Raw genomic sequence first — 131,688 nt, forward strand, 5'->3', positions numbered from 1 at the left:
ATTAAGCTCATAGATACGATATGATCTTGATTTATATTCTTAACACTCCCTTGAGCATGGATGGCAAATGACCCAACCCAACCCATTCACCCTTACATGTTAGATTTCTTATGAATGTCATTGGATCTAAATGCTTAAATCTGTAGATGATATATGATCTTAATTTAAAATTTTTTACAAGTTCTAATGTTCCTACCCAGTCATTTAACATCTTTTAAATGTCAGAACCTAATACTGATCCTTGTAGGAGTCTTACCTCAGCATTAAAATCATAATGTTTGCATCTTTCTTTGCAAGGAGGTGAAAGATATGGTTTCCAAGCAAAGATTGATGGAGGTATATTTGGGCTAATAAAAGCCTGTAAGTAGATGGCAGTCTGTGCTGTGTTGGGCTTTCAATTCCATCTTATATATATTAAGCAATTATGGTATCATAGAGATGATGCAAACATTCATCATTCCATATGAAAAACAAGAAAAATCAACTACAAAGTTTACAGGATGTTTGCAGTCCTTTTTCATTTTTCCTTCAGTATTCTTGTAAGAAGTCCTTGTGTTTGTGTATCAGATTTACAAATAATATACTTCCAGAGAAAAAAAACAGTCTTTTGTCTTCTCATTCATTTTAAATCAATACAACAAAAATGAACAGTTTAATTCTTAGGATTCAGATACAAGGAGATATCATGATAAGCTTCTGAGTCATATTTCAGCAAGATAATGAAGAAAAAATTGCTACAGATAAAAGAAAAGGAGTTAAGAAAAGAGTAAATTAAACTTATCAAAAAGAAGATGCAAATAGTGCCATTAAACTCATTGGTTTTTTTGCCAGCACAAGATTTCACAGCTTCATGCAAGTGTCCACATGGAATGTGCAAGGCTGGTGTTGCCAACCTCAAGTTTTAGGTCAACTGGACATGAATACCACATAGTAGAGAGCATTACTTGAAATTAGATAATAACAATAATCTCTGCTTTTAGATGAATCACAGACTGCAAATAGTGCTGTACCAGTTGACAGTACAAATTTCTTTCAAAGAAGTCAACTGTACAACCTTTGAAGGTGGTGGGTTAAGTTCTAAGAAAAGGAGGGGTACTTCTTTAGATTCAGTAAACAATAACTTCTTCAGTCTACCAAAGGCATTGGATTTATATGTTCTCCTGTGGCTCCTATTTAGACAAGTAGAAAGGAGATTCGGAATATGATAGCAGGTGGATAACAAAATCTAATATATGAAAGAATAGATCTCCCAAACAACCATGAATTATCACATTAAACATATTAAAAGAAAAAAAGTAAGAAAGGGTATAGTCACAAACCTCAACAGAACTACATGATTAATTATGATAAACAACAAGAAAGAAATCTAAATTAGCTGATTTGGTAACATAAAAGTCAAACTGTTCTCCAATCTTTTATTGGATGACTATCATACAGACAAATATATCCAACACGACATGACACCACTATGTGATTTGTAAATACAAAAACCTCGCATTTCAATGTGCAATATACTGCCTACACTTCGTTTATCCATCCACAGACATGTTTTGACATCATCTCTTGACAAAGATGGCCAATCAAACAAGCCATTCAACTAAACCAGAACGTAGCTTGCCTTCAAATATCCTTTACCTCTCTGCCCTTAATTCCTCAGTAGAAATACACCACAAAAAATAGAGAGAGAAGAGGTTCTACGATTATGCCGATCAGATGTTCTTATCCTGTTACTATCTTTCCAAGAGGGAGAAATAACCCAAAACCACCAAATCCAACAGTTCCATTGAGCAAAGTCTGCATGGTTAACAACAAGGTATGATCTTTTATATAGCTCTGGAGTTAAACTTATGGTTGTGGCATTGTTTTCTGAAATTTTAATTTATGTTATCATTTGGATCTCTCCCTGTCATACTCAGAAGCCTAAAGTCATTTGATAGATACCAGTTGGTGACTCCAAGCTGTTACTGTTATCAGGTTTATGAGGAACAAGTCATGGGTATAATATGTTACAGAGATGAAAGAGGGGAAATAGTATAAGAGGGATATGATGCAGGACCAAGATATAGTCACCATTCATCATCAAGAAACGGAGAAAGAATTTGTGAGAGGTACAAAGAAAGACCAAGATATAGTTATCCTTCACCAGAATCGATCACAAAGATTAGTTGTGAGGAATATGACCAAGATCAAGTGAAGGGTATCAGCTGTTATAGAGACAGAACAGGAGAAATAATTTGTGAGGGGTGTGATGAAGGACCAAGATACAACCACTGCTCATCATCAGTATTAACCAATAGTCAGAAGCCACTTTCTTAAATGTTATCACAACTTCTCCACAGTTGCGAGAAGTATTATATGATGACAGTTTCCAGTGACAGGTAGTACTAAAATGTAAAACTAAGAAACTACGATCAGTACTTCTTTGGTACTATCTTGATTCTGTGTAGATGTTCTGATATGCAAGACTCTATGGTGGATCATGTATGGAAGTTTCAATGTTTCACAACTAATAAATGATAAAGTTGAAGGGTGCCAGATTAAAAAAGTGTTTTTGAAAGTGTATATCTACTAAATCCACAGGAAAAACTAAAAAGAAACGAGAAAGCTTAGCATCCAGATTTTCTGTTATGTTCAATTACTCTACTGAAACTGGGGATATTACTAACAGGATCAACCTTGTACCTGATGGAGATGTGATGACAAAAAATGCTTAGCGCCTTGCCCCAGCTTTGAATAGTAACGAGGACAGCCTATCATGGAGGTGGGAACTCTGATGGCATTCTTCTCATCCAAATCATCTTATAACATTCTCTTCCATGATGCATTTTCTGATCCCTGCTGAAGACAATTTTCTTTCTGAGACAACAGACTTAGGGTTAGTAGTGATCTATTATAAAAATAATGTACAAAAGATTCATACATCACTTTAAACAAAATTCCTCAGTCAGAAGACAAATTAAACAACAAGAAACAAAAGATCCCTGTAGATTAGAATGATACAAGTGCTTCAGATATCCCAAAATAATGCCAAGACTCTCCAGTAGGATCAGCCTTTAAAGATCCTCAGAGCCATCTCCATGCAAGGAATTGAGAACTGTTTGGAATCAAGAAATCCAGCACTAAGCTCTTGTCCAAATGTTCCAAGTATATATGCAAGAAAGAGGACATCCCAAATATTTCTGAACTTCTTTTCTCTGCTCTTTGAACAGGATTGCTCGGCTGCTGCTGTACTTGATCATGGACAAGCAACTGAACCAGAAGTTACATCAGACAACAAAGAATGCCTACCACGAAGTAGTTTCACCAACAAAAACACAACCAAAAGCCCAGGAAAAAACAATTAAAACTTTCAAAAGAATTTTCCAGAGGATACATCATGATTGCAATGTCATGTACAAGCTCCACAAAGTATGACCAGTGAAAGTATTTTGCTTGCTGGGACTGGACATGATACACTCATACACCTCAGAGTAAGATTGCTTCCTATGAGTCGTAGGACTTGTTTTCCATCTGCATTGAGGATTGGAAACTTTGGACTCCATCACACCTCATCGATGCTGAAGGGAAACTAAAATTCAGTTGGGCCTGAGGGCTTCTCCAGAAATAACTGCAATTAGTTTGAGAGAGAATTAATCAAAAATTCAACCTTAGGCAAGATAACTATTGGCCCTTACCTACTGATAATACTCCTATGTGAAGATCTGAGATAGAAGAAACGGTCAAATGCAACTATCACACAACAAAGCACCAAAATCCTTTCCCTTCTCTTGACATAATCGTCTAGTAATTTTTTATAAAAAATATAATTCTAAGTGACTCCTCAAATGTACAAATGCATGCACTAAAATAATGCATTTACCAAAATGGAGGAAATATATCTATTTCAATATTCATTGGTTTACATGACTCGAAGAACGAATCAATTTCATATTTAAATGCATCCAAGAACAAGCCCAAGGAAAGCCCTGCCTTCCAGTAATTAAAGACAGTAACTAGATTCCTTATTTTGTTGGCATAAGGAAGAGAAGCCCTGTACATGAGGGCACCAATCCCCTCAACTACAACAACGGCCAAGCCTGCAGAAAGAATGTCCCAGTCGCCAGTTTGTCCAATGACAGTGGCAAATGCTGTAGCACAATAGAATCCCACCAAGAAGAAGAAAACTTTAACCGACAGGCCCTTCTTCAACTGCTTGATCCGAGTATTCAACTTTGTTTGGAAAGATTGAATGGTTCTGACCAAACGGGTTGTTGGATTTGTGCCGCTTTCAGATGCGTTTGATCTGTTGCCATCTGCCATACTGCTTGCAGCCCAGTTCATCCTCCTTCATTTAAAAATAATTATATAGTATTAGGAGTGTTATCATAAAGGGGAAAGTACATCTGTGAGAATAATATCTAGCTAGACTTTAGTCAGAAAGAACAGTAACTTCCTCAAGATACTTGCTCATGGCACTAAAATCCCCTAACTAGGAACTTACAAATTAATAAGAAACTTGCTCTATTGCTCAGTTCTTCATTCAGTTAAATGCTACTTCATTTTCCTCAATACTCCAATAACAGAAAAACAAAAAAGGTGAATGAAACACCTGAAATATCTAATATTCCAAGTTCCAACAACCCTTGGGTCTCCTTCTCAGAATGCAGATGATTGCATATTTATATTCTGCAGATGACTGCATATTTATAAAGAGATATGGTATATGAACCACATCTAAAAACATTAAGATCATCTTACATGTAAATGCTACAATTTTTTCACAAAGATATCTTCTAGATTATTTTATGTCAGAAATGCAGAAAAGCTTGATTGTGTCCACTAAGCACAGTAACAAGCTGGTACCAGAGCAAGGCAGTGCAAGGATGGCTAACATATTCTAGTATTCATAACTTGAAACCTTAGGCACCCCAGATGCATCTAAAAGAGTATTAGAAATTAAACCATTTAAAACTTATTACAAATATTCCCATCTTCTCCAAACTACAAAAAGTTCAGACAAAAAGCAAATCATGAAACTGCAAATGGGACCATCCTCAACATATCAGATAATCTTGAATATTCATGTCTAACAGGCATATTTTGGTAACACCTGTAGGTTATCCATGTATTCATTTGCAACATCAAAATTCAAACACCATATATCCTTGATGATTGGTGTTGACAATACAGAGTTATAGACATCCTTGCTTTTCTGTCATTTGTATGCAACACATTATTAATTTAACTTTTTTAATACCAGAATACTGAATAAGAAGCAAGATTTTTTTATTTCTTGTACCAAACAAAAACAATAATAAAGCCATATGTTCCTAACTATTTGGGGTCGACTATATGGATCTTTTATCGCTATTGAGATTTATAAAAAATCATATCTTTAGTGAAGTTCAGAATACTTAAATCTTTATTTATAGTTTCTATTAAAATCTTTTTAGATCTTTCTCTACCTCTTCTCGCACCACTATCATTAATTATTTTACTTCTTCTGGCTACCATATCCGGAGGTCTTCTCAGTACATGCCCATACCATCTTAAATAATTCTCTCATTTAATCCTCCGTCAAAATGATTCATAGTTGTTCACAAATAAAAGTATTTCCTTTATTATCTTTCTTAGTAACTCGATACATTCATCTCAATATTTTTATCTCGGCAATACAAATTTTTTGTATATGTTTTTTCTTAGCTACCCAACACTCAGATTCATAATGCATTGTTGGTCTCATAACTGCCTTATAAAATTTTTCTTTTAATCTCAAAAGTATCCGATGATCACACAAGACTCCTCACGCCTCTCGTCATTTTAACCATCTTATGTTTACTCTATGATAATATCTTCCTCGATCTCTCAATTGTGTTGAATAATTGATCCAAAATATATAAAACTTTTATTTAAGGAGACTTCTTATCCATCCAGTTTAACTATATTCTCTTGTCTATTTCTAAAATCACTAATATTGTATTTTATATATTTAGTTTTAGTCCTACTTAATCCAAAACCTTTAGTTTCTAAGGCTTGCCTCCATTGTTCAAATTTATAATTAATTTCACTTAGGCTCTCATTAATTAAGATAATATCATTAGTAAATAACATACACCATAGAGGTCAATCATGTAAGTGACTAGTAGGTTCTTCCATTATCAATGGGAAAATGGACTTAATGCAGATCCTTGGTGTAATCCTATGCTAATAAGAAACTCACTAGACACACTCCCTATAGTTCTAGCACTAGTAGCTACATTATCATACATATCTTTAATAACATCAATATAATTAGTGGATACATACACCTTTCTTTTATAAAACCCTGGCTCATGATTTTAATTCCTTTATAATTTGAACAATTTTGTATGTCACCCTTGTTTTTGTAAATTGACACTAAAAAACTCTTTCTTCATTCATCAAGCATCCTTCTGAATCTTATTATCTTGTTAAATAAACTAGTTAACCAAACAACTCTCTTGTCCCCTAAACTTTTTCACACCTCAATAGGGATACCATTAGCCCCACATTCTTAGTTATTTTTATCTTCTTTAATGCGTCTTTTACTTCATTAGCTCTAATTTTATGAATAAATATATGATTATTAAATCTACCACTATTATTTATCATTAAATCTAAATCCTGTATGGAATATTCATTAAATAATTTATAAAAATATTTTTTCATCTTTCCTTAATCTCGTTATCATTAACAAGTATTATTTGATCTTTGTCTTTAATACATCCAATATTATCTAAATCATTATATTTTCTTTCCATGGCCTTAGCAATTTGATATATATCTTTTTCACCATCTTTAGTACCTAATTTCTTTCCCTGGCTTTTATAATAATTTATTATAAAAACAACTACATCAAGGATGCAACAATATAAGCATCTAAGAAATAATTATAAGTTTTACTGTTGTCCTATAACCATAACTAATACGGATGCAAAATGGGCAAGGGTAGAGACTTTCAAAGTTTAGAAATGGGTTAATATGATCAAGTTGATAGGTTGCCTATGGAATGATGGAATTTGAGGTAGTAATATTCGTTAAAAGTTGAAATGAAATCTTGACGTCTATATGCTTCTAAGATTAAGTAAAATTTAATATGAAAACCTTAAAAGATAGTGTAGAACCATGGGTCCATGCAGGTTTTCTAAATTAAGGCAAATCAAATCATGATAAAAGACATAGAAGAAATAGGACACATCTTATGAGAATATACTAAAAAAATTATTACTTATGAAGTAAGCATTAGGTGCATAAGCAACATAATGCTTCTAATTAGTTAAACTAGCACATAACCCTTACTAAGTAACCAGAACCAAGATAAAACGAATGACATATAAGATCTAAAATAAAACCTCAAGTAAAAACTAGCATATATAGTCAATAATAGAATTCATAAAGCCTTTTCCATACACACTAAACATTTCATGTCACAATGTGACTAACCTGGGGTTATTAGCTGATGGTGCAGCTAGCTTGAGGAAACAAATGCAAGGATAAATCCTTTCTTCACGACCAAAAACACATCTTTGCATAAAAGACGCATGAAAAAATCTTGATCTAGAGTATTTTGATGGTGGAATACACATAGTTTCAGTATAAAATGTTAAGGCTGAAGTATGCATTGCCATCATCGTTTATGCACCTGCACAGAATTTCCATTACTTGATAAGAATTAAATTATTATGAGACCAATGGTTGATACTAAGAATTTTTTTTTGAAAAATCCTTAATTCGACACATAAATATAAAGTCACAAATTTGGATATCCTGAAAATGAAAGCAAGTAGATAAAAACCAAGAAATTTTCAGTTTTTTTATTCACATTGGCCTGTGGAGAGTAATTAAATACAGATAGAAAGGTTCATTGATTTCTCTTTCTTTTTAAAAAATGATGCACCGATACAATTTTGCAGCGACTCCTCACAACAGAATTTTTCTTCAGGAAATTTTTAGGATTATACTGTCCAAAATTTTGAGTTGAACTATCTATCACCATGGAACCAATTGGCGTACACGTACTTATGTATCACAATGTACATTCAAATATTTGTTGTATTATTAGATGATATAGAAAACTTAACATGAATATCAGCTCAATCAAAGGTCCAATTACAAATTTTGGTTGTTGATATCTCAGCTCAATAATCAACATTAATGCCTCAAAAATAAATAGTTACAATTGTTGACATTCTTAGCAGGAAGACAAACTGATTTTCAGATGTAATCATCTTGTGTTTTAATTTTTTTCTTTTGGCTAGTTGTATATTATGAATCCATGTTCATTCTCCAATCACTAGTAGTTAAAGAACTTTGAATATGTAGTATTCTTATATACTGATACCAAAAGGTTTATCCTCCAATCATCAAGCATTTTCTCAGGAGTAATCTAGTTAATCAAGCCAACCCATGATCATAAACTCCATCTGAGCTCTATCCAAAAATAAGTAATGACAATATAAGAAAGAGCACTTTTAGAAAAATGGTTAGCCCATCATGTAGTAGCCCACATATAATAAGTTGGTACTCCTAATTAGAGGAGAATTAGCATACTGTATCCTAATATCAGGAGTAAAATTCTTTAATCCCTAGTGGGAGTAGTATAGATAAGGCGGTGTTGTCCGTTATTTGAGGTAAAAGGTAAATTGACTAAGTTGATTTTAGAGTTGCTGTCAAAAGTTCATAATTTGGATCAGTCTATGTTTTCTAATACAACAATGTGATAAAGTAGGTATTTCGTTTGTCTCTTACGAATTTGGATCACATATGCAAGCAAGAAAAGCCAAATCACCATGAATCCTAATGTGATATGGAATTCATAAAGGTCAGGACTGAAATTTTATTTCTCCAGTTATGCTGTCAATACAGCCAAAACCACACCTGTAACCCAATTTAGTTTGTGAGGTTTTTTAAATCCACCTGAAAAGGTACAAACGAAATACATACAAGATCATCACCATCATACTAAGCTTGATAGTTTAAGGATTACTAGAATTTCATTCATACTGGAGTGCGGTTGTGGGGGAGAAAAACAAGAGAGGAAACCATGACAAGGTCAAAGTTCCAGAATCCTTAAGACTCATAATCTGTCACCAAATAGATACCCCAAATGTTCTTAGGGAGCATGTGTTGGACTCGGATAGAATTTTTTTGGTATAGCCAGATGGAAACTTAACCATAAAAGAATTTACACTTGTGTTTTCATTTATAATGCAGAAAACGGAAGAAACACATGCGCCAAAATGGAGTATCCCCATACACCTAATACCCACAAGAAAACCTAACAATCAAACAACTCAACATATAAGCTAGCATGATCATTCTCATGATGTTGAAACCTAAAACTATAATTTGCACATACAATTGGCAAGCAAAATATAACTCGATCAAACATCGTCGACTCACATAAATCCAACACCTAACTCTTTGTCAATAAGAACGAGTTCAGCAAACCCCAAGACTTCAAGATTCCAAGGCGTAACCCCACAGAACACAGCCAGAACTTACTGGCGGAAGAGGAACTGGAAGTACCACCGGTGGGGCTCGAGGGGGCGGAGACCACGCGGAAGAGGCCGATCGAAGAATCGAGGGGCGACAGCGTTGCCACCTCCGCTGACAGCGTCCCGGGAACTGGGAAGGAGGCGGACGACGAGCTAGTGGAAACGGAAGAGGGTGAGAGGAAACAAGAGGAGAGCTGTCACGTGGGCTTGTCGTTCGCGAGCCGCTCGTTCTCGGCCTGCTTTTCGGTTCGAATCCGGCTCGTTCGTTCATAGATTAAACCAAGCCCAAAATTAGGCCCAATTTGATTAGGCCCGGTTCGTCTTCCTTAAGAGCCTTGTGCGTGATGACAAGGCAAAATTGTTTCATATTATATTTATATTATATTTATATTTCCCATGCAAAATACACGTTTAGAGCTCTCAGTCAATTCCCACCATGCCAAGCTTTCATCTAAGCAAATCCATGTCCACGCTTCCATGCATTTCCTCGCGCGAGCTCTTCATGTTTAGAAGCCAACTCAACTGTAAGCCAATGTTGCATGTATGGGGCATCAGCTTCCTGCGTGTTGCTCTCACATGCATAAGGCAAAGGCCTAGGCTTCAGTTCATCATATGTACACAGGTATCATGGCGGCACGGAAGAACGCCGCTCGTCGGTCGGAGAAGGGAGGAAGAGGGTCGCTCGTCAAGGAGCTGCAGGCGAGGATCTACATCGCGCGCCGCTGTGTCACCATGCTCCTCTGCTGGTATATCCACGAAGATGACTGAACAAAGCTGAGCGTAGTTGCAGTATGGGCTTCACGGCGTTCGTCTCTTTCTTTGTTAGTCTTTCTTGTCGATTCGTTCTTGCCGATCTCCTTTTGTCCAGTTCCACAAGGGACGAGCTGGGCATTTGTGTGCCTCATAGTTTTTGCTGCTGGTTTCAGGCTAAGAACAGCCATGTACTTTGCAGTTCCTTCTTTACCTACTCCTTATTTGTCTGATCTCTCTCTCTCTTTCTCTCTCTCTCTGAGTGACAGTTCTTTGATAACATTAAATATTTAGTTTATATTGTTGAATGACAGATGATTTGTCACTCCAAGAAAAGAATGAACTGAATGATAATTAAAACCAAGACAATATACAATAGTATTGATGTACAGAATGAACTTTGAGTTCATGCACTGTGACAACGTGACGAGCAACAAGATTGGAAGTAGCAAAAAACCCATCAAATCACAATGGTAAAGTTCCAAAAATCAAGATGGAGAATAACTATCAAACCTCATTAGTTTGCTAATTACAGTACACCTTGCAGCTGCTGCTACTGCTGCTGATGATTCATGCTGAAGAACAGTATAAGCTGGAGTGTCTACTACAGTAAGAAAAAGAAAACCCAGCCTCCCCATGAACCACCTGCCTCCCTCCCTCCCTCCCTCCTCCCTCCTCCCTCCTCCATCTCTCTACGTAGTCCAAATCTTTGTTCCGTGAGAACAAAGAGGACCAGTTATATACAGAAGACATGAGGCTTCTTCACTCGGAGGATCCCTGCTTCTTCTCCTTTCTGGTCGAACTTGTGTAGTTTACCATCAGCAGCTCTGCCTCAGAGAACAAGCCACTGCCTGTGCCCAGTGCCTCAATCTTGTTTTCACGTGCTGCGGACTGTCTCCTGCCACAGAAAAGATCACATCCCAACCAACAAGAAGATCCATCAGTGGTAAGTTATGTGCTGACACACCGGAGGACGAGTTGGTAATGCTCCAACTAAGCATACAATGATAAGGAGGATAGGGAATACAGCACCTGGATTGCAGATCTTCCAAGAATCCGACTGCTCGTTCGGGCTCCGCGGGCTTGAGAGGCCACACAGAGTGGATGAGGAGGAGGTGGCCGTCGGGGTGGAGGCCGGGCTCGGTGATAACTGGATCTTGGGGTCGGAGAGTTGGCGGTTGACTGCGAAATAGAGGTTGAGGGCGGGGAGAGTGTCGCAGAGGTCTTGACCACCTTCCTCTTCGTTGAAGCCGAATCCGAGATCTATAGATCCCCTCAACTCGTCGAGATCCTCGTCGGTCAAGCCCCTTGTCTTTCCATTCAATCTCCTTTCACTGCTCTCGGCCGCCGCCGCCGCCTCGTCTCCTCCTCCTCCTTCTCCGACGACTCCTCTCTCGATTACGCACCTCTTTTGGTGTATCTGACTCCTCCTCTTCTCCCACTTGGCTTCAATTCTCGTCTCCCGCATCGACAGCTGCTTAGACAGCAGCCTCCTCTTGTTGATACTGAGGCCAGTTCTGACCCCTCCTGCGACGTTCCAGTTCGGCGGGGACTCTTCGATCCTGGCCACCGCCCCTTCCTCCGTCTCACCCTCCGACGACGACGACGACGACGATGACACTTGCAGCAGCTGATGCACCACAGTGTTATTCTTCATCTGGTCCGCTGCTCTGCGCACCTGCTTTGATCCTCAACCTGTCTCGAGGCGTACCGTAACCCACATCTGAGGCCGCCGGTGGACGACGGCCGCAGAAGAGTACACAAGGAGCGGGGGACTCCCTTTTTTCATGAACAGCGGGTGCTACTCGATGGATTTAAGGCTCTGTTAGAGTGCCATCTCCGATCACTGGTCGCCCGAGGTGCAATGTCCACCGCTCCTATTATTTCACGGTATCTATTTTTGGCTGCGACCTCTCTTCCTTCCACACGCGGAAGGAATGGAAAGGAGACGATTTTGGAGTCTATATTAAGAAGGTGCCAAGCACAATATCAACATGACATAACAAATGACAATTCCTAAGCCGCCCAATTCTTCCGTTACAGAGATGAGATGACAATGGTTCTATCTTGTGTAACATAAGACTATAAGAAGTAGGGTTCTTGTTATTGATCGAAGACAGTGATGGAGACAGTGGTTTTAGGTTCTCAGATAAGAAACCACCGTCTGTAGCACTTGCACATTATTTTAGGCAATGTGATACATAAAATATAAGAAGGAAAATAAAAAATCATAGCATGAGAAGAAATCTTCATTAAGATTTGATTCTTCCTCTTATGCATCTCTAGATTTTGATAGAGATTACCTACGTGACAAGATACAGCTGATAAGATCTCCTTACCCCTTTCAACTGTTTGATCTCTTCTTTCATGCTTGCTTTGCCTACGCTATTGTGTTGCCGCCACGAGGAAATCCACATGGGCAGAACTGGATTTTGTCTGGCCCTCTGAATCTATAGTTCTCACTTTCCAGTTTAGCAGATGAGGTGTAAAGCTTCAGATCCACTTCCGACACTTCTAGCATTGTGGTTTGATTCACTCCATTTGGACAAGAACAGAAATGCAAGTGTGCACCATTGATGCCCAGTAAAGAGGATCTTTCTTTCATCATGCTTAATGCAGTCTGCTTGTAGTAGAGAGATTCTAAGTGTTCTTAAAAGCTAAGAAAAGTGGCATGTCTTGCCTTTATCTCTATTCCTAAAAGATGGAAGACAGCAAGGAAAGTAAAGGAGAGAAAGCATCCCTCACTGATCCCTTTTCACATCCCACCATCATCATCTACCTCACCTTTAAATGTGCCCTTGTGGCCTCCTTCACTCTCCCCCCCCCTTTCCCTCTCCTCTGTGCATCGACATAACGTAGTAAGAGAGATGAGCATCTCAATGGAGTGCTATTGTTTGAGTCTCCTCGTGCCTCGCCTCATCTCAGAGTGTGCCGTTCTGTTGTCCCTCGTAGTCCGGTGGCTGTTCCTGCCTTGCTGCTGCTGGTGGCCAGCTTCCTCACCTTCTGCCAATGAAGTTGCAGGAGCAGAGGCCAGTGATCGTCACTGCGTGGCAGCACAGGCCGTGAGAGACAGCCTTCACGTCTCATCCTACGGCGCGCTCACCGGGGGGGCGGCGGCGGAGGGGGTCACGACGTGCGCGGTGTGCCTGAGCGAGATGCGGACACGGGACCGCGTTTGGGAGCTCAGGAACTGCGCGCATGTCTTCCACAAGGCGTGCCTCGACCGATGGCTCGACCACGATAAGCACCTGACGTGCCCGCTGTGCCGTGCGCCGCTGCTGAGTGAGCCGGCGTGTCTGCCGTTGGCCAGCGCCTCGGCGACCTCGGAACCTAGCTGGGCCGTGGAGCGTCTCGTCTACCTGTTCGGCGATGACTTTCTCTTTGCTCCTGCTTGCTAGAACGCCGCTCATGGCTGCTAATCAAGCTGGAGGCGATTCTTTCACCATCCATGGGGTGGTTGTCTCATAGATGTGACGTTCTAATCCTTCATTTCTGAGTTCCATAGTAGCAGATGTTAGGAACAAAATGGGGTGGGACGGCATTTTGTCGAATGTATTGCTACTTGAAAATGAATACATATTATATATATATATATATATATATATATATATAGATCTTTTGTTCCATTGGACGGTATTGTGTCATAAAAGTTGACATTACATTATAGAACAGTCTTAGAGCTTTGTATGAAATTGTGAGATTGCCAATTGCCATGAATTCCATTTCCATGCCTTAAATGCGCAATGAATGTATTGAGACTTCAGTTGTTTATAGGGATAAGTCAAAATTTCATATTGATAAACAGATATCATCCTTCTACTCATAGGAGAAAAATTGTTTGCACTGGCTATCCATAATTTCTCATTATCATGATGGGTCTGACCATTATATATGAGAAAAACCAAGCATAAATCAATCCATATATTTATAAGACAGTTTTCACATCCATATGAGTACGATAGTGATTGCTCCGAAAAATCAAATCAAATCCCCTTTAAGGAAAGCCTCCATCACCCTCAAAAGAAAAAGAATGCAAATTGACAAGGACAATAGTCTGGAAATCATCTGTTGTTAATAGTTGTAATACCTAACCAGAAAGACTATAAGCAATATGGTTGCACTCTGAAATGTATATAACTAACTTACCTACCAAGTAATCTAGCAACCAGATGTACATGCAAGATCTGAGATGGTAAACTATGGACACATTTAAAAGCATGAAATGACAAAGGGTTGAGGGAAACTGTTGCTGACTACCAGCTCTATGAGCACTACAAGTCTTAAAGGAGTTGATTGAAGCCATCAGTTGTTATCTACAATCCATTCTTCCGAGGGTTTCAGGTCTTCTTGTACAAACTCGACCTCTTGCTTCAAGCTGGACGGTGAATGCCACAGATGACGATTGTAATGGACGAACTCCAGATCACGAAACTGCTGTTGTTCCATGAGATTCCTTGCCTCGGCATGTAGCTGCTCAGATATAGCCTTCCTTAGCATGTACCTCGACGGACCATAACAATTCTGGCTTAGGATTTTAACTGCAAGTCTTTGTAGTTCAGGGCATTGACATCCATGCAGTGACCACCACATGTCTGCAATTTTGAGAGAGAAAGAAAGAATAATATAAGAGGAATGCAATGTCAGGCCTAAGTAACAAAGATTGTCTATCTTCTTTAACAGTTCTTGCGGTAGTCAACAATTGATCACTACATCAGGAAAACATGAAGCTGTCAATTTACTTGGTAAACTTGATAATAAAGTTTGAGGGTGATTGCTGAATGAAAAGAACTCAGTCCTAGTCATTAAATTAATTGCAAGAGTGAAGGCAACAATTTTAGTCAACTAATGCTTCTTTAGTCATCAGACAATTGTCATTGAATCCAGTACATGTCAAACATATCATGTGATTACTGAAAAGAAGACAAGTGGATCATTCATGGCCAGCATGTCAAACATATCATGTGATTGCGTCGAGTACTCTTGCGATGAGCTAATAATTTTCCAATTGTGGATTTGAGTTTCAATAAGTTCTGCTCGGACCATACCGCACTTGTGTCATATACGAAAGGTGTCCTACCCATGCACAGTACCAACAAAAGGCATGCCAGAAGAAGTTACATCCTTAGCTTCAAATCAACAATTGCCAGTTCTTTATTTACATCATAATTAACTTCCTGAACAGTGGTATAACTTCTGTCATCCATACATGCAGTTCTACACTAGAATGCAGTTCAAGCATACATTGTCTTCCAAAGGTGTTCAATCTGGAAGTCCAATATTTCTGATGCCAAATTAAGTTTATTTTATTACTTTGAGAACTAGGTGCTCTAATATATTGTACTCTCTAACTCCGATAAATTCAAAAAAATATTTCCAATGATCTTTACCAAAATATTCACAAACAACATAGGGCCTTGTTACAATCCATTCTTAATGCATATTAACATTCATCTCCTTGTGTACGTATATAAGAAAACTCCCTCCAGTTGAGGATCAATTTTTGAACATACAAGTCACTTGCATTCCCACAATTATGTCGTGATATATGACATGTTATCTGTGAAGTCTATTTGTTTCTATATTTGCTGAACACCTTTAGTAACAGTGTTGAGCGGTGAAGCTATATATGCACATGGGAGATCCTAATTGATCAATTTTCTCATTACAATTCTTTCTTGTTTATTTCCTATCATGCCCAATGGACATTCCTAAGCTAGATTCACTCAAATATGCAGTATGTTCATTGTTGTCATGTAAGTTTACCTTGACTCTTCTACTCCTTCAGATGTCTGATGTGTCTTCTTTTCAAGAATACATCCCTTCATGATGTTGCTTATCTCCTAGATCACTAAATAAATGCAGAAACCTTCATGGTTTGATTATTATGACCATATTTTGTCTTACATATTCCCTTACCAAATCCACTAAATGTCCTCTAGAGAATAAATCTAGGTACTTTGAATAAATGACCTTTTAAACCACCAGCCCTTCATATCACTATATAGGCACTATCAGAAATTAATCTTGATGAGCTTCTCTAAAGGATAAATGGCCTTCCATCATCACAAGTTAAGCTCGATCAAAAAATTGTTTTTCTGATTCCAGTATGCTACAGCATTTTGAGTAAAAAAAATCTCTATCTAAATAACACAAAGGTTGATCCATAGGTTGTCTCTTGAAGAGATTCTGTAGTTTATTTTAAAAGCTTCTAGCACTATGAGCTGCTTTGTATTTTCTTTTTGTCTTGTTACAGTCATTTTACCGGAAAACACAATTTGATTGGAAGACCTTGTTTCTGTACGAAACAATATAGGATATTGTGAAAAAGTTCATTAAGTACCATACATTCCTCTGTTCATGTTAATGATTTTCCATATAGCACACTTAAGAAAGGAAATGACAGCTGAAGGCATGTACTAATTATGATAAGTTCTGGTTTTCTATGATTTATGTAGCATACTTAGAAAGGAAGTGGCAGTTGCAGGAATGGACTATGACAAGTTATCATGATATCTGAGAAAAAAATATTAAATGATGATATATTTCTCTACCTGGTGAAACTTTTGTTCTTTGACCAACTGCTGCCGCCCCAGAAAATTCACCATTAGCTTCTCTATACTCATCAAGTTGGAGAACTACCAGCTCTTGGTCCCGTTGGTCCTTAGTCATTTTCACAATGCAGTACAGTACTCCATTAGTGACTTCAGCATCAACATAGAAATCACTCGAGTAAAAGAGACTTGGATTCAAAAAATATGCTGCAGAATGAAGGGGGCTGTGGAGATAGTTATCCCATATATCATCTATTAAAGACCAAATATGACTATATCTCGCTTCTTCACCTCCCAAATTCTTTTTAATTTGTTCTTTTGCACAATCAATCGAATCATACAAAAATCCCATTGGAGATCTATCCCTCCCGCTGATCTGGTGCAAGATACCAATAAGTGGATTTGTGACCTTCAAGACATCAACTGCAGCAACCCAAAATGAAGAATTTTGTACCAACTTAGATATGTTTTTACCCTTTGTATTAGAAGCCAAATCGGAGGTATCCCATATTGGAGAGTTGAAGATGCTGAGTAAATTCTCTCTCTCAGCTACCATGTTCTGCAATGTAACAAAAGGTGCCACTGATTCTAAGTTGGAGGTTCGAACAAGATCATTTCCTCGCATGTGTTCTTTCATTAGTTTCAGTGTCAAGGTATTACTATAAATAAATCTTGTAATGGCCTTAGCATCACTTAGTAACTTATTAACATAATCAAGCGCTTGAATTTTCTCTAAAATGATATTTATACAATAGTCTGCACAGAGTGTCCAAAAAATGGATCGGTACTTTTCCATAATTCTCTTTCCAGTAGCCTCCATACAATCTGATGTCTCATGAGCAACCACTTGAACAACATACTCAACTCCCACCTCTTCAATGGCATCACAGATCAACAAGAACAATGTGTCAGGGTCTTCAACAGCATTGGATGCATCTACAGATCTCAGAAAAATTGTGCCTAGGGGGCAATTCACTAGAAAAATTATTAGGCTTCTGCCCTTATGATCAATCCAACCATCTAGCAAGATGCTACACCCAGTTTGTCCCCAAGACTGCTTCACATCCTCCACATGCTTAAGAACTTCAGTTGTCTCCTCATGAAGGATCATTCCCTTCAATTCATCATAGGTTGGAACCTTGTACCCAGTCCCACAGCCAATGACAGCATCGACCATCCCCTGAAAAGAAGGTAACTTGATATTGGCAGTATCAATGCCAGCCTCAAAAAAGAACCTACCGATACACCTCGCTGCATGCCATGCTGGTTCGTCCTTCGCTTCTTCCTTGATTACTTCGTAAATGTTTTCTCCAATGAATGATCTGGGGGTGCTATGATTTACAGTTTCAGCTGACTGAGGATCCAAAGTATTCATTCCCTTCTCAAGGGATTGTTTAGGACAAAAGTTATTTATGCTCGAGCTCTCACCCACACTGATCTCTGTTCCTCCATTGCCCTCAATTGAACCAGTCATAGGGGTTAATTTAGGCTGGCAACATCGCTGTTCACCGGATGCAGGAGAAAATTTCCTCTTCAATGGAAGCTCAGGATGTTCTATTCTCCCAACCTCCTTGAGTAGTCGTTCTTTCTTCTTCTCAAGCAAGGCATTCCTCATCCCAACCTTTACAACAGCTGGAACTTTAATGCATGCAGTCACGTCACTCCCAACAGCAGCCAGGTGGTGCTTGAGACGGCTAAAGCCTCCAACCTCCTTCGCACAGTACTTGCATTGGACTCTCTTCTTCTCCTCGTCAATGGGAGTTCCATGTTCCTCAATTGTGTCTCCAGAGGTGCTTGTACTCATTACTCCTAGCAAGAGTCCTCTGTACTTCCTGCTTTACAACAATATCAATTTGACACAGCGAAATAACAAAAAATTATACTCCTGTGATTTTAATTTGAAAAATCAGAGAAATCATGCAATATCCAAGCGGGTTGCACCATGATGCATGTGTCAAATAAACCTACAAATTTTGGGATAATAATTCTTCACAAATTAAAATCCAAAAGCAATATACTTCAGCAGTACATAATTGAAACATCTTTATTGCAAAATTCAAAAGAAGGAAAGATCAATCAGTTCTAGTGATTTAAAACACAATACTGCATGATTAATGTGGTTACAACATCTGCAAAAGCCTGATTGAGGTTATGGCAGCATGTGCCACCAATTTGATGCCAGGAAGGTGGCCTTTCCAACAACAACCCCCTTATTAACTCGATCATCAGTTTAGACTCCATGCATGTCAATCAGTGGGCAATCCAACCTTGATTGAGAAAGGAAAAAGCCATAGAGATCCTTAACAAGAAGTTTTCACCTAGTGCAACTCGTTAAACTCTGAACATTATGACACAACAAATCTCAATACTTGAAAAATGTAGTTTTTAATCTTAGAATTAAATACAAATTATAATTCATGCAACAAAGGTTCATCAAAGCCTTGTGTTCATGAAACTGGACTAAAATATATGAAAAACAACAGAAAGATTACATAATACAAAAGTCAAGAAGAGGGAAGGCAGCCACCAATCTCATGATAACTAAATCATGTTACCAGTGAAAGGATGGGCGAAAAAGGATGCATCGAATCTCTCGACTTCAGATCTCTGCAAAATTAGATTAGTATTGCAAACAACAGCAGCAGAAAACTTTCGCTCCACCCTTAATCCATGAGTTGACAGAAAAAAAGAAAGAGCTGGGAGAGAGAAGGATGTGATTTGATGTGTTACATGCACCTCAGGCGTATCACCCATGGATGAGTTGACACTCACGAATCTTTGACAGTACAGATCCTCCCAGTCATCTTTTGATCTTGGCCCTCCAAGAACTTTCTGAAACGTGCTTTGTGGATGCCAAGTTTGGCACTTGATTATTACCATATTCTGTTTCTACCTATTTCTATTCAATGAATATGAGAAGATGACACTTGATTATTACCATATTCTGTTTCTACATTTTTCTATTCAATGAATATGAGAAGATGATGTATGGCACAAAACTACATTCAGCTTCAATAGTCTAGAGCCTGTAGGATTTGGATAAGAGTCACTACATAAATTCCTAAGGAATTTAGAAGTTCACCAAGACTTGGACCAACAAGGAGCAGCTATAGAAAAGAAACTTCTTATTTTTTTTATTTTTATAATTTTTCTACATAAGCTATTCTTTAATTTAGTTGATATATCAGGGAGTCCCTAGAGTTCGGTCTTGGATTCAATTGATTTGCAAGAGCCATAAAATGTTACTGGCATTTGGATTGTGCTCTAGAAAGTAATAGTGATCTTGTTTAGTGTAATTTTCGTTGGATGCATAAATTGTCCTTGCTATGCAATAGAATTAATTGCATTATATCTTAGTTTACGTTAGTTTGTCCCTTAGTTGGTAGTTTGGAGGTTTTTCTCTCCCTCGAAGTAAAGAAGCCTCCTTTTTTGAGAGGATTCATATACCAACAATCTTAATCTTACAATAAATCAACTTTTATTAAGGAAAAAGAAACCTATTACATTAACGCAATATTTCACTGCCAGGTTGCTGTCACACAGCAAAACCCGACACTCAAAGAAAGCTCAAGAGGTCTCAAATCTTGGAATCAAATAGCACTACCAATTCATGCAGTAGAAAAGCTACATAAGAAAACCCTGTATTCTTGATTTCAAACCAAGATAAACATAGGCAATCGAAGAACGACACAAGGCAAAGTTGAAGGAAGAGGAGGAAGCTGACACCGACCTGAACAAATCGAAGTCATGTCACCCATGAGAGGAGAGGCAAGGGGAGGAGGAGAGGAAGAAGATTCCGGGCGCAGCGTTGCCGGCCGGCTATCGGGTTGTCGGGTTTGGGTCGCGGTTGAGCCGCGCAAAATTTAGACCAGAGTAGGGAATACGAGTGGCCGAGGAAGACGCGCTTTCCACGAACGGAACGGGATTTTTCTGCCCCCAAAGGACACTCGAGATTGGATTGGTTGGAGTTGAGATGGAGAAAGTCACGAAAGAGAGACGGAGAGGAGAAAAAGGATTTGCCGAAGAGGACGCGTGTGAGCCGTCGAGCGGTCTGCTTTGTGATTCCTGGCCCTCTGATGGACGAGACGCGCTGCGCTGCCTGTCGATCACAGCCGTCCGTCAGGGACCCCGGAAATCGTGCGTAGCCGATATTGAGACGGTGTCGCCCGTCGATCCAGGCCGTCCGTTCTGGACTTGCGGAGTTGGCAGCTTTCGAGAGACTTGCGGTAAGATGCGTGCAACTTCGATCCAGCCCGTCCGTGCGGAACTCCAGGAATCGTGCTCAGCCGATATCAAGTCGTGAGCGTTCTGAGAGGCATGCATTAAACTGCGATCGAGTCGTGTTTTATGGTTGACCGTCGATCGAGGCCGTTCGTTCGGCACTTCGGAACCGTGACTTGCGACAAGATGCGTGCATATGCGATGGTCGAGACGCTGGGGCCGGGTCGCCTGTCGATCCGGGCCGCGTCGTCGGAGCCCAGCCAGCCATTTCCTTGACCTGCTCGGCCCCATTTCCTCCGCATTCCTCTAAAGAGCTTTGCGGTGGATGGAAGGGGAGGAAAGCCTGCTGCGGATACTGTTTGTGCATGCAGATGGAGAGTGCAGAGAGGATGGTGGAGGCATTCGAGAGCTACAGGTGACAGTCGTATCAACACTTGGCTTCTGGTTCTCGTTGGTATTGGTTCACATCTCATTTAGGATTGCCTTGCACTTCCTGCAAATGGATAGATTGGTTGATGATGGCAGCAATCCCTGAAGGACTCGAAAAGATCTAATGGCCGTCAGAAAAGTTCATTAGGAATTATGCAGTTTCAGCAATCACAAGTTAATATTCTGCTGCTTCTTATTGCTAGAAGAAGAGGCAGGGGAGATTCCAGCAGAGTCTGTGGTGTCACCTGGGAAGATCATGAGAAGGGCAGAAGCACAACGAACGCAAGAACTACCTAAAGTAATAGATTCTCTCATTAGAAAATGTTACATATGAACACCATGAACTGTCATACTCTGAGGTTTGTGAGACACGGTTCTGGACTTGGTAGGTGAATAAAACTAGCATCACCAAACTATTACTGTGCCGAAGAACTATGTGATATGTGGTTATTGCTGCTTTATCGTCTGTGCCTACACGCATTAAAGACCAGTGCATTTCATCTACAAATAGCTTGCAAAGGAATCTACTCGCAGCAGATACCCTCAGAAACCCACAATTTTGTCATCTGGTGGAGGTACGAGGATTTATCACCATGTCTGAAATGAATCTAAACCATCCTCCGAATTCCATTAAGGTTGAGCTGGGCACTTGCATCCTGGGAAGCTGAGCTCCCATGGTGTGTCTCTCTCCCTTGGACCACAAAATAATGGTGATGCAGGGCCAGAGAAGACGTTGGTACCACAGTGCACCTTTCCATGATCAAATCCTATACTTATCATCACACATAATAGCTAAATATACTGTGTTCCTCTCAGTCTGCAGAGTTGACATGGATAATGCAAAGATAACTTCACCATGGCTGATTTGTGTCAACTAGATCCATGTTTTCTTCCAAATGGAAAGATAGAGAGGTCAAGCAAATCCAAATTATTAACACAATATCCTGAGTATAATACATCCTAAATTACATGTTTAAAAGTTCTTAAGCATAAATTCCAGGCTAATTAGGAATAGATTTGAACTCACAAGAAACACATCAGATGCAGCCTAAATTCTCCCCAATTCAAGTGTAGAAGCTCTTCATGCATTATCATAAGACTTTTAACATTTTCTTCTCTCTCTTTCTCTCTCTCTCTCTCTCTCTCCTCAACACTTCAACATCAAAAAAACTTCAAATCAGAGGACAGAGGCCAATCAAAGTTGAAACAATATGGCAGTCTATGTTTGCTTGAGAGTTGGTCATTCAAGAGCCCAAAATTTAACAGACCTTAATTGGACATCATGATAAGACCAGAAGGTTGACTATTTACTATTCATGCAACACAGTGTGACAAAATCCACTCCATATTCCTGACATTTTTGTTGGACTATCACATCAAATGAATTTAAGCAAAGAGGACATTGTCCACTAGTTCATCAACACCAACCAACTTATTGTGGATGTCTCATCAGTGTTGTCCTTAATTTCCCATCCCATCCATCTACTGTAACACAATCAATCTGAAAGCAGTAATGATCTGCCACTAAATGATACACCACAAACTCTTTACAGGAGCTGCTGCTGTTCTTGTTAAGCCAAATCACAAGGGGTTTCAGACACCATACAATTCATTGGGTCAAAGCATATGTTCCATCATCATACAACATAAAAATATTCGGAAATAATAGTGTTTTGATTCAGTTCCTATTCAACATGTTTTGAATGAGGAGTGTCAATTTTACATGATAATATTATTTTTTTCACAATGCACCTTTTTTTTGCCTTTTTTTTTTTGTTTTGATATGGAAAAATGATATTGATTTATTTTATATAAAGAATATTTAATTATAATTAATTTTAAAAAATAAAATTAAAATGCTTTAAAGTAAGTCTCACTGAAGACGCGACGACTTTGGACACGAACGCCACCTACTTACACGCGCCTGTTCAAAGGGAGGTGGGATTCCCCTCCGCGCTCGATCGGTCCCCGCTTCGGCACACAGGAGGGGAGTGCGGGGGTGGGGTGGGATTCCGATTGAGTCGATGCTGGAAGGCCCAAGCGGCGACCACGGTGGTGGGTTCAAGGTGGAAGAGAAGCGAGGGCTTGGGAGCTGCAGGCTCGCGCACATGGTGGGTCGAGGAAGGCTTCTCTTTCCGCCCTCGTACTCGCGCACGCACAAAACATGTATCGCCAAAAACCTTTAAACTCGGTTGGAAACCGCGGCTGCACCAACTCCTGTTTCCGGGTTCACAAATGGCAGGAGAAAAGAAAAGAGGGCATTAAATTGGTGTCGGCCTGTTTGAAGGTTCTGCCTTTTTCTCACTGGTTTGTCGGTTTATCCATCGCTTTTCTGCCTTCTTTGCGAGGGATTCTGCTTCCGTGGTGGAAATCGGTGGCCTCCCTGCCTCATTTGCGTAAAAGATGGATCTTGCGTCTGCCCGTTTTCCTCTCCGATGTGGGAGAAGGAATACGCTTTTTACCGAGTGAAAGTAGATGGTGGGGCTAATGGTTGTCTGGCGGGATTAGGTTCAAGGCTTTGCTCCAAGCAAATGGAAAAGTATGGTGAGTCCTTTATGATCCGAGATCTCATCGTTTACGCTCAATCGTCTTCGTTCTTTATGTGCAACCTTGCTAGATTCAAGACGCAACTTTGAAGAGTGAAAATGATTTAGTGAAGAGGATCTCGCTTAAAGATTGCTCCTTTCTTGAAGCCATTTGGAGTAAAAGTTCTTCTTTGAGGATCTGTAGGATAGCCATCTGGTCCCCCCCCGCCCCGGGGACCTGCTGTGTCAGAAAGTCATGTGTTCGATTGATTCAACTGGGGACTGCAGTAAAAGGGGAAGGGAGAAAAGCCGTTCCTGACGCATTCCTATGTAGATTTACCGATTAGTGTCCTGACGTATCTCGTTTGGTCTCTTGCCTTATTTTTGTTGAAGAAAGCAATCTCCTTCAGTTCTTTATTTATTGGGGAGGTTTGTTTTCAGATAGACTGGTGCTGGAAGTCTGGAAGTAACAATAAAAGAGAAAGATTTGTGACTTACATGTTTGGTTGGTGGAAAAAGAAAAAGTCTTGATATGAAAGAGATTATTGTCGACCATTTCGTATAGGAGTCGGGTCACTTTCTCCCAAGGTGCCATCTTTATAAATTGTTCTCCTTATTTGAAGGCCCGGCATGTGGTAAAACAGTAGAAGGCCTTTTGTGGAATAAGATAATTGTGTAAACTCATGAAAGGAGGATTGGCTGGAAGGGGCAGAAAAAAGCTGCGGACCAGGAGAGAGAGCCTTAATTATGTGTACAGGAGCGAATCAGAGCAGAAATATGGCCTTTATAGCTTGGATTTGAGTTATGATATAGAGAGCAAAATTGAATTTGTACTGCTATGTCAGTCAGCGAGCTGGTGGGACAAGCTTCTGTGGCCGGCATTGCAAAGTGATCAGTCATGGGAAAGTCTTATTATATCTTGTCAGACTCATCTCCCCTTCAGCTGGTAGAGGGTGGATTTGAAAGAGATGTCCACATGCTTTAGTGAAAGGAGGTCAATTTAACTAGAATTAGGGGGTTAGGGCTCACTGCAGGGTAATGATGATGCAAGCAAGAAAGCAGATTTAGCTCTGCTGTACGTGTCTGTGGAGGGAAGGGCATCCTTTGTATGATCCCAGGAGGTAAACATGTACTTCCACATCTAGTTGCTTTTTATTCAGGTGTCCATCGGATTCGTTGTTATTTCTGATCTGTTCCAACAGTTTTTGTAGCCCTTGTTGGGGTTTTCTTTCCCAAGCTGTGGTTTTCAAGCATGGTACAAGTCGGGCCAGTTGCTGAAATTTTCCAGGTGGGAAACCCTTTCTTCAACTGGGTTTCTTGTACTCCCTTGAATTTTCTTGAATATTTAATTACTTGATTTGTTGCCTGATGCAGTAGGTTGGTGTTCCACATTTTATGGGACATAATAGTACTTGAGATTTTTCTTTTGTTGAGTGCTGCTACCTTTTGCCATGGATTGGACTTCAAAGATGCCCTTCCATTTTGATTGGGAAACTTTGGCACCATTTAATGGAGAAGAAACTGAAATATCTGAACCCGCACAGGAACTTAAATCAAAGATCGGAAGTGGCGTAGCCATGGGCAATGGATCTGTATATTCGTCCAGTGGGGTTCTGTGCTCTAGCTCTGAAATGGGCAACTGTTTATCTAAAAGCTCCATTTCAGCATCTGTTGATTCTTCATCCAAGGCAATGAAGAGGCTACCAGAGGTCGACTTTGAATCAGTTGGAGGATTTCTTCTTGTTCACCAGAACAAGAATAAAGATTTAGCTAGGGTGCATGATTTCAGAACTTCACATGCTGTAGAGTCTGCAGAAGGCATCAAGGAGTCTGTGATGGGTCTGAAGCTTGGCAAAAGAACATATTTTGAAGATCCTTGTGCTGGGAGTAACATCAAGAGCCCATCTTCTTCGGCTTCTTTCACCCCATCAACCACTTCAGTTAAGAAATCAAGAGTCTATCAGCAGAGCCTGCTGAGTTCTTACTGCCAGGTTGAAGGTTGTAATATTGACCTCAGCACAGCTAAAGATTATCATCGAAAGCATAGAGTTTGTGAGAGCCATTCCAAGTCCCCCAAGGTTGTTGTAGCTGGTCAGGACCGGAGGTTTTGCCAACAATGTAGCAGGTGGTGCTTTTTTAATTTTTTCTATAATTAGTTCCATTTTAATAATTATTATGGGCATAGATGTCTACGTGAATGAGTGTTAAAGGACTTGTAGTCCTCTTTGGTTTTAGGCATTGCAATTTGTGCTTGTTTTGTTAGTCATTCTATTTGTAGCAGATATATAAATTCACCTCCTTGGTTGTCATCTAGGTTCCATGCTTTGTCTGAGTTTGATCAGAAAAAGCGAAGCTGTCGTAGACGTTTATCGGATCATAATGCACGTCGACGGAAGCCACAGCTAGAGACTATCTCATTCAATTCTTCAAAGCTCTCTACATCATACTATGGTATTTCTTGATTTTTGGTAGTTTATAGCTTAATTTACTTATACCTTCTTTAGCCTCTGTTAGTTGTGTATTGTTTGTCAGAATTTTCTACCTTTAGCATTTGCACTAAGTACTTGGAGCTGTTGACAAAAGTTTGGTTGTTTTTCTTGGACAATATCGGTGTTCTGTTGAACAAGCCTTTTCATTTCAAGCAACTTAGGAAAGAAAGTTTCTTTGAAAACTTTTTTACACTGACATCAAGCTCTCCATAAATAGAATAACTATAAATTCCATTATCAGCAATCCTCCATGCTACAACATACAGAGTAAATTAGCTAATTTCACTATCAGCAGGCCTAGAGTAATTAGATTTATGCTTTTTCCTAAGATTTAGAAAGAGATTCATGGAATCATCTGTGGCCTTCTTTTGCCAAATATCCTCATGCTTCCATCTCAGAGAATCAATCAGCAGGTTAGGTATGTCACTTTTTTGGAATCCATCATGGCTAAATTCTGCAATAGGAAACATGACATCATCCATGTGAGGTTTTATTGAACTTGAGAAAGCAGAAAATTATCACTCAGATGCTTTCATTTGTTACTGTTCATCCTTTTTTTTCCTCTGTCCTTTATCATATTCTCCCAATATATATTATGGATATCCATCTTTGTTTTTGTGCACTTCAAGTCGTGTTCAATCTGTTCCTTCTTTTGATTAGTTTATGTAGTGAAAATAGCTATTTACCTTGTTGCAACATGCACAGAAACTCATACTTTTAATTGGGTTCCGGAGAGATTCAGGCTGAAAAATAGGAACTTGAGATGGGTTTGAGTTCCTAGGTAGTTACTTGGATTTGAGTGAAATGTGGAGGTACCTTACCTGTTGCCATGCCTAGTTACTAGTAATCGATTAAACAGGGAGTTCTTGTTCTAGGTTATAGGTGTATTTGAGATAGTGTTTTAAACTTTTAATAATGCATTGGGAATTTTTCATTGGTGTATTTGGGATAGTGTTTTAAACTTTTAATAATGCATTGGAAGTTTGGTCATCAATAACTGGGTGGAATTTTGTGTAGCTTCTCACTGGGACCATGACATTGCAGTAGATCATACTCTCTTTCTGATTTCCATGGTCTGCAATCATGTATTCAAATATTTAAGCTGACTCCATTGACCATTGATCATGTGCATTTTTATCCTTTCATGTTCATTTACTTAGCTTACTCTCTTGTGTTGTTGAAATTGGTGTAATGGCTGGCCTATGCAGATAAACAACAGGCAGGTCTTGTTTTTGGTCGACCTCCTTTTAGTCAGATGACAACCATGGCAAGTTCAATATGGGATAACCCAAGTAGCTTAAAGCTTACTCAAACCGAAGGATGTTGGATAAAGTCAAGTAAAACAGGAGGCATAAATGGGCAGCTGCATTTTCCTAGCTATGGCCACTTAAATACTGTTTCCACAGTAGGCCACAATATGGACAGTCTCTTGCCATTCAAGAGCGTTACTGCCGATGTCCTCAATCAAGGTAATGCTTTTAAGCATCTTTTTCATTTCCTTCAGAAAGGTGATCGACTTTGATTAATTTGCCAACCTGCAAGTACTACACTTTTTTCAAATGTATGGCTAGTCAGTCGTATGATTTAGTTTTGCTCAGAGGGCCCATCAGTGAAATTTTATGGTGACCATGAGAGAAAATTGTAGTGCTTGAATCTGCCTTATTTTTAGTGATAGTTTATACTCAAATAGTTTGTCATTGAACTTGTTCATGAAATCTCTAATGACATTGTTAAAAGTAACTCTTGTTATCTTATCGAAAAGAGGTATTCTAGTTCATGGATAATAAAAATAATAAACTAGCAAGGCCTGCCATCAGGCCCTGCTACTTGTGTTAGAGAAATCTACCTTATATATTCCAAATGATTGGTCAATCATTAAGATATAGCTTTAAAGTTCATTACCATGATGGCCTCTTCTTCTTCTTTGGTATAAGTCTAATCTGACGCAAATCTCTGCTATACCTTGCTGATCTAGATGTCACTGCTGCTTTTAACTTGGATGGAGCACCGGATCTCCGTTGTGCTTGCTCTCTTCTGTCAACTGAATCTCGCGTTCCACCTAATGCAAGACCTGCTCCCAGTGTACAGTTTGTATACACGTACAACAGCGATGCAGCTCATCCTGCGATGCACACATTTAACACGACGCAGGATCAGCAACTTCTCGAACAAGTGCTTCCATTCAGCTCTAGTGGTCAGTTCCAAGAGTCTTTCTTGTTCAAATCATCCTTAGGGATGGGTTTCCTTGACCCCTCCAGTCAGCTAGGTTAACAAACACCTCCGGCTGACCTCCTAATGCAAGGTGTTTGATCTGCATTCTTCCCTAGCTTCGTTTTCTGCTGAAATGTATTGTGAAGGTGCTGCCATACTGAACAGACTCCTTGTTTTGCTTGCAGGATTGATGATTCCAGGAACTGGCTATCTATGTCGGGTGATGGCTTTATCATGGTGGCACTGCTGCAGAGTAAACAGACCTCAAGTGCTTCCATTATTTTCCTTTTTCTTTTCCCCTTGTGCCAAACACATGTTCCTGTGAGGTAACTTTGAGTTCTGCAGCTTTGGTGCCTGTCTTTGGAATATACTCTGTGTTTATGGAAGTGGTTCAACATCATCCAAGCCATGAATCTAAGTTGAAAGACTTGAGATTAGACATGAATCTAAGTTGAAGGCATAGATGTTGGTAATCGGAGATCGATATGCACACAGCTTAGATACGAGAAAGTGCTAATTGGGCATGCCATCTAAGAACAATGTTCACTTCCCTCATCTCACAATTGCTTTTGTAACCAACGATAATCGTTGAAAAGAATTTTTTTGTCGAATGCACATCGATATAGATTTTGTAAAAGAACATATTAAAACAAGAATTTTTTTTTTTTTGACTCCAAAAGAAATTCACCATTGACCAAGTCATGATCGCAAAACTACAAACGCTTGGGACATTTTTATCTTTTCTAGATGTGATAACACTAGAAAATAGATTATATTGTATTGATTTTGTCATATTGAGTCAACTTCTAAGATTGATCATATAAGTTTAGTGCTAGACAAATGATCTTTCATGAAAATATCGAAGGAAAACCTAACCTTCACCGTAATAATCAACCTTGCTAATAAAGAGTTCATTGTACTTGCTAAAACATTCACTAAGTAGATATAAATCCCTATAGGGGTGACGACATAGACATTATCCCCCTTCTCCCACAACTAATATTGTCAGAGAGAATACAAAATGTGATTACTTATCAACCATAAGAGGGTCAATATATTGGATGGTGATTCTTTTCGAAGATTAGCGGGTTGACATACATGATAGCTAAACGGTTCCTTTATCTAGTATTAGGAGGAACATATCCCCATTTTGATAGGTGAGGGACATCACTTTATCTATTGTTGGGAATATGATATAGATTTTTTTTATCTTCTATTAAGAAATAAACTCATTCCAATGAAATAGTATCGCTTTATCTACGGTTGAAAGAGTATATCATTGGGTGTATGATAATAATGATATGTATAGATAACTAGATTTTGTATATATTATATTAGATTAGTACATGTGATAATTATGAGACTTATTATATGACCATTCTCTATCACTGTTAAAAGATATTCAATTCAAATGTCGAATCTTAGCTAAAGGCTTATGTATGACTGACTGTATTTATGGATAATATTGCATGAAAGCATATTGTATGCATTCTTCTTACCTATGCATGATCCATGATTACTTCAATGATTTTGTAATCTTATCTTACTCACATATCATATGCAATGTTAAATTCATTAGTTGATCAACATGTTATTAGTACCTTTTTCTTTGATCTCTATTCTCTTCTAGACATTTGTACTCATCCAAAACTATTTTCGTAAACTATAGTGTTGATTGTTTCAAGATGGTATGATGATTTCTTCGAGTTAGCGAAACACTTGGAGTTGCTATCGGGCAGCATCCGAGATGAGGTAATAATTAGGTAGCTAATAAATATGATAATTATTTATGAGATTATATTAAAAAATATTTATATATAGCTCTATATAATAAATTTTGAAGCAAGATTCACACGGTGCGATTTTCTAGCATACGAGTTAATTCGTACCAAGGCATGATATTTTTCACCCATAATGAATGAAGGCATATTTTTGTCGAATAAACCTTCATATGGTTTTATTTAGGAAGGAGAGAAGAGATACAAAATACGAACATTCTACGGATATGAGACATGAGATATCAACGTTTTTCACCCTTGAACCGAAGCACAAAAAAGAGATACAATTTTTTTTCCCCTTAAATGAAATTATCCTCGGTCTAGTTAACTTCTCTCTTTCTTATTCAATAATACTAAGAACATAAGATAGGTCAAATTAATTCTTTGGCACTGAGTTAACGATCAGATTGACCACATTAGATTAGCATTAAAATGAACCTATGAGAAAATATCATAGAAAATCCAAACCCATATATCCCTTAAAGAATATGTCCCTTTTCAAATATATTTATACAAATTTATGTACTCTTAGTGTGATTACCAATTCTTTTAGCATGAGATTGTACTTGACTAGGTCTAGTTGGGTGAATAGTGTCATAACTAAGGTTGCACCCTTCCTATGCACCAAAGCTCAACATTGATTTGGTAACATTTGAGGCTAATTCCCATCTAATTCACACTCGTGCTTAAGCCTAAGCACGACCCAAATTTTAGACTTAGCTCAAGCCTAATGACTTATAAAAAACTATAAAAAAGGATAGCTTTATTTTGGTTTCAAATTTGGTATTTCTTAAGAGAGATAGACCTTTAAAGCGTGATGTGACGTGACGTGATCATTGTAGCTAAGTTCACCCCTCACTATGTGCTAAAATTACTATCAAAGTATATAAGATGGCTATTTATGTTTAAAGCGTGACGTGATCATTGTATCCAAGTTCATCCCTCACTTCCAATGCATCTTTGCTTGATGAGCATACGATATATCACTTATTCAAAGCACCCAACATGTTCGGTATGATCAAAACATCCCATTATAAGTGAAGTGTTCATCTCAGACAAAATGTATCTAAAACATGTCTCATTATATGTGATGCATTCACTCGTGACAAAGTAGCCTTTGCTCGTGATACATTCCTTCAAGACAAAAAAAACACAAAAGTATCCGATACGATACGATCAAAGCGTCCCAATACATGCAATACATCCATCGAAGATAAAACAAAAAACATCCAAAACTCCGAGATAAAGATAAACCTCGCGTATAAAAAGGAGTCATAGGCTCTCGAATGAGCTCAATTTGGGGTTCTACCAATCGGAATCCTTCCGCCTTTGGTTCCAACCGTGCTTGCCACTTGCTCGATCATGCAAGCGAGTGGACTAGCTTTTGCTTTGCGTCTATAGATATGCTAAAACCTGTTCTGTTGAATCTGATTTCTCTTCTTGTTTTATCGATTTCAATTAGAATATATCGGGTAACAAATGCTTGCATTTATAGATCAAGCCACTCACCTTCGTGAGCTTTAGATGAGTCTACTGTGATCTTTTCCAAGCATTCGATCAACCTGAAACTATCTGGAAATTACTTCCAGTTATTTATGGCTTCCCTTAGGATAATAAATCAGTGAGTTCTCATGAACTATGATATCATTTTTTGTTATTGTCGTCGCTGCTTCTTTTTCCTGAGCTTATACATATAATTCTTACATGCAATAACATGCTGTTGCTGTATCTATATGAGCTATTTAGATTCGTTCCTGCTAATTCTCTTTGCCATCTATCCACAATCATCTCTATGATTCTTTCTATTCCTAAGCTCGGCAAAGTTTCTTTGACTTCTCTTGCAGCCATATTTGCCAAATTAGCCTTTCCCTGTTGCATGATATATTGCTGTGGAAGTTGGCATGCTTCTATTTCATTCTTCACTGTGCATCTTTTTTCTCAATTTTTCAGATGTTTTTCTTCTTTCTTTGTTGTTATTATTTTAGTTGTGTAATAATTTGGACGAATTCCCGGAAAAGGTTTATTTTGGGTTTTTCCTTCCCCTTTTTTATATTTTTCAATCGATGCTACTTTTTTAATCATATTTTTCAGAATAACCCTAACAAGACATCACAATTTCTATCCTTTTTTTTTTTTTTTTTCGGTGGATCGGTCCATAGTATGAATCTATCAATCAAACGATGAGTCGGTCCGATTCTTTAGTTACAAATTTTTTGAATAGACTTATAGTGTTTTTCAAGATACTATAAGCCTATTCAAAAATATAATATAAAAGTCTCACTATTTGATTGTTCTTTATGCTTTTAACCAATAAAGATACTAATTTAAGATTATATTTTTATACATGAGTAAGTTTCTATTGAGTTTTATTTGTTTCGGTTATAATGTTTTTGAATAGATTTATAATGTCTCATATAAATCTTATATAGATGAAATTAAATTACTACTCAGAAACATATAAGAAATTATGATAAATAGGGATGCTTTTCTATGGGAATTGGTCATAATATTTTGGTAAGATCATTGGCTAAGTTTTCTCCATCACTTAGTGTACTTATCTTCTATTCTCTTCTTTGCATTGCAGACATGGCTGGTCTTGCACCACAAGGGTCAGTGTTTGCTAAGATGAACGAGCTGTACTTCATCTTCACCTTTTCTTTAGATCATTCGACATCATTTTTGTCATCCCTCTCCTCATTGCTGTTTCCCTCTGCAGTCTAAACGCAGATGGGCATGAATTTTTCACCTCATGTGATGAGTTTATGAGAACTCCGAGAGAATCTGCTTAGAGGCATTTACGCCAATGGTGTATACGTCTATGATCACATTTTCCTGTGACCCATTTCATGCTACATTGAGATCGGGCATCCATCAGCTGATGATGACACTGCCACCTTCTGTTCTGGAGTTCTGCAGCAGCTTGACTATGGCTTGGTGGAATGCCAGGCCTTGCTGCTTGCTCCCACCAGAGAAATGGCACAGCAAATCGAGAAGGTGATGAGGGCGCTGATGGGGATATAAACAGGAATAACCTTTGTATAGGAATAAATACTAGAAGACCAAAATACGCAGCGGAATAAAATGGAACCACAATCAAACAGAACACCAAGATATACGTGGAAAACCCCTTCAATGTGAAGGGTAAAAACCACGGGGCAAACTAGAGATAATCCACTATGAGAATAATGAATATACAAATCTCAATCTCTTGCCCAAAACCCAAGCAACAACCACAAGAGAATAACTGGGATACAAGGATCACGTTACTGCCCACAATATCTAAAACCTCCCAAGTAATCACAGCAAGAGCCTACTGTAGATTTGATCTAACCTGAGATGAGAACACTGCTAGATGATTGTGAACAGTCTCTCTGCGTTGTCCTTGTCTTCTTCCCTTTCTTTCTCTTCCTCTTCTGCCTTGTTCTCCTTCTTCTCTTTGGAATCTCGTCGCTACAAAGATCTGCCTCGTTGCTGCCTTTTTATAGCTTTAATCTGCCTCTAAAACGCAGCCACCACACCCCCCTAATCTTAATTAGGGTTAGGTTAAGAGGGGGTGTGAGCTGTGGGCTGATAAAGCCCACATGGGCTGAATATGGGCCATCAGCCCAACAACCTCCCCCTTTAGCCCATAAGGGAGGCTGTCCCATGACTCCTCAATGTGAAGCCATACCGACCAACTGTCGGCATATCTCCTGTCTTTCTTTTGTTAAGGTCTTCGTCAACATGTCTGCTCTGTTGTCATCTGTATGAATTTTCTGAAGCTGCAACTGCTTCTCTTCAAATACATTTCGAATCCAGTGGTATCTGACATCTATATGCTTTGACTTGGAATGAAACATTGGGTTCTTACACAAATGGATGGCACTCTGGCTGTCACAATGCATCACATAATTTTTCTGTTTCAGCCCCAATTCTTGTAAGAATTCTTCCATCCATAACATTTCTTTGCATACCTCTATAGCAGCAATATATTCTGCTTCTGTGGTGGAGAGAGCAATACACCTTTGTAACCTGGATTGCCATGACACAGCTCCCCCTGCAAAAGTAAGTACATAACCTGAAGTAGACTTCCTCGTATCTATATCTCTTGCCATATCTGCATCTGTGTAACCTGTTAACGCAGGTGGTCCACCTCCAAAGCTTAAACAAACCTTAGAGCTCCCTCTGAGATATCTAAAAATCCACTTCACTGCTGCCCAGTGCTCTTTGCCTGGATTTGCAAGAAATCTGCTAGTAACACCCACTGCATATGCGATGTCCGGCCTCATACATACCATTGCATACATTAAACTTCCAACTGCTGAAGCATAAGGAACCTTTTGCATTTTCTCCTTCTCCTCATCACTTGACGGACTCTGTTCTGAGCACAACTTGAAGTGACCTGCAAGAGGAGAACCAACTGGCTTAGCATTGCTCATACTAAATCTTTCCAATACCTTCTCGATGTATTTCTCCTGTGACAACCAAATCTTCTTGTTTTTCCTGTCACGAGAAATCTGCATGCCTAGTATTTGCTTTGCTGGCCCCATGTCCTTCATTGCAAAAGACTCACTCAGTTCCTTCTTCAACCTGTCAATTTTAGACATATCTTTTCCAAGAATAAGTATGTCATCAACATAAAGTAAGAGAATAATAAAATTCTCACCAAACCATTTGATGTACACACAATGATCTGAAGCCGTTCTTTTGTATCCATTTTCTGTCATAAATGAATCAAACTTTCTGTACCACTGTCTTGGAGCTTGCTTTAGCCCATACAAGCTCTTCTTCAACTTGCAGACAAAATTATCTTTACCTTTGACTTTGAAGCCTTCTGGTTGCTCCATATAAATTTCCTCCTCCAAATCACCATGAAGGAAAGCTGTCTTCACATCTAACTGCTCAACCTCCAAGTCCTGGCTAGCAGCAATACCAAGAGCAACACGAATAGAAGACATTTTAACAACAGGAGAAAATATCTCTTCAAAGTCAATACCTTTCTTTTGACCAAAGCCTTTCACAACCAATCTAGCTTTGTACTTTGGTTGAGAACAATATTCTTGAGTCTTCAACCTAAAAACCCACTTGTTCTTCAAGGCCTTCATTCCATTTGGTAGCAGCACCAAATCATAAGTGTGGTTCTTTTGAAGAGCATCCATCTCTTCCTGCATAGCAACTAACCACTTCTCTTTCTGCTCACTCTCAACTGCTTCCTGGTAACTCTCTGGTTCACCTGCATCAGTAAGCATCACATACTCATCTGTAGAGTATCTTCTGGAAGGTTGACGTTGTCTAGAAGATCTTCTCAATTGAGGTTCTGCGGGAACTTGCTCTCCTACTTCTTCTTGCTCAACATGTCCTGCAGGTAAATCAATATCAGACTCTACACTATTTTCCTGCACATCTCCCTCATCACCCTGATATACTGGAGGAATAACTGGGTCACAATCTGCTAATCCTTCTACAGAAGTCTTGGCTGGTGCCTTCTTCTTCAAATCCTCAAAGGTTTGATCCTCAAAGAAGACCACATCTCTACTCCTGAACACCTTCTGCTTTTCTGGATCCCAAAGCCTGTAACCAAACTGATCATGTGAGTAACCAAGAAAAATACATTCTTTAGACTTACCATCTAGCTTGGACCTCTCATTATCTGGAACATGTGCAAATGCACGACAACCAAACACTCTCAAATGCCTGTAGGAAACATCTTTCCCTGACCATACATGCTCTGCAACATCACCATCTAGGGCTGTACATGGTGATAAGTTGATCACATCAACTGCAGTCCTCAAAGCCTCATCCCAAAACCTTTTGGGTAGCTTGGCCTGTGAAAGCATACATATGATCTTTTCCATGATGGTGCGGTTCATCCTCTCTGCAATTGCATTATGCTGAGGTGTACCAGGAACTGTCATCTCATGTTGGATCCCATGCGACCTGCAATAGTCATTAAACAATCCCATATACTCACCACCATTATCTGATCTTATGCATTTCAATTTCCTTTCTGTCTCCCTTTCAACCCTGGCATGAAACTCTTTGAAGACATTAATAACCTGATCTTTGGTCTTCAAAGCATAAGCCCAAACTTTCCTGGAAAAATCATCTATAAAAGTGACAAAATAAAGTGCACCACTTATACCAAGAACATCAACAGATCCACCAGGAGTTTTTGTCCTCAAAGGACCACATACATCTGTATAAACACGGTCTAAGGCATGCATTTTTCTAGACAAAGCAGCACTAGCAAATGAAACTCTATGTTGTTTACCAGCCAAACAATCAATACAAGGGTTCAGATGTATACCTCTGAGATCTGATAATACCTCTCTCTTGGAAAGAGCTTGCAGCCCCTTCTCGCTCATGTGTCCCAATCGCCTATGCCACAACTCCATACTGAAGTCTTTCTCTGTAGCATTTAACTGCTCACCATAAGCTTTAGCCTGCAACCTGTACAAAGTATGACATTTCTTTCCATTAGCTATAACAAGAGAACCCTTACTGAGCTTCCATTGCCCTCTGTGAAATCTGCTTTCATACTCTTCATCATCTAGTCTTCCAACTGAAATTAAATTTAGCCTCAAGTCAACCACATGCCTCACATCCTTAAGTACCAACTTACAGCCAAGGTTGGTCTTTAAATGGATATCACCCATGCCAATGATGTCTGCTGTGCCATAGTTGCCCATCTTGACAACACCAAAGTTTCCAGACCTGTATGTAGCAAAAAACTCCCTCCGTGGTGTAGCATGATAAGAAGCACCTGTGTCAATCACCCACTCAAGATCCTGACACACACAAGAAAAAATATCATCAGAAGGAGACAAAATCAAATAATCACCACCCTACACTGTAGCTGTAGTATTATCCTTTGACTCTGTAAACTCCACTTCTTTTCCCTTTTTCTTGTTCTTCTTAGGTTGCTTACATTGGTTCTTGTAATGTCCTTTCTCACCACAGTTATAGCAAACAATATCTTTTCTTGATCTTGACTTGCTCCTACCCATACGTGAACTGCTTCTAGACTTTGACCTTCCTCTGTTCTCTGAGATAAGTGCCTGTGAATCATTCTGAGATGTTGCCGAACTCTTTCTTCTCAACTCCTCATTCAACAAACTGCTTGTTACTTGACTCATAGTGACAATACCATCTGGCGCAGAATTACTAAGGGAAACCACCAGTGTCTCCCAACTTTCTGGTAATGAACTGAGAAGTAACAATGCCTGCAACTCATCATCAAGAGACATTCTCATAGAGGATAACTGGTTAGTAATACTCTGCATTTCATTCAAATGCTCAGCAATAGAAGCACCCTCTCTATATTTTAGGTTCACAAGTTTTCTGATCAAAAAAGCTTTGTTGCCGGCTGTTTTTCTTTCATAGAGACTTTCCAATTTTTTCCAAAGAGAATATGCAGAAATTTCAGTAGAAACATGGTGAAATACACTATCATCAAGCCACTGTCTAATAAATCTAATTGTTTTTCGATCTAACCTCTTCCACTCATCATCTATCATAGTTGTAGGTTTTGCACTATCCCCTTGCAAAGGTCCATACAAATCTTTGCAATACAAGAGATCTTCCATTCTTGGTTTCCATATCATCCAATTATTTCCATTCAAACTAATCATGCGAGAAATATTACTGGCCTCCATGTTCAAATACAAAAATTAAATCACCAAAACCCCGCTCTGATACCAGTTGATGGGGATATAAACAGGAATAACCTTTGTATAGGAACAAATACTAGAAGACCAAAATACGCAGCGGAATAAAATGGAAACACAATCAAACAGAACACCAAGATATACGTGGAAAACCCCTTCAATGTGAAGGGTAAAAACCATGGGGCAAACTAGAGATAATCCACTATGAGAATAATGAATATACAAATCTCAATCTCTTGCCCAAAACCCAAGCAACAACCACAAGAGAATAACTGGGATACAAGGATCACGTTACTGCCCACAATATCTAAAACCTCCCAAGTAATCACAGCAAGAGCCTACTGTAGATTTGATCTAACCTGAGATGAGAACACTGCTAGATGATTGTGAACAGTCTCTCTGCGTTGTCCTTGTCTTCTTCCCTTTCTTTCTCTTCCTCTTCTGCCTTGTTCTCCTTCTTCTCTTTGGAATCTCGTCGCTACAAAGATCTGTCTCGTTGCTGCCTTTTTATAGCTTTAATCTGCCTCTAAAACGCAGCCACCACACCCCCTAATCTTAATTAGGGTTATGTTAAGAGGGAGTGTGAGCTGTGGGCTGAATATGGGCCATCAGCCCAACAGGTGCTCGGTGACTGCCTGGGCGTCAAAGTTCGTGCCTGTGTCGGAGGAATCAGTGTCCGGATCGATCAACGGGTCCTCTTCGGGGCGTTCATGCCGTGGTTGGCACTCCCGGTCGTGTCCTCGACGTGTTAAGGAGGCGATACCTTCGCTCTGACCACATCAAAATGTTTGTCCTGGACGAGGCAGATGAGATGCTTTCGCGTGGCTTCAAGGACCAGGTTCGATCTTCTTCCTGCTCGCCGGTTTCGGTTTCCCGTTCATGCGAACTTGACAAGGGGTAGCGTGTCGTTGCAGATCTACGACATCTTTCAGCTACTCCTTTCAAGAGTTCAGGTGGGACTCTTCTCTGCGACGATGCCACCGGAGGCCCTTGAGATCACCAAGAAGTTCGTGAACAAGCCTGTTGGGATCCTCGTGAAGCGAGATGAGTTGACTTTGGAGGGTATCACGCAGCACTACGTCAACGTTGACAAGGAAGAGTGGAAGTTTGACACGCTGTGCGATCTCAATGAACTGGTGGCGATCAGTCAGTCTGTCATCATCGTCAAGACCCGTCGCAAGGTCAACTGGCTCACTGAGAAGTTGAGGAGCAAAGACCAGACGGTGTCAGCGACTCATGGAGACATGGATCAGAACACGAGGGACATCACATCATCATGCGCGAGTTCCGATCGGATTCCTCTCGTGTGCTCATCACCACAGACCTTCTTGCTCGTGGTATCGACGTGCAGCAGGTCTCGCTGGTCGTGAACTATGTATGATCTGCCAACGCAATCGGAGAGCTACCTCCACAGGATCGGACGAGGTGGGAGGTTTGGGAGAACACAGAGTGACTCTAAAACAGAGAAATCATCAAACACATTATTTGTTTTCTCTTTCTCTGTTAACAATGGTGTCGCCAATAGAAGGTTGGGCTCGAACATGTCAGAAACAACATATTGTTGTTTTCTCTAAGGTGAATGTGCCACACCACACATCCCTCAAGAAAAATGGAACTTTGGTTATTCACATGGACTCATACCCTTTTGCCTGGGGAGCAGTTACTCATATGGCTTGTTGCTTGACCAAAGGCCAGTGGTGGATGAGTCTTACGAGAGGCTAAAGGTCATTGCTTCTTTATAGAGAGAAGAAGGCTTAGAGAGTGGGGTGTCTTTCATGTGACCTCTCTGTCATGGTGTGTTTCTCTTCTCTCTCAAAGAACATCTTTTGATATTCCGTTAAAATTCATTCTTCCTTTTTATTGTGGAAATTTCTATTTGGTATGCTACATTTCTTTGTTGTCAGTGATAGGATACTGCCTCCTGCCACTTCATGCTCCTTGAATACTATAAAGAAGCGAATTGTCCTCTACCAAACACAGCATGAAGAACAAGGGATATCTTCCCTCCTAGCTCATGCCAAGAGTTTGTCTCTCCAGGTGTGAGGTCAGTCATCTCACTCTCTTCAACTTCTCTGATTCATTCATCAAATTACCTGGCATTCCTTTGTTTTTGGTGCAATATACTGAGTCATGTCATACCTTTCTTCTCCACATGGTTCATGCAGGTAAGTTCAGTGGCATTGTAGTTTGAGGGAACTTCTCTGCTCCACCTTCTTTACACCATGCACACTTCATTTCAGTTCTGAAGGTAGCTTAACTATGGGCGGAGTAGGCAATGACAGGAAAGCCAAGGCAGCAAAGAATCAAAAGAGCTACTTCGACGTGTTGGGTCTCTGCTGCTCGTCCGAAGTCCCCCTGATCGAAAAAATTCTGAAGCCTTTGGATGGTGTTCAGAAGGTTTCAGTGATCGTTCCCTCAAAGACAGTCATAGTAATCCATGACAGCCTCCTCATTTCTCAACATGAGATAGGTAAGTTCATCTAAACAAGAACACTCTATTCTAAGACATTTACTCCTTTAATCGTTCATGCTGTAATAGATCACTCACTCCAGTGCGAGAAACTTCAGTACCCCTCTGTTTCTCCTCCTGCTACTTGCTCTGAAATAATCTAGCCTGGGGGGTTGCCATACAAATTTTGGCTCAGTGATGATGCTAGAACAGCTGTATCGAAATTGACAGTTCGATTTCATCATGAAGGGACCATCCTTAGTGTAGTTGAGGTGCATAAGACCTATACCTGCCTAGTTAAATTTTGAGAGCTGCCTGCTAGGACCACCAGACTGATATCTATGAACCTTCAATTGGCTAGAATTTGTAGATGTGAGCAACAACAATGATCACTTGATGTTCTGCAAAAAAATTGCATCTCCAAGAACATTGAAATCTTCTTTAATGTGTCTTATTTTGCTTTGGTTCCATCAGCTAAGGCACTGAACCAGGCAAGATTGGAAGCTTCGGTTCGCGCATATGGCACTGCAAAGACTACCAAGAAATGGCCAAGCCTATATATATTGGCTTGTGGAGTACTACTTCTGGTCTCACTGTTTAAGAAGTTCTTCCATCCACTGCAATGGTTTGCGATAGCTGCAGTGTTGGTCGGCATACCACCAATCATGCTGAGAAGCATTGCAGCCATTAGGAAGCTTACACTGGACATCAACATCCTTCTACTTATCGCAGGTAGATCAATTTCTCATTTTCTGGAAGAGCTGTACACATGAAAAAAGTTTTGAATGACAGTGAAAGTTGCATGAAGCTCACAGCCTTAGCAGCAAAGGATTTACATCGAGAATGAAGATTACAGATCAAGGTTCCTTCCCTAAGATTCACCACCATTATCATTTTTGTCGAAGTTGGAAGTACCACCTTGTTTCAAATTTATGATTTTACAACAAGTTGTTTCCATCATCAGTAGAAAAGTTGAACCCACCCCAAAAGAAGCAGGAATCAAACTATCTGAACATACAATAGCACATGAAATGTTAGAACTTAGAACTAACCAAAACAGAAATAAGTGTTTTTTTCCTCCATCCAATCTGGAATTTGAATTTTGTCTGCATCATTTTGAAGAAATAATCTATTGGTGACCACAATGGGCTGTTGCTGCCTTGTTGGTGTCTTTTGGCAGTTGGTGGGGCAGTTGCATTCAGGGACTATTCAGAAGCTGCCTTTATTGTGCTCCTGTTCACAGTTGCTGAATGGTTGGAATCAAAGGCCAGCAGTAAGGTACTTACTCCAACAACATTATCAGCTTTCCTTTGCTCTCTCATGCACTGTTGTACTTCAGAAAAGAGACCTTCTTCCAACCTCTTGGCTCTGAGTTCAGAGGTGGACCACCCTTGAAAGCATAGATTGGTTTGCTCATAGTAATAGTATTCTGTTAAATAAATGACAAATCATAGGATAATTTTTATTTGAGCTGGCAATTCTCCAATTGATTCTGTGAAAATGAATCAACTCAGTTGTTCACAAACTTATCTATTTATCCTCTATTACTTCTAGAACAAACTATGAATTACAAGCTGGCAATGCTTTCTACTGCTCATCTTTGAGCCAATCTTTTTCATTATTTATCAAGACATCTTCTTGCAGCTTATTCAAATATATCAAAAGCTATTATTTTATCACTTTTATTTATCCAAATTTTCTTTGAGATTTTACCTGGCTTACGAATATGTTCAATTCTAGAACTTTTACTACTTGTTCATTTGTGCTTGGGAATCATCCTAATATCCCAATAACAAAGGCTACATACTGCTTTTCTGCTAATTCTAAGTTGTAATATCCATAGAGTAGCAATCTTTACTAGCTGAAATGAGCTAACAATCCTAACCTGCAGGCCACAGCAGGGATGTCCTCACTGATGAGCATGGCTCCTCAGCAGGCTGTTCTAGCTGAAACAGGTCAGGTTGTGGATGTCGAGGATGTCGAAATTAATACCTTAATTGCAGTCAAAGCAGGAGAAGTAATCCCAATAGACGGCATCGTAATCGATGGGTGGAGTGAAGTTGATGAGAGAAGCCTTACAGGAGAGTCCTTCCCTGTAGCCAAGCAACCTAATTCCCTGGTTTGGGCTGGCACACTCAGCATAGATGGTATCATCCTCCCAATATAGTCTTTTAAACTGAACTGCTCCATTTGAGGAATTCAGCAAACATTCTGCGAGAGGCATTGCAGGTTATGTTAGTGTGAGAACAACTTCTCTTTCAGAGAACTCTGCAGTAGCTAAAATGACAAGTTTGGTGGAAGAAGCACAAAGTAGCAGGTCAAGGACACAGAGATTGATAGACTCCTGCACGAAGTACTACACACCAGGTTTATACTTTCAATTAACTAAACATGAAATGAACCTAAAAGGAGATGTACCTCTTGCACAAATATATTGAATATTAGATGATTAAATGTCGGCAAAGATGTGATAACCAAAAAATTACTACATCTTATGGAAGTATGATATCTGCTGCTAAACCAATCAGCTTGAATCATCAAAGACTTCTTCCTCATCTTTGCCTGTCTTCAATGCAGCTGTGGTGATTGTAGCAGCTGGAGTGGCATTAATTCCTTTTCTAATGAGAGCTAGCAACCCCAGAAGCTGGTTCCAATTGGCACTGGTCCTTTGTGTGAGTGCATGTCCATGCGCACTGGTGCTGTCCACTCCGGTTGCAACCTTTTGTGCACTCCTGAAAGCAGCCAGGACAGGGCTCCTCATCAAAGGAGGGGATGTTCTTGAAGCCCTGGCCAAGATTAGAGTTGTGGCGTTCGACAAGACAGGGACGATAACAAAAGGAGAGTTCACTGTTGTGGAGTTTGAATCGATGAGCAGCAAAGTCAATCTTCATACACTTCTTTATTGGTAAGACTAGGCTAAAGTAGGATTTGCTAGCAATTACTATTTGCATTTGTTCATTTAAATTAGATGGCAGACAAGGAAAGATGATTGTCCTTAACACATTACTTCAGAGAGAATGTTCCTGATAAAAAGAAAAATAATTTGGAAAGAAATGTGCAAGAACAGCTCAGCTAGTCAAAGATCAGCAAGTGAAAGCAGTGAGATTGGAGGATCATCTGACAAGTTTGTCATGCATTTCATGTCTATCAATTTAATCTCTAATTACAACAAGAGATTTTTGTGCTTTATTTTTCTGGGACATAGTATGTGCAACATATTGAGAAGTAGACTCAAAGTTTGGCATCTCTGCAGGGTGTCAAGTATCGAGAGTAAATCGAGCCATCCAATGGCATATGCACTTGTTGACCATGCTCGTTCATATTCTATTGAACCAAAACCAGAGAGTGTAAAGGAATTCCGAATCTATCCTGGAGAAGGAATTTATGGAGAAATAGAAGGAAGAAACATTTATATTGGGAACAAAAGAATAGCAGCAAGGGCTTCATCTGAGACAGGTAAATCATATGTTCTCAACCATGTAATTCCTTGAGTAAATGATTACACACTGATTCTGAATCTGCTGCAGTACTTCATATTTTTTCAATGATATCTCTGGAGCTTTTCTAGTAGTGCAATTAACTAGCATGAGATTTCTAAAATGAACATTTTAGAGACAAACAAAGTTGGATGTATAGACAGAACTGATCGGCTCATAGCTCAGGATGAACAGGGTAGACTATAATGCCAATGAGAAAAAGAATGCAGGCAAAAATGCAATTTGATATATAATTTTAGCTATGAACAAGTATTCTGGTCTAGTTTGTCTTTTATTCAGAACTATCAAAATATTGTTGCTGAATTCGTGCTTCCTAAGGCAATAGATTCTATTTTATGAGAGAAAGCAGGAACATACAGTTTCCTAAGCTATATTCACTTTCAATATATGAACAATGTTTAAAATTTGTATGACATCTTGTCCTGAAAACTGCAGTTCCAAACATGGCGGACATGAAGGGGGGAGTCACCTATGGTTATGTGTTCTTGGACATGATACAAGTTGGAACATTTGCCCTATCTGATACATGCCGAACAGGAGCTGCAGAAGCTATCAAGGAGTTGAAATTATTGGGCATCAAAACAGCAATGCTCACTGGAGATAGCACAGAAGCAGCAATGCATGCACACGGACAGGTAATTTGGTTTACTTGTTCCCAGAACACTGTAAGACCTTAAGAACACTTTTGCAGGATGATGACAACTTGGTATCATCTTTATCAAAATTTATGCAGCAAAATCCTAAGTAGTCTGAGGACAACACAAACACTTTCTGATACTTCTTTTCCTTTGTTAAACAGATAGAGCATGGAATGGAAATAATTCATGCAGAGCTTCTACCAGAAGACAAGGTTCACTTGATTGACAGTCTCAAGAAAAGGGAAGGGCCTACAGCAATGGTGGGAGATGGGGTGAATGATGCACCTGCATTGGCCATGGCAAGCATTGGGATCTCCATGGGGGTATCAGGCTCTGCGGTTGCAGTGGAGACCAGCCACATAGCCCTCATGTCGAACGACCTCCGCAAGATTCCCAAAGCCATAAGGCTGGCGAGGAAGACGCGATTTAAGATCGTCGCAAACATCGTCTTCTCGCTGGCAACAAAGATTGCCATCTTGGCCATGGCCGTCGCGGGGCATCCACTTCTTTGGGCAGCAGTCCTAGCTGACGTCGGCACATGTCTGCTGGTCATCTTCAACAGCATGACCCTGCTGCAAACAAGCAAACCCTCGCAGGCAAAATGCTGCAGCTCTTTCCACAACAGGCTCAAGGACCGGCGGCTGCAGAGTCCGAGCTTCCAGGATGAGCATTGCTGCCATGATCATAAGAAGGCCATAGCCGTGACTGATGCAAACCATACCAGTGATGGTTGCTGCATGGCCAATGGGGATGAGTTTGGGAGAGAAAGAGGCTGTTCATCTGCAGAAGGGACAACAGGGAGGAGAGAGATTGGTGGGTGCTGCAGGAGTCACATAGATGGTTACTGTGCAGGTGAGAGTGCAATGGTACAAATACCTGAGATCATGACAGAGTGGAAGAGGGAGAAGACAGCAGCCACCTGATCACGAGGCTCAGATAGATTCAAAGGAAGATTCTATTGGAATCTTGTTGGACTCATCCAATTTTTATGGATTCTGTGAGATTTATCATAGAGGCCATCGACGTTATTCCTTATTACATTCGAATCATAATTTCTTTCTAACAGCTTCCATTGTTCATAACCAAATTTACCATAAAACTTATAAATTTTCTACTAAGTACATCAGCTACAATATTTGTTTTACCCGGATGATAACGGATGGTACAATCATAATCCTTTAGAAGTTTTATTCGTCTTCGTTGCCTCATATTTAATTCTTTTTGTGTAAAAATATACTTTAAACTCTTATGATCAGTAAATATATCAAATGTCTGCCCATACAAGTAATGTTTTCAAATCTTTAGAGCAAAAATGATTGCTGCCAATTTCAAATCATGAGAAATTGATCTTTGTGGTTCATCACAAATAGGAACTGATTTGACTGACGTGAAATATCCTTAATTTACAGATAAATAAAATAAAATTTATTATTATTATTTTTCACTCTGAATAATTTCTGAGAAACGAATTAGTGGAAAGCAATTTATCGGATCCGAACATTACCGATGATGTCCAAATAGCCCAGTGACGTGACGCAGTGAACTGTTTGTTGATAATGTGCATAAATATAATATCGGATCCGGGTCTGAATCCGATTACTTATTGGAATCGGATTGAAAAAGGATCCGACCCCAGCGTAGAAACCGACTGTCATCTCGACATCTGTCACCGAATATATCATTTAATTACAAATCGACCACTCGATCCCATCGCTTCATCATGCCGTCCACGCTGCCTAATCATTCTTGCATTTTTGTTGGTCTCTCTCTCTCTCTCTCTCTCTCTCTCTCGATCTTTTTCTTGGGTTTTCGTTACCGAAATCGATCGGTTCGCCGTCTCCTCTCATGGCGGAGGCCGTCGAGGCGCCCGCCGATCCTCAGTCGGAGCCGCGTGAGAGCCCTCGCGATGGATCCCCCTCTCAGCTGCCGCCGCCGCCGCCGCCTCCTAGGAGGGACGGGGACTCGAGGGATAGGAAGGGCGACTGGCTCCCGAGCCGGCGCGAGGACCACCACGATTCCAGAAGCAGCTCGCCGCCTCTCCCCCCGCCTCCGGCGTCGGGGCGGCCAAGGGGCGAGAAGGATCGGGAGTACCGTAGGCGGAGCAGCCCGAGCCCGCCGCCTTACCGTGACCGCCGACGCTCGCCTCCCCGCCGGTCCCCTCCGCCTGGATCCTTTAAGCGAGCCAGGAGGGATGATGGTGGATACGACCGGCGCCGGGGTAGCCCGAGAGGGGGTTATGTTCCAGATGACAGAAGGTGAACAAGAAATTTTTGCTTCCTTTTGTATTAAATGTTAGCCTCCTGCAAATAATTCATTCTTGGTGGAATTACGTGCTTAAGCCTCTAAAAAATGCAAATAATTTGCTTATAATTGCAGATACGGTTATGATTATGGTGGCGGTTATGATCGAGTTGGCTCGGGAAGTAGAGGTGGGTATGGTGATGAAAGGCCTTATGGTCGCCATATGTATCGTTCATCAGGTAACTGTTTATTGGTACTTGCTTATGGACTTGAATTGCTGTAGAAATTATTACGATGCAAAGGTACACTGAAAAGTACTATGCTTTTGAACTCTCTTCTGGTTAGTGGGTGAGTAATCTATGATCATGTTGGTCTCCAAACCAAGGAATCAAATGTCGGCTATATCTGTTATTATAGATGGGTATTTACTGGTCCAATCAAGGACCTGTGTCGGACCATATGAGACGGTGCCTATTGGTCTTTTTTGTTATTTTGAATGATACGGGGGGTTGGGTTGGCATACTGCTCAATATGTTGGTACTATACTGGTCCAACAAATTATCCAAACATATTCGACATTAATAACAATAATTTCTCTATTGCATTTCATAGGTGTAGTTCCTATCCAAAGACAAGCTTGTAAGGAATTTATGTTGAGAAAGTCCTTGTGGGTGTTTGTGTGCTAAAGAGTGGCATTTCCTAGGTTTTAAAAAAAAATGATGCACAGTCCATGTAGTTCTCTCATACTAAGCCTCATTTGACAATGTTTTGGCGTAATTCAAAAACTCATACTATTTAAGTTTTAAAAGTTGTGTTGGTGGATATTAAGTAAAATTGGCAAAATGTTTTTTATTGCATTTCTTCTGAAAATCGTCAGATTAATGTTTGTGACTTGCTTAATTTATAGGCTCTAGGACCATTGTGTCTATGTGTAATTGCATTTGCAGCTCCTGTTCCTGCTTCAACAACATAGCAGTGGCTAGAGCAGCTATTTGTCATGCTCAGCACTGGCACAGCTGCCATCACTTTTATTGATTTTTCCACAGGTCATGTCAGAATTCTTTCCTAATACAAAATTAACAAACCGTAATGTTCCAAATATCTGGGATCATAAGGATCTTTTCCTATCATTAAGCTCTATGTACGACAAAAAAATATTCTTGTGCAAGGAAAAAATCTTCTCTTATAATGCATGAAATTTAACTTATGTTCACTTAGAATTTCTTGAGGAGCAATGCACAGTTGGCAATCAAATAACAATTATCAAATGAGAGGTTAGTTAATCTGAAGTAGTGATGTCGGTATAGATGAATGAGCATTGGATCTTAATTCTTTTCTTTTTACCATAGCTTATAAGCATAAACACGGTTAGAATAAAGGAACTGTTACGTACTGATGGTATACATTAAAAGACCTTTCTAATAAACAGAAGTTTGAAGTCCAAGATGAATTAGTTTGACAAACAATTTGACCCTGAAAATTATCATACTGTTTGATTGAAAAAATGAATCAAAGAGAAAATAATTACCTCCTGGTTGATCCCAAAACAATATCACTATTGAACTTAACCTAGAGATCCAGATAAATCCAAATTACATTCCAGTTTAAATCAATAAAAATTAAGAAAACTTGACTTGAATTACAACTCATTTGAACTCAAATCTTTTTCTAAAAGACTTGGTTTCTTTAAATCTATCTAACTTGTAGTGAACTCAGTTTAAATTAACCAAGTTCCTTTGCAAGTGCACCAACTATTCAATTCATTTCAGCTATAGGTTATATTCAGCTTGATGCTAGTGTTGATCAAGAGCAACTTGCAAAGGGTAGATGTATCCCAGAATTTAGGCTTAGAATCAATTTGAAGACAAGCTTGGTTAATTTTAAGCTTTTCATGGCTATGGTTATTGGTTCAAAGTTGGATTGTATCCTGGTTCTTGAACATTGTATGCATACAAATTGGTATATTATGTGCAACTAGATCCAAGCTTTGATTCACCCATTGTAGGGTTTTCATTTTGTTTGGTGTCCTTCAGTCTAAATTTGGTTACATGAGAGACTTTTATTCTATTTGGGAATTGATTTTAACCAAGCTTGATAGAATTGTAGGCCCCATCAAGCTAAGTGGTTTATGCATCTGCTTTAGATTTCTGTCTTGTAAAATATTTTCCATGTATTAGAATCATTTAATGTCAATTTTAAGCATGCACCTTTTGTTGGAGGTGTCTAAGCAAAGTAACTTAGTAGTTACTAGTTTAAAATTTGTTCAAATGAATTAAAATGATTTACTAGTTACTATTTAAGATAATATTGTCTTTTGTAAATTTTAAGTTTTCAAATTCTTATGCTTTCCATGTGCATAATCTCCAGATTTGCCTGATTCAGGACATGGTGGTTATGGTGATGGCCCTGAGTTTATTCAAAGGTTTGTCTTTTGTTGTTTGTTTTAACTTAAATGTGGTTTGTTATGGCCCTTAGTGTTGAGTTACTTGAGGTGTATTGTCCTTGTTGTCATATTTCATTATAAGTATCTTTTCTTTTTATGTCTTAGTTTATTCTTATTGATTTTCTTTTGGCATAGGCACATTCATTTTAACTTGTAATATCTTGATCATGAGATTATGATACCTAAAATGTTAGCAAATCTAGGTAATCAATATTTTCTGCAGACGCCCTTTTTTTCAGTCTTAAATTTTCTGATGACACTATTTTGGTATGTTACAAGGGATTATCTTAATATATGTATTTTTTTGAGTAAATTTTAGTTTCTTAAGGTGGTACTTTGTTTTTATTAATGTATGATAATATCTTTCATAATCGGTAATCCTACATTAGTCATTAAGATTGCCCAGAAAGAAAAAAAAAACAAAATAAAAGACATTGTAAGTTCTTCAATATTACTGCTAACTTTTTTTGGATTGAAATCATTCACATTTGTTAGTCTATTAGACTTGATTTGTAGAGTCCTCAAGATAACTGTTCATAGCATTGGCCAATTCTAATGGACTAATGGATCGTCAAATCCAGTTCGTATAAAATGAGGAACAAAGGACTTTGATGTTCGAAAAATCAATAGGATAAAACATAAAGAAATTGAAGGATAGAAAAGTGGGAAAAAGTTAAAAAAATCAAAATAGTGATTGCAAAGAGAGGAGACCCATCGCATAAGCCACTAGCCATCATATTCATCATATACTTTCATAAATGGTCTGTATTTTGATGCAATAGACAAGGAAGAAGATTGATAAAATGAGAAATAGTTGCAATTATTTTCTTGAGAAGTTAATAGTCATTATCATTTCTTATTTTGTCTATTTTTTCCCTTAATCTCTTGGGTTGTTTACAAAGTAATGAGCCTCCTTTGCTTCTCAATCCCAGTTTTTTTTTTTTTTTTTGTAATTTCTCTGGTTTCCTATCCCTTCTATTTTTTTTCCTTTTCATCATATTGGTTCTTTGGGAATAAACGTCATTCATCCCTTCTATTTATTTTTAAGAGTGAGAAATTAGTTTGGAATTGATAAAAACTTGACTTCAATCAAGATTAGTAAGTTTAGTTAAGCTTGACTGATTTTGCTATATGAACTCATCATTAGAATCTTTTGCATTATCTCCCTTATCTAGATCTTCAAGTTAATTTTCTATGAACTAGTATTACCAACAGGAATAAGTTTGTAAGAAATTTTCTGTTTTTTTAATTTGGGTGTTCAGAAAAAAAAGATTGATTAGACAACAATGTGGAGATCGTCTCATTGTATCTAGTTGAGCAGCCAAAGCTCTACTTATTAGCTACATGTTAAATCCCAACAAGAATATAGTGGTTATGCTTTGCCGTACGGTTACTGGATTTAGAGAAATATAGGAACAGTTTTTATACTTGTGCTACTTGTATGCTTTTAAGAATCATGATGAAGGAAAAGAAAAGGTGTTACACAAATTGTTGGTTAAATTCACTGACTATCAACAAGATGGGTCTAATTTAGTCCATACCGGGAAACAAGTATCCAAACTTATATGGGTTGGTGTTCCAACAAAAACAGAAAATGGTTTCTGTGCATATTGAAACAAGTATCCAAACTTATAAGGTTTGGTGTTCCAACAAAAAAGAAAAGAAAAAAGGATTTCTGTTCATATTTTGTAGTTGGAATGACAAAATTGATTGAGGCTTTTGTCGATCTCAGAAGTCAAATTTGACTTGTAATGATATATCTCACGATTGCATTTATCACCAAATCTTCGTTTTTTTTTTCTTAATTTCTTCCTCCTTTTCCTTTTCTTGTTTTTCCTAGAAGTATGACAGCCTGCTGGTGGTTCTTTCAATGTTTTTCTCTGTGTTAGATCCTTCTTGTTTTATCTTCTTTCCAGAGATTTGAATGTGTTATTTTGATGCCAAGTTCCCACCCATCTATTGCTTCATCTCTCTCTATGGATCCTCTCTCTCTCTCTCTCTGTTTAACTATACGTTATATATCTCCATGTGCAGAGTCTGTGCCTCTTTTCACCAGGTTAATGAACTTCAAATACAATCAGTAGTTTGTACTGAAGCATTTTTCCATTTAATGGATTTTTGCACCTTTCAAGTCCTTAGTTAACAAGGACCAATCTCATATTATTATAATATCCTGTTATTCTTCCAGGGGAGGTTTGATGTCATACAAGCAGTTCATTCAAGAACTTGAAGATGATATTTCACCTGCTGAAGCTGAGTGCAGGTACATATCAAAAGGAAAATAGTTACCACCTTAAAGAGTGAGTTTTTCAGTGAGCACTGTTGATGATGTCACCAATCTTGCGTCTTTTGGCTAATTCAGTTGTCAGATTGTATTTCCAATTTTTCATTAGTTTAGCTTGTAAGAGCACTCAATCATAATTCTGGTTGTTTAGGTACAAAGAATACAGATCTGAGTACATTTCCACTCAGAAGCAAGCTTATTTTGAAGCTCATAAGGAAGAACAATGGTATATAATGCCTAAACCTTTCTAAATATTACTTCATTTTCAGATGCTGTGTATGTGATCTATTTGAAGCCTTTCTTGTACATTGTTTAATGATTTTTGACATCCTTATTGGTTAGGCTAAAAGACAAATATCATCCAACTAACTTGGTGGCAGTCATTGAAAGGTTAGTGTTGGTATATGCAACTACTTGGTACTTTAAGCAGATGACAGTTGCTAATTGTATGTCCTTCCAATTTTTTCCTTCTTTCTACTTATTTGCCTGAAGGGTTTGTCCTTCCAATTTTCTTGTGCTTCAACCAGATGAATTTTTATGCTTGTCTTTTTGTCATATTGTTATGCTAGTTCGAATTCAATGTTTCTGTGCTTCTTAAATATTCTTGTTACGACACTTTCATTGTTATCAATGGCTGTTAAATAAGATTACAGGAGGAAGGAACAGGCTAGGTCTATCGCGAAGGAATTTTTACTTGATTTGCAGAGTGGAATACTTGACCTGTAAGATTTTTTTTTGCAGTCCTCATTTATGCTCTTTAAAGGTTTGTCGTGCCATGACTTATCCTCTGCTTATGTTATCAGTGGACCTGGATCAACAGCTTCATCAGCTAACAAATCTGGAAATGGTAGTGAACCAAACTCTGAAGATGAGGCTGGCCCTAGTGGCAAAAGGAGAAGACACGATAGGGGGCCGGCAAAAGAAAATGAGCTACTTTCTGCCACCCCCAAGGCTCACCCAGTTAGTTCTGAGCCACGGAGAATACAAAGTGACGTAGAACAAGCTCAGGCCTTGGTCCGTAAACTTGACATAGAAAAGGGTATCCAGGATAATGTTCTTTCTAGTAGTGGCCATGATAAGTTGGATGCAGAAAAATCACATGGGGGATCCATGGGGCCAATTGTAATTATACGTGGCTTGGCCACTGTCAAGGGCCTTGAGGGTGTTGAGTTGTTAGATACTTTGATTACTTATCTATGGCGTGTCCATGGCTTGGATTACTATGGCATGTCTGAAGCATCTGAAGCAAAGGGTCTTCGACATGTTAGAGCTGACAATAAGACTCATGATGGAACTAATGCTAGTGCATCTGATTGGGAAAAGAAACTTGATTCATTCTGGCTGGCAAGATTGCAAGGTCAGGATCCGTTGGAAACATTAACAGCCAAAGATAAGATTGATGCAGCAGCTACTGAGGCCCTAGATCCTTTTGTGAGGAAAATACGAGATGAAAAATATGGTTGGAAGTATGGATGTGGAGCCAAGGGCTGTACTAAGCTTTTCCATGCTCCTGAATTTGTTCATAAGCATCTCAGACTAAAACACCCAGACCTTGCGATTGAGCTGACCTCAAAAGTTCGAGAGGATCTGTATTTTCAAAATTATATGAAGTAAGCATCTAGCTGATGCTCTGCCTGGAAATTAAGAGCAATAATTAATGGATAATTAATCACTTTGCTTCTGTATTTAATGCAGTGATCCCAGTGCACCTGGTGGAACACCTGTCATGCAGCAATCTGCATCAGTAAGTTTTCTTTCTTTGTTGCTAAGCAAGCATACTTTATTTTGTTCACAAGAGTGTTAATCTATTATTCTTTACTTGCATGTGTTTTATCTTTGCAGTCTTGTAAATTCAATGCACGTCTACTGCTATCAAGGTTTTTTGAGGTTTGTAAAATCAGGATTGACCATTAAAAAAATTGGGAAGCTGAACACGTGCCATTCAAAGAGATTAAAACATCATTAAAAATGAAAAATCACAAAAAGAGAAAATTGGGAGGTATAGAAATTAGAAATATAATGCATAAATTTAAAAATAAATAATTACTACTTTTTTACATAATATATTGTGAATGTTAACATTTAGCTTAACCAAGGATCGTAATTTCATATCGTACTAGAGTTTCAAGCGTAGCTCGGTACGGTATGGTATAGAGTACCGAGCGGTACACCAGGGGCGTTGCCTCCTTTTTCTGCCCGCGTGGGGAGAAGAAACCGAGGTTTCCTTCTCCCCGCGCAAAAAAGGGCGACGAGGCGACGTCTCGTAGTCGCCTCGTTGCCTTATTCCTTTTGCCCACGTGGGAAGAAGAAGCATCGCCTCAACGAGGCGAGGCTTCTTCTCTCCGTGATGTCGCCGAGGCTTCTTCTCCCCGAGCGGATAAGAAGTCGCCGACGATGCTGAGGCGTCGTCGCCTCAAACGAGAAGGAGGCGACATCTCATTTGCGGCGTCCAACGAGGTAGGGTGGCGGCTGATCGGGATCGTCGAGGGAGAGCGGCGTCGGATCTCCAGGCTCTCCCTTCTGTTCTCCCTTTTCTTTCTTCTCCCTCGGCTAATACCACTCGATAGTAGGTGGCAATGGTCGAAATCGACCATCACCGATCGATTTAGGGTGGTAACGGGGCGGAAGCAGTCCCAATCGATGGTACCGCCCGGTAGCGAGCGGTCCATGTACCGGTCTGCTAGCGGATCGGTATGTATTGCTTGGTACGGGTAGTATTATTCGAAATTAAAGTCCTTGAGCTTAACTATTTAAGTTTTCTGATTACATTTTGGATTATATTGTTATTAATAACTTTGATTTGATATATGTTGTATATCACTATGTATGAATTCATTATCTTTAGAAATTTTTTATTAACACTCTACCACTTAATCAAATTTTTAGTTGCTATTGGAAATTTGAAGCATGTGCAGTCATTAACTAGGATAATTGGGATTAAGAAAATATATGGTTTGCATCTTTAGAGATGCTGAGAGGAGGGTTGAACATTTAGGTTCAATTGCTGGACAAGAAATTTCCGAAAGTATAAATGATAGATATTTATTATTTAGCATCTAGAGACACTGATGACAATATTGTCTATGCAGCAAAAACACTTGGAAAAAGAAAAAAAGTAATCTTATTAGCCATTTTTAACCCTTCAATGATTTTTAAATTAAAATATTTTGCAGTTTGAAAGCAACACATAGATAGCCAAGTGCTGCTAAATTGTGTTGTTATGATGTGGTCTATCAGAAATTATAAAATAAAAAAAATTTGCATGAGTGAATTACTTGGGGATGGTTTTGATTGAGGCAAAAGTGTGGTCTGGGCTGTTAGAAAGAATAGAATAAAAATGAATTAATTAGGGATAGTTTGCTTGAGGCCATAAGGGGAATTCATTTTAGTTGGTATTAATATATTTGAGTTCTTTAAATGCACCAAAACGATATGAGTTAATCAGAATTAATGTTTGCCAGTAGAGGTAAAGGAAGACTTATAAATCTTTGTTAGAAACAATATAAGAAGACTTGATGACTTCTAATTTGACTGGTAATATGTCTCTCATCAATAAAATATCTATGGAGTCAACCTCGAATTTTGGGATTGTATGGTTTGTAGCTGTTTCTCACATTCAAACCTAGTCATTTTTTTTAATTATGTTGTTACAATTTAGTATCTCATGATATTTAATTTTTGCACTTATTACTTTCCTTTGTTATATAAGATTTTATTATCTGTTTATGTAACTCTTGTTCTGATGCATTTTTTATCCTATGGATTAACTTATATTAATTACTAACCAACCATTTCTTGTTTATATAAGATGCTATTTGTACTAGTTTGGAACTTATGTGCAATTATCACTTGATTTCTATTATCGCATTTTATGTTCTCAGAATGCTAATTTTGCTACTTATATACGCTAAAAGAGAGATTACGTACCTATGTGCCACAATCATTTACATGTGGATTTCAAAATTGTATTATCATGCTTTGCAACTTTACTGCAGAAGGTGAAAATACAAAGACGGAAAGCATTGTTGGGTGACCGGCTGAGAGATGAACATGGCAACCGCAGGGATCTTGACAGGAATCATAGAGATGGTGACAGGGACGATATGACTGACAATTCGCCTCGTGATGCCAATGGTGCCATGGAGGGGGAGAATCATGAAAAATCTCCATATGATACCTATGGTGGCCAAGGTTTGCATGGTTCTTTTCCTTCGGATGTTCCTCCTCCACCATTGTTGGTGCCCGTTCCCGGTGCTGGGTGAGTGAGCAGTTTCCAGAGTCTGATTCAACCTGTAACATGGTGCTTGTCTGATCATTTAGCATCTTTTATAGCCCGCTGGGACCTTTTGTCCCTGCCCCACCAGAGGTTGCCATCCGAATGCTGAGGGAGACTGGTGGACCCTCATCATTCGAATCTAATGGTGGACCTCGTGGTATCAAAGGAAGACTCGGTCCGCAAGTGAGTGTTCCAGCCCCAATTCTTCCCTCACCAGCATTCCGACATGATCCCCGTCGGATAAGAAGGTTTGTATTGATGCACGGTTATATTACTTGCCTCTCTCAGTGACCATATATCTATGGGGTCAAAAAATGTTTTGTGTTTTCCAACAACAGCCACTGTGTTTTAACATGAACTAATTTTTTTTCCTTCTGAAGAAATATTTAGCTGATTAGTATCTTGTATTTGCAGTTATCAAGATCTTGATGCGCCAGAGGACGATGTGACTGTCATAGACTACAGGAGCTTATAGGCTCCCTCAGTTCCTGTTCATCGTTTGTGCTGTCGACTCCAAGCTGACTTGTTACTTTTTTTGTAATATGATCACATCTCTTTTGCATGAAGTATTCATTTGTGGGCAGAAGGGATGATGTTACCGAAATGACAATGTTTTGGTTATGCTATTGCCAGCTTTGGATGAGGGATGAGCTGAAGCTGAACAAGTTCTAGGGATGACCAGAATGTCCATGTCAGAGGTCATCTCTCAGTCAAAACACTTTGAATGAAGCCCATTAACTGATCGAAGTGGAACGTTCTCCTTGTTGGTCCAACTGGACTTGAATGGCTTCGAGTCGATCCATGGTCTTATGTTGCGTGAAGAATTTTGGCTATGGTTATGTGACCGGAATTAATAGTTCAATAATCGATCAATAATTGACAGTATCAGTCACAATCTCATATCCTTCAAAACTGGAACCAACGGACGAGGCCATCTTCATCGAAGGATTCAATGCAAACCGTAACCTACAACTTTGCACAAATACACGCGTCCAGCGCCGACTAGGACACGAATACCAGCGCGTGTACACGAAAGGGTTTGTTTCCTCTTTTCTGTTTTTCGCCTTTGTACCACCTTTGACGAAGTCAAAGCCATGTGCGTCACGCGGTCATACGGGCTTTAAGATGATCCTGTCCAACTCCGATTTTGTCGGCTCTGATGTGAATTGTAAGCTTCCATTTAGAGTTGGATATGGAGAGGATCCACATTAGCAACCGGAGATAAACCTCTAAAAGTTTGAAATTAATTGGGTAATTGGTATGAAAAAGCCCATCTTCTTTGGTTTTTCTTTCCCCTCGGATGATATCTATCCCTCTTCAGCTTTTGATTTGATGCTTTTATTTTTCTCTAATACTTAAAATATCTCTTTTATTTCTCTTAATAAAATAGTTCTCGTCTATACCTCATCGATTGGTCTATAGGGTGTATTGATCCAACTCGATATATGGATCTATATAGTAATATGATCTGATTTATTTTTTTTTAAATTAAATCATTATAATGTTTAATCTGTACCTTTTTTCCTCTCCTCTCCCAAAGAGCGGATGAGATACTATGGGGTACGAAATGAGAAAAAAGAATTAAGATATGCGAGGAGTTGAAATAGTCAAAAAGAGCTAACTATTGACGAGGGGAGAAGAGGGATGCATTTGCATTACAAGTGGAACGTAAAGGAGACGAAAGATCAGGTCAAATCCAAATCTAACTTGTTGTGCATGAGCAAGAACCGATCCACAAGGGAGCCATATTATAATAATGGACGAGAGTTGAATTTAGCTTATTGGGAATAAAATTAAGTAAATTACAGAAACTTTGGCATACTAAATCGAAAATTTGAAAAGCGATATCAATTAGTTTTTTTCGGAAAATCACCTAAATTAATTTTTATAATTCTATTTAATTTCTCTCTCTTCTCTTCGTTGTCGTCTTCGTCGTCGTCCACCGTCTTCGGTTTTCGTCGCAGCCACAAACCAAACCACAAAACCCGGCGTTTGTTTGTTTCTTCTCCGCCTTCATCATTCCTCCTCCTCCTCCTCCTCTCTCGCCCCCCTCTCTAGGGTTGTTCTTCCCCTTCCGTTCCCCCCTTTTTCTCTCCTCCGTGGCGTTTCTTCTTTTGATTTATCTGTCGATCGTTCCTGTTTTGGCGCGTTCGGAGCCACTCTTTACGATCCGCAGGTGGTAGGTTCGGGTTTCGACTTGGATCGTCTGACGGACGATGCAGATTCTTGGCAAGCCGTGATCTCTCGAAGGCCTAATCGGATCGGCTTTTGTTTGTTGTCTTCGTTCGTTTTCTCAAATTCGTCAGAGCAGAGACCGATGGGTCACTTGAGTTCCCTTGGTGGGATTCAGACGGACGCCGCTCCAGTTAGTGGTGGAGGACTCAGGTCCTCCGTTTTTCCTTTTCCTCATTCACAAAAAAAGATATATATATATATATCTTTTAATTGTCATCTTGTTTTGTTTCCATCAGCTATCTGATAATCTCAGCTTCTGTTTGTGGTTGATCTTTAGATGGTAATGTTCTATGAAATGCTTTTCTTGTTATCTAGACCTAACTAATGTATTTTTTCAAAGGAATTTGTGTGGATATGAGCAGTGACTTGTTGCAGATGATATTCTAGTGTCATGTTAGCTTCTTCCAGACGATAGTCTAGTGTCATGCTTTGCAGATTTTTGTGACATAATGATGATTTTATATTTCATAAGAAAATAGTTTGGCTATACTCCTTTGCAATTGTTTGAATAAGATGTGCCGTCAGAAAGTTTTCAAGTTTTTATTTAGATGATGTACTTAATTTTCTCTCCCTGTCTCTCTCCCTCTGTAAATTTTGGTATGATGAAATTGAAAGATGTTGGATCACACAAGACAGATTCTGTGTTTGTTTGTGCTATTGAGCATGTTATTTGTGTCAGGGCATTGTGTTTGTTAACAAGCTATGACACGATAGTTAAAAGTTCAGCTGGTCATGTTGCTAATTAGCTAACGTATGATGAAATTGAAAGATGTTGGATCACACAAGACAGATTCAGTGTTTGTTTGTGCTATTGAACATGTTATTTGTGTCAGGGCATTGTGTTTCTTAACAAGCTATGACACGATAGTTAAAAGTTCAGCTGGTCATGTTGCTCTAACGTATTCAATTCTTGTTCTCTTCATTGCAGTCAGAATGGGAAGTTCAGTTATGGGTATGCAAGCTCTCCTGGGAAAAGGGCTTCAATGGAAGACTTTTATGAAACAAGAATTGATGGTGTTGATGGAGAAATTGTTGGCTTGTTTGGAGTTTTTGATGGTAAGGTATTCCTTCCCCTTAGGGAAATAGAAAAAACTTGGGTTTAGAACTGTTCAGGTATATACCTGTAGGTAGGTGATGTGTCCTATATCTTTTGCATTTTATGCAAAAATAGCCATAGTGCACTGACTGTGCTTTTGTCCAGGGATTTCACATGCTTATCACATGTCTAATGCTTGATCTCTTAAATTGGAAAGTTTGATATATGTACAATGCCCTAATCTTTGGCATACATTCAGGTCATGGTGGTGCTCGAGCGGCAGAGTACGTTAAAGCGCACCTCTTCAGCAATTTGATTAGACATCCCAAGTTCATTAGTGATACCAAGTCAGCTATAGGTATTTCCTTGTTCGCTATTTTATGATGTGTTTATCTTTTATCTTGGTTTTTTGTCAGCATATTTAGTTATCTAATCAATTTGATCTGTTCTGTTATCTTGCAGCTGATGCATACAGCCATACAGACTCAGAGTTTCTGAAATCTGAGAATAGTCAGAATCGTGATGCTGGCTCAACTGCTTCCACTGCCATCCTTGTTGGCGATCGTTTGTTGGTTGCAAATGTTGGGGATTCTAGGGCTGTTATATGTAGAGGAGGGAAGGGTAAGCCCAACAAATATGATGCATCTTTATGTTAATTTGTTTCTATAGATATGAAACCAAAGAATGTAGATTTTGTTGGCTTTATATGGACATTTTGTGCATCATATAGTACTTATATGAAAGACTGCCTGTACCAGTAAATATTTATTTATTATTATTTTTTCTAGTGTATTCAGTGGTACAAATTGGTTATACCATTTGGTACACTGGCATCATATGGGTTCAGCCAGCTGTAGACTTGAAATTCAAAAACCTTTTTATGGCCACTATATAAGTTGCTGAACAATTATTAGTCACTTGCTGTTTATAGATGTGTTTTATGCATATCAACAATAGGAAAGACAGTTGTTGTACCTTAATGTTGATATGTTTTATGCATATCAACAGTTGAAATATGAGATAACTGTAAGAATTCTCTTACGGGGATATAAGTATAGTTTCGGACAAAATCGAGTGGTTTCACTCCATTTGTGTACCGGTTGGCTGTTGAGCCGGTAAATACCAGTTCATATCGACTGATATGCATGAATATGAATCCTTGATTGTACAATAATGAAATTCATAACAATGTCTTGTATTTTAGGTAAGATATGCATTTCACTGAATGGCTCAACCATTGTTTTCCAATCAATTATGGTAAAAAAAGTTTCATTTGTGTTTCAATAGTTTTTAATTCTTTTCATGACATAATAATATATCGCTCCCAGGAACCAGCATTCTCTTTTTTTTTTTGTTTATGTAGAAATCAGCTCTTAAAAGTTAAAAAGATATTGCATTCATGTGTCAAAACCAACACTTGACCAGTAAGAAAGGTTTCCTTATCTGTAATCGAGTCTTCAGGTTGTATTTCAAGTTATTTTTGTTGTACTGTTGTTGCTGACTATGACTCCATAGGCAATTTAAAACTTCGGAGAGGATTAAAATTCACGACTGTGTTAAAGGGTTATCATAAATATTTACCTAATCTGTTACATATTTCTTCTTTTCTTATTATAATAAAAGAAGTTGGAGTTTCCTTTTTTAATCATAAAGAAAATGCTAGTTGAAAGTACATGAGGCATGGAAATGGTCATGGGATATGGACAAGCAGACCTGGTAAATTTTGAGAACCCACTAGTATGAATAACTGTTAAGCACATTGGTATGTTAGATTTTATTTTCTGTTCTGAAAAGCCATGCTTTACCTCTCACTTCTCTTCCCAGAGTTGTATTTACAGTACAAATGCCTTGTAGTGTCGCCAGCCTACTTTGGTTTATAGCCAGCTTGCCGATGGATTTTAAGTTAGTGTACAAGTAAATTTACTGTAGATGTTTTGGAGCTCTGATCATCTGAAATGTGTGGTCTGTATTTCACTACACGAGGAAGCCAAGAAATTTTGCATATCTAGAACAAGGGACAGGTTATGTTGGGTCAGGTTGATACAGGGTTGTAAAAGAACAGACTGACTTTTCCAGACAAACCTACCAGTCAAGATTTATTGACCTGGGGCCAACTTGTTTAATTAGCAGGTTAGAGTTAAAATGTGCCAAATCAGCAGGTTTAGTTTATTAGAGTTATTATCATGGAAATACATGTGATCTGATACCCACTGATCAGACAATCAGATATTGGGTCTAAGATCTTTTGAGACCTGACCTACCATCAAGAAATTACTTTTTGACCTAAACTTGAGTCATGAACCAATGGGTCTTCTTCATTGGGTCTGGTTGACATGTAGCTTTCCAAGTGCTTGAAGGTTATGAAATTTATACCCATAGGCTAGTTTTTTCCATTTATGCTTTTAAGAAGCAAATTTTAATCATTATGTTGTTAGTTTTATCAGTTATATTTGGTATCTTAGCCACATAGCTTGTTTTGTTTCCTTAGATTTTTATACATGGATTTTTGTAGCATTTGCTGTCTCAAGGGATCACAAGCCCGATCAAACAGATGAGAGACAACGGATTGAAGATGCTGGAGGCTTTGTTATGTGGGCTGGTACTTACTTTCGTCTAGAATTCATTCTTCCTTCTCTGTCACTTAAATCCTAACAAATCCATAAGCGCAGGGACATGGCGGGTTGGTGGTGTTCTTGCTGTATCACGTGCATTTGGTGATAGGCTCTTGAAGCAGTTTGTTGTTGCAGACCCAGAAATACAGGTATTGATGTTTAATTTCTAGTAAATTATCATGTCGTTCTATAATCTGTATATTGTTATTATACATTGATCAAAAAGGATAGTAGCCTTCTCCTATCCTCTTTAAATCTTGCAACGGTAACTACAGGAAGAGGTCATTGATAATTCTCTGGAGTTTCTTATCCTTGCAAGTGATGGATTGTGGGATGTTGTCACAAATGAGGTAGTTTTACACTTTTGATTGATGTGACAGACTCCCGAGTCGTCAACTAAATCTCTCTTCTCTTGGAACATCGTTAGGAGGCTGTAGCCATGATACAATCCGTAGAGGACCCAGAACAAGCGGCAAAGAGACTGTTACAGGAAGCTTATCAAAGAGGAAGTGCAGACAATATCACTTGTGTTGTGGTACGTTTCATTGCCGGCCAGGAAAACACCACAACAGTGCAGCAGTAGTGCTCACTGCTGCTTAGTTCTCAGCGACGGAAACATTTCTGAGAAGTCAGATCAAATTGGAAGAGGGATAGATCGAAAAGCTACAGAGCTGCCAAAAAGAAAAACAATGGTAAATCTTTTGTTAGGCTGCAAAAGAAGGTTCAGTTGTGTTTCTGACCTACTGAATCGTGTTGTAGCAGAATTGTAGTTTGGAGTGTATTCAGGAGGACCTTTCTACATGTAATATACTGCCTAATGTTTGATTGCATCTACGTGAATCTCTGCAACCAATGTTAAAAATGGCATGCTCGGAAATTGTTGGAAGGTTATTAAACTGATATTTCCTCTTAATTCTGCATTCTGTGGTATGTGAATTAGAAGAGGATGACTGTTATGGGAGACTAGTGCAAGTATGTTCGGATTCGACTACTTCATTCGGAAAAATTAATCTTTCGCTCTATGTGATGAAGAAATTAATTAGAAATTTCAAAGACAAAATTGCCAAGCCTGTTTAGTTCACATCAACAATCAGGTTTGCTGTACTGATGTATCCGCTTGATACGGATAATATGTATCGACAGGATACTAAGATCGTTTTCTATCGGGCGGTACCGATCACTTGGTCCTATATGAGGGACCAATAATATTCGATCGGTAACAATAATATTCTCCAATTCTATAACAATGATTCAAAGTCGATGTTAGCATGAATCAAAGCTAAGAGGATCCTTTATTTGATGAGGCAAGAGATCTTTAACATCATTCATGTTTTATCATTGAGACAATAGAAGAAGAGGAAGCACATCTCTATCAGGAGAAAGAACCCCATTGGTCAAAACATAATGGAAGGAGCCGAACGGGAGCCGAACGACACCAAGTTAGACTGTTCTAGGAACTAGAGACACATAATCGTCATAGTAATCTGCCCAATGTACAAAGGCAAAGGCAAAGACAAAAGGGAAGATAGCATCACTTGCAGTGTTGGAAATAATCGAGTCAAGTGATGAGACACCTTCATAATCACATTCAATAACCCGCTCGATCCAGACATATAGTAGTGCTGCTCGACCAAGCCACGCCTCGTGGCTAGTCTAATGTTCGAGTCATGTCTTGGCCAATCCAATGCCCCACGCCTCGCGGCCAGTCAAATGCCCAAATCACGCCTCGTGGTCAGTCCAATGTTCAAGTCACGCTTGGCTGGTCCAATGCTCGAGCCTTGCCTCACGGTCAGTCCAATGCTTGAACCATGCCTCACGACTAGTTTGATGCCCGAGTCACCCCTCGCGGCCAGTCCAATATCCGAGTCACGTCTCGGCTAGTCTAGCGCTCGAGTAGTGTTGCTCGGCCAGCCCAATCCTTGAGTTATGTTGCTCGACCAGTCCGTCTCTCGAATAGAAACTCCTAATCAACCGACGATCAAACCACTAGTCCTAGCACGACAACCAACCTAGCCAACAAAAAGCATCAAGCCATGCCCTGAGCCCCACCACAAGGAACTCGGGGAATGCATCTTTTGGGGGGGAGAGAATGATAGAGCATATTTTGGTATCACCTACGTGGACCTAAGCAAGCAGACATGACGATGCAGATGAGGAACTTCAAGTACGATGTGGCATGCAACACACACGTGGCGGGCAACCGCTTGCCACCCCCTCCGTATGAACGACATCATCACGGTACAACCATCCCAGAAAGCTCAAGGCGACGTCGATCCGTGCAAGCCGATCGACGCTTGCGTAGAAGCTTAAGCCAGTCGCCCGAGGAGCCGACCATAGTTAATTGACCCCGTACGACTGATTCATCCTCGTAGGTATAAAAGCTAACCCTCCTTAACCATGAGGGGGGAGGACTTTTCATATATTCAACTCACTCTTATTCCACTCAACGCTAACTTAAGCTTCAAAGGAGTCGAGGCGGGAAATCCCCCTCTCGACCTTGACCTATGTGCAGGGGCTGACGACGAATAAGCAAGCAACGAGACTCATAGCTCAACTCGATCCGACGTGCATTTCCACTTCCCAAGTCTCCACATGGGCGACCTTGCCCATCCAGGATCGGATCGAGCTGTGCTAACTCTTCGACCACGGTGTAAAGATTCACCAACAACGTTTTAAATCCAAAGATTTTATCTATTTATAGATTTTATAGATAAGAACAAAAAATCTATAATAAATAATTAAAAGAGTTGTGGGGGCATGGCTATAATTTTTTTTATAGTCATCTTTCTTTTCTATATAATAGCCACTCAACATGGGCTTGACATTATCTGATACCACGGCGAAGAAGCCGGCAACGGTCAACGATTCAACAATGGTTGACCATTTAACAAAAGATGGTTGACCTTGGGTTCCCCTAACGCACTGTGACGATTGCACGTGAAAATAACGTGGGATGCGCATGGGCCCCACGGTCTCCTCCAATTGGAGTGTGGTTTACGTATCGACGGTACCTTTCGCAGTTCGCAAGACGGAAACCTCTCTCTACCCAGCAGCACCTTACTCGCTAAGATGGTCTCACGTGGGCCCCTTTGTTACCTCCGACCACAAGGTGGATATGAGAGCGGGTAGCGAACCAAAAGGGTGGAAAAGTGATTCTCTTCGTAAGAACGGAACGGGTCAACGACACCATGGCATGAGTTGGTCCCTTTCGACTATGCCTCGCGGGAATAACCCTAATGATTCAGAGCACGAATCGGCTCTCGAGGCTTGAAGCAACCGGGAGAATCCTCGTCTCTTCTTCTCCTCATCCTTTTGCCCCTATCCGATCGACGGATCTTTGGTACATTGCGGTAGGTGTTTGTTCTGGATCCTAAGGAAACCAAGATCGATTCCTTTGGGATTCGTTTGATGTTATTGTTTGCTTTTCGTTGGTGCTATTTTAGTTTTTGGGGAAAAGGAAAATCGTGAAATCTACAAGAAAAAAATGTCTCTTTTCACGGTAATTTTGGTCTCGATTTTCGTTTTTCGATGCTACTATAGTTCATAAGAAATAATCCATGGAGAATATTTGCTGCCGACTTGCAAGTTCTGTTCTTCAGCCAAAATTAGCCAAATGAGGGTGAATTTGGTCTCAAATTTTGCCTTCTTGGATTTGGGGTGTGTAAATTTGGCGGAACTGATTTGGTTATTGTACTGGGAAATCGCAAGAATAAGATATTGATAGCGTCGGATCAGTATCAGCTTTCAGATGTATGTCACGGAAGCTCAATTGATTTGGTTATGGAGGACCCCCAATCTGTCATCTTTGACTTACAGAAGCATGAGAGAGCTTGGTAAACATGAATTCAGAATTAATGTCCTTGTCAATATGATGTTTAGTTTGTTCATATGAAAATGGCATTGAATGTGTGTTTTGTTTTCTTTTTTCATGCATATTAGAGGTATGTGCGTTGGAACCTTTTTATCTAGTATTTTCTGATCTTCATATAGACAAGTTGAAGGGTAAAACATAATCATTCTAATTATATTCATCCATTAAATTTGGCTGAAAAATATAAGTGATTTATTTTGATATAACCATAAACAGCCTGGATGGCATGTTGAATTTTCATTCTGTGGAACTGTCGATGCCAATGTCCTGACTTTTCTAAAGCAATATATTATGGAAGTCACCTGTTACTTGGTTGGTGTAATTATTGTAGTTTTCTCTTAATGAAATTGACTGTCTTATGCAAAGAATAATTACGAACATGAAATGATCTGCTTAAAAATTTAAAAAGAAACACAAATTTGGAGGAAGTATGCAAATGAGATGTGGTTTGATGATTGCTTACCACACTTTTCTTCTCTCATAGCGCGGACAAGTTTTCTCTTATCTGACATTTGGTGTCAAAAAGAAAAACCTAGATTGACATTGAAAATGTGTAACAAAGGTCCATTGGTATTTGTTGCTCAGAATCTACGTCTTCTCCAACAAGGTGCTCATACAATAAGAATATATACTCACAACAATGTTCAGTCTTTTTTGACGTATTATCTCATCTTCCATAAATTGTATTCATTCTGCAGCTGTGCCATTCGAGTATGACAGCAATTTGATGTGAAGATAAAAGACATGGAAAAAAAGCAATTCTGTTTGGATTTTTGTCCTATCATACCTATAGGAAGAAACACAAATTAAACTCTATCATACTCCTTCCATTTAGTTTTCCATGCCATGCATGCTGATGAAATGTTCATTTGAAGTCATTTAAATAGCTACCATGACAACAAGAACCATTAGAAGGCGGCTTCATCATGGAGATGTTGATGGAAGGAAAAGTGAGTTTGTGGAACCATCAAGATTTGATATCCAAAATGAACCACTACTTGGAAATGACAACCATTCAGACAATTATAAGGTAAATACTATATTTTTCTAATTACTTGGAAATAACAACCATGTAGTTCATTAAAAGGTAAGTGCTATTTTTCTAATATTAGGAAGTGAAAGTTTGACTACAAGTTCTTATTATTCTTTTTTATGCGTAACCAGTTGTTTATTCTTCAAAGGGATATGATGATAGACACAGACAAGATTGGGATGACAAAACAAAGGAAGTAGACCTTCACTGGACCTGCCTTTTGTCCAATTTGACTGTTCAGTGGTCTCAATGGTTAGGTATCATCTATGTTATGCACCATGCTCCATCAATGTCAAATCACTACTCAAATTAAATGTTTTGTGCTATTCTTTTGGCATGATGGATGATTTACCTCTATGTTAATATCAAAGTTACTGGCTTCATATGATTGAGGCATGTACTTTTCATGCATGTTCGATTTGTTGCCCTTCTGACTTACAACCATAGCAAGAAGATTTGAGCATTTTATGCTACTACATTTCAGTTACAAAAAATAAAAAGCATAAGTAGAAGTATTACCAAGAGGATTTTTGAGATATATAATCATTCCTCTTCCTACTACGCATAGTGGTTTGCATTCCTCTTCCTACAAGAGGTTCTTTACTGGAATTTGCAAGGTGTATCCTATTGGTATATGACACAAAAAAATTCTACATAACTGGGGATTCCTTTTTAATTTCTTTTCCACAAGAAAAAGGCAAGAAACTTTGATTGCGCTTCTAAAAATTTTCCTAATTTTTAAGTTGTAGCATAATACAGGGAAATCTAGGAAAGCAGATGGAACTTTGCCATCGTCTGACGGCACTTCAGTAACAAGCAAACACTGTATGCCCGATTTCATTTCCTTTCTCTTCATGATCCTCTTTGTCCATGTGGTTCAAATGATCTCATTTTATTGCTATGGGCCATTGCTTTTTTGGATAAAGAGTCTTTAGATTGTCCTAATAGAAGGTTTCTTCGTCTTTGTTCACTTAAACATCCAATGATCAAACCTCAAGGTGACATCTTCTCTCTAAACATGACGTCTCTAATTATTTTATGAAAATTTCTAAATTAGAATGCATATTATCAGCAAAGCATATGCAAATTTGTGATTAAAATGTACAACCTGCAATATGCATGTCTAGGAGGACAGGGATTACATCTTGCTGTGTGTTGTGTGACAAAGCATGAACAAACTCTAGGCATCATCTATAAGCTGCCATGTCATATGTTCAGTTTTGGGTAATTGCTCATATAAAACTTTTTCTCGAATAAGAATTTGACGCATCTTCATAAAGTTAATGGAATAGATTGTCCATTTGGAATACTCAATAATTGGGGCTTGAGGAAGTTGTGTTTGTCATTGTAGAAACTTGAAAGCTGTAGCCATTTTTGTTTTTGGCTCTCTTGATTATGACAAAACAAATTTCTGCATTTTCTGCCACTAATAATTATTTTATTTTCAGCAAGTATTGCCCGTGGCTCTGGATCTGTTTTAGGAAGGTTATTATCACTTTCTTCTATTACAAGTGTACAATTTGTCCCAATTTGTCTTACTCCATTGCAGGTAAACTGAAGAGCTTTCTGTTTCTGTAATTATCATGATTATGATTAATGTCAACAGAAATCATTATGGATCTTTTATGGAAAAATCATTTTTTTAAAGATTTCTGATTTTTCTTATAGCAGTTTGGACCTTGGAATCTGAATCTATCGAAGTATTAATTTCTTTTGAATAGCATGTAGAGTATATTGCAGATGAACTCTTAGTTATAGTATTAACACTATCGTTTAAACTTGTGAACATTCCATCTTTGAATCCACAACAACAACATTTATAGCCAGAAGTGAAACAATCTCTTACTCTGTTAATGTCTTTCATATGACCTTTTCATCCTTGCACATGTTAATGCATTTCTTCTGTTTGAAGGGAAATGATCGAACAGCATACAATTAATCAATAGGACATATTCACTACACATTGTATACTCAAGAATCATTGATGAACTTTTCTGCAAATGCTTTTTCTCCCATATATTTTTAATGTATCCAAACTTGCAGGAAGAAAGGTTGAGAAACCTGAGGCGGAGACTGAAGGTTCGGTTTGATGGATCTCATTTGGATCATCAAGTATGTATTGCTTCTGGATTTGCTAATGGTTGACATTTTACCTTCGTCACCTTTTCTATTTCTTGTCATAACTCTATTGATTGAGCAAGCCTGATTTGGAAACTTTTGGAAGTCTCAGATGGATCTGTGTTGCAGGATGCTCTGAAACAGCTTTGGCAGTCATCCTACCCTAATCGAGAAGTTCCCCCGTTTAAATCTGACTCATGGAAGGAAATGGGTTGGCAAGGTTGTGATCCATCAACCGATTTCAGGTAAATGTCAAACCAGGTATCTTTCGGGCTTCAATTACCTTGAGATTATAAAAGTTGAAGTGATCTATAGTAAAAGTAATGCTCAATTCTGCTCTCAGGGGTGGTGGCTTTATATCATTGGAAAACCTCATCTATTTTGCCAAAAACTACCCGGTCGCCACCTTTTCTTTGGCACTGTCATTTGCCTCTAGGATTCATTTTCTTCCCTCCATTTGTCATTCAACCATAACGATCAGGCATTGATATCCTGAACCTTCTATTATATGATGCAGAATTCTTTCCAAATGCTGTTGCACAAATCAGAAGGTAGAAGAGCTGAGTGGGAGTATCCTTTTGCCGTAGCTGGCGTTAATGTATCATTCATGTTGATTCAGATGCTAGACTTGCAGTCAGGTATGTCATCGACTGCCATTTGGGAGACTTATGCTTGCTATTGGTGTTAAAGCAGCCTGTCCTTATTTCATCTCAGATTTTCCATCTTCAAAAGCAGGAGTTCGTTTCCTGGGACTGCTTGGAAACGATGAGAAAGCATTTGATAACCTCTATTGTATAGCTTTCTGTATGTTGGATGCTCAGTGGCTTGCAAGACATGCTTCTTATATGGAGTTCAATGTAATTACCTGCTCACCCTGCATGTGTGTGAGTTTATTGTTTTTTGCCTCTGATTTCCATGTCTTGCTTCTCCCCAGGAGGTTCTGAAGTTCACAAGAATTCAGTTGGAGCGCGAACTTGCACTGGAAGACGTTACCAGCATAAAAGACTTGCCTGCATACAACATGATTATATAGTCTTTCTTTCAGATCCAAATTTGAGCTATCAATGCAGGATTTCGAAGAATCTTTATGGAGACCATCACAATGCATAAAACAAACACAATTGTAAAAAAGGATAGTGGTGCTGATTACAAAAATAAGTTCTTTTCATCTTTTTTTTAATTATTTTTTGTATTTGAAAGGTCATCTGTTTTCTGCTAAATATGAGCAGTATGTATTCAACAAAATTGCTTTAATGAAGTGACAGGTTTATGATCGGTGCTCATTGTATGATTGATATTAGTCTGTAGTGTGAAACATTTTGACTTGATTATGTTAATTAAGAGTGCAATAACTGTTTATCTTGAAGATGGAATAGACACAAAAAATATGGCAAAGCAATTGTCTCAAGGGTTGGAATGGCATTAATGGCAGTGAACAAATAGCTACAGGAATGCTAATGTTATAATGGCAAAGAGACACTCAGAAAATGATTGAAGAGAACCCTAATGTGATTAATATTCCTAAGGTGGTACCAAAAATTCATCAACCTGAATCATGCATTTGAAACCAGTTATAATTGAGTCTTGCTGTTGTTTCTCAAAGATCTTCATGTACAAGCTAAAACCTGCAGTCAATATGGATTATGAGCAAATCATCAAAGCACAAAAACTCTTGGCTTGACTATAAGCAAAACAATTAAGCATTATGTTCTATAAGTAAAAGTTCTCCTTAGAAAAGGTTACCCTAATAAGCAAGTAAACAATTAAGCATTATGAATAATTGATTGACTACTGAATAGCTTTAAATTAGTTCAGTCATGGAGAATTATTTGAAACATCATTCAGTCTCGGGAAAACTCATGAAGATTGGTTTCCATACGCTTTTTAATGCTGCTGAGAGAGAGAGACAGAGAGACTTACAGTCCTTTAAGCCAGATACAGTGAGGTAGCATCAGCACAAAGAGGGGATGGAGAAAACCATGACATTTGTTGTGTTGCCTCGGCAAAATTGCAGTCATGTCTCGATTTACTAGGTCAATTGTCAAGCATGAAGAGGACAATGCTGCTAAATCAACCATAGCAACTTGAAGACTTAACATGCTGCCACCAGCTCTGTTCATATATATTTTCGTCGCGGAGATAGCCACGATGATAATAAATGTAGAAGTAAATACTCCAAAACAAACCAATCATTCTCCTCGTCTTATAGCATTTGTATCTGAATGTGTTAGCAAGGGATGATTAGATCTCTCATGTATCCTTCAATCCTTTTCCATGATTCTGTACCTCAGAAACTCTGACGTTATGGTAATATGGCTTCTTTACAACTTAGATGATTAAATCTGAGTCATAAAAGTAATCATATTGTTTGTATGTATGGGAAGGAGTTTTCCATATTGCATCATCATTTACTTATGTCATGGTCAAATGCTTCATAGTCATCTTTCCTTACCCTATCTGATCATATCTTGCATTTCAAATGTGAGAACTTGGAATCTCCAGCCAATCATATCATCCACCATTTACCAAAACTCTCCGCAGGAGCATGCCCCATCTTTGAAATGGTGAAACCTCATATTATCCCTCACCACAATCTCCCTGTTCACAGCCCTTGACGCAAGGCGCATCACCAGATGACAGTCCTCACAAATCCTCAGGTTCTTCACAATCCTAATTGTGTCCCCAGCACCAGTCGTCAACAGGCCAAATGCCAAAGCCAGCTTCTCACTGTGACCCTTTAGTAACTTTTCCTTCTCATTATCATTAATATCATAAAGAACTGAGCTCAATACTGGATCATAACCTTCTAGTTTCAACTTCCCCAACAGATCCTCTAAAGTATCCTTTATCTCATGTGTTCTTGGGTGCAAACCATCCCCTGCAAAAAATTCATGGACTGACCCATCCTTATCTTCTGTCCAGCTTGCAGATGGGTTCTTCTTCAACCCCCTTGCTCTCATCAACTTCCTAACCTTTGACACCTCATCCCACATCCCTGCAGATGCATATGTATTTGAAAGCAACATGTAGTTGCCAATTCTATCAGGTTCAAGCTCAAACAAATGATTCGCAGCAATTCTAGCTATATCAGGTTTAACATGAATCCGACAAGCTCCCAGTAATGCACCCCACACACCACCATGTGGCTCCATTGGCATTGACCTCACAAGCTCAAGAGCTTCTTCAACAAGTCCAGCGCGTCCCAACAAATCAACCATGCATGTATAGTGATCAGGAGAAGGAACAATCCCATACTCATCCTTCATTAAATGGAAGTAGTATCGGCCTACCTCCACCATCCCAGCATGGCTACAAGCTGTGAGCACCCCAATGAACGTGACATGGTTTGGCTTCACATCTGTCTTCCCCACCATCTCCTTAAACAAAGCAATTGCCTCATGAGCTCTGCCATGTGCTGCAAGTCCGACGATCATTGCACTGTATGTGTACACATTCCGGTTCATCATTTCATCGAACATCTGGCGTGCCTCATCGATGAGCCCACATTTTGCGAACATATCTACCATAGCCGAACCCACGACCACAGTCTGCCGGAACCCAGTGCAGTCCACAATATCCCGAATCCAGACGGCATGCTTTGCAGCACCCAACTGTGCAATAGCAGAAACTGCGCCAACCAACGCAACCTCGTCGATCACAACACCCGCTTCACGCATTCTCTCGAACGTTGTCAGTGCCTCTTTAGGCATGGCATTCTGAGCGTATCCGGTGACCATCGCCGTCCATGCCACCACATCTTTTGCTGGGGATCTTTCAAATAACCCTTCTGCAGAAGAGACGTCGCCAGTTTTGGTGTAAGCCACAGTCAACGAAGTCCAAGAAATGGCATCCCGAATGGACATTCCGTCAAACACCCTATGAGCCGAGGCCAAGTCACAGCATTCGACATACATAGAGATGAGCGTGTTCTGGACGAAGAGGTCGGCGTCAAAGCCGCCCGTGGAAATGGACTGGGCGTGTATCTGGAGGCCATTGGCGAGGCATAGGTCGGCAGCGGCAGACTTGAGGAGGGCGGTGAAGGTGAAGGAGAGCGGAGGCGAGGGAGGCCATTGGCGGCGCATGAGGGAGTAGATCCGGAGGGGGTGGTAATCGGGGAGGCGAGGTCGGAGAATTACGGCGGAGTGGATAAGGGCGGTCCAGAGGAAGGGGTTGGGGCGGGGAACAAGGGAGAAGAGGCGGAGGGGGTAGGGATGGAGGGGAACGCGGTAGTGGGAGAGCCCGCGTAGGAGCTTGGCGACGAGGAAACAGCGGTGGTGGAGGCCGAAATGGAGTATGACAGCGTGGACGGCCCGGAGGTGGCGGGGGCCGGCGGCGGCGTCGATGGCGGCGACGAGGAGGGCGTCGAGTGCGGGAAGGGGGAGGAGGGGTGAGGGGGCCGGAAGCGGGAATGATGGGGCCCGCATAAACCCGACGGGGTCGTGTCCGAGGCGTGTGATGATTGGCTGAGCTCGCGCCATGTTGGGCACGTCGATATCTCATAACCTTTGTTCCGCGGCTATTTATATTGGTGAGGACGGGTTCCGAAACTTTCACACTTAAGCCCTCCAAATAAATATATTTTTCTTTTTGTTCCTCATCGGTTAGGGTATTATAGCAAAAAGGTAACACGCTAAGCTTGGCAAATGATCGACGGACAGCAAAAGCTAACCATGAAAGAGATGTTCTCTTCTCTCTCTCACACACTAGAGAGAAGATAATGAAGTGCGCCATCAGCTTATTTCTTTCTTCTCACATCAACTGCACTGTCCTCTGGTGAGAAGGAAAGCCAGAACAAGCAAGAGAAACAAAAGATGGGCAGATCACATATATATTAGAGAGAGACAGAGATAGATAGATAGAGAGAGAGCTCTTCGTCTTCGTCGCGAGAAACCATGTAGGGTTTTGTGCTGCGGCTACACTGTGTAGTGCTGCTGCATGGTGTCGATGTCAAGCCCCTTCAGCTTCACCACCGACTCGACGTGACCCTTGAGAGTGTGCAGCTCACGTAGCCTGAGAGGAGCGATCAAGAATGGCGAGATTAGAGTCACGTACAGCTTCATGATCATGGCTGAGGTTTATGGGGTGACTGCCACATACCTTGCGATCTCAGCTCGCCTCTTGGCCTGCTCGGCGATCTCCGATAGCTCGCGGTAGCTGCTCTTGTCGTTGAACAGACTCGTAGTGTCAGGAGGTTGGAGGCCATGAAGCGTCCTCTGCGCAATAGCCCATTGAGCTTCCCTTTCCTCTCTGCCGTAATCCTTCTTTGTCGTGAAGGCAGTCTGACATGGGAAAATAGCAGAGAAGACTCAGACCAGTTGAGTACTGCATCAATCAACACAAGTCTCAGAGAGATGGCTTCTTTACCTTCCTCTCGAAGAGGTAAGTCCAGGCATTTCCACTAAGAACGTAGCGAATCGCGAACTTGATCCAGTCAAGTGGAATGAAGGAGATTAAGCTGTAGAGCCATATTATTCCAGCCCAACCCCATCCACAGCCTTTAATTCTTGCAAAGCTCCAGTTAGCATAGACAGCAACCAGAGTAGCAATCTGATGATTGTGCATGTTCTTAGTATCAGATGAGCTTGTCGATTGCAGGGATGATGGAGCACTAGGAGATCAGGGGACTTACCAGCTGAGCGATCACAAAGGCACAGCACAGTAGAAGTCCCGGGCGGTCAAGGAAGAACCATCCTCGCGATCGAGTGACGAATATGAGAGCCTGACTGATGATGCTGACTTGCAGGTACAGAGCAGCCATCATCTCGTGCTCGCTGTCTCTCAATGATCGAACGTGGAACTTATTCTGCATCGACAGTACATTCAAAATGAGACTGGTCATGATCATCCACAGGTTGATTGCTTGTATGAAGATTGTTTACCGAGAAGAAGTCGGTCTCTTTCATGGCCCAGAAGAAGAGGACAGTCATCAAAGCCAAGTAAGTTCCGAGCACGATTCCAGTAGCAAAGATCTCCTTCAGTTTCCAGCTATCTGGCATCGGAGATGGCTTCACGCGATCTTTGGAGATTGTCATGATTGTACCTGCAATTACAGGTTGAGAATTATGCAGAACAGAATCTAAGACTCGGGAGTGAATGCAGAGTACAGATGCTGAAGAGCTGACCATCGTTAAGTATAGCAATGATCAGAACCATGAACGGGGAGAAGTCGAATTTCCATATCAGCGCAATCAGCATAAACCCAAGCTGCAAAGATTTGAAGTAGGAATTGTTACAGACATCAAACATCCCAAGAACCAAATGCACAAGATCATGGTCCAGTACTTACGACAATACGGATGGTAATTGAAACAGCATAGATCTGTTGGTATGACAAACGAAAAGGAGAGATTAGCCAGAATAACACTACCGAAAAGATTGGATGAAGGAGATGGATAGATTGATCATACTGTATAGTTTTTCATCCTCTGGAAGATGGCTCTGCTAGTGAGAACAGCACTGATGATGACGCTGAGACCAGGTTCAGTGAGAACAATGTCGGAAGCACTTCTTGCTGCATCAGTGGCATCAGAAACAGCAATACCGATGTCAGCCTTCTTCAACGCCGGTGCATCGTTCACACCATCTCCTGTCATTCCACAAATATGCTTCCTTTCTTGCAGCTTCTTCACGATTTCGTATTTATGCTCTGTTTCAAGGAATTCCTACATCAGACTACCATCCGGTAGAGATACGATTTATCGGTTTGGTGTGGATGAAACATGAGCAGACCTGGGAAAACTCCTGCAAACCCATCAGCCTTTTCGATCAGTTCGTCCACGGGAAGTGTCGCAAGTGTCTCGTCCTTGTGTTGTCCAAGTAGTGAAGAAGAAGGATACATGTTTGTTCCCATACCGAGTCTTCGACCTGTCTCCTTCGCTATCGCAAGCTGATCTCCTGCAATGCAAATGGATCTACCAGTAAAAACTGCAAACAGAGATTCTGGTACTCGAAAGGCAGACTGTGAGGGTCGTCGGATTACCAGTGATCATCTTCACGTTCACGCCGAGGTTGAGAGCCTTCCGAATGGTTTCAGCACTGTCATGTCTTGGGGGGTCGAAGAGGGGCAGTAAGCCAACGAACTGCCACGGCGTCCCAGCACTCTCCTTTGTCCTCTCAGGAACTTCCTGCAATAAAAGATGGATGATACAAGGAACAAGGAGACTGCAATTCTAATAGGTAAACATACCTGTCTTCCCACGGCCAACGATCGAAGCCCGCGTTCAGCGAACTTGTCGATTACTGCGTGAACCTTTTTACGAACATCTTCCTTGCAGTTGCAGAGGCTCATAATCTGCATGACGACACAGTTAGCAAGGAAACCTCGCATGAAGTTGTTCCGAGATCAAGCAATACATTTACCTGTTCAGGAGCACCTTTACTTGCACGATGCCAGTTGCCGTTGGCATCAACGTAAGTGAGTGCAGTTCTCTTGTCGACAGGGTTGAAGGGAAGGAAATGCACTTCCTGGATTCCTGCTCTTGCCTGTGTAGTAGCAGATAAGTTAGAACAGAACATTCTTCTGCTAATAATGAGAGAACGGAAGTCGTTGGCATGTCGGGCTGTACCTCCTTTGGATCTGCAAGCATTCCGACCATGGCGGCATCGATGGCGTCCTGGTTCTCCGTTCGTGATGCTCTTGCAGCCAGTAAGACAACATGATCTTTGTCGACGCCTTTAGCAAACACCTCGATCAGGTTCTTATCGACGCTGAGCTTGTTCAGCGTGAGTGTCCCGGTTTTGTCACTGCAGAGGACGTCCATGCCTGCCATTTCCTCGATGGCAGTCATCCTCTTGGTGATGGCGCCTTGTTGGGAGAGCTTATGAGACCCGATGGCCATGGTGACCGACAAGACAGTGGGCATGGCGATGGGTATTCCTCCGATCAACAGGACCAGTAGATTGTCTATGCCGTCCCTGTACGATCTGTGCTGGATGGGGTACATGACGATGATCTCGATGACGATGCCGGTGGCGATGGAGCAGATGCAGAAGTTTCCGATGGCCGTCAGGACCTTTTGGAAGTGCCCGACTTGGTTAGTGCTGTCGACCAAGTGAGCCGCCTTGCCGAAGAAGGTGTGCACGCCGGTAGCGATGACAACAGCTTCGATCTCGCCCTGCTTGCATGTCGAGCCGGAGTACACCCCACTTCCTGGATTCTTGGTGACAGGAAGGGATTCCCCGGTGAGAGCGGATTGGTCAATCTTCAGCGGGTCTCCCTCGAGCAGGCGCGAGTCGGCCGGGATGATATCCCCCAGTTTGATGCTGATGATGTCTCCGGGCACAAGAATTGCAGCGTCCTGCTCGGCCCAGGTGCCATCTCTGAGAACCTAAAGCAAAGAAAAGATACACCACTGTGAGGAACACAGGTCACCTCCGAAGGACATGATCCTCGAAGCTTCTTCATCTTCAACCTCTTCTTACCTTCGCTTTCGGGGCCAAGCGAGCCATGAGAGCTGCTGCAGCATTTCCGGCATTGTTCTCTTCGATGAAGGAGATGGTGGAGTTGATGACCAGCAGAATAGCGATGCCAAGAAAGTCTTGCCAATCCGGGGCCCTCCCTCCACCATTAGCCAGGGCGATGGCCATGATGGCGGCCATCTCCATGACCCAGGACAGGGGATTCCACATGAACCCGAGAAACTTGAGGAACTTGCTTTCCTGTAACATCCGAATCCATTTGGCGATTCAGGAAAGCAAAGAGCAGAAGACAAGATAAGATCAAATTCGAGCGGACCTTCTTCTCCTCGAGCTTGTTTGGCCCAAAGATCTGAAGCCGGTCGGCGCCCTCCTGCGACGTCAGTCCCTCCTTGGTACATTTCAGCTGCTCGAACACTTCCTCAATCGGAATCTTCTCCTGTGAATTCAGGAGAAGTGATATCATGATAAGACAGAAGGAACAACGAGAAGCAAGAAATCAGCAGCAGCGACATGGAGCGGCTTGACTACCAGATCAACAGTCTCGTTCTTGAGCTCCTCCAAGCTGCTAGCTTTGTCTCCTCCCATTTCCTCCCCCGCCTACTCTCCACACGGCCGAGAGGTTCGACCAGGAGAACGAGAACAACAGCTCAGAGATCAAAAACAACGCCACCAATTGTTCGTTGCTCGATGGAAGTAAGCAAGCGAGAGAAGGAAAAGAAAGAGAGAGGAAGAGGAGAGTCTCAGCTCGCGGCCTCCGTCTGCGATCGTTGGTCTGGATGCACCAGTTTTATACCCAACTGGCCACCCCCCGCCTCTTCAACCTGGCGGGCCCCCACGCAGCTAGGGATCGTACGCGACAAAAGTTACCCGATAAAGAACTGCCGTCAGATTAATCGCCACCTTGCCATCCAACGGTGATGTACCATTACCTCCTGACAGCGCATGAAAAATGGAAAAGCAGAATTTTCTGGTGTTCTTTCTAAATACACTCGTTCGTCTACCTGCGTCGTGATTAGATTAGACGGGTTCTCCAAACTAACAGGTAATCACAGTGTAGGTATGCGAATGGGTACAAATGTGATTGCACAGAGGGGGTTGATTCTGGCCCCACCTTCACTTCAAAGTCAAAGAAATCGTATTTATTTATCTATATATAAATATAATGCACGTACCTTCGAAAACGAAAATTCACATATATGTCATCGTAATTAATCCTCATCACTTAATATAACTATTAGTTGAAACTTTAGTTGACTAATATAATTTAAAAGCTCCTTAAAAATAGAGATTTTTTAGAAGTATTTGGTATGCGTTGACCATCTTAATATTTGGAAATATATGTATATATATATATGTATATATGATAGATTAAAATATGTAATGAAAAGTATACACGGCAATGATGAGCAACTCAACATATTTGGAATTAGGAGTTGTTGTTTAAGTGGCGGAGGAGACGATTAATGAATGTAATGCCCAAGCCTCGGAAGGGTCGGAATTGGGATGGCGAATGGTGTCTTCTACTTGTACATTGGTCTTTTAAATATACGAATACAAAGCTTATTTACGGAGCTCACAATTTGGTGGCTGCAACTGGTGCAGTTCCGCCCTCTCTCTCTCTCTCTCTCTCTCTCTCTAAAAGATTTGATTTGGCTAGCTCTTAGTTCAATTGCTATGAAGGTGGCCAAGAGCCGTTGACTTCAGCTCACAATTTGGTAGCTGCAACTGGTGCAGTTCCGTCCTCTCTCTCTCTCTCTCTCTCAATCAATGTGGAGCCAAGGGCACAAAAGGATTTGACTTGGCTAGCTCTTAGTTCAATTACTTTGAAGGTGGCCAAGAGCCGTTGACTTTAGCCTTAGAACTTGATCACTCAAATTATGATTCTAACTCTTGAAATCAAATGATAGAAATGTTCAGCATCTGTCATTCTGGCATTTCTCTCTCGACGTATATTGGAGCAGCTGCTTTAAGTGTTTTTTTTTCCCCATATTCCTGAGATTACACCAAAAATCTTCTGAAATATAAACTAGAAAATTTAGTTCAGTGAACAAAGATGAATCTCAATCAACAGGCATTGTTTTCTCACTGCAGAACTTGTAGCTGTTGTATCATGCAATTGAGTTTTAATGTCTTCTCTCATCTGTGTTATTTTAATAAGCATGTCTGACCTGCTCAAAGTGATTATGGTGGCATTTACTCCAATAATTCTCCCTCAGACGCATGCTTGCATGCGGGCTTATCCTATTATTTTTCTCTCTCTACACTACAATAATGAAACCAGAAGTATCTATGAGATTAATAATTTATCATCCTGTGTATAATATACACGCATGATCCAAAAAGTCATATCTAATTAACAGGGAAGTTGAGTTCAATTATACCTTCTAGTCTGCATCTGTAGCCTCCAGGTAAGCTTGCAATGTCTCCAAAGTTGATGGACAAATCTAAGTCAATGCTGGGCATTAAGTTTCAAGTCTTCTTTGGGGAAAAGAAGAGAGGCGGAGGGATCCCAACACGTCTCTATTTGCTATCTGAGGGAGGATATGCAAAGTTGAAGAGTATCTAAGATTAATCAGAAGTCTTAACTCTATCCATTTGTTTCAATCATTTTAAACATGTGTAATGAATTTTGATACTGGTAGAAACCCCAGCAATCCTGCTGTTGTCTTTTTTAGCATCTGCATTACACCAGATTTATCTTTGTTGTGGAAGAATTATACTTGGGGTTTTACATTGAAATGTTACTACTCATTTACTATAAAAGAAAGGCATGATGAGATGTGATGTGTTTAGAAAACCAATAAAAATAATGTCTGGGTCTAATCACTACTTGCATTTGTGGCAATTAATACTTGATCAAGGAACACAGATATCCACTCCACAAGTTTGCACTCTTTAGCATGCCAAGTAGTGATTGCCATGAGAGAGCAAAGAGTGGATGGGTGTTCTAGATTGAATATTTCAGCACTGCAAGCTTTCTTTTTCAGTATAGTTGACCTACTCTTGTTTGTTATCATGTGACCTTTGGTGATGCCAATTGCTGAGCAAAATGTCCTCACACATTTGGGGCACTGGCAATGAACTTGCAGCTTGTATGACCTACACATTCCTCATAAACTAAAGCTCACACACATCATACCTAATATATTAACTCATGAAGGGTGGAGTTCCAACTGAAATCTTTCTTTCATTCTTCTGTGGCACAGCTCAGAAAAAGAAAGAGAAAAGTCAATTGTATTTTCCATCCTATATTCATAGGAGTCCTCCTACTTCTCACCAAAATGATCAATCTCTTTGTCACTTACAACACAAACATTTTCTCCATGTAAGAACACCAAGTAATCTTCTTCCATGCTGTGAGGTCAATATACTTGTTGCAGTCTGTGCATATATATAAACCAGCTCAATCTGTGGCCTCTTTCTTAGTTGGATTCAAGGCTGTCAATTTCATGGAGACAATTATGTTCAGCAGTTTCACAGTTGCATATGGCCTTCTCTCTGAAAATAGAATAATTTAACATCAATCATTGCACTACTTGTGTTTCAGATATTCTTTCAAATGTGTGGTAATGTTTTCTTTCTCATATATATTTGCCATCATAGATACTTAACAATAGAACTCAAAAGGAGTTTTGCTTCCATGATATTAACAGATCAGCATGTCATTGATCCTTTATTCAAACACAGAATTTTCACAAAAAATCTATCTACTGGATTTTCCATATATCCATTAAGCAAAAATTATATATATATAAATATAATAATAGCAGCATCAGCATGCATCCCTTAAAAATCATGGAGTTTTATGTTGATAATATTTTGAATTGGATTGTTGCAAATATCAAAAATTTATATTTATGAATTCAAAAATCTCCTCTCACATGCAAGTTGAATAAGGTTTGAGTTTGACACATGAAGCTACATAGTAAAACATCAAGAATAATATTGCACAAATACTGACTCATAACCTGCTTTATTATTATGAAAACAAAATCTTAGGCGATCATAAGTCACAAAAACTACAAGAAAATGGTTCAATCTCTCTCTATCTCTCTCTCTCTCTCTCTCTCTCTCTCTCTCTCTTCTTGGTTTGAATTCACCATTTGCCTCATCCATGATATGTAAAAACTTCCATATGTCATTCCTCAAAACCTGGTTTTCTAGAATTTAGTGTGCTTTTTAAGAGCTCATTGTAGCTTCTGGTTCCTTCTAGAACTCTCCATCTTAAAAACAATTGAATATAACTATTGATACTGCCATACTTTCATCACGGCGTTTCTGAGATGGCATGAATGCTCAGATTCATTGTTTTGATGTTCTTCTGCCATATTCAAACACTGAAGGCATGCATTTGAAGAAGGCAACAAGATTAAGGACAGGTTTTGTGACAGCAAAAGAGCACAACAAAGGTCAGCAATCTACAAGCAAGAAGATTGAGGACAGGTTCTATTCATGATGAAGCCAAAGCATGAAACATCATAAACCCTAATCTAGAGCTCAAGGTGCACAACACTTTCTATATATGACAAGATTGTGTCATCCACCTCATCCCATCCTACTTACTGTCTTCATCTTGACATTAATGAGCATTTTAATAATTCCCAGTGGGTATAATAAGTTTTGCTATATCCTACGAAAACTATCATTCCAAATGTTCGAAAACTACTTGCATGCATGTAGCTCACTTGTTCTTGTATCCTTGATAGAACATTTCAACCACTTTTATAGACTACAAAGCTCCAAGTCAACTAGCTCAAGAAGAAAGGAATTAGATAATACTTGATGTGTAGAGATTTAGACCCACCTGATATCATCTTTGTCTCATGCCTCAAATTTATAGGACTATGGTGTCACCATTCACGCTCTACTTCACCCTTTTCATGCGTATTTAAGTATGCTTTCACTCCATTGACTCCCTTTGATGATAGTTGGATTGGAAACTCAGCACAAAATGTGTCGATTCTGATATTAATTATATTGCTAATAGCAGTAATGTTCATCAGCCGATTGATAGTAATTTATAGCGAATTATTGTACGTATATTTTGGTATATAATTTGAAGCAAACGGACGGTCGTGATCTTCCCGAGATCATCTGACGGCGGAAATTGGCAAGCCGACGTATCCACCGTTGGCTATGTGGGACCCGGAAACTGACGGTCCGACGTCGTCTTTTCTCCCTTTGGGCCGGCCCAAATAGCCGGTGATCTCCTTTTACAGACGCCGAGCTCTGATGCGCGCCATCCTTCGAGGTCGCGGGCGACTGGAGGGGGGCGGCGGCGGCGGCGTTGCAGTCGGTTGTAGCTGGAGGGTTTTGAGGACGCACCCGGTCATCGAACCAGGGAGGAACTGGTGAGCTATTCCATGCCCTTTGAACTTTGCATTGAATTGAAGGAACAAGAATGCTGAATGATTGTAAGAGCATAACAGACGAATTGTTTGATGTAGAGATAAGATGTATCGAATAGTTTCGATTCAATCATGGTATCGTAAAAAAGATGAATTCTTTCGTCTTTTTAACTCTGGAAGAAGCAAAGAAATTGAAATTTCGATTCTACAACATCAAACGGGGAAAATTATGAGAAGAACTAGAAAAAGAATGTCTTGAACCGACTGCCTAGGTCAGGGTTGCTCTTTTGTTCTGAGTTCATGAATAATTTTGATAAAAGGGCTGACATTTAGCTTGAATTGCTGCTACTCATTATCCTACATCTCAGAATAGGCGTTGTAATCTAGCCTTTGAGCCAAAGTGGTAACCAGATCACCATCATTCGCATTATCTCTGTGAAGGAAAACTACGTGACAATTTAGTTCTGAAATCCCAGTGCCAATATGATTTGTTGTTAACATTGCTGCAAGATTGGTCACCATCAGTGTGTGTGTTCCAAGAGACATTTATTAGGAAGTTGATTGGAGTGCATTGGCCATGTTAAATTAGATGGTTGTTTGCATGAATTCAAGGACTATTGGACTATGTTCAACTTTAGGAGATGCATTTCAACCATTCATAGAGGCAGTCAATCAGAAATATAATATTTTCGATACTTACATCACAAGTGATTGTAAGAAAGTTGTTATGGATAAAGCTTGTTATTCAAATGCGAGCTACAAGTTTGCTCCAAGAATGATGAAGTTAGAGGAATAGCCATATCTGTATCTGTATTTCTTTAAGATGGTTGGGGTGGATAAAGTGCCATGTTTATTAGCCAGCATTGTGACATATAAGGATCATGTATTTCATCATTTTTCTTCCAGAGGATGTTGTCTATACATCTTACAGTGAGTTGCAGACTGTCACCCGTTGTGGCATAAAAACCTGTATCTGTATTAGCAGGATCAAGGAAGGTTGTGATAAATGATGGATTAACATTATTTTTTCTTTCTTATGCTATGTATAGGTTTCTGAAATTGATCTGCCAGTTATGTTGGAATCCCAGGTTTCTCCTATATCTTAGATATGTAGCTAAACAATGATGTCCATACTTTCCTGCCGTAGATTCTGCAGTCAATAGTAGGCTTGACGTGATACTGTACAGCTGATAAGATATTCGAAATGGCTCTGGATGCTAGTATGCAACCTTAGCAAATAATTTTCACTGACATAATATCTTCCACCTTCTCCACAGTAAATTTTCATTTACAGAATCTTTAAGCAAAGTGTGGTATATAGTCAAAACTTTTGAATCCTTATGCATTTTCTTTTAAATGAATGCATAATACCATCTCTTTCTATATTTTATTCGGGAAAATTTTTATCTGTTAATCATTTGTGAATAAAAGCATTTCATTTCCTGGCTTCACAATGCAAGTTTATTTGTCACAATTTTCCACTGCAGGAGAAAGAAAATGATAAAGGAATGGAACTCGTAAGCGAAGGGCTCTGTTTGATACAATGGTAATCATGTTGGATTTTATCTCCATTTCTTTATCTTGTTTTATTTTCTTTGGTTTGAGGAAGGAAGTAAAAGTGCAAACCAAAGAAACCTGTTAGCAAAATACAAGCTATTTAATAATATATTACTAGTTAGATAGGCTAAGTCCCCGTTTCTTTTTTTTTTATTGGTGATAGGGCATATTTTGGCATCGCCCACGTGGATCCATGCAGGCAGACATGATGATGCAGACGTGAAACCTCAAGTATGATGTGACGCACAACACACACGTGGTGGGCAGCCGCTCCTCGCCCTCTCCGTACGAATGACATCATCACAGTACAGTCACCCCGAAAAGCTCGGGATGGCGTCGCACGGCGTTGATCCGTACAAGCCGGTCGACGCTTGTACAGAAGTTTAAGTCAGCTGCTCGAGGAGTCGGTCGAAGTAAATTGATCCCGTACAACCAACTTATACTCGCAGGTATAAAAGCTAACCCTCCCTAATCAGGAAGAGGAGGCACTTCGAACACTCAACTCTCTCTCATTCCACCAAAAGCTAACTTAAGCTTCGGAGGGGTTGACTCAGGAAATCCCTCTCCCAACCCCGACTTGTGTGCAGGAGCTCAGCGACGGAGAAGCAGGCCACTCGTTAAGAGAGAAAACCGCGCTCGGGAGACGAGGCTCGAATCCTACTTGTCCCGACGCTAACCCTCACCACTCGAGCATCCACGTGAGCGACCTTGTGCATCCGGGACCGAACCGAGCCGTACTGACACCTCGATCACGACGTAAAGGTTCACTAACAGTTAGTTCTTTTTTCCTGATTCTGTCGTCTATTTTTGTTGCAGTAAATTTTCTGTAAAAACCAATAATGGAATCATGAAGATGATCAAACACCTTGTGACTGTAATTTACGTTATGGCATGATTCGGATTACAGATATGGGGCCAAAGGAAGCTTATATTCACAGCAAATTTATGTATCACCATGTTTTTTTTTTTGCCATTGAGGCATGCTCTTTGTGAACCAGTCATGGAAGCAGTCTTGGAATTCTTTTGTACAGCATCCAGTATCCATTCTCAAGCAATTAAAGGTACTGTTCTCTTCCTAATGACATGCTTCACCATAAGAATCAACTTCTTTTTTTTTTCCATTTTTAATTTAGGCCCTTTTTTTTCCTTCTAGAACTACAAGTACAGTTAGGGATGTTTTGTGAGACTCATAATAATAAATAGAAAATAAGAAAAGACAGAAGATTTTGTATGGTATGGAACCCCTTTTGAGAAACATGTAACATGTGACAATGCTGATTTGTTGCCAAATCATATGCAGTTTCCACATCATTGTCCTTATTGGAAGATATGGTCAGCACAGTATGAAGGAATGGTAGGTGAGCTGCCATGGTTGCCATTCAAAGGTGAGCAGGGACCCATTTACAAGCAACTTCTGAACCACCAACCATAGTTTCTTTACTACTTGCTCTCAAAATTCAAGTTATTCTCATATTATTATTTTAAGTAATATAGTAAATTGGATCTCTAAATAAACTAATATATTATAATAATATATAAATATTTTAAAATTGATTTTGTAATATAGTAATAGAGAAATGATAGGGAGAAGAGGAAGGATGAGAAAATAATTTAAAGAATCAAATATTTTTATAACAAATAAAAAAATTAGGGTTTGTTCACCTTTTAATTTCTTTCCTGAGAAGCACGTGCACCTGATGTGAGTAGTAAAAAGTCATTTATACCCTTATTTTATGTCAGCCCGAATTATTGAGTCCATCAACAACAACCACAAAAGAAAGAAAGAAAGAAAGAATAATAGGGTTCCGGCTTAAGTCACGACTGAGGTAGCGGACGAGCATGGATACGCTTCTGCAGGCGCGCCAACTCCTACGGTGGTGTTGAAAGTCGTGGCCTAGGTCGGGCCGCGAAAACGTCTCCATCGCCCCTACTATTTCGATAGCGGAGAGAATATTGAGGAGAAAAGAAATAGAGATGCGTGGACTTTTTCCCTTCCACGCCGGCTCCTCCCTCTCCCTGCGACCCCCACCTCATCCCGGCTTCCTCTCTCGATCTTTCCCTTCTTTGTACGCCAAGGAGATCTGGGGCTAAGGCTCTTCAAATCGAGGCCCCCGCTGGCTCTCGGCGGGGAATCTTTTTTCTGCGAGGTCCGTTCTCGATTCCCTCTCCTGGATGCTGCGTTCTTGGTGCTCGAATTGGTCGTCTTTCTTCTTTGATCTTGGAAAAGATTTCGGAGAATCCTAAAGGTGGTCTCTTTTTCGATATCTGATGCTCCTCCTTTCGACTGCGTTCTGTATGTTCTATTTGATTGATTGTATTTGGCTTGGTTTCATGATCCGATTCACGGTGGACGGCGGTTGGTTTTCTAGTTAGTCGTTCCAATTGTTCTGATTTTATGCTTTGGGAAGCTGGGTTTCGTGATAAGCCTCTCAGATGACTTTTTCTTATGGACAGAAGTGGAGATTTTGGAAGATAATTGAATATATTTTCTAAAGTTGCAATCTTTTAAGGTTCCAATAGGGTGCAATAAGGGACAGAGAACAATCTCGGACCTTGAAAGGTAAACAATGTTGTGGAAGACCTCAAAGAAATTGGTCGGTTAACAATATTAGTTCTTTAATTGGATTCGATTTGTGAATTAGGAGGGGAGCATAAAACTTCAGTCTTATAGAAACCATAGAGGTATATGATTTTTAAGGAGAGTGATATTTCCATACAAGTTATTTAACTCGAATTTGGATAGTTCCTTGTTCCATTCATTATATGCTGTGAGAGAGTTGGATGATTGAGGCGTACTGGGGTGTCAACATTCTTGGATTGTGATATCTGAAATGAAAATGGAAGCTCGCACTGTAAGGATTGCTTATAACTTCCTCCACACCATGCTATCCAAAGGATGACCCCAGCTGGAGTCTTAAAATGTGTGCAGAGTTACAATACCATTCTAATATTGTGGATCAGTAGAATCCAACTATTAAGGAACAAGGAACAGAGAGCTTTCCCCTTTAGTATCATATAATTGCACTGGTTTCATTATTTCCATGGTTTCTCGGATGATTATGCCTAAACTCTACAATGGAACTTATTGTCAAAGCTCATGAACAAATTTGTTTATTTGGATGGTGTTGACATCATAGGGTGTGATTTTTGTCTTGTATCACCAAAGGATTTATCAGTTTTAGTAAGAAAATCATGTTTGTATCTCCATTAATGCCGTCATAGGACTATGTAGTGTTCAAGTTTCTTGAGAGTTCCACTAATATCCCAGTTAGTGTCCTTATATCAGTTGTGTTGAGAAATTGAGATTGTATGCATTATACTATGATTGCAATGCTCATCAAACATCTGAATTAAGGTTATTTGGCTCTGATATGTCTAACTTGTTAATTTTGAAGATGGGGTATATAGTAGTCGGTGATAATTTGCTTAGACTTAACATTGATTAAAAAGCATTTAGAAATATGATATGGTAGTTTTAAAAAAGAAATGTGTATTTAGCGGCTAACCTTGATGTAAGAAAAAATACATATGATAGGTTATCAATGTGTAGGACATTAGGAGGTTCTTGTTTCATATCATTTCAAGTTTATGTCGAAAATCAACTTTAAGTTTTTATCTTTTCACACTATTAATGAATAAATTTACTGGAAATATTCAGGATAAAATTCCATATTGCTTGTTGTTAGTTTATGGTATTTATAGTTAATGAGTTTAATTGTGTCTAAGTCTAACTTGAGCTGGAGACAATCTTAAAAAAACCAAGTGTGTTAGACCAAGTAAAAATGAGACTTAATATTATAAATTGCAACTTCAATGGTAGCAAGAGAAGAATCCCAAGTATACTTGGACAAGAGTTCTCAGATGAAAATTATTTAGATGACTTGGATTTTTTTCTTCAGCCAAAAAGGAGGATTGATGAAGATATTATTTATATAGTTTAATTATAATATGAGCCTTCACATTTGTAAATATGTATTGTCATTGTTCACACCTTAATCTAGATGATTTAAGACTTACAGATGCATCAGTGAATAATGATATGAGGAGAGTTAGAAGAAAACCTAAGAATACTTTATTCCAAATAATAAAAGGATTTTAATAGCCCTTATTTGACTCATAATATTACCTTCAACAAATCTCTTTTTGGTCAGAGGACATCCATGTGGCTGATTCTAGAATTGGAAGATTTCACATTGTTGTCATGCACATGCACAAAGCTGATCGAAGATTGGGGTATGTTGTTTTTTTTTTCCAAAAGAAAAGACTATATTATCTTAAATGGAGCGAATACAGACAGTACTAGAAACATCAGCACTCAAAAAAGAAGCAAAAGGATCCGGTCAGTGGCCTCTCCCCAAAAAAGAGTTTTTAGTTTGTCGTGCCCAACTGGCTAACCAATCTGCACACTTGTTTCCTTCCCTGAATATATGAACAACATTGAAATTATGGAAGGACTCTAAAATATGTCATACATCACAAACAACATTAATTAGGTTCAGCAGGACACTCCAGAACAGCAAACATCTCCGCATAAAGACTGTCCTTGTTCTCCAAAATCCTGCACCCTTCAGCAAGACACTCACCAGCATCATTTCGGATTAAATAACCCGCACCCCCTAGACCAGAATCCTAACAATAAGCTCCATCCACATTCAATTTACACCACTGTCCTTGTTCTCCAAAATCCTGCACCCTTCAGCAAGACACTCACCAGCATCATTTCAGATTAAATAACCCGCACCCCCTAGACCAGAATCCTAACAATAAGCTCCATCCACATTCAATTTACACCAACCCACCTTCGGCGCATCATTTCCGATTAAATAACCTGCACCCCCTAGACCAGAATCCTTACGATAAGCTCCATCCCCATTCAATTTACACCAACCCACCTCCGACGGGCTCCACAAAACCAAAATCTGGTTAGGAGGGCTGGGGGGCTCTCAGGCAGGATCTGAACAGGATGTGTAGCAACACATGCTACCACCTTGCAGAATATACTGTAACCTGTTTACTACTAAAAAGGACATCATTTGTGGGCCTTCCAGATCATCCAAAAGGCATAAGCAATAATGGCTCTAAGGGTTAAATAAGATTGTGTACCCAAATCAAATCCTTCCCTAAGCCAAGATCGAGTATGCCATTGATCATAAAATCTAAATGAAATCTCCAACTTATGCTTTAGGATAGAGAAAATAGACTGAGCAAACTGGCAGTCAAGGAACAGATGAAATAAGCTATCTGCTTGAGAACCACAGAACACACAAGGTCTAACATCCATGATACCAATATTAGCAAGATAGATTGAAGTCGGAAGCCTGCCATGCAACAATTTCTAACAGAAACAAGTTGTATGAGGGATAACCGGAATCTTCCATAGGCTGTGCCAAGAAAATGGCTTCACATGATCAATAGCATACTGGGAAATTAAGAAGCCATATGCTGCCTTGATTGATGATTGCCCTTGCATGTCAGTGATTGGGGTATGTTGTTTTAAGTTGTTATAATTCAACTGTAGAAAGTGGTGATGCTTCGTAAGGTGGTTTATACCAATGAAATGTTGGCAGCCTCACCAGGAAATCCAGTGTTCATAATTTTGTTATTTCTGTTTCTATTGATTTGCAGACTATACAAAATATCGTTTTTTATATATTAAACCCTTTTCTGTGTTGAAGATTTTATAACTGTGTCCCTGTTCAATAACATATACAGGTCCTTGGAATAAATCTTCTCCAAATCAATTCAACAGCATTTATGCTGTTGTAGAAACCAGCCAATGACCTTTTGCATCATGAACCAGAAAGGGCTTGACACCAAGCCCCATCCCTTGAAGTTGGACGACATACAATTAGGTTGTAACTGGGAAAATGTGACTTGCCCAATCTGTTTGGATTTCCCTCACAACGGGGTCCTACTCCAATGCTCTTCTTATGACAAGGGATGTCGTCCTTTCATGTGTGACACTGACCAAGCCCATTCGAATTGTCTCAAGCGGTTCAAAAGCGCATACGGAGTGCCTCTTGTTGTAAAAGTCACAACAACTACAGATGGAGTTTCCATGTTTTGCATTCAAGACATTTCTTCAAACTCCACTAACCCACCAGCCTGCCCACTATGTAGAGGTGACGTTACTGGGTGGGTTGTTATTGATGAGGTCCGTGTTTATCTGAACATGAAGAAACGGTGCTGCGAAGAGAAGCAGTGTTCATATATTGGCAACTTCACTGAGCTGCAGAAGCATGCTCAGCTGAAACACCCCCATTCACGCCCTTCAGAAATAGATCCTGCACAACAACTCGACTGGGAAAATTTTCAGCAGTCGTCAGAGATCATAGATGTCTTGAGCACTATACACGCAGAAGTTCCCCATGGAGTGGTTTTAGGTGACTATGTCATCGAGTATGGTGATGCAGAGACTGGAGATGAGCATGAAGATTTTCCTCGGAGTAGGGGTAACTGGTGGACCTCTTGCATATCTTGTAAGGTATTTCATAGGGGTTCAAGAAACCAGCACAGATCAAGAAGGAGCAGAAGAAGTGGTCACCATTCAAGCTCTGATGGTTCAAATAATGGTGAGGGCTCTAGAAGATCTTCAGAGATCAGAGAGTACAGATTTGTTGAAGCTGATGATGAGCTTGCCAGAACAGGTGTTGGTGCTGCAGCGTCCATTGTGATCCCCACCCACTACAGGTACGAGTGAACTCTTTGTTTCTCTCTGTGAATATGACTCCGTGATACTAGCAAAAAATTATTAACTCGGATAGGTTCTTTGAGGCAAAAGGTAGGGCAGATATGAGCAGTAGGCTCAATCCTCCTAATTATGTTTCTGTTTATTGCCTTGTCTAATATCTTGTTGTTTGGGCAACATGTGCAGATATGGGAGGCGCAGATCTCACTTCTACGATCTTTGACTGCCAAGAACCAACAATAGCTAGTCTATCAGCCAGGGGCATCTTTGCAGCTTCATACAGCTTAGTTCTACTTTCTTCATAGAGGTTGCCTGATGACAATTAATCTGTTCATATAAATAGTTACGGTATATGTTTCATCATGCATTCCTTGCCGAAATCCAAGAATCCATCAATTTTCTCTCTTCTTTGTTATGCAAGCCTAAATTTTGTTGTCTTTAGCAACAAAGAGTGGTGTGAGTCATGGGCTTGTTTGTTTAATTTGCTTTGATTCTGAAGATAGAAAAGGTCACCATGCTTCTGCTTTTGGTTGGTGCTGAGTCCAACTCTATTACAAGCGCGAACAGAGTTGGAGTGGAATGCAAAGTTTTGTGGATTGAGAATGTTATGTTCCTCTGATGTTTTGTTACTGTAGTCTTGTCTGTGGAATTTGGTGCATGATTATATTGGCTAAATGGGTGTTAGATGGGAAGTATGTGCAAAGCATATAGTTTCCTTGTGTTTGTTGGGATATACTTCCCAACTGTTCTCTTATATGAAGCTGGGCTCATGCATGTGCTTTGCATGTGAGGATAGTGAAAAAACGGAACTGATGATATATACCATTGCTTGAATTATGGATGCAGATATTATATATTTAGTAAAAAAAATCCTGTAGACATTCATTTCATGGTCATTGAGAATGCATCAAATCAGATGTTTGTATTTTCTTATTCTTATGACTTGTATTGAACCAAGATTGAAATGATTGAAAATGTTAGATATTGTAGAATGAATCAAATAGATGATTCTATTCTTGATTCTTATGATTTAATTAAGATGTAAATGATTGAAAATGTTAGTCATCTACAACTACTAATAAATGATTCCTCAAAAAGTTATGGATTACTAATACATTTTAGAGATCAAATAGATTCTGTCTTATACTAATGCTAGGATGGTAATTACAAGATAGAATTAGATTAATTCTTTTGGTTATCATGTAGAATTCATACTCTGATCCACCACCACCATCTCTCTGCTGCAGGGAAAGACCATAATCTCTACTGATGGCTTTTGTATTTCCAGCAGCAGATATGTGATTCATTTATTAAGGAAATGTGACCATGATTTCCATTTCCATTTATTAAGGAAATGTGTACATTATATTAGTTTCATCTTCATCTTATGTGCACTGAAAAGAATACATTTATCAACCTTTCCTCCATTGTGAGATCCTACAGATAGTGTCAGGCTTTGACTATGCAGGAATGCTATTCTAATGGGGAGTGTCAAACTCCCATCACCTTTTCATCATCCCAGCAAGCTTAGTTGATTCCTTTGGGAAGAACAGACATCCATCATATGCTGCTGATGGCAATTTTAAATTAGAACATTATCTTTTCAACTCTCATTTGATTAATCTGTGCATTGATGAGTAGTAAAGAACAAAGCAGATCTAATATAATGTGCTCCACACAGATCCTAAAATTGCCCAACAAGACCACTTGAACAACCTAGTTTTGCTTGCCAATGCTCTCCAGAGGAGCAGTGTCTCACCATATCCAAGACAACAAATTGCTGCATCCATTAAAGCAAGCTAAAGACACTGTTGGAGAAGTTGATTAGGTGACCACTACTCCATTGAGTTATGACTGAGAGGTAACAGGTCAGCTTTGCAGCAGCCATGTATTTGGAGGATTGCATGACTTATTCCCAGCTTCCTAGTTTACTTGATTTTTCTTTGTACTTCTCTTTGCATGATTGTCTCAATTCGTTTGTCTCAAGCCTTGAGTCTTGATGTGATTGACAATGGAACACATAATGATAAAGTAGGTTTAACCAAACATTGACTTAAGAAGTGTTTCAATCTTCAATCATGGCATTCACTTAAAATTTACCAAACAAAACAGCATAATATAGCAAGAGGATGATAGTCTATCAGGCAATATTATGGAATATGGATCATGAATAATGCACAATCCAAGTGGACAGTCTTGTTATTGTCCATCAACACCATACCCACAATCTACAATCATTTTTTCATGCAGTCTATGGTGCAATGCACAATGGTAGTCTACATTGTATCACCTCACATTGCTGCATAATCTACATTCTCCTTCCACTGTTAATGACACAACTCTAGGATAGATTCTTTAAGTTGCATGAAGGAATGAAAAGAGGATATGGTGTAAGATAGAAACATGAAGTTTGAAGAGGAGTGCAAGTAAATTTCACAGTTTTGGTTTTCACAATACCTCTAGGATACATCATGAACAATTGACTTCAGCCAAAAGCAATGGCTGGTCTTGCCTGCTTAATAGAAGAATTATATATATATATATATATATATATATATATATATATATATATATATATATATATATATATATATATATATATATATATATATATATATGTGTGACTTCTAGTGAGACTTTGAATTGACTTGTACCTGCCCACTAAACAAAGAAAGAAAGAAAACCTCTTTGGAGACAATGCCACAAAGTCAAAAGGCTAACAACAAACACCTTCTGGGCTTTGTCCCTGCTGTCCACAGGATATTTCCTGGTGCTTGGGTAGAAGAGGAAGATCCATGGCAAGGAATTGAGAGGTGAAACAAATGGAGATATCATTTGATAGATTATTTGCTTGGTGGTTGACAATTTTGAATGGTGCTTCAAGAGGAAGTAATGGCTTGTCTTGGGTCACAGAAAGACCTGCTTATATCACTTCTAGCTAGTTTCCATCTTTGCTGGTTCAGTGAAGAAGATGGTTCAGTGATCTATGTAGTTATATTCTTCATTTTGAGGAATTTTTGCAACAATACTTTGAAATATTGCTCAGAGATTTTTTTTTTTTTTTTGCATATACATATTATTTTAGGAGATTTATTGTGTATACATGTGGAAAATTAAAACCACAACATTCCAGATGCTAAATTCCAATTGCATCAATCAAAGCTACAATTATATCCCAATTACCCCCCTCTTCCTCCTCATTGTTATCTCTTGTGCTTATCTGATGGTGCTCTTTCCTTAGATTAAGAGCAGTCTTTGTTGCTGATGCCATTACATCCTCCATGAGATTCCAGTGCTCCAAGCAAAAGACAAGAGGAAGAATACCCACATCTCCTCCTTTTCCATTGATTGCTCACATCTAAGTCCTCATGCTTTATGTAATTAATTCTGTCATTATGACAAGGAAGGCTGCCTTTTGGGCTATATTTCGAAAGGTGGCAGTGTCTTGGACCACCTCCTCCCTTGACACCAAGGTCAAATGTAAGAGTTTACTCCATATCTTAGGTGTAAAGTTTTCTTTTCCACCTTAAATTGATGAGACTTCCTCATCAACTTGTCCATGAAAGAAAAGGTATGTTCCCAAAGTAGACTACTCTTGTTTAGTTGGAACCAAGTGCATTTTAGTTTGGAAAACAATAATTGGTATCAGATACAATTGGTGGTCATACAACTTTGTGGAGTTCATTTGGGTTATATCCTGACATTGGTTGAGATGGAAGAAGGACATTGGATGGTTTCATTTTTGGTTAATCATGGTGATTTTTATAGGGTTGTGGTGATTCATTGTGAATTGGGACAAGTGGTTGTTGACTTCAATTAGATTAAGTATATAAATGGTAAAGTTGGATTGTGCATGTCAGGGCTTAGTTAGTCATGCACATATTTGCATCTTTGAAGTTGTAGTTTCATGGAGGTCCATCAATCATATAGAGCAAATTAAACATGTAAAGTTTGAGTTTCATCAAGGTTTAAGCCTTTGACAATTCTGAAGAACCTAACTATATGGACTAGTTCAATATAAAATATAATCATAGACTTCATAATCATCTCAAAGTTTGATGAATGTCATCTATTGGCTCATCATCAAACTAATACAGATCATTTGTGAATCAAGTACACCTGGTTCTATTACCAAAGTCAGAATTAAAGGGCAAGCCTAGTGGAAACTATCTACATGAGATCTTCCATTCAACCTTATAGATAATGTTAGGTATAAGATCAAGGCATTCTTACTGCTGGTAGCTATTGGATATGATTGCTGTAGATCACTTTCAAAGCAAACCATGGTGGACTTTGTCAATCTCATAAGATTTGAGATCTGAAAACTTTTAATTTTAAGGGGAAAAGGCAGTGGCCAATTTGAAGAAACCCTAGTTTTCAGCAACTTTGTCCTATACCAAAAGCATCACATCATCCTTCTTTCTCTCCTGGTTTCTTCCTATATAGCTTGGCATCAACTTCTTTGGTTGTTCACCACCCAAGTCTGGGACATCAAATTTTCTTTGGGCTGAGGAGCAGAGAGAGAGAGAGAGAGAGAGAGAGAGAGAGGAGAAAGAAGAGAGATGGGAAGAGCTCCATGCTGTGACAAGGCAAATGTGAAGAAGGGACCATGGTCACCTGAGGAGGATGCAAAGCTCAAGGCTTACATTGAGGAGCATGGAACTGGTGGAAACTGGATTGCACTGCCTCATAAGATTGGTTAGTGATTACCACAAACCCTTACTGACTAGGCTTTGGCTTTTAATGGATCTTCTTCCCTGGCAGAAAACCCATTCTGGATCTTTGGTTTGTTAGAACTTTATTTCCTTGGAGAGCTGTTGCCTTCTCTATGTCTGCTAATCTATAAGGTTTTCTTGAGATAAGCTTAATATAGTAGAAGAGGCTGAAGCTGTTGCCTTCTCTATATATGTCATCTTCATATCCAAGGATGAACACATTTAGATGCAGAACTGGTCACAAAAAGAGAAGAGAATTATTGATCACATAGAGATGGAGGAGCCTAATCATAGCCAAAACACCATTAGAGGGTTTCTATGTTCTTCTAAGTTCATGTTCTATCCTTTTGCTTTCCTAGTTTTCAGTGATTTGATCATGATAAGAAACCTAGCTAAAACCTTTTGTTTGCAGGATTGAAAAGGTGTGGCAAAAGCTGCAGGCTGAGATGGCTAAATTACTTGAGACCAAACATCAAACATGGTGGTTTTACGGAGGAAGAAGATCAAATCATCTGCAGCCTCTACATCAGTATAGGGAGCAGGTATATCATACTACAACTACTCTCTCTCTCTCTCTCTCTCTCTCTCTCTCTCTCTCCTTTAGACCCAACTCAAAGTATTTCGGTGATGAAACTGAGATTTCATGCATGTATTAGGTGGTCAATAATTGCAGCTCAGCTGCCAGGAAGAACAGATAATGACATCAAGAATTACTGGAACACAAGGCTAAAGAAGAAACTCCTCGGCAAGCGAAGACAATCTGCTCAATCTCCAAGCCTCCACCTTAACCAAGCAGCTGGTGAGGAAGCTAATGGAGTGAACCATGAGGCACCCTCTCAAACCCTAAGCGCATCAGCCCTCGAAAGGCTGCAACTCCACATGCAGTTCCATGGCCTCTACCACCCCTTCTCCTTCCACAACCACCCTGCACGCCAGCCCAAGTGCCATCCACCAGGAGATCCCACTGCCACAACCCTAATTCAACAAGTTTCCCCACCGAAACCTGATGCGGGACACCTGCAAGAAATAGACTGCTCGGCATTAGGGTTTCACTCACCTTCGGCCATGGAGACTTCGAGCTCAAACCTTGATGCAGGTTTTGAAGCTGACCTCCAGGACTTGCTCTACTGCAAGAACTCCTCCTCCTTTGTAGGGCATGAAGAGCATCAACTTGCCAACTTAGACTACTACAAAGATTTGTATGGCGAAAGGGAGACTACAAATTGGTGTCCTTGTAATGGTTTGGAGGATCAATCGTCGTCGATGGGATCTTGGGATTCAGCTTCAGCTCTCCATTCTGATGCCATGATTCAAGAGTTCGCGTTCCGGTACGATCTATAGGGATAAACAAGACTGAGATCTTAAGCTTGAGAAGGTGGATGTTGTTGAGGTTTTTGGCTTGAGTTTTATGTGTTTGTGCATCGAGTGTCTTAAGAACACTCAGTACTGTAAATGCCTCAATAATACTTAAGCTGGATTGTTGCCTTCTTCTTCTTCTTCTTCTTCTTCTTCTTCTTCGTCTTCTTCTTAGCAACTAATCCATGTCAGGTTCTCTTTGGTGTTCAAAAGCTACACCAAGCATTATTCCATGACAAAAGGAAACCTTCCTTTCTGCTTGCAGCCATTACAAAGGAGGATCACATGCTTGGCCAGTAAAAGCTAAAGTGCATACATCTCTTCCTTCTTTAGATGAATAACATGCATTAAATCTGGCATGTGTGTGTTGACATAACAACATTTAGAGGTGCTGCAGTCTGCTTTACTTCTTTGGTTATGTTCTTGCAGCCTTGACAGATTCTGCTACTAGGAGACAATTACAACTCTTCTCTTTCTTGGTAGCTTCTGTCACATAAACTCAGTTCTTCAAGCTTAGGTCGTCACATTCCTATACATATAATGCATATGGCATTCTCTAACATTTGTAATGTGTTTTTTTGGGGACTTCTTTTTGCAGTTTTGCAGTCCTTTTTTTTATTTTTGAAATGAAAAAAAGGGTTTTTCACTCTTCCCTTAAAAAAAAATATATATATATATATAATTATGTATATTAGTCCAAATAAATAGGATCATTACCATTTCTTTTATACGACATACTTATAATGCTAGAAGATGTGCAATTTTATGACTGAGAGAGAAAGATAGTAAAAATAATATTTTCGGTCGGTGCATGAGACTTCTACCAATACAAGCTCCGAAAAGAATTGATATATGTCATCATTACTCTCATGGATATTTCTAAACCTTCTTGTATGTGAGTTAGATTGAAGTTTTCTTTCTTTTTCTTTTCATGCTAACCGACATCATCCGATTAAACAAATAAACAAATTAACAAGGTTAAGGACAGATAATTCAGAACATGGTAAAAATTAGTCATAATAGAATTATAAAACATGATTAGAATGTTCAGCAAAAAGATATGTTTAGCCACTTGGGTCCATTAAACAGACAGCTCTGAATCAAAAGAAACCTTACAAATTTCTACATTGCTTTGAGACCTTGCAACATCCCTTGAGACATCCAAAATGGAAGCCCAAAAGGTACCATAAAAGGTTTGTGCCAAAGCCATTTAAATGGCCCAAATGGCCTTCATAGATTATAAGCAACTTGGAGTTATTTTAAGTTGGCCATGTACTACATTTTCATGTCAAGAATGTCAAACACAAGAAGCTCTTGACTGCTATTTACTTGTTGTATTCCACAATCCTTTTTCCTGCTATATATATGAGTTCTTGAGCATATACTCATTGCTTGCAGACCCAAGAAACATATGAATCAACTGCAAGGCACCAACCACAATTTCATGGAAGTTTCTCTTCCATGTGCTTTGCACTTCACTAGCATAAGCAAAAGCTCAGGCTATGAGTTTAGTGTCAAAAGCATGGTTGTGTTTTAGAGCAGATGAATCTTTTGTTCTGCTTTGGAATGCCACAGCAGAAAAGAAGAATGCAAGCAGGAAGAAGACACATAACATGATGTAGGAAAGAAGATGGCCATTGATGGATTACTCCAATCTGTGCTAAGGAGTGATAAATCTTAACCCAGTTTTCTGTTCCATACTTAGAATGCCAAAACTTGAAGAGAAGAAAGAAGACAGTGAGGCTACAAACAACTTATGAACATGAACGTGAGGGAAAAATCTCCTTGAATCTTCCATAGAAAAGATTCATGTTTCTCATAGAAAGAAGAGAGAGGGAGAGAGAAGAAAACTCCTTGAATCTTCCAAAAAAAATTCAGCAAAACACATAAAAAGACTGTAACAAGATGATCATCTTTAGCTTCTGTTGTTCTCCATCACCAAAATCTACAGCTTCATTGCAATATGTAGCAATCCAAAGAACAGATGAGCAGCTTGGAACTGATAACCAGAGATGATTCCTGACTTGTTCTATCTCCTTACTATCCAAAGCAAACCTCTGCTTGCAAATGCAGGTGTTTCAACCACCATTGATGCTGCCGCTACATGGCTGTGGCAGCTCCTAGCCTCCACATCCAAACACCAAGTCCCTGTCCTCTGTCACTGTAACAGGGCTGCTGCTACTCCTCTGCTTGAAGTCATCCCTTCCCCTGTGCAGTGGTAACCGGAATGACGAAGCCCGCCTGGAAGCATCATCCTCTGCAACCAGTTCATCTTTCCTTGAGCGCAGCCATGTCTTCGAAACAGAGTAGCTCTCCTTCCTGTGCAAACCGGCACTCGTGCTTGCATCACCACCACCTCTCGATACCACACTTGTTGATGCATCAAATCCTGTGAATCCCTCTCTTATTGAGTGGCAGTCACATTCTGACACCGCAGGCCGGTGGCCGCGATGCTTGAGAGCCGTCTTCTTCTTGGTCGGTTTTATGGTGACTCGAAGCGAGGAGCTCTCATCCATCACGTACTCATAGGCACCCATGGAGAAGCATCTCCTTTGATCCAAACTACTACTGCCACTACCAGTCTCTCGGCCTTCGCCTCCGCCATCATCCACACTCCTCAGCTTTCCGATCTTAACAGGCACTACTTTTGCCTCTGCCTCCTGCTTGTCATTGATCGAAGGCACACAGTCATCCTGTCCAGGGAGATTAGAGGTGTTCCCCCTCGAGCTCTCACCACCAGACTCGAGAACAAGTACCACAGGACTGCAGCTACTGGCAGGAGACAGTTCGGTGGGGAGGCTTCTTCTACAGAGAGGACAAGTGGAGTGGGAGAGGAGCCAGGTATCGATGCACTGCAAGTGGAAGGCATGGCTGCAACCTGGAAGCAGCCTGAGCTTGTCATCGGATTGGAATTCGCAGAGGCACACAGCACAGTCGAATGGGTCTTTCAGGCCTATGATGGATTTGTATTGGAAGACAGGAAGGGAGTCGATGAAGGATTGGTCCACTCCTGAATCATGGAGGTGGAAGAGCTGCTGTAGCTCGCCTTGAAGAGCTGTGACATTGCTCATGGCATCTGGCTCTCTGTGATTGGGTCTCAGGAGGTATCGCACAAGGAGGTGGAGGAGTCCAGAGATGAAGAAGATGGCTGCTAGGATGACAATGATGAGAAGGATGGTAGGAGTAATCCTGTTCTCAAAACTAATCGCAGGAGGAGGTGGTGGTGGTGGTGGTGGGAAGGATGGTAGTGGGAGTGAGACTGGAGAAAGAAGGCTGTCTCCCTCCATGCTTTCATGCAAGAACCAGCTTAAAGAGAACAAATAAGAGAGAGAGAGAGAGAGAGAGAGAGAGAGAGATGAGACTCACCTGAACATGCTACCTAAGAAACTCCATCATCAGTCTTACAAACATTTGGGGTGTGTGTGTGTGTGTGTGTGTGTGTGATGGATTCTCTTCGCTGCAAGAAGAAAGAAAGGCAGAACAAATATTTTGCAGGTGAAGTTGAGGAAGTTGGAAGATGGGGATCCTCAAAATAAAGGAGAAGTTAATGGTGTGTCAGCTGATGGGGTCAGACATAAATGAATCCAAACACACTTGAATGCCGCTTATTTCTTATGTGAGGTCTTCTTTTTAATGGCAATGAACATGCCACATATTTTCCCAAGGGAGGATGTGAATCTTTTAGGAACTCCCACTCTCTTCAAAACCCAATGCTGCTACTGCTTCTTCTTCTTCTTCTTCTTCCCTTCCATTTGACTTTCTACACAGCTTTTCTGCAGCAGGCTCAATGCCCCATTAAATTCCCCTACCATTCAACCAAGACAGAATAGATTTGTAGAACTCCAATCCAACATTTTTGATATTTACTCAATCCATTCTACATGCCTCATGTTTGCATAGGGATTGCTGCTTTGTGTCCTTTTCTGTAGCCCTTCTCTTTTGACCCAGATAATATTGACAGCAGCATGGATAGGGAGGATTTCAGGGTATGATGCATGGATTGGGGTGGGTTGACATTGCAGATGCACAGGTTTCATGGAGGAAATGGATCTCATGATCTGTGCAGGCAAAAGAGGAAGTCATGGAGACATGGACATGATCAAATGGCTAGGTTTCCCAGGTCTTGTGTCATGGGGCACTGGGGACTTGGGAGGTGTGTGGGGTGTGCCTGGAAAAGATGGAGCCCCACATAGGAGTTGGGGTTGGACTTAATTGCCATGATCCTGGAGAGACAGCACTGGAGCTGCAGGTCAATGCTCCAGTGTTTGGGTTTTGATTTAGCTATCTGGAATTTTCTTTTTTTTTGCTTTGTTGATTGAAATTGTGTTAGATTATCTTAGCTGGTCAAACAGAAACACAAACACCAAGCTGATGCATTCATCTTGTGGTATTAACTCCCAAGACAACACAGGATAAATGATTTCATGTTCTGCTGTATTTATTGACCAGTGGTTCTAAACTAGGTTTTGTGTACATGGAATCAGCTAACAAGAGGTCAACTTCCTTGAGTCAAGTATGGTGCTATCAGAACAACTAATCAATCATCTACAAGAAATTATATCTGCTAATAAAAACAAGGAGTCAAGAAATTACCTTCTTAGGCACCAACAGCAGTTCTAGCAGAAGAGTGATGACAGCAATAGGACTTTTTATCTGCAGATGCTTATTTGAAGGATGCTTACAACCATGGAACTTATATCTGAACATCATGATTTGTTCTTGTTGTTATCTGAACAATAAGATTCTCTTTGGTGATTACTAATTGCCAAATCCACAACCTCTTCTTGAGATCCAAAACTATGAGCTTGAAGCCTTGATATTAATTCAAATTTATTCAAATGATGGACAACTTTGTTTTTATCATGTTTTCTGATATAAGCATCATGTAAGAGAACTGTTCTCTTATGTCTCTATCCTATATTATCTTTTTTGCCAAGACAAACTACAGTGGCTGGTGAGTGCTCCACACAACACATGTCAGTGACATTTTGCTTGTGCCCAACACACAAAAAACAGACCAAGTTGACCCTACCAAAACCAAAGAGTTGACAGTAAGGTCTTGGACTTATGGGTTTCCATACAGTAATCTATGATTTAATATGCCTAACTTGTACTGACCACACTATAGCTGTGTGGTCCAATATATAGAAAGGAATTCATACCCTTCAAGGAGGTGATATCATTGTTCCTTTGATCTAGCATACACTACCCAGCAGATGACCTGCCTTGGCAACTACATGTTGTCTCATGCCAGAGACAGAAAGGAGACTACATCATTTAAAATCCTGTGTGCTTGAGAAACAAATGGCTCTAAATAGTTATCAAATGTCTCGTGTTTTTCTTTTGTTTATTTTGAGAAGAAAAGGTGGCAGAAAACCATGGGGAATGAAAGGGGATAAAGAGACTGTGCAGCAGTAACACCAAGAAACTTCTCCAATCTCCTACTCTTTTCCGCTACTGAATGCTCCCATCACTATTGTGCTTAAGGAGATCCAAGAACTCCCTTTTTGTCTCACAAATTCTAACATATGGTTAAAGAGAACAAGTTCCAAAGCATAGGAACTCCCCATGAAGTACAAACTTCAATTACATACATACTTTTAGAACTATTACAGTATAAATATAGAACATGGTTTGTAGTCTTTAAGCTGAGAGCAAAACAAGAACAACTGTTAATTTGGATAATCAAAGCTTTACATGCCTTTATGTATCATTATTCTGTAGTATGCCATGCAGAATTCAGCTTTGAATTACCTAAGATAAGAACAACTAGCAGCATACATACTTTGAAGTTCTTGGCCTATTTTTTGTTGCTTGTCTTACGCGAGTCTAAATTTTGGAGATTGTTGACATGGATTCCTAGCAGTACTACTTTTGTTAACACATGTAGTATAGGTCGAGGAATCAACAGCGTTGCATACTGTATCATGGTTTTCTTTTCTCATGGATGATATCACTATCAACAATTATATGCTTACGTTCACTTCTAGAATGGCCATGATTTGAACAGTGACCAGTACAAGCCTATCATGAATTCAGTAATTTCATGTTACAAATCAGCTGCTATAGAAACCTTCTTGGATTTGTTTTAGAACAAATGTCCAGCCTATTGATGCTTCAATCTTCAACCCACAAACAAAGACTGGAAGACTTAGCACTATAGTCTATTTAATGTGGTGCTAATCACATTCTTCTGCTAGGAAATAGTATGTGCCAATCACAATTTCCCTGACACCAAAGACTTTCTGATATTCCAATATATGTAAAAGTTAGGATCCAGAACTCAGCATTTTGCCACAAGCTAAATGACTAAACCGTAAACCCTGCCTCTTCAAGTTCAATGACTAGAGATATCATTTTCTTGAATCACTCAATCGATCATAGCAAGATTGTATAATTTGTTAACAACAATGACCAGATTGCATAACATTAGGATATATTTTGACATAAATGAGGCTCATAAGAGGAAAGTTTCCAGCTAGAATTCAAGATCTCTGTTTGTCCAAAACATAAGCTGTTGAAGAGTGCTCACTAATTATGTTCATTAAGACACTTTATCAACTCTTTGCCCTCCAAAAAATTTACATTACATACCCAGTATTTTCTCGAATTTCATCAGACAAAAGATTCAAGCCATTCTAAATGTCCAACACATCGCATTCCAACTCATTGAATCCTTCTACTTATGACCTTCTTTCTCATGTTCTCATGCTAGTGACAACTACTAGATTGTTCATTTTTTTTGCTAAAATCATGTGGTGTGGGGAAGATTTGGGTTTGCATCTTAATTGCTTGATCCTGGTACGATGCCTATCTTTATTATTTGTGAAGCACTCCAGCAGTCGGCTATTAACTTCACAAATCCATGACAGAGCTGTCCCTTCCAATTTTGCACCCACTAGTATAATCTCAACACAATCATGTGCAGGTAGAAGCAGATACATGACAAGATAGAGATCAAAAGGAAGTCTTGTGGAAAGCTGTTTCTGTGGCATGAGACAAATCAGAGATTCATGGCTCAATGAATCTCCAACTGTAGCTACCTTAAGCAATTGTTTCATTTCTGATTTATGTACATGTAGTTATTTAATATAATAGCAAGTGATATTCAGTAAAATAAACTTTTACAAAAAATTAATTTTGAATGAATACCTCCTCAGAATACAATTGAATGTGTCTCAGACATGTTACAGTCTTATAATTTCAAACAGTAAATGTACAAGGACACTTTTGAATGACTTCAGACATTTGTCTCCAAGTCCACAAAAAGTCATCCTTATGTCAAAGGATGGCCCATGTTCATAACCACCCACCTTGAGTAGGTTACCTGCAATGTATTGAAAGCTAAAGCTGTCACCTGGACAAGCCCATATCATTGTGTTAACTTGATAAGGCTAGCCAATTGATTTCTTTAGTAACAAAAATGCAGTCCTCCAACTTCAAGATTCCAAAATGGGTCAATGATTTGATTTGCCAAATAGGCAGTAAACTAAAGAAGGGTACGTTTTATATGAAAATTTCAGAAAAGTATTCCAAATAAGATTGTTTATAGTTAAGTTTATTTTTAATCCAACTGTCACATTAAGATGCATCAAATCAGAAAGCTACCAAAATAAATGGCCAGAACTGATCCTACTACGAACTCAAGAATGAACTTTTTAGCCAAACTCAAGTAGTAAGTAGTCAATTCAACAGACTGAGTTTGCTTGCTTGAATTAGTAGAGCGCTTATCTAAACTTGCTGAGAACAAGCCCTCTGCAGATGTAGACAAGTTATTTGAAACATGTAAACTCAAAGACAACATAGCAGGAAAAAGAAAAAGAAAAACCATCAAGGATTTGTCAAGGATGAGAAGATGGATAGGCATACACAACCTGAAGCATGTTTTTATATGCACTTTTCTTTTTTTACTGAAAAGAAAATTTCATTACTAAATCAAGGTAGAACAAAAAGACACCGCAGCATCAGAGAAAAATAAAAACTCTAAACGAGAGGGTCACTTCCCTCTCCAAAACACAAGGATTTCCTCTTTCTGGCATGTTTAGCCAACCAATTGGCTACTTCATTTCGTTTTCTAAACACATAGACGATAATATGTACATCCAATTGCCCAAAAGGGCCCAGATACTATGCACAATACTTCAAACAGCTCAAGAAATAGCAGATTTCTTTTGTAAAATTCTGATAAGGAGCAACGAATCGGATTCAATGTGTACTGTTTTTATATGCCCTGCTTGTCTTTTTTCATTCACTACAAATAGGCTATCAGTATCTCATGCCATAATGACATCCCATTTTATCACAATCCCTCCATATATATGGTTCAACCTTTCTGAAAACCATTTCAACAACAGATTTAATAACAGTCTACGGCTCTATACTTCAAAATGGTCAAACAAAGGAAGAAGATCCTTTCTTATTAACAGACACCTTTTGCAGTATGTCCTCTGTTTTTTCTGCAACAGTGATGCTGAAAATTTAGTGGACTAAAGGTACCATATTTACATCAACAAGAAAAAAATGAATCATTATTAGAAAATATTGCATCTTTTATCATCATCTTAAGGCAACAAGCACTCTCAATCAATGAAACAGCAATTAAGTTTTCCACCGTCCAGAAAGTAAAACTACTTCCTTTCACTAACTGAAGAAGAAACCATCAAAACAACACCGAAAGAACCATCATCAAACTCGATCGAATTCTTAAAGAAACAGTCGCAGAAGCAGTAAGATCAAGATAAAGACTCAACCTGCGGAGAGGATGGTGGCAGAACTGCCAGAGACCGAGTGCGGCAAACCGACAAGCAACGCGTGCGACGAGAGCAAAAGGCCCCGGCGAATCCCCTGCTACTCCGTCTTCGTTGGAGATCCAAACCCTCCGCCCTTCCACCCCGCCTCCACGATTAATTCTCCCTTCTCTTCTTCCTCTGCCAATCTCCGAAACCCTAAATCATGGCGGCAAGCCAGCAATTGAGATATAACGGTCGGCCCATAATAATTTGGGCCATAATTTTGGGCCTCCATTATGAAGAAGCTTGTGTGAAGAAGTAGTACTATTTCTGTGGTCAAAATCTTGGCACAATACACCACTAGATGGCATGATTAGGAACCTTCTTATAAGATTTGGATTGAGTTGCAACATATCATAATGTTGTCACAGATAATAATAATAATCATAATAATTTCACATCTATTGCTCTCATGGAGGGAGAGCGCTTGGTCGTGAAAGGGGCCGAGGAGGTGAAGCATGCAGAGGCAATCTTCAAGTACCGAGACAAGGCTGAAGGGCAGAGGCCGAGGAACTTCGTAAGACCGGTGTCAACAAGTTTCTCATCAAGATAGCCATAAATGAAGGACTTCGGGTCATGCAAGAGTGCACGACTCAATTTTGCGGAGGCGAAGTTGAGTTCAGAAGGCCTTAGCACGGGGCAAGAGGACGCAGAGGCGGGTACTCTTGAAGAATATGCCATAGTGTTGTCATTCAAGTTGCCATGAAGGAAGCGGTGCACAGCGGAGATTGTGCTGGTAGGGGCAGAGGCCTAGGATCCAGACAATGGTGCACATATTACAGTGAAGTCGGTGGACTTCGGGAGCTACTAGGCGACGGACTGTCCTAGAGCGACGCTTCATCTATGTGTGACCCAAGAGTGGGTGGATGAAGGTCGATTGCCAAAGGAGCGAACAAAATCGAAGGTGGAGGAAACCCTGCGATGTATTGACAGAGGCCACATGGAGGGTTCACAATTCGAGTTTATTCCACAAGGATCTGCAATATAGAGAATATTTTTTATTTTGAAACAAATTTGTACCATAGTGGCATGGTAAATTTTTGTTTTTTTGTTGTTGTTGAGGGTTGATTTGCTTTCCCACATCAATTATTATCATGAATCTCTTCAGCATCTGTTGCTGTTCATTAATTACAATCTTTCCTCTCAATCTTTGCACTGTCTTTCATCTACTGTTAAATAGAGTGGACTCTACCGGTGGATTCTTCTTCCCTCCTGAGTCTTAGTGGCAGGCAAATATCTGCTGTGGTACATTTGCATGCTTTTTCAGACTCTGTGTGATTTATATGCCTCTCCTGGCAGTATCCATCTGCAATTTACTTGTGTAATCTCCATCTTCTCACTCTCTCTCTCTCTCCACAAGTCAATTGTTCTCTCTTTTATCTACTGTTAAGTACAGTGGAATACCTGTGGATTGCTTCTTGCTCTTCACTCGTAGTGGCAGGCACATAGCCTGCTATGTTGCAGCTGTATCCTGCTGGATTTTGGCCCGGCAGTCCATTCACTGATCTAAATTTGAACCAAATCTAAATGGTCAGCCTTTGTCCAACATCCCATGATCATAGAGATTGACCGAATCGAGATTAAGATGTTATAAAGTATGGAAGAAAACTGGGCATTTTATCTTAAACAAAACCTTTCATTACTTGGATTATATTTTCTAATTGATTTTTATGTAAGGACATTCTTTCTTTTTCATCGATTGGATGAAAATATCCTTTTTATCCTTTATGAGTAATCTCTTACTACTATCATCATCGATCGTCATTACCTCCATTGTCCCTCTCTCCTCTGTCGCCCATCACCTCCTCTCTCTCCTATCTTTCTCTTCCCCTCATTTTCTTCTCATCCTCCCCCATCGCTTGCAGGCGGCAACCTTCTCTCCCTCCTCTATCGCCTATACAACATAAATAAAGCGGAAGTGGAAGACTCTTATACATAATGATGAAGTCAGACGTCGAAGACAAATGATATTGCACAAAAACAATATAGAAGGACGAGCAACGAAAAAGAGAAGTTGGGGAGATGGGGAGATGACAGGTAACGACAACAAAAGCTATTAGTAGAGAGAAGATGAATATTTTCATCAAATTAACGAAAAAGAAGTGTCCTGAGATTAAAAAATAATTATGAGACATGATTTAATAAAAGTATAATATTGAGATTTTTTTAGGAAAAATACTGAAAAAAAATCTTTTTCTTTCGGGGAAAAGCTTTGAAGATGATTAGTTTTGGCATTGGTTTAAGCTGACATTCCGTTCCGTACTTAGTGCACTCCAACCGAGAAGAAAGAAGGGAAAGAGTTTGTCTGCGAGTTCCTACAAGCCTCTTCTTCGAAAGATTAAACTAATGAGCAGCTCCTACAAGACTACAAAACCACAGGATAGTTAGGGGTGGCTTAGGTTACAGGAGATGGCATGAGCCTAGAGAGTCATGTCCATATATTATATCCTTGTTCTATGCAGGAACGAACATGGGGTCATATGTTATCCAAGATTGCTCTCACAAATGGTGGCCAAACAGATCATCGACGAGAGTGATGATGAAGACAACAAGCATGTCAAGTCACCCAACTGGAGTCCCATCTCCTTCTGCCTCTTCTTCCGACCACATTTGAGTCATGGTTGAACAGTGGAGAGGAGAAGACAAATGACCAGATTTGAACAGAAATCACAGCAGTAGCAAACATATGTGTAGTTTAAGACAGAAGGCAGACATTGAAGAAGAAGAAGAAGAAGAAGAAGAAGAAGACTGATTGAGCCTTTCACGCCAATATCGCACACTGCACACGCAAAAACTTCAGAATGAGAAAGCGTTCACCGGCTTCTCTCTATCCTCATCGCCATCTGCATCTGCATCTGCATCTGCCATGCCTTGAAGCCTTCCACCAGCTGCCTCCTCCTTTTCCACTGCAAGTCTTTCCATCTTCTCCCTACCAGTTCGACAGGTGCTCCAAATCTTCTGCAGAAGAAAGCACCTCCTTTTGCTTCTCCATCCTGAAAGAAAGAAAGACACAGACTGAACTCTACTTGAATGTACTTATTACTCCTCTCTCTCTCTCTCTCATTTACCATCACCACATCACCCAACTCTCTAAAATGACATTCATGTCACGAGGGAATGGCAGGGAATGCCGGAGATGAAAAGGGCAGAGAGGGAATGCAGGAGGAAATTAGAGCAACGTACTCCCCCGTGTTCTACGTATCCCTTGCACGCCACTGTAGGAAGTTTCGGCCACCAAACCCCACTCCAACTCTTCGCCTTTGACCATTACAAACTGCGAGGAAACTACACCCGCTATGACAGGAGAGGAGCGAATGGTTGTCAACCTTACACCACTTGATGGAAACATTCAAATCCAATCGTTTCACCTGATTCTGTGTTCATATATTGTTGTGTGTGTGCGTGTGTGTGAATTGGAAAGCGAGTTGGGCTGCAGTAGCAGCAGTCTGCTGGCTTTCCCAGCTACAGAAACCAACAAGAAGAGGACTCTATATGATCAGTGTGATCATATTTGGCTATATAAACAGCTATGTTAAGGTCAAGAAACGAATCAGATCGACTCTAATCATCCTCCACATAAAATAATATCATAGGATTGGCTCCATGTGGTAACAGTCATGCACTTCAATACTTGTTGAACGTATCATGATAAGAATATTATTATATGTCATATCAATCATGTAGGGTTTGGATTGATTGGCCCATCCATGCAGAGTTATCATGATAGTGATTAGAAAAGTGAAGCCAGGAGCATCATGTCCAACTAAATTTACAGGAACAGAAGTACAGCAAGCAAAATAAAAAGAAACAGAGAGAGAGAGAGAGAACCCACAACAAGGACAAGTGCAGGCAAACCAAGAAATCTCTGAAGCATAAAAGACGAGATGACCACAGTGTTTCTAGTTCTTCTTTAAACATATATCCATATCATCTCAAAATATAATAGAATCATATTATGAAACAAATGTATTTTTAGTTGTGAAAAGAAGAATCCATCATTGGTTGCACTTTCACTTTGCATCTTCTTTTAGCACCTCATGAATGACCTCCTCTCTTTCTTTTGCTAAATCACTTTCCTATTCACCTTCCTAGTTTTTAGTATACTGTTCAAAAATAGGGATGGAATAGAGAGGTAAATTGCTGATCAAAACAAAAGCACCTCTTCTTCCCAGGGGAAGGCTGTGGCATGAAAGTAATGATTTGCTTTAACCTTCTTGTTCTGCAGTCCACCTCCAACCTCTCAAACTCCCTGACAGAGAAAAAGAAGATACTCGGCTACAGGCAATGGTTGAGCCGAACAGTATCATATTACTTATTTACAATAATTGATTCTTAGCATGATTACCGACGAGTCAGCTCGATTTAGTCCTGGACCATGTGCACAAGAGTCCTAATATGATCGAAAAGGTAGCTCGGGATGACTTGTACGAAGACAAAGGTCAAATGAGATGTTCCATTAGATTCCTTCGACGCCCAAGTTAGAATTAAGATAAAAAGTAAAATTACAAGTGAATAATAACTAGTAACAATAAATTAGACAGGGTAATCACATGATGAGTTACGATTGAGGGGTAAAATTCTCCGCTCCGAAAACTTATGAACTAATAAATGAGACAAGATACATCCACTCCTCGGATGATGATTGGCATGGTGAAAGAAATGGAGGGAGTCAATGGGTTCATGGCTTAGAGAATTTATTTTGCTGGTGTGATGTGAACTTTACTTGGTCCCAAATTCCCTTGTGCTAAAGATGATGTGTTGGAAGGGTTCCCAGAATAATCTCGATTGCAGCAAAGCAACTTGTAGCATTCTGGTTTGTGGTAGCAGCATTTGTAAGCTGAGCCTAGCTGCCAATGAATTGTGTGTCTCATGCACCACCACTAGAAATGACATGTGAAGGCTTGGACAGGTTGCTTTCTCAGTCTAAAACATTTGTGTGGCAACAAATCCCACTGGTGAGAGCCACAGTGCCACACTTTTCCTTTGGAAGATGCCACTTGAACCCTTCAAAATCAGTGTTTCTTAAGCTATTTTGCATGGATCCAATTGTGAGGTGTAGTTAAACTTAGAAAAAGTAGTAAGTAATACCCATGATTTAGTGTCACATCAGAAATGAAAGAAGAGTTAGTTGACAATGATGAAGAAGACTAATCAAATTTAATGGATTGGTTATTCTATCAGATTGACAAGTGAGATCCTGAAACGTCATCTTTATTTTGGTGTCCACCACTTTTCTTCCATACACTTGGCAAGGGTGGACCATTGCCTGATGAAGCATCAGGGATCATGTTCTTCCTAAAAGCACTAATCCATAACAAGGATGGATTGCTTGTGTTCAACATTACTCCCTCAAATAAATGAAGTTGATCAGCTACACAGATAACCAAGTGTTTTGGATATCTAGGCTTCACAAGCATTGGTTTGCATGGGTATTTGTCTCTTTCAATTTTTCTTCCCTGTCTTGAGATTTGAAATGCAATTCATAAGATAACCACATATCTTTTATCCAATCATACACATTGATATGGAATACTCATTTTCATCGGTACATCATATGTTAAGAAGGTGACCAACTTAGAGATCTATGTTGATCATCTCCTCAGTCAACTTTTACTGCACAGCAGATCTCATTGTTGTTACCCTTGAGGAAGGTCTTGCACAGCTTCTCCCAGAATTGGTTATCTGGTTCAGCCTCCTCCAAGCTCGCCTTCACATCATCAGCAAAGCATCCCTAGCAAATGAAGAAAAGACCACATGGATTCACTCAGATCATGCAAAAGAAACTTTAATTTGCCTGGTTGGAAGAATCAAACTGCAGTTTGAAGCTCACATTGATACAGTCACTGCTAACAAGACGATCCATGAGGTTGTAGAGTATGTCCTTGCCGTACTCGGGATGTCCTTGAATGCCTAGGATGTGATCTCCGACGCAGAACATCTCCACGTCGGTCTTCTCCGAGAAGCCGATCACTTCAGCTCCCACCGGAACTTGCCACACCTGTTGAGATTCAATGAAGATGAGGACGATGGAACTCTACAAATGTAGTACTGCACTTCTGCGCCAACACTGCTCTACCTCGTCTTGGTGGCATTCGATGATCAAAGCGGAGGGTGGGGTCTCTCCCAGTCGATCGAAGAGCTTAGGGCGAGGCAGGTCATCGTCCACCATGATCACCTTCCTGATCCCGACATCCCAACCTCCACCAGCCTTGGCAACCCGACCGCCCAACGCGCGGCATATAACCTGCAAAAGCACAGCAATGTTCGGCATCAACACCATGCATGAAACAGTGCGAAGAAAGAAGACCAGCAAGCTTCGATGGCTGTCTACTTGGTGGCCGAAGCAAATCCCTAGAACTTTCTTGCGCATGGCATGCAACGTTTGGAGAAGAAAGCACAGCCTCAGGATCCACAGGTCATTGCCATAGGCATCATAAGGGCTGCCGCTGACGACGAAGCCATCATACTTGTCGAGGTCTTCCATGTCGGGAAACTCTCCCTCCACCACCCTAAACAAGTCCCAGCTCTCACCTTCCTCCCCGAAGGCTTGTACAAACACGTTGAAGTATCCATTATACATCTTCGTGACGTAGTCCGAGTCCCTGGCTGCTAAAAGGAGAGCATACCTCTTCTCCTGCTCTATCTTCATGGATGCAAAAGAGGAGGAGGTTAATGTTGAAGGAAGGCATCGAGATCTTCTTATAGAGAGGTGAGGCCAGAAAAGGTGAGAGCAAATAGGTTATCCTTACGCTACAGTTTGTGAGATTACTGATACAAATGTGGGAAGGCAAGTAGGCAAACTTAGGAAGAAAGTTGATGCCATTGTTAGGCTATCAGATTCCTGTTTGCAAACTTGTACATGAACTAAATGATTCCATTGCAGTCAAATTTACTTGGTCATCTTCTTCAATTGAGAGAGTTGTTCATCGCAAGTATCACTCATCTGAACAATCTTATTAGGAAGCAACTCAAGATGCTTTTCTTGCTTTTGCTTAGACTAATTGTTGTGGGGCTCTAATTAGTATATATTCTACTATGGCTTCTGCTTAATGTAGGAAAAGGCTATATATATGACTATATAACTTATTCCTTTCGCAACTCGAATCATAAGTGTTAGGTTGGTAAGTATTTTTGGAGTTATAATAGAATTCACAATACTTAAAGTATAGAAAACAAAGTTCTTGTGAATTAGGATATAATTGTATATACATCAAGGTTTTGATAAGAGAACAAATACTTTGAATGTTGGCAATATTTTCTCTAATAAATCTAGAGTGGTTGAGGAAATTTTTTTTAGGATTTATGCGAGAAAATATATATTGGATTCGGGACTTAATTTTGGATTAACTCGAGAGAGAATAAGTTTGAATTTTTTTATAAATATAGATATTAAGTGTCAACCATATAAATCTTATATCCATCTTTCTAGTTTAGATGTTATTATTGATCTTTGGATTTTTCCGTCTCTCAAACACAAGGGAAGAAGAGAGCTTCCTCAAGCCATTGGAAGTTCAGTATAGCTCATGCAAAAGACACCAAACATGTGGCCATTAGAGGGATTCAATTCAATGCGTTAGTCCTTTGTGGCAAGTTGGAATCCGTGACATTCAGTGCCATTAAACCTTGATTCCTTCGTGCCGTCCTTGTCGATCAACTTGATCCCAAACAATGGAAGTTCGAAGACATCTTGAAGGACTGTTCATCCTGCAATCTGGAGTTTGGAGAGGGTGAAGGTTGCTCCAAAAGTGCATAAAGGCCAATTCAATCACATCCTCGTTAGCCTCTGGAATCTTACAACCTACCAGTGGCGATCCACTTGGAAACGACCGAGTCTGTTCACTGAATCTGGCCAGGTTTTCGGGCTATGAATCCACAACTTGAATGTGCTTCTGGTGCTGGAAGTTTCACTCCAGACTTTGTTGCAAGAAGTATATTGTTCGGTGGGAATCTATGACAAAGTGTGCTAAGTAGCACCTATTCCAAGTTAATGGTTTTGGTGGCATGTTGTTCATGTTGATGGCAACATGCATGGCAAACTTCGAGACTAAGTGGTGCTGTACAAGCTGAGGTTCTCAAAGAAGATTCTTGTTGTGCTGTGCACCTCTTGTTTCCTTGCAGTAGTCAATATGAATTGTGTCCTCTGAAATTTATATGAAGGTGAGGGGGGTGTGTCCTTTCTTCATGGTGCACTTGGCATTCCAAAAGAGTTTGCATCTTATTTGAGATCTGCTTGGGATCACTTAGATGAAGAGGAGCCAATTAGGTCCAATGTATATTTAGTGAGAAACTATTTTGTGCAATTGATTTCATAAAGTTTTCGAACATTATCTAATGCATGAGGGTTGCTCGAAACATTAAGCATTGTAGATGGTGGCCCATCATGCCGACGTACATGCGCTGACGATAAGGGAGAAGCTTGACAAATACTCCTTTGATTAAGTTAGAATAAGAGTGGCGTATGCTGAACTGTTCCCTATCAGCTTTTATGTGGATGCTTAAGGTTAGGAGATTTACTTTTGGATCCCAAGGATGCTAATGGACAAGGCTGCAACATCCATCAATAGAATATTTTAGCTGTTCTTAAGGGAAAGACACAAGCAGTAAGATTTCTCGTTGACATCGTTTGTAAGAAGACCGACTTCTCCTTGGCTTTCTGCAGCAGGTGATGGTTAAGTGAAGGAAAGTCAAAGATGCTGTGGTGTTTAGTGCAAGTGATGGGTATTAGCTTTCATTTGTATAAGATTGGGATATGTAACTCAGTGGGTATATGTTCTGAGTAGAAACCGCAGTTGGGAAAAATTATTATAGTGAAATAATTTTTTTTATTTTATATATTAAAATATATATTTTTTTTTTTATCAAAATACTAATTTTTTTATCAAAAATAAATATTAACCTAAATAGTTTAATATTGAATCAATCACCGAATTTTTACGTGAAAAATCCAATATGAGAAAAATCATGGGGCCATAGTCCATTTCAAAATTTCACTATTATCAATAATAACAACATATTTATAACAAATTTTTTTTAAAATAACTAGAGGATCACAATAACATCAAGAACATAGGTATTGGTTCAATAATAATATATCATCATCACCGTAGATAGATTTCATGAAAGGAAAATTTTGTCTCACTAAGTGAGTATGATAAAAAAGTATCTCAAAGAGGATAAGCTATAGATCGACATCATCAAGATTGTAGAGTTTATTATAAGGATTCTTCATATAAAATTTGTATCAAAATCGACGATGTTTAACTGCTTCTTCATCTAGCAAAAATCTCACAACCTAACTTTTTCTCTGGTATTCCCTTTTTGTTCTATGCTTCACTATTTCCATTGTTCGCACATCTCTCACTGCATATATGTCTCCGCTTCTCTCTTTTTTTTCTTTTTTAATAAATTAGATTTGGGTTTAATGCCCAAATTAACCAATCCAAGCCCACCTATGGGTTGGACCCAACAATTCTCCCTCTCCAGCTCATATAGTGGGTTGTACTAAGCCTGCTCTTTGCTTACATGCTTCAAGTTTTAGCTTAGGCAAAGACTTTGTCAACATGTTTGATTTATTCTCATTGGTATATATATATTCCAAGTGTAATTCTTTCATCTCAAGCACATCACAAATCCAGTGATATCTTACATCAATATGCTTGAATCTAGATTGGTATGTTGAATTCTTGGAGAGGTAAATGTCACTCTGACTGTCATAGTAAACAGTATATTCTTCCTATTTCAAGCCCAATTCCTGTAGAAACTTTTTCATTCATAAAGCTTTCTTGTAGACTTTAATAATTACTAGGTATTCTGCTTTTGTGATTAATATAGTAACATAATTTTGTAACTTAGACCGTTAAAAGATTGTTCCCCTTGCAAACATCATTAAGAATCCCGAAGTGGACTTTCTAAAATCAGTATCACCTATCATGTTTGCATTTTCTATTCCTCTAGCATAGGTTCACCATTTCTAAAGCATAAACATAACTTGAAAGTACCTCTTAGATATCTTAATATTCATTTTACTACTACCCAATGTTCCTTACTAGGATTAGAGAGAAATTGGCTGATAACTCTAACTGCATAAGCTATATCTAGCCTAGTATAAATTATAACATATATCAAACTACCTATCGCAGATGAGTAAGGCACTCTGGATTTTTCTTTTTTCTTTTTCTCACCTATAGGATATTATTTTGAACCAAGCCTGAAATGATTTACAAGTGGAGAACAAACTGCTTTAGCTTTACTCATGTTGAATATTTCAAGAACCTTTTCAATATAGGTGCCATGAGATAGCCAAATTTTCTCATTCTTCCTATCATGAAAAATCTTCATATTAAGTATTTGTTTTGTCGATCTTAAGTCTTTCAAAGCAAAAGACTTAGCTCTCTTTTAAGCTTCTCAATTTTACTAGCATCATGGCCAACAATCAGTATATCATCAATATATAGCAGAAAAATAATGAAATCATCATCTGAAAACTTTCTTATAAATACACAATGATCAGATGTGATTATATTATACCCTTGGTTCATCATAAAGAAATCAAACTTCTTATACCACTGTTTGGATGCTTGTGTAAGTCCATATAAGCTTTTCTTAAGCTTGTACACTAGATTTTCTTCTCTTGACTTTGAAATCTTCTGGTTGCTCCATGTAAATTTCTTCTTCTAAGTCACCATAAAGAAATACAGTTTTCACATCAAATTGCTCAAATTCTAAATTCAAGTGAGCAACCAAACTAAGAACAACTCGGATAGAGGACATTTTCACCATAGGTGAAAATATTTCTTCAAAGTCAATACCTTTCTTCTGACTGAATCCTTTTACAACTTGTCGTACCTTGTATCTTTATTGTGAGTTATTATTTTCAGTCTTCAATTTGTAAAGTCATTTATTCTTGAGAGTTTTCTTCCATTTAGGCAACTTTACCAAGTCACAGGTATGATTCTTAAATAATGATCTTATCTCCTCTTGCATAGTCTTAACACACTCATTCTTATGCTCATTTAGAATAGCTTCTTAGTAAGTTTCTGGCTCTCCTCCATTAGTAAGCATAACATACTCATGTAAAGAATATCTTGTAGATGGTTATCGCTATCTTGTGGATCTTCTTAATGAAATCTCAACTGGTGGTGGTGGAGCTTACTCAAATTGTTCAGTTGGTTCAACATCATCAAATGTAAGAGCATCATCACTAACATTCTCACCATAAGCTTCTTATTCATCTCCTCCATGATTATTATGAACTATAGATGGAGGGATTGGATCCAAACTCTAAGAAATATAAACAGAGGTTTTTGACTTCTCAACATTGTCACCATTATCAAACAATTGGTCTTCAAGAAATATAACATCTTTGTTTCTAATAATCTTCTTATTCACTGGATTTTATAATCTGTACTCAAACTCATCATGATCATACTCTAAGAAAATACATGTTTTTGTCTTGTTATCAAGCTTGGACCTCTCATCTTTAGGAATATGAATAAATGTTTTACACTCAAAAACTCCCAAGTAATCATAAGATATATATTTTCCTTTCTATACACTCTCTAGAACATCACCTTTTAGAGATACTAATGAAGAAAGATTTATCATGTCAACTATAGTTCTCATAGTCTCTTCCCAAAATAACTTAGGTAACTTGGCATGAGAAAGCATATACCTAATCATTTTTTCAATGGTTCTATTCATTCTTTCTACCACACCATTTTATCGAGGAGTTTTAAGAACTGTTTTCTTAAGCTTAATACCATGGAGCCTATAATAATTCTCAAAAGGACCCTTGTACTTGTCACCGTTATCTACTCGAATATACTTTAGTTTTTTGCCAAATTTTCTTTTAATACTGATATAAAACCCTTTAAAAATATCAAATATTTGGTCTTTAGATTTGAAAGTAAAAAACCCAAATTTTTTTAGAATGGTCATCAATGAAAGTAATAAAATAAAGAGTACATTCAAGGGTTCTAATTTGTATAGTATAAACATTAGTATGAATCAAATAAAAATTATTTGATCTTCTAGATGGCGAATAAGTATGAAAGACAACTTTATGTATTTTTTCAACTAAGTAATGATCACAAGATTTAAGAGATGTACCTTATAACTCCAGTAATAATTGCTTTCTAGCAAGAGTTTAAAGTCTCTTCTCATTGATATGACTAATTTTCTTATACTAAAGATCTATGCTTTCACCCTTTTGAATTACATTAATCTCTCATTTATATAGCTTAGCTTACATGACATAAAAAGAGTTTAGCTTCCTTCCTCTCGCTATAATTAGAGAACTTCTAATGAACTTCTATTTGCTTTCACCAAAATAGTGTGTAAATCCCTCGTCATCAAATCTACCTGTATATATCAAGTTAAGACAAATATCTAGAATATGTCTAATATCTTTTAGTATCATTTTGCTTCCAATATTAGTCTCCAAGTAAATATCTCCAATCCCCACAATCTTAGATGTATCATCATTTCCCATTTTGGTATTACCAAGATTACTAACAATGTAAGATCTAAAGAAATCACCATAAAAAATAACATGAAATGAAGCACTAGAGTTAATTACTCAGTTACTATCTTGAGCTATAAGACTGACATATCTGTCATCACAAATAATAATGATATCACCTTTAGCAGTAATTGTATGTGTCTCTTTCTTATTTTTCTTCCTTTTATTCTATTCTCGCTTCCAAAACTTACACTCTTTTTTCATGTGACCTGGCATATTGCAGTGGAATACTTGATATCTCTTTTAGACTTGGATCTTCCTCTATAACCATATGGATTTCTACTATGACTTTTTTCACGTCTTTTTTGTTTTTTAATAACAAGTGTACAAGAAGAAGATTTTCCTTGTTCTTTCCTTTTTCCTTGTTATTTCCTTCTAGCATCCGTATTTAGCAAACTATCTTTAACTATGTCTATAGTTAGAGTCTCCTCTAATGTGGAGTTATAAATTGTCACCATATATGTTTCCCAAATTTTCGGTAAAAATCTAAGAATTAACAATTCTTGCATCTCATTATTTATATTCATTTTCATAACAACAAGCTTGTTTGTAAGACTCTGTGCTCAACAATGCTACTACCATCTTTATATTTTAAATTGACAGACCTTTTGATGAGAGAAATTCTATTTCCCACTATCTTTCTTGTAAAGAGATTTTTTAACATTTGCCAAATAACATTAGCTCTGGTTTCATCATAAATATGCTTATGCAAATTTATATCCATCCATTTTCTAATATCGGTAATAACTTTTCTATGTTGAACCTCCAATTTCTCATTTTTCATAGTAAAAGGTTTTTCTTTAATTTTGATGGGGCTTATATAAATCTTTGCAATAGAGTAAATCTTCCATCGTACGCCTCCAAGTGGAATAATTTGATGAGTTCAATTTAATTATTTCGTCTGACTCTTCCATTTCAATCACATAAGAAAAACTAGCACCAAACAACTTAATGCTTTGATATCACTAGTTGAAAAAATTATTATAGCAAAATAATTCTTTTCTTTCTTTATATATAAAAATGGTTCCTTATCAAAATATCAATTTATTATCAAAAGCAAATATTAACCAGAGCAGCATAAATAATATAACAATAAATCAATAGATATCGAATTTTTACGTAAAAAATCCAATGTAGGAAAAACCAAAGAATCGTAGTCCATTTCAAATATCTATTATCACCAATAATGATAACATATTTATAATAAGTCTTCTCCAAAATAACTAGAAGATCATAATAACATTAAGAATATAAATCTTGGCTCAACAATTACATATCATCGTTATCATAAATAGATTTCATAAAAAAAAAATTTTAGATCTCACCAAGTGGATATAGTATAAAAGTACATCAGAGAGGATGAATTATAGATTAATACTATTAGGATTATAGAGCTTATTGCAAAGATTCTTCATATAAAATTTAGATCAAAACCGACGATGTTTTGTCTAACAAAAACCTAAAAACCTATTTTTTTCTTTCCTCTTCCCTTTATTCTTTTTTTATTTTTTAATAAATTAAATTTTAACTCAATACCTAAATCAACAATAGCTTAATCAAAAGTAAGCTTCATATTTAAATATGGGCTGGACCAACAACAGCTTAATCAAAAGTAAGTTTTATATAAGAAGAATTTTCAGTCTTGCTGAAAGAAACAACACTAATCACAAGAAAGCTCATTATAAGTTTACTGAACACAAACAAACAAAAGACTATGACACAGAGACGAATGATACAGTCATTAGAGGAAACAAATTAAGTAAAACAAATGTAAAATAAAATATCAGCATATGATAATTGAATACAAGATATTAAATGATTTACAAGCCAATACACACATACATCTATAACATTGGATTGGATCTGAAGCCACATATTCTTCGTTATGCATGAAAGTTTATCAGTAAGATGATCTAATTATATGTAGTCTAAAAAAATATTGCAAGTTTATCAGTACGACCTTAAAGCATGTTACAAATTCAGTTTTTATTATTGATTATTTAATTAAAAAATAATTTATATTTAAAAAAATATCTTTTCAACTAATATAAATATAAAATTTGAAGTGAACTTTCAATTAACATATGAATATTTCCTCATTTTAAGTTGATCTGATTTATTATATATGAGCATATAATCTTTTATTCCATACAAATATTTCATCATTTTCTTTACAGCATTATAATGTATCATTCTTGGATTGCTCTAGTATTCACTAAATATTTAAACTATAAAATTGATATATGATCTCTTATAGTTTTGAAATATAATAAACCTTCAACTGTACATGCATAAGAAATATCTTTTATTTAATTTTTTCTAAATCATTCTTACGACACTAGCTTTGATTGAATTTTTCATTTCTTGTAATAAGTGTATCATTAGTTGAATAAAGTTACATACTAAATCCCTCTAAGACTCGATCAATATACTTTTTTTTAAGATAGTCATAATAATCATTAAGATATATCCCTAAATATCTCAATATCAATAGCATAAGTTACTTCATTTATATTAACCATCTTGGTTTCGTACATTAAACCAAGATCATTACTATTAAGCAAAATATCATTGACATATAAGATCAATATAATAAAATTATTTCCATTGACCTTCAGATATATATACTAATCAATAGTATTTTTCTTAAATCTAAATAACTTAATGATATCATGAAACTTTATATACCATTACTTGTAAGTTTATTTAAGATCATAAATAGATTTCTTAAGTTTGTAAGTCAAACTTTCATTTCCCTTGTTTATGAATCTTTCATGTTATTTCATGTAGATTTTTTAATCTAGATCCCCCTTCAAAAATATTATTTTCACATTCAATAAATATAACTCAAGATCATAATAAGTTACTAATGTTATAACGATCCTCAACAAGTCCTTAGAAATAGAAGAAAATGTGTTATAGTCAATGTCATTTTTTTTAAGAAAAATATTTAGTCACAAGTTTGACTTTATATCATTCAATATTATATCTTGAGTCACGTGTTTTCTTAAAAACTCATTTGTAATCGAATTTTTTATAATTATTAGGTAATTTAACAAGTTTCCAAATACCATTCTATTCCATCAATTTCAATGCTTCTTTTATTGTATGGTATCACCTTTCAGAATTATTACTTTCTATAACTTATGAAAATGATAAGGGATCCTTTTTTATTCCTATATTATAATATAATTCTTATAGATAATATCACATAATCATGAGAAATGATAGATCTTCTTAAGACTACCTATTGTGATTGCTCTATAAAATCATTAGTAGCGATATTATGTAAGGTTTCATCGATGCTATTTTGTTATTCAGTGATTTAAGAAACAATAACCTCTCAAATAAAAAATGATAAAAGAACATCAACGTGCATATTTTTTATATCAAAATTAATCTTTCTAGATTTTTAACTCTCATTGATTTTATCATTTTCTAAGAATCTTACATTAACAAATACTATTATTCTCATACTATAATAAGACAATAAAATTTGTATCATTTAAATTTCTTTGGATAACCAATAAAATGCCCAGAAATAATTCTTGAATCTAATTTTTTTTCATGTGGATTAAAAACTTTTATCTGTACAGAACAATCCCAAAAATATAGGCATCTCAAATTGATTTTCCTACTAGTCCATAACTTATCAAGGATCATATTCAAGATATACATAAACTTAGATATAGAGAAATAATTCATCATACTCACAGTCATGTGTATAAGAATATTATTTCATCTTTGAGCAATATTATTTTACCAAGGTACACTTAATAAGACATATTGAGCATAAATAAAAGGGCTATAATTCTAATCTGACTTATTATATTTGACATAAAATTCATCACCCTTATCAGATATAATAATTTTAATTTTTTATTTAATTATTTCTTAACTTTATTTATGTACATCTCAAAATTAGTTTGAGACTTTTTATGTATTAGATTCATATAGTCATATTTTGATATATCATTTATAAATATGATGAAATATCTCTCTTCTTTAAAATAGAAAATATAAAGCAATCCACATATATCAGTATGAATAATCTAAAGAAGTTTTCTACTTGTGTTTTTTTTGCATGCTTAGTTTATTTTTTTTTAATGCAATATATATACACATCAAAATCAGTAAAGTCTAAATCTTTTAAAATATTATCTTTTATTAGTCTTTCAATTTTTTCTTCAAAGATATGACCTAGACATGTATGCCATAAGATAAAAAATTTCTTATTATTGAAACTACATTTCAATCAGATATTTAATTATAGGGTCATCAATATCTTTAAAAACTTAAGATTCAAATTAATTGTATATAAATCATCACACAAAATTTCAGAGTCAATTTTTATTGAATCATACAATATATTAAGTTTATCATCACCAAAAGAAAGATAATATTCTAACTTATTAATTCTAGATAGAAAAACTAAATTTCTAGAGATAATAGAAATATAGCATGTGTCCGTAAGATATATTTGGTGACTCCGTGTCTTGGCGTAGGTGATAAGTTCCCACTACTATCACTTTCGCTTACAATTTGCCATAACGATGAATCTTTCTTGCTCTTTTGATTTTCAGATTATAAGAAATCATTACATATTATCGATAAGAAAAGTTGAAGTACCAAAATCAATTTACCAAGTATTAAAATAAACCTATGTAATATTTGATTCGAAATATACAAAAGGTTAAGTTTATATTTTTTCATTTCAAACTAAACATTGCATTTAACATAATCCTTTTTTATATCTCTTTTTTTACCATAAAGGAAGTACTCTACATGAAGACCTTTTTTTTATTAGTCTACTTAGTATTTTCGGTCTTGATAAATTTATTTAGTGGATAACATTTCAACTTTTTTTTTTGTTACTGATTCCTTGAGTAGTAGTTAAAATATTATATTTTTTTATCTTAACTTTAATTCTTTCTAAACGTATCCACTAGTCAACTTATTTAAGTCTTATTTATCTTTATTTATATTATAGTAAAGCTTGAATGAGCTAATATAAGGAGGAAAAAAATTAAAAATGAATTGCACAAGGAAAAACTCATCTATATTCATGCTTAATGCTTTAAGTTTTATAATCTTATTAGCCATATTAAAGATACGATCTTGAATTTTTTGAGTATCATTATACTAAACCGTGATCAGTTCTTTCAATAATGTACTAGCAATGACTCGGTAATATAGTTTTACTTGTCTTCAATAGCCCTCAAATATTTTTATGTACTAGTTGCAAGCGATAATGAAGTATTAATATTTACGATTGTCATTTTTATAAATATTAGGTTGAGCATATTAGATCTTTGCCAAGCATTTATTTTTATTAATTTATTTTATGATGCTTTCATCAGTGAAGTTTGTGAACCTTTTAACAAACAATGCTATGTTAAAATCTAATACACATAGCGTAAAAAACATATGTTCTAACTAATTTGAATAATTTGGACTAGAGAGTACAAAAACACTAAAAGTATAAGAATATATAAAAGAAAATATATTTTAAATATAAAATAGTATTAATATCTTGAATTTCTAAAATATGATAAAATATTAAAATCATCCATATTTCATCTTAGGGTGAAATATTAATATATCTAATATTTATTTAAATTTATTTATAAAGGACTGATGTCATTCTTATGAAATAGTATTATTATCATTGGGTATATAATCATTAACTATAAAAATATCCAAAATAGTATTATTCTACTCCATCACATAATTATTCGAATAAATTTTCCTTTGAAATTATTTAAATCTCCTAATTATATATGTCATAATGAATATTAGTTTATTTTAATATCATTTAGGACTAATTTTTAATATAATATTTATTATAAGTCATTAGTCTATACCACTTTTGGTGATTATAAAACTAATATAATAATTTAAAATATAATTTAAAATATCTTATAAATGATAAAGTATTTATATAATTTGCATCCCATAAGCACATCATCTTATGTCACTTTCTCAACCACTAGTTAGATGAAATTTAGATATATATATATTACAAATAATATTTACAAAATTTTTATTAATTTAATTTATATAAAAATAGTTTAATAATAATAAAAATAATTATAGTAATCGCTAACATTAATCAACATAAAAGAAAACTTCTATAATGATTATAATCATAATAAAATATAAATCATGCCTTTATATAAGAAATAAATATTATTTCATAATTTTAATAGCCTTATGTATTTAATAGCCACATAAATATCTAAGATAATAATTAAAATTTCTCAATAACATAAGCATTTAAACTTAATAATAATAAATTATGTCACATGAATAAAAATAAAATATATTTAATTTATTTTTTGTCATTTAATTTTGATAAAAATATTTATCAAGTTTTACATAATTTTATTATTATTGAATTATGGTTGTTGAGATAATATTACCATAAATAATCAATTTTTGAGGGTAAAATAGAAATTTTGTGACTAAGAGCATAAGTAAAAAATAATTAATTTTCAAAGGGTAAAATTATAATTTTGTTGGGACATATATTAGAAATATCTGATTTTGGAAGGGTAAAAATATCAACAAAGGATATCGACTAGAATTAATTATTTTTGTAAGGGCAAAATTTATCTTTGCTAGGGCGAAAGTCTCAAGATCCTAATGTTTCACCCTTTCTCTAGTCATTGTTCGCACCACAGCTTGCTCGCGTTATTATCGCTCCAATCTTTACTAATGGCAACCTTACATTTGCAACTAGACAAAAGCCAAAGATCATCATCAGTCCGAGAAAGCATCGCCAATGTCTGCTACTATCAAAACCTAACAAGGAAGACCCCACTTGCTCGTTGTCAGCCCAAACACCACCACAATAAGACTCACAACTTTTGGTATGCTTGCCATCGCGTGTTGTGCATCATCGTTTGCCATCACATAGCATTCGATCATCGATTGCCATTGGGCTATTGCATACAGCAATCATTGCCACCATGCTTCCATTGTGTTGCTTGTGGCGGGGTCGATAACCATAGTGGGTCATCACCCTCTACTAGGCTGCCACGTATAATAGCGATGACTTCATAGCATGTAACACCACCATCGCATCCCTATAGGTCTAGTGACCACAGTAGGCTACCGACCAATCATCGCACCTTAGATAATAACAAGCTATTGTCCTTGGCATCATCAGTAGCATCATTATCGTGGACAACAAGCCACCAATGACCATCAACATAAATTGGACAAGAATCTTCCAACATGGCTTCACACACAAATGCAAGAGAACCTTGATTGCCCACAAGCAGATGACTAAGGTGAACGAGATAACAACTAGATCAATAACGTTCTTTCATAAGCGAAGGGTACATATAAACAAATTTAAATACTTTTGTGATCTAAGGTATTTGAATTTAAGCATGACTCTAATACCAATTATAAGTATAAAATCATAATAATACTATTTATGAAATAAATTTAATAATAGAATATAAAATTAAATAACCATTAATAAAAAAATTAGATGTGTGTATCTTTCAATATCATTCATAATACCTTTATTTGAATCGTAACGTGCACTTTGTAATTCGATTTGTAAAACTCGGTAACATCAATATGTAAATAGAACTAAACTTATCTTTTCATCTCTTTTTATCCTTCATAGGATCACTATGAGTAATAGAATATAGATTAAAAAGAGACAAGAATAAATCTATAATCTCATGTATATTATCACATATATAGTCCGTATGAGGTCCTATATATTAATAGATGAGAACAAAAAGTATAAGATAAATAATTAAGAGAAACCCTTCTAACATCTTGTAGGTATTAGTTGATAAGGAATTCACATAATCTAACACTAACACGATTAACAAAGTTATGATTTTTGACTAGTAAGGACTCAACTACATTTATTCATAAATCCTTGAGCGTTCACAAAGTTTTTATTTTTGATTAGTAGAGACTCGACTATATTAATTAACAAACCCCTAAGCAATAAACAACACTTCATAGTTGATTCCAATCAAACTAAACATTAGAAATATGGAATGACAAGGAAAAAACAAAAAATTCAACAAAGAGACACTAAACAAGAACCCTAGAATCGCAAAGGACAATATAGCGAGTAGCAAAGGAAAAAGAAACAAGTGAGAGAGCAAAGAGATGAGCTAGGCAGGCTAAATGTGCTTAGAAAAAACTGGATGACCTTCAAATGCCTCTAGAATGGACAGAAGCAACAAGGAGTTGTACTGTCAAGCACACTAGGGCATCCACAAGGGAAGGGGGGAGAGGAGTAGGAGGTGATTGCCATTGGTGACTTGCTTTTGGCACTTGCAAGTGGTATTTTATGGTTACAACAATTATAACAAATATGATAATTAATTAAAAATATTTTTCTTCTTTTGCAAAAATAACTAATAATATTAATTTCTTCAAAGTATTAGGTGCTTTGCAGGTGATATCTTTATATGAAGATCCTCTTAAACTAATCATGATTGATTAAGAGATAATTAATTAACACAGAAAAACTCTACCTTTAATATTTTTTTTTATTTTACACAACTACAATAAAAAATATTAATGTTAAATTTAATGAAATTTAATTGTACATTTGTACAATTTCAAAGGCTCTCCATTTTTAAAATTTTCAAACAGCATTTTTTTTAATACTTGAAATATATTTTTTTTCATCCCTTTCGATTTGAATCGATATAATTATATTATTTTTATATTACATTATAGTGTTTTTATAAATACTAAAAAAATACTACAACATAATATTTTTACATAATGTTACTATGTTATAATATTTTCAACAATACTAAAAGAATATAACATAATATAATATTTTATAATATATTATATTATTTTTGGTATTGTTAAAAATATTTTCAACAATACTAAAGGAAATGAGGTTTGCTCGGGAAAAAAAAATCGAGTATTTGTCCAATTTAATTGAATTTTTTTTCGAAAAAATAAAAATAAAAACTCCCCCAAAAGTCTACTAATTACCAACAGATGTATCTTTTGTGCTCTCTCTCTCTCTCTCTCTCTCTCTCTCTCTGGTTCACCTTCCTGCTATTGATCTGCCTCTCTTCTCTCTCTCTCTTCTCTCTCGCTCTCTCTCCGGCTCTCAGTCCTTCGCCATCTTGAACCCGCTCATGTGTTGTCTCCCCCCACCCAATCCGCTCCCATGCCGCCTTCTTCCATCTGCCAAGAGCCCACCAATCTCCACGACCTCTGCTGCCTCCTCCCCTTCGATTCCCTCGTCGCTCGATTCCCGATCTTCCCCATCGCTTCCTCCTCCGTTCCCTTGAACTCCACCTACCTCTACCGCCGCTCGCCCTCCCTCGCCGCGCTTCCCGGAAGAGCGTCGTCGTCTCTGTCTTCGAAGCTCAACCGTCTCTGGAGCGAGTTCAATCGGTTCTCGCGGATCCACTGCGAGCGTCGTGCCTCGATCGGGTTCGCCTCCCTCGGCATCTCCAGCGGTGAGATTCGGCTGGATGATGAGGGCCCCAGCGTGGTCGAGGAGGACGGGGCGCCCGTCAATGGCGTGGTGGAGTGCGAGAGGTCGAAGAAAGTTCTCATCTTGATGAGCGACACTGGCGGCGGGCATAGGGCGTCGGCCGAGGCCATTAAGGCCGCTTTCAATCAAGAGTTCGGAGAAGAGTACCAGGTGAGGTTTCTTGTGGTGATTGATGTCTTGTCTTCTGACCTTCGTGTGTTTCGAATTCTGTACATGGCGTGCTGATGTAGGTGTTTGTGACGGATCTGTGGACCGACCACACACCCTGGCCGTTCAATCAACTGCCTAGGAGCTATAACTTTTTGGTGAAGCACGGTGCTTTGTGGAAAATGACATACTATGGATCCGCCCCTCGCTTGGTGCATCAACCACATTTTGCAGCAACTTCAACGTTAATAGCTCGGTAAGAATGTTTCTTTATTTTCTTCCATATCCTTGTTTTTTATTTTTTAAATTCTAGAAAGAATTTGTGATGGCCAGTGCACTTGGTGACAACTGAACTCTGAAGAGGGTATCATGCAGAAGTGAAGATTTTCTCTGACAGAGAACAGTGATGATGATAAATGTATGATCCTTTAAAATGAACTTATGAAATGTGTGATGTAGGTTAAGATATGAAAGAATAAGGAAAAACAATCATGGAAAAGAAAATTCAGTGCACTGTTTTCTTTGGTTGATCTTTGGGGTTAAAAACATGAAATCAAACTATATAATCAATTCATTGAAAAGAAAGGTCTGATCAATCAACGATGATGTGTGTGGCATGCATTATGTTCTAGTTTTCAGATTGCTTTAAGGTTATATACTACCTTCGTTCCTGTGCTACTTACTGCAGTTTGAGAGTCTGGGTCTTACGATGATATCCTGATTCTGGTCCAAAAGACTCAGTGGATAAAGTGCTTACTAAGTTATACATATTTGGTTACCTACGCTCTAAAGTTTCTAGAATAGCATTCATGAATAACAGATACCAATAAGCGATATTTCTATATTTTGGGTCCATGTGGAAATAATAGCACAAGGAGATGGATAACATCTAGATAGTTGTCAGGCAACATGGTTACTTGTAGTGAATTAGGAGTTCAGAATTGCCTAAGTAGATTGTATGAGGTTTTATGTTTTGGGGTAAAAATGTGACAAAAGAATGTTAGAATAAGTTATCCTGAATCTGTCTTTATCTTTCCCAACAATTACTTATTAACTACTTTGAAAATTGTTCTTAAGCTGGCTTCCAAAACTCTCGTGATTTGAAAATATTAATCTGAATCCTTTGCAACCCAGTTGACTAGGCTTGAATCATTGAAATAGCCTCTCTTCGGAGACAAGGCTGCTTTCATTGGCCCTTATAGACCTCATTGAGGGAGCCTCATGCAATGGTCCATCCCTTTTTTTCTTTTGTACAATTGAAAGTAGTCCAATCACTTTCATTTGTCTCTCCTTTGTATCATCTAGAGTATGTGGTTCTTTGTTCCCAGCTGAAGAAGACTAGGCTTGAATCATGGAAATAGCCTCTCTTCGGAGACAGGGCTGCTTTCGTTGACCCTTCTAGACCTCAGTGAGGGAGCCTCATGCACTGGTCCATCCATTTTTTTTTCTTACAATTGAAAGTAGTCCAATCACTTTCATTTGTCTCTCGTAGTATCATCTAGAGCATGTGGTTCTTTGTTCCCTGATGAAGATGCCCAGAGAATCCTGCTATTAGTGCCAAAGAAGTACTGTAATCATCAAGCAAGGCTAAAATCTGTGTCTATTATAGCTAATTTTATCTGCAAATTGAGATGGTGCATAATTTCTATGGGAGAATTACATGGTTTATCTGAGATCATTTATGAATCATGTGAACATGAGAACAATGTCATCGTATTTGCTGTTAAACATAAAATTTGATATTTTCGTTACTAATATCCAGCCAAGATCACATGGCAATAAGTTCTTAATTTTTTTATTAACAACAAGTGGAGAGCCTTTTTTTATCTCAGTCGAATCAATGGTATTGCTATTATTTTGCAGAGGGTTGAGACTATCATATACAAATTTATGACCTAATTAGTTTGGCCATACTTAGGTTGGTATAACACTAACAAGACCTTTTGATCATGAACTTCCACTCAGGTTTAATTTTTTTTTTCTTTTTTGCTTATAACCTGATCTTTTTGGTTTATAAGTGCAGAGAAGTTGCAAAAGGGTTAATGAAGTACCAGCCTGATATTATTATTAGTGTTCATCCACTAATGCAACATGTCCCTCTTCGAATCCTAAGGGCGAAAGGTCTGTTGAAGAAGATCATCTTTACTACAGTTGTGACAGATCTGAGCACATGCCATCCAACATGGTAAGCTTACTTTATAACATTAGTTAACATCATTAGTTTGCTTTCTGTTTATGTCCACAATCCATGATAATATTAGTCTTCTCTTACTTCTTGATTTGATCATGCCCTTTTCTTATTTGGTGTGTTTGTAGGTTCCATAGACTTGTTGTTAGCATAACTAATGACATCTTCTCGCTGTTGCTGTTGTTGATTTTAGGTTCCATAGGCTCGTAACAAGATGCTATTGCCCTTCTACTGAGGTGGCAAAGAGGGCATTAAAAGCTGGTTTGCAGCCTTCACAGATCAAGGTCTATGGCCTTCCAGTGCGTCCTTCTTTTGTTAAACCAGTTCGACCAAAGGTAGTCAATTTTCTACCGAAGCATTAAATTTCATTAACCAGTCTTCCTTCTCGAAGTGTTATTATAATTAATCTCCTAATGCTTTGATTTATTTGTTAATAGTGTCTCTTCTCTTCCTAATTCACAACAGGTGGAATTAAGAAGGGATTTAGGGATGGATGAGGATTTACCTGCTGTTTTGTTGATGGGCGGCGGGGAAGGAATGGGTCCTATTGAGGCTACTGCTCGGGCACTGGGTGATTCATTGTACAGTGAGAATCTTGGAGAACCTATAGGTCAGATCCTGATAATCTGTGGCCGAAACAGAAAACTTGCCAACAGATTGCAGTCAATTGACTGGAAAGTTCCTGTGCAGGTATTTAATCTCTCTTTAACTGGTGGTTGTAATACTTATCTTAATAGTGATTTTTCTTTTATTACAATTTCCTTTTGTTGATTAGGTTATGCTAAAGTAGTTTTCAATAGTACTGATTTGTTGTCTTAACTATGGCCAGCTTAAATTAATATTCTGAACCACAAGAGTGATCCTTGAGATTTGCTTGAAAGTATTTTTCATTTATGTTTTGTCCAGAGGTAGCATAAGTTAATTTTTGAAGTATGAGAGTGGTCTTCAGAATTGACCAACCATATTGGGGTCTTCGAAGGTCAGCCATTATTTAGTTGGTTCCATAGCACGAGGTCCATTCACCCATGTCTTTGTGAAATCTGCTAGGTTAATCAGAGTTTTGGTAACCATCAATCTTATCCAAATCAAAATTGGAGAAACCTGATCAGTCCTTGTGGAATCTGTACTAGATTTCACCACAGGGTTCATCAAGGCTAGGTTCTCCTGATAGAACATGATTGGTGGATCTCGGCTGAAATCTTGATTGTCAGTTGAGCTGATTTTATGTCATTGTAACATATGTAGACTGAGATTGGACATTGCTGAATTTCGGCTGAAATCTGGGTTTTCAATTGGGTTGTTTTAATATTGATTGTAACATTTATAGACTGAATTCACCGTGTTTCTGATTCCTATCATTTATCTTCCTGTCCTCTTAACTCCTTTCTCTCCCTTAAGAAACAGAAGGTCAAAACCAATTTGTGCTCAATGTGAGTTGATAATTTTTATGGATTTAAGAAGGCTTTCTTATTATGGGTTTGAGATCCATCAGGTCTCAAGTCCTCACTCAGAGATAATTTTCCCTTTAATTTGAGGTTTAGGTTTAAAGCAACACAGCATGTATTCTTCTTATTCCTTTTTTTCTACTATGGTAGGTAATTTTGTTGTAAGAAATACCTCTTATATC

The 131,688-nt window shown here is 38.5% G+C and overlaps 16 protein-coding genes, 1 long non-coding RNA gene and 1 pseudogene across 32 annotated transcripts in view; 11 read left to right on the top strand and 7 right to left on the bottom strand.

Annotated features, from left to right (window-relative positions):
* Positions 1-3,329: 3,329 nt before the first annotated feature.
* On the bottom strand, positions 3,330-9,668 carry LOC103985489 (ycf20-like protein). Of its 5 annotated transcripts, XR_010496568.1 has the most exons (4): positions 9,502-9,661; positions 7,441-7,639; positions 3,675-4,324; positions 3,330-3,607 (listed from the first exon to the last, which is right to left on the bottom strand). XR_010496568.1 is itself a non-coding variant. In XM_009403204.3 (3 exons), exons 2-3 carry the CDS (start codon positions 7,626-7,628, stop codon positions 3,856-3,858), a joined length of 657 nt encoding a protein of 218 aa, XP_009401479.2. In that variant the 5' UTR covers positions 7,629-7,639; positions 9,526-9,668; the 3' UTR covers positions 3,330-3,855. The 5 variants fall into 5 exon arrangements, 4 of the variants coding, with proteins under 4 accessions (XP_009401479.2, XP_065007393.1, XP_018681708.2 ...); XM_009403204.3 differs by having other exon boundaries at positions 3,330-4,324; positions 9,526-9,668; XM_065151321.1 differs by having other exon boundaries at positions 3,330-4,324; positions 9,418-9,666.
* A 1,394-nt stretch (positions 9,669-11,062) lies between these two features.
* Positions 11,063-11,901, bottom strand: LOC135638429 (uncharacterized). Its single transcript, XM_065151543.1, has 2 exons — positions 11,277-11,901; positions 11,063-11,142 (listed from the first exon to the last, which is right to left on the bottom strand). Exons 1-2 carry the CDS (start codon positions 11,899-11,901, stop codon positions 11,063-11,065), a joined length of 705 nt encoding a protein of 234 aa, XP_065007615.1.
* Positions 11,902-13,111: 1,210 nt separating this feature from the next.
* Positions 13,112-13,642, top strand: LOC135638431 (E3 ubiquitin-protein ligase Os03g0188200-like). Its single transcript, XM_065151544.1, has one exon. It carries the CDS (start codon positions 13,112-13,114, stop codon positions 13,640-13,642), a length of 531 nt encoding a protein of 176 aa, XP_065007616.1.
* A 652-nt stretch (positions 13,643-14,294) lies between these two features.
* On the bottom strand, positions 14,295-20,795 carry LOC135638969 (uncharacterized). The gene is made up of 3 exons (XM_065152608.1): positions 20,526-20,795; positions 16,796-18,627; positions 14,295-14,836 (listed from the first exon to the last, which is right to left on the bottom strand). The coding sequence occupies exons 2-3, from the start codon at positions 18,597-18,599 to the stop codon at positions 14,547-14,549; spliced, it is 2,094 nt and encodes a 697-aa protein (XP_065008680.1). The 5' UTR covers positions 18,600-18,627; positions 20,526-20,795; the 3' UTR covers positions 14,295-14,546.
* A 2,659-nt stretch (positions 20,796-23,454) lies between these two features.
* On the top strand, positions 23,455-29,107 carry LOC135584907 (squamosa promoter-binding-like protein 12). Of its 4 annotated transcripts, none has more exons than XM_065150765.1 (7): positions 23,455-25,091; positions 25,173-25,258; positions 25,515-26,095; positions 26,285-26,421; positions 27,668-27,928; positions 28,435-28,653; positions 28,856-29,107. In XM_065150765.1, exons 1-7 carry the CDS (start codon positions 25,079-25,081, stop codon positions 28,993-28,995), a joined length of 1,437 nt encoding a protein of 478 aa, XP_065006837.1. In that variant the 5' UTR covers positions 23,455-25,078; the 3' UTR covers positions 28,996-29,107. The 4 variants fall into 4 exon arrangements, with proteins under 4 accessions (XP_065006837.1, XP_065006838.1, XP_065006839.1 ...); XM_065150766.1 differs by having other exon boundaries at positions 23,459-25,091; positions 25,345-26,095; XM_065150767.1 differs by having other exon boundaries at positions 23,459-25,091; positions 25,348-26,095.
* Positions 29,108-33,175: 4,068 nt separating this feature from the next.
* Positions 33,176-39,616, top strand: LOC135638432 (eukaryotic initiation factor 4A-like; annotated as a pseudogene).
* A 140-nt stretch (positions 39,617-39,756) lies between these two features.
* Positions 39,757-45,822, top strand: LOC103985894 (cadmium/zinc-transporting ATPase HMA2-like). Of its 2 annotated transcripts, XM_065151644.1 has the most exons (12): positions 39,757-39,888; positions 39,999-40,138; positions 40,335-40,564; positions 41,018-41,275; positions 41,352-41,405; positions 41,724-41,821; positions 42,435-42,690; positions 42,773-42,910; positions 43,121-43,448; positions 43,797-43,999; positions 44,476-44,675; positions 44,840-45,822. In XM_065151644.1, the coding sequence occupies exons 3-12, from the start codon at positions 40,354-40,356 to the stop codon at positions 45,599-45,601; spliced, it is 2,508 nt and encodes an 835-aa protein (XP_065007716.1). In that variant the 5' UTR covers positions 39,757-39,888; positions 39,999-40,138; positions 40,335-40,353; the 3' UTR covers positions 45,602-45,822. The 2 variants fall into 2 exon arrangements, with proteins under 2 accessions (XP_065007716.1, XP_009402027.2); XM_009403752.3 differs by lacking the exon at positions 41,352-41,405 and having other exon boundaries at positions 39,796-39,888; positions 40,005-40,138.
* A 594-nt stretch (positions 45,823-46,416) lies between these two features.
* LOC135638703 (serrate RNA effector molecule-like) lies at positions 46,417-56,695 on the top strand. Its single transcript, XM_065151999.1, has 12 exons — positions 46,417-46,933; positions 47,055-47,158; positions 49,287-49,341; positions 51,551-51,625; positions 51,798-51,872; positions 51,989-52,036; positions 52,300-52,368; positions 52,450-53,256; positions 53,342-53,390; positions 55,642-55,904; positions 55,979-56,170; positions 56,337-56,695. Exons 1-12 carry the CDS (start codon positions 46,524-46,526, stop codon positions 56,395-56,397), a joined length of 2,208 nt encoding a protein of 735 aa, XP_065008071.1. The 5' UTR covers positions 46,417-46,523; the 3' UTR covers positions 56,398-56,695.
* A 1,182-nt stretch (positions 56,696-57,877) lies between these two features.
* On the top strand, positions 57,878-62,718 carry LOC135637552 (probable protein phosphatase 2C 59). Its single transcript, XM_065150128.1, has 8 exons — positions 57,878-58,307; positions 59,086-59,213; positions 59,453-59,551; positions 59,656-59,814; positions 61,706-61,792; positions 61,863-61,954; positions 62,081-62,155; positions 62,233-62,718. The coding sequence occupies exons 1-8, from the start codon at positions 58,240-58,242 to the stop codon at positions 62,386-62,388; spliced, it is 864 nt and encodes a 287-aa protein (XP_065006200.1). The 5' UTR covers positions 57,878-58,239; the 3' UTR covers positions 62,389-62,718.
* A 2,255-nt stretch (positions 62,719-64,973) lies between these two features.
* LOC135638313 (uncharacterized) lies at positions 64,974-70,193 on the top strand. Of its 4 annotated transcripts, none has more exons than XM_065151399.1 (10): positions 64,974-65,155; positions 66,552-66,706; positions 66,858-66,966; positions 68,158-68,258; positions 68,753-68,821; positions 68,957-69,072; positions 69,171-69,225; positions 69,345-69,465; positions 69,563-69,684; positions 69,762-70,193. In XM_065151399.1, exons 2-10 carry the CDS (start codon positions 66,569-66,571, stop codon positions 69,858-69,860), a joined length of 930 nt encoding a protein of 309 aa, XP_065007471.1. In that variant the 5' UTR covers positions 64,974-65,155; positions 66,552-66,568; the 3' UTR covers positions 69,861-70,193. The 4 variants fall into 4 exon arrangements, with proteins under 4 accessions (XP_065007471.1, XP_065007470.1, XP_065007469.1 ...); XM_065151398.1 differs by having other exon boundaries at positions 64,977-65,155; positions 66,564-66,706; positions 69,542-69,684; XM_065151397.1 differs by having other exon boundaries at positions 64,978-65,155; positions 66,375-66,706; positions 69,542-69,684.
* Positions 68,540-73,326, bottom strand: LOC103985893 (pentatricopeptide repeat-containing protein At5g44230). 2 transcript variants are annotated; one of them, XM_065151395.1, is made up of 3 exons: positions 70,748-73,326; positions 70,376-70,452; positions 68,540-69,837 (listed from the first exon to the last, which is right to left on the bottom strand). In XM_065151395.1, exon 1 carries the CDS (start codon positions 73,303-73,305, stop codon positions 71,350-71,352), a length of 1,956 nt encoding a protein of 651 aa, XP_065007467.1. In that variant the 5' UTR covers positions 73,306-73,326; the 3' UTR covers positions 68,540-69,837; positions 70,376-70,452; positions 70,748-71,349. The 2 variants fall into 2 exon arrangements, with proteins under 2 accessions (XP_065007467.1, XP_009402026.2); XM_009403751.3 differs by lacking the exon at positions 70,376-70,452.
* Positions 73,327-73,492: 166 nt separating this feature from the next.
* Positions 73,493-77,999, bottom strand: LOC135638312 (plasma membrane ATPase-like). Its single transcript, XM_065151394.1, has 16 exons — positions 77,774-77,999; positions 77,562-77,681; positions 77,249-77,485; positions 76,393-77,154; positions 76,187-76,309; positions 76,014-76,118; positions 75,807-75,951; positions 75,557-75,721; positions 75,235-75,473; positions 75,114-75,146; positions 74,950-75,031; positions 74,707-74,867; positions 74,457-74,630; positions 74,192-74,374; positions 73,925-74,106; positions 73,493-73,837 (listed from the first exon to the last, which is right to left on the bottom strand). The coding sequence occupies exons 1-16, from the start codon at positions 77,828-77,830 to the stop codon at positions 73,741-73,743; spliced, it is 2,865 nt and encodes a 954-aa protein (XP_065007466.1). The 5' UTR covers positions 77,831-77,999; the 3' UTR covers positions 73,493-73,740.
* A 4,461-nt stretch (positions 78,000-82,460) lies between these two features.
* Positions 82,461-85,537, top strand: LOC135638127 (uncharacterized). The gene is made up of 5 exons (XR_010496514.1): positions 82,461-82,596; positions 84,081-84,139; positions 84,314-84,599; positions 84,705-85,211; positions 85,451-85,537. It is a non-coding gene; the product is annotated as an uncharacterized LOC135638127 (long non-coding RNA).
* A 599-nt stretch (positions 85,538-86,136) lies between these two features.
* Positions 86,137-91,242, top strand: LOC135637604 (uncharacterized). 2 transcript variants are annotated; one of them, XM_065150241.1, is made up of 3 exons: positions 86,137-86,396; positions 89,863-90,840; positions 91,025-91,242. In XM_065150241.1, exons 2-3 carry the CDS (start codon positions 89,927-89,929, stop codon positions 91,059-91,061), a joined length of 951 nt encoding a protein of 316 aa, XP_065006313.1. In that variant the 5' UTR covers positions 86,137-86,396; positions 89,863-89,926; the 3' UTR covers positions 91,062-91,242. The 2 variants fall into 2 exon arrangements, with proteins under 2 accessions (XP_065006313.1, XP_065006314.1); XM_065150242.1 differs by having other exon boundaries at positions 86,137-86,297.
* Positions 91,243-95,313: 4,071 nt separating this feature from the next.
* Positions 95,314-97,041, top strand: LOC103985480 (transcription factor MYB36). The gene is made up of 3 exons (XM_009403187.3): positions 95,314-95,536; positions 95,966-96,095; positions 96,210-97,041. Exons 1-3 carry the CDS (start codon positions 95,401-95,403, stop codon positions 96,892-96,894), a joined length of 951 nt encoding a protein of 316 aa, XP_009401462.2. The 5' UTR covers positions 95,314-95,400; the 3' UTR covers positions 96,895-97,041.
* Positions 97,042-98,725: 1,684 nt separating this feature from the next.
* LOC135637847 (RING-H2 finger protein ATL13-like) lies at positions 98,726-100,970 on the bottom strand. Its single transcript, XM_065150680.1, has one exon. It carries the CDS (start codon positions 100,194-100,196, stop codon positions 99,030-99,032), a length of 1,167 nt encoding a protein of 388 aa, XP_065006752.1. The 5' UTR covers positions 100,197-100,970; the 3' UTR covers positions 98,726-99,029.
* A 10,189-nt stretch (positions 100,971-111,159) lies between these two features.
* Positions 111,160-112,377, bottom strand: LOC103985479 (gamma-glutamyl peptidase 5-like). The gene is made up of 4 exons (XM_009403186.3): positions 112,030-112,377; positions 111,775-111,942; positions 111,529-111,696; positions 111,160-111,429 (listed from the first exon to the last, which is right to left on the bottom strand). Exons 1-4 carry the CDS (start codon positions 112,345-112,347, stop codon positions 111,298-111,300), a joined length of 786 nt encoding a protein of 261 aa, XP_009401461.2. The 5' UTR covers positions 112,348-112,377; the 3' UTR covers positions 111,160-111,297.
* A 14,856-nt stretch (positions 112,378-127,233) lies between these two features.
* Positions 127,234-131,688, top strand: part of LOC135584932 (probable monogalactosyldiacylglycerol synthase 1, chloroplastic) — a 7,048-nt gene continuing 2,593 nt past the window's right edge. For 2 of the 3 annotated variants that reach the window (XM_065152646.1, XM_065152647.1), the window contains exons 1-5: positions 127,234-127,876; positions 127,957-128,129; positions 129,897-130,058; positions 130,255-130,396; positions 130,527-130,751. In XM_065152646.1, the coding sequence (XP_065008718.1) occupies positions 127,394-127,876; positions 127,957-128,129; positions 129,897-130,058; positions 130,255-130,396; positions 130,527-130,751 (1,185 nt within the window). In that variant the 5' untranslated portion in view covers positions 127,234-127,393. The remainder of the gene's footprint in view (positions 127,877-127,956; positions 128,130-129,896; positions 130,059-130,254; positions 130,397-130,526; positions 130,752-131,688) is intronic. The other variant, XM_065152648.1, reaches the window with a different exon arrangement.

Source organism: Musa acuminata, chromosome BXJ3-5 (genome assembly GCF_036884655.1).
Source record: "Musa acuminata AAA Group cultivar baxijiao chromosome BXJ3-5, Cavendish_Baxijiao_AAA, whole genome shotgun sequence".
Classification (NCBI taxonomy): Eukaryota; Viridiplantae; Streptophyta; class Magnoliopsida; order Zingiberales; family Musaceae; genus Musa; species Musa acuminata.

What these genes read in the sequence shown, in the direction of transcription:
- LOC103985489 (XM_009403204.3), bottom strand. Translation starts at nt 7,628, where the DNA reads ATGATGGCAATGCATACTTCAGCCTTAACATTTTATACTGAAACTATG. An exon ending in CCATCAGCTAATAACCCCAG is followed by an intron (nt 4,325 to 7,440) that starts GTTAGTCACATT and finishes TTTTAAATGAAG; the next exon opens with GAGGATGAACTGGGCTGCAA.
- LOC135638429 (XM_065151543.1), bottom strand. Translation starts at nt 11,901, where the DNA reads ATGAAGAATAACACTGTGGTGCATCAGCTGCTGCAAGTGTCATCGTCG. An exon ending in TTGGAAGATCTGCAATCCAG is followed by an intron (nt 11,143 to 11,276) that starts GTGCTGTATTCC and finishes TTTCTGTGGCAG; the next exon opens with GAGACAGTCCGCAGCACGTG.
- LOC135638431 (XM_065151544.1), top strand. Translation starts at nt 13,112, where the DNA reads ATGAGCATCTCAATGGAGTGCTATTGTTTGAGTCTCCTCGTGCCTCGC.
- LOC135638969 (XM_065152608.1), bottom strand. Translation starts at nt 18,599, where the DNA reads ATGAGTACAAGCACCTCTGGAGACACAATTGAGGAACATGGAACTCCC. An exon ending in AAGAACAAAAGTTTCACCAG is followed by an intron (nt 14,837 to 16,795) that starts GTAGAGAAATAT and finishes TCAAAATTGCAG; the next exon opens with ACATGTGGTGGTCACTGCAT.
- LOC135584907 (XM_065150765.1), top strand. An exon ending in GCTCTCTACATCATACTATG is followed by an intron (nt 26,422 to 27,667) that starts GTATTTCTTGAT and finishes TGGCCTATGCAG; the next exon opens with ATAAACAACAGGCAGGTCTT. An exon ending in GCTTCCATTCAGCTCTAGTG is followed by an intron (nt 28,654 to 28,855) that starts GTCAGTTCCAAG and finishes TTTTGCTTGCAG; the next exon opens with GATTGATGATTCCAGGAACT.
- LOC103985894 (XM_065151644.1), top strand. Translation starts at nt 40,354, where the DNA reads ATGGGCGGAGTAGGCAATGACAGGAAAGCCAAGGCAGCAAAGAATCAA. An exon ending in CACGAAGTACTACACACCAG is followed by an intron (nt 42,911 to 43,120) that starts GTTTATACTTTC and finishes TCTTCAATGCAG; the next exon opens with CTGTGGTGATTGTAGCAGCT. An exon ending in AAGGGCTTCATCTGAGACAG is followed by an intron (nt 44,000 to 44,475) that starts GTAAATCATATG and finishes TGAAAACTGCAG; the next exon opens with TTCCAAACATGGCGGACATG.
- LOC135638703 (XM_065151999.1), top strand. Translation starts at nt 46,524, where the DNA reads ATGGCGGAGGCCGTCGAGGCGCCCGCCGATCCTCAGTCGGAGCCGCGT. An exon ending in CCTGCTGAAGCTGAGTGCAG is followed by an intron (nt 51,626 to 51,797) that starts GTACATATCAAA and finishes CTGGTTGTTTAG; the next exon opens with GTACAAAGAATACAGATCTG. An exon ending in GCTCATAAGGAAGAACAATG is followed by an intron (nt 51,873 to 51,988) that starts GTATATAATGCC and finishes CTTATTGGTTAG; the next exon opens with GCTAAAAGACAAATATCATC.
- LOC135637552 (XM_065150128.1), top strand. Translation starts at nt 58,240, where the DNA reads ATGGGTCACTTGAGTTCCCTTGGTGGGATTCAGACGGACGCCGCTCCA. An exon ending in CTTGTTTGGAGTTTTTGATG is followed by an intron (nt 59,214 to 59,452) that starts GTAAGGTATTCC and finishes GCATACATTCAG; the next exon opens with GTCATGGTGGTGCTCGAGCG. An exon ending in TATATGTAGAGGAGGGAAGG is followed by an intron (nt 59,815 to 61,705) that starts GTAAGCCCAACA and finishes GGATTTTTGTAG; the next exon opens with CATTTGCTGTCTCAAGGGAT.
- LOC135638313 (XM_065151398.1), top strand. Translation starts at nt 66,569, where the DNA reads ATGACAACAAGAACCATTAGAAGGCGGCTTCATCATGGAGATGTTGAT. An exon ending in ACCATTCAGACAATTATAAG is followed by an intron (nt 66,707 to 66,857) that starts GTAAATACTATA and finishes TATTCTTCAAAG; the next exon opens with GGATATGATGATAGACACAG. An exon ending in TTTGTCTTACTCCATTGCAG is followed by an intron (nt 68,259 to 68,752) that starts GTAAACTGAAGA and finishes CCAAACTTGCAG; the next exon opens with GAAGAAAGGTTGAGAAACCT.
- LOC103985893 (XM_009403751.3), bottom strand. Translation starts at nt 73,305, where the DNA reads ATGGCGCGAGCTCAGCCAATCATCACACGCCTCGGACACGACCCCGTC.
- LOC135638312 (XM_065151394.1), bottom strand. Translation starts at nt 77,830, where the DNA reads ATGGGAGGAGACAAAGCTAGCAGCTTGGAGGAGCTCAAGAACGAGACT. An exon ending in TGCTTGCAGATCCAAAGGAG is followed by an intron (nt 76,310 to 76,392) that starts GTACAGCCCGAC and finishes GCTACTACACAG; the next exon opens with GCAAGAGCAGGAATCCAGGA. An exon ending in CTTACCTCTTCGAGAGGAAG is followed by an intron (nt 74,107 to 74,191) that starts GTAAAGAAGCCA and finishes TTCCCATGTCAG; the next exon opens with ACTGCCTTCACGACAAAGAA.
- LOC135637604 (XM_065150241.1), top strand. Translation starts at nt 89,927, where the DNA reads ATGACCTTTTGCATCATGAACCAGAAAGGGCTTGACACCAAGCCCCAT. An exon ending in GTGATCCCCACCCACTACAG is followed by an intron (nt 90,841 to 91,024) that starts GTACGAGTGAAC and finishes CAACATGTGCAG; the next exon opens with ATATGGGAGGCGCAGATCTC.
- LOC103985480 (XM_009403187.3), top strand. Translation starts at nt 95,401, where the DNA reads ATGGGAAGAGCTCCATGCTGTGACAAGGCAAATGTGAAGAAGGGACCA. An exon ending in TGCACTGCCTCATAAGATTG is followed by an intron (nt 95,537 to 95,965) that starts GTTAGTGATTAC and finishes TTTTGTTTGCAG; the next exon opens with GATTGAAAAGGTGTGGCAAA. An exon ending in TACATCAGTATAGGGAGCAG is followed by an intron (nt 96,096 to 96,209) that starts GTATATCATACT and finishes TGCATGTATTAG; the next exon opens with GTGGTCAATAATTGCAGCTC.
- LOC135637847 (XM_065150680.1), bottom strand. Translation starts at nt 100,196, where the DNA reads ATGGAGGGAGACAGCCTTCTTTCTCCAGTCTCACTCCCACTACCATCC.
- LOC103985479 (XM_009403186.3), bottom strand. Translation starts at nt 112,347, where the DNA reads ATGAAGATAGAGCAGGAGAAGAGGTATGCTCTCCTTTTAGCAGCCAGG. An exon ending in TCGAATGCCACCAAGACGAG is followed by an intron (nt 111,697 to 111,774) that starts GTAGAGCAGTGT and finishes GAATCTCAACAG; the next exon opens with GTGTGGCAAGTTCCGGTGGG. An exon ending in TTAGCAGTGACTGTATCAAT is followed by an intron (nt 111,430 to 111,528) that starts GTGAGCTTCAAA and finishes TTCATTTGCTAG; the next exon opens with GGATGCTTTGCTGATGATGT.